Genomic DNA, 144,179 nt, shown 5'->3' with positions numbered 1-144,179 from the left:
TACATTGGTGTAGTGGTTTCTGAGTTCCTCCTGGTGCACGACAATGTCTGGTCTCATCTGGCAGGATTATGTAGACTGAGGACAAAGGAAGTGATATCACTCACTGGCCCTTCTGGTTGCCTGATCTAAACCCAATCTGACACCACGAGGTTGCACCTCAGGTTGTCCAGAAGGTCAGGGATGTCCTAGTCGAGACCTAGGAGGAGATCCCCCAGTCTGCCATCTGTCATCTCATTAGGAGCACGCCCCAGTGTTGTCAGGGGCGTACAAGCACATGCACGTATCACCAACCATTCCCATTTTATTACCCTGTACTTTATTAATCCCTGAGGAAATTATGTGACCACAGCTGCTCCATGACAGTGAGAACAGTAACTACATTACAGGATTTACGGATTGGAGATGGTTTCACTAACGTGGTTAGTTCGATGCTCAGGTGAAGCCCCAGCATAGGTAGTACCCGACTGACGAGACCCATCGGAGGACTAGAGAACTATGACATGATCCTCATGTTTTGATTGCTTTACTGATCATTTGTCTTTTACCATTGACAAAAAGCTACCATGTAACTGTTCCTTTCTTTGTAAGTGGTTAAAATCATAAATTCACCACAGTGAACAAATGTCACCTAATGACCCTCTGTGTAATGAGGTAAAGCTCAGCTACAGTTCAGTTAAAACCGAACAACAGAATGGAGCCCTCTATACTGCTACAAGATAAAGAGAGAGTATTTTAGCTAAGTGTACTAAAAAATACCACTAACGTCAAATTAATCAAAGACCGTGTCATCATTTATTTGTATGTGTGTGTCAGAAACTAAGATATCTCAAATACGTGTCGTCACAGTGCTGCTGTGTGATAGGCAGGGAATGGACCAATGCAGGACTCCAAAGGCTAAATATAAACTTAAAGGGCAGGTCTGTTGCTAATACTCAAAAACTCAAAAATACAAAATACAGAGGACTAAAATACACACCAGGGAACACAGGTGAACTAAATCTGACTAGCGAGACAGAAGAACCAAACCTGAACACAATGCACAGGAAACATAACACTGAGACAAAGATCCAGACATACAAAGTGGACACAGGGAAAAGTTAAACAAAGGCAGACACATGACTAAGTGGGGCAAACAAGACTTTGCTCCTGGTTTCAGTTTGTTCATGTTCTCTGTTTATTTTCCAAATGTTCACGTTTCCAGTTTTATTGTGTTAGTCATCTGTCACCGTGCATAATGTATCGTCCTACTTCCTGTGTGTTATTAGTCAGATTCAGTTCAGCTGTGTACTCACCTTATGTCCTCAGTTTCCCTCAATTCCTTGTCTTGTCAATGCCCCCCCAGTTCAGTACAGCCTGCTTTCATAATAAGTCCTCTGCAGTCCTGTATTTGGGTCCCTGTTCTTCACATCCACACACCCAAATCGTGACAGACTAACTTGACACAACATAGAGACAGAGCACGGGGAGTGTAAATATTTATTATTGTAAATAAGTCACTCTTTTTGTTACCTTTTTTGCAAATTTACTGACACAAACAATGAAGACACAAAAATCCAAGGGGAAAGTCCACTATTGGCTTTTCACTGTCTGACAGCTAGTTTTACTGTGTGATGAAGCGTTTCTTAGCCATTTTGTGATCGTCCACTGTGTGATTGCCTGCAGTTGTCTTTCCAGGTGGTGTTAGAGTGTGAATTATCTACCTGGACTCTTCTATTACTAGTTCAACTTGCTGCTTTAAACATAGTTATCAGCCCGAAACACTAGACTACAGGTCTACAGTAATAAATAGACAGTAAATGTGACGCAGTATAAAACAACATTGTGAGAGGTGGTCATTTGGAGACCTCAGCATGGCCTCAACATTCTCTTACACTCTTTTTTGCTTCCTCTTTATTCCTTCCATCTTCTGCCTTATCCCTGATATTTGTTTTCTCTCTTTCATCCCTACTGCACAAGTTTCCAACTAAATTACTGCAGGTACTGCAGCAGAATCTGAGCTACACCTACAAGCTTGACTGGAAAGGTCAACAAGCTGCTTAAAATGAAGAATAGCACCAGAGAGAGTGGAATAATTTACTCTTTTCATCTTCTCTTTCTTACCTCTCCTTCTCAGTTGCATTTTTTAATCCTCCTTCAGTTTTTGTGGTGTGGTCAGCTGATTTTGGTTTTGTTTTCACAGTCCTCATACTGCTGTATGTGATTTCTTCTTCATCAGTCTGTTTCTTGCAAGTTTATTAAAAATATAACATGTACATAAGAAATTGATGTTTTTGAAGCATCTTTTTGAGTATGATGCTACAAGCTTGGCACACATGTTTATGGGCAGATTGTCGGATTCTTCTTTGCAGAACCTCTCAGGCTCCATCAGGTTGGATATGGACCATCTGTGCACAATCATTTTCAGATCTCTCCAGAGATATATACACTGAACCAAAATATAAACGCAACACTTTTGTTTTTGCTCCCATTTTTCATGAGCTGAACTTAAAGACCTGAAACATTTTCTACTTACACAAAGGACCCATGACTGTCAAATATTGTTCTCAAATCTGTCTAAATCTGTGTTAGTGAGAACTTCTCCTTTGCCGAGATAATCCATCCCACTTCACAGGTGTGGCATATCAAGGTGCTGAGTAGACAGCATGAATATTGCACAGGTGTGCCTTAGACTGCCCACAATAAAAGGCCACTCTGAAATATGCAGTTTGATCACACAGACAATTATTACTTACTGAGGCTCTAATTGCATTTCAAATGTCTTGTATTGGTGTTCAGTTATGAAAGGTGCATTGCTATTCATGTCTACAGCTACATATACCTGGAAATGAACTTGATCCAACTGAAAAGAGATGATTTTGATTTCTCAAAGAGGGAGCCAGTTCTGATTCTTCTGGAAACTTTCCTGTGACTCTTTTGCAGCACCTGAGAACATACCAATACATTGCCATTTTTGACAGTAGTTAAATGTTATTTCAAGCACTGATTGTAATTTTGGTCCAAGTGTAATAAATGGTGACGTTATACATTTAAGTCTCACTTTTGCCATTTATTAATATTTATTAGTCATTAATAAATGGTGTTATGCTTTACACTTTACAACAAAGCTCCGACTGATAGTTGTGCATACTTATAATGCATTTATGAAGTACAATATTATATGCTAAAAAATATGTTTACAAATGCTTATTGTGCTTACAAGATAGTAACTTAGTCTGAAATGTTTAATATAGCAACTCTAGATGAAATATATAGTTGAACACATTTGGCTCACTATTTGGCAAGAAACTGGTCAGGTTTTTTTCTTTCTCACCCTTAACTAATCAGGGTTCGTACGCTTTTTTCAGGGTCAAATTCAAGCACTTTTTAAGCACTTTCAATGTCCCTTTTTAAGCTTTTCCAGCACACAGTTGCAGCAACTGTGACGTTCACTAGTAGAACTGACACACAAAACAAAACGACTACACTACACACTAACTACACAAGACAACACACTAACTTGAGACTCCAAACATGATAAACATCACAAATCTCTCACGTATCAAAACTCTCTCTCTCCTTTTCGCTCACTCGCTCTCTCTCTTCCCTCTCTTCCCAACAACCAAATACCACATGTTGCCGTATCATTTTTGATTGGTCGACATGGTACATTTTTCCACCAATAGGGAAGGAGTGTTTTTTCTTTTTTCACTCACAAGCAAAGTGTGTTTGCTAGCGCTCTCCATAAAAAACGCCGTTTTTACCGTTTCTTCCCGGAGTAAACGCCACTGTTTTATTCAGAACACCCCCCCCAAAAAAAACAAAAAAAACATCGGTTTTACTGACCTATCAACACAATTTAAAAACCGGTATATAGCTTGAAGTCCGCACGTTCGACCCAAGTTGAAATGGAGACTCTGGGTCCGTCGACCCCAGCGGGTTAGTCAGAAAGCCTTAAGTTAGCTAGTTATGTATCGGCTAATGTTTAAAGCTTTCACTTGAGTAAATTAACTCATATTACTGCTAAGTAATGTTAGCTAAGTTCACAGCATATTCCGTAATAGCGCTGCCATACTGCATCACACTCAGTGCATTTCAATCATTTCTCCAGCGAGTTTGATAGCTAGCAAAATAATAACCGTACTGGAAAATTATTTACTAGGACTCACCTATCATGTGACTGGAGAACGCAAACTCCGCCATTGTTGTTTTCCATCAAACACTCATTAAAACAGCAACCTACAGGTATGTTAGTGCACTCATCCCCGACTGTCCGAGGGAGGGGCGGGGTCACATATTGAAACAGACGCAAGGCAGCCCAGGCGGGGAAATTTTGCTTTTGCGTCTCATTTTATTTCTCTATCTGATAAGAAAACAATTCAACCAGATAGCTATTTATTGTGAATGAAATACAGTTACATTTTCAAGCACTTTTAAGCACCACATCTGAAATTCAAGCACTTTTCAAACCTTGAAAAGACGACATTAGAATTCAAGCATTTTCAAGGATTTCAAGCACCCGTACGAACCCTGACTAATGCATAATAAACCATTAATAATGGTTTATAAAGCATTCACAGATTAATTAATAACATAGCTATAAACTATTTATTAGCCATCTATAAGGGGAGTCTTATTGTAAAGTGGTACCTTTAATTCTTTATTTTCTAACAAATTTACAAGAATTTTAAGCAAACGTTTTTCATATTATTGTGTTTTGAATTTTAAAGAGAAAAATGAATTTAATCCATTTTGAAATAAAGCTATAACAGGGCAAAATATGGAACAAGTGAAGAACTGTGAATACCTTCTGAATGCACTGTATGTGCCATTTTTCCTCCACTGAGATCTGATGTCAATTCAATTTTATTTATATAACAGCAAATCACAACAACAGATGCCTTGAGGCACTTTGTGGTTATTATTTTATACACACAGTATGTGTTAGCCAAATCCAATATCATGGCCATTCATTTGTCTGCACAGCAGTTGTTGTTTTTACTGTTTCTGCTTGTACACGGTGGCAGGGTGTGGTTTGTGGATCAGATGCAGGGGAGGGGTGGTGCAGTGGGTTCCGAGGCAGTGCCAGGGGAGGTTGGGTGACACAGCTGCTAATAACTGTTTAATCTTGCTACTCCTATTTAGTAACAGGACCTGCTGACAGGAGAGCTGAGCTGCAGTTGGAAGACAAAGGCTGCCAGGCGCAAACAAGACTGCTGTAGCCTGAACTAAATAAAACGACTTCAATAGTGAAACTTCATTTCAAAAGTGAAATGTACGCTCACCCACATCCTGTGTGTTTAAGTGTCGTGCTGAATACCCTCAGTTGCTGGCTGTCGGTGTAGGCACAGACAACAGCAGTGAACCTGCCACCAGCATCATGGAGCCTTTTTTGTGGACCTCTACAGGGCAACTTTGGACTTGCTGGTCCTCTGCCTGGAGGTCCGCCTATGTTAGTTCTAGTGAGGATGGATGAAGCAGAAGGATCTGACAAACGAAGGAGCTGCAGCCCAGCTCAAGACAGGGGGAACCACGACTTAGTCGTTCTGGAGTAGTTTGTGGAAGAGCTCCCTGCAGAGGGTCCACTGCCACTGGACAGCAAACCTAGACACAGCAGTTATGCTGGCTGAAGATCCACCAGGTTGCCCTCCGCTAACGGTGGGGAGCCGGTCAGTTCTGGCCCCTCGACAGGAAAAATGGTGATGCGAGGTCGTCCAAAATTGTCTCTAGAATGGTAAATGGACTGATTCTTATATAGTGCTTTTCTACTCTCCCAGAGGACTCAAAGCGCTTTAACCACTGCTCCAGTAATTAACTCCACAGAAGATTTTCCACTGGAGCAATCTAAAGACGACTCTCTACAAGCTACCTTTGACTAAGTGATATAAATTGATGGTTAAAATGGTGCACCATTACGTAGTGCTAACATCTGTGCATTTTGTAATGAGTCATGACATTCACATCAGGAGGAACACACCGTCGTTAATGTCAAAAAGTCACCAGGAAGTGATTTTCCAGGTACCTCATTAAAATTCCACAGGGGCACATATGACAAATGACAAAACTCTGGAGCATGGACTTATTCTATCGGCTGCACTAGCCAGCATTTCCAAAACCACCTTTACACCGATTACCTTTCTAGGAGGTCCCATTTGAGTGCATCGGCATAGACCTCATTGAACCATTTATGGGATTGTGGGTTTTTGTTTGTTTGTTTGTTTGTTTTCGTTCTAGTGGACTATGCAACATGATTTCCTGAAGCAGTGCTGCTGCGCAGCATCTGGGTTAAAAGCGTCCTGCAGGTGCTGTGTCAGCTCATCTTCCAAGTGAAGATCCTAAAGACATACTGACTGAGCAGACACGTCGTTCATGTCTCGCACATTAAAACAACTGTATAAATTATTGAGCATTAAGTCAATTTATACTACGTTTACCACGTTCATTTTCCTTTGTTTTGGTTCGGGTCGCTGCTCGTGCGGTTGACCGGCCAGTGCTACCTAGCCTAGCGTGACCTGTCTCCCCAATGTGATGTTTGTGTATTGTATGCACGGTTGGCAAGGTATCTATCTTAATTGCCCCTTGCGGATAAATAAAGCGAGTAAAACTACACACTTTAAGGAGGTTGCCATGGGAAAACACCCCAATGGATGCAGATGAAACATGAACATAAACAAAGGTTGGTGCACGAACTGTGTGGTGATAAACAGCCACTGTTCCGAGGATGTGGAACTTATGACTGTGAAATGTCGCCCATTCTATTCACCTCGTCATTTTTCGGTGATGTTTGTCATAGCAGCTTACATAGCACCACATGCTAATGCTAACAACGCACTGAAGGAGCTACACAACAACATCAGCTCGCTTCAGAATAAGCACCCAGAAGCTTTTTATGTAGTGGCTGGGGATTTTAACCATGTAAACACGACAGACGTCTTTAACTCTTCCCTCACCCAGGCAGCTGTCCCCACCTGTATGAAGACTGCCACCATCATCCCAGTCCCCAAGAATTCTGCTGTGACAGGTCTAAATGACTATCGGCTAGTAGCCCTCACGCCGATCGTCACAAAATGCCTTGAGAGGCTGATTATGGCCCACATCAAAGCCACCATCAGTGTCAGCAGAAGAATTGCTACGTCCGTTTGCTCTTCGTGGACTTCTCATCTGCATTCAATACAATGATCCCGCAGACACTTGTTGACAAATTACTGACCCTGGGACTGAGCTCCTCTCTTTGTAACTGGGTTCTGGACTTCCTGACCAACAGATCGCAGTCTGTGAGGATCCACAATGTCTCCTCATCTTCCAGAGTCCTCAGCACTGGCTCCCCTCAGGGCTGCGTGCTAAGTCCCCTCCTGTTCACGCTGCTTACATATGACTGCTCACCCATCCATCCAGGCTGTCATATTGTAAAGTTTGCGGACGACACAGCTGTGGTTGGTTGCATCACAAACAATGATGAGACCGGCTACAGGAAGGAGGTGGAACACTTGGAGGACTGGTGCAGGCAAAACAATCTCTGCTAAAATGAGAAGAAGATGAAGGAGATGATTGTGGACTTCAGGAGGGGAAGACACACACACACACACACACCCCTGCGCTAGGGGTGGGTTTTTATAATCGATTTATCGATTAAAATCGATTCTGGCTTGGATAACGTGAAATCGATTCATTAAAATCCTGAATCGATTTTTTAATATAAATTTATTTTGCCCGAAACGCCAGAATCTCAGGTGAAACCTCACAAAATTTCAACAACCACCAAACAGCTAAAACAGTAAATGAGAGCAGGAACACGGATTCTGCACAAAGACGTAAACACACAGCGCGGACCCGCCGACGCATCAGAATCAGTGAGATGTCGCCTTTCTCACCTGACGGCATGGACACGGTCGGGGCTGAAAGCCGACAGCTCGCTGATTCTGATCTGTCGGCGGTCCGCGCTTTGTGTTCACGCCCTTTTTGCGCTGATTCTAAAGCTGTTAGTTTTATCTCTCTCCAAACAATATTGACCGAACCAGCAGCAAAAGAAGATCCAAACTACGATTCACATAAACATCATCATGAATTCACTCTGACTTTTGCTGTTTTGCTTCCACCACGATAAAATCACACTTCATGCACAGCTCTCTCTCTCTCTCTCTCTCTCTCTCTGTACTTCAAGAACAGTTTCCCGTCTAAAAATCTGTTTTCTGCATTATTTGCTTGCTTGTTACGCACAAGTCTACCGTTGTTTACAGCGCTGTCGGACGCTGTTTTATTTTTCGTTTTACATACTTCCGAAAAGAAAACCTCATTTCTGCCGTTCAATACTGAACAAATTTAAACTTTTTAAAATTATGCAAAATGCAAAATGCTTAGCCGTGTCTCTAATAAAACTGCTGTAACATCAGAGGTAACGTTCATATGTTGATTAATGGTTTTCTTTCGTTTTTGATGTACTGCAGAATATTTTTATAAAATCCCAGGCCAGAAAAACCACCTTCATGTTTTTCTGTTTTATCTTCAGCTACTTTGACACAAAGGCATCTGCTGTGACGCTCACACCTTTGATAAAGTCTTGCGTGTGTCAGCTTCCTTTATATAGATACAAAAATATGTAAATGTACTGATCTGAATTAAAATATTTCTGACTGTCAAAATTTCCCAGATTCAAATCGAATCGAATCGAATTGAATCGATTCGGGACCTTGTGAATCGGAAACGAATCGATTCTAGAAATCAGTGACGATACCCAGCCCTACCCTGCACGTTGGAGGATCTGCAGTCGAAGTAGTACCCAGCTACAATTACCTGGGTATGTACCTACATAGCAAACTCACATGGAGAAACAACACTTCCAGCCTGATCAGGAAGGCTCACCAGAGCCTCTACTTCCTGAGGAGGTTGAAGCGTGCGGGAATGGAGAGCTCAGTCCTCATCTCCTTCTACAGATGTGCGGTGGAGAGTGTTCTGTGCTCTGGCATCAACATGTGGCACAGAAACTGCCCGGTGGCAGAGAGGACAGCTCTACAGAGGGTGGTGAAGGCTGCACAGAGAGTGGTCAGAGGCAGCCTCCCAACCGTCACAGACATATACACCTCCAGATGCAGGAAGAGGGCCACCTGTATCATGAAGGACCCCACTCACCCAGCACACACACTCTTTGTCCCGCTCCCCTCAAGCAGGAGGCTGAGGAGCATTAAATGCAAAACCAGCAGACTGAGAAACAGCTTCACTCCAGAAGCTGTGAGACTTCTCAGTGCATAAATGGACAAGAACTGTTATTGTAGCACCTTAATCACTACTGACACTTACTGACACTTACTGACACCGTCACTTTATCAATGCACTCACAATCACACTCTATATCCATACTCCATACTGGTACTCAGGTTGTTGCACTCTACTTATTATTTATTGTATTGTTTTATTACTTGTCATTTCTGTTTGTTTAAAAAAAAATACTTAATTATTTATTTATAACTTAAAAAAAACAATTCTGTTTCTTCATAATTTTTGTTTCTTCTCACTCCGGACCGTGTGTACATAATTTCGTTACACCTCATGTTAACATGTGATGTGTATGACAAATAAACCCTATTGCTCACACCCTATTGCTTCCGGCAAGATACTAACCTCAAATTGCTCTCCAATGCATCCATCAGAGTATGAATGTGTGTGAATGGTAGATAGAAAAGCATAGCAAAAGGTGCTTGTGTGAATGAGTGAATGAGGCAAGTTGTGTAAAGCGCTTTGAGTGTTCAAATAGAGTAGAAAAGCACTATATAAGAACCAGTCCATTTACCATTTACCAAAACTTGCTCCAAGCCCAGGAACATCAGCAGCGCCTGTAAAACAAAGAGACTAGAAACCGTTTCTCTGGTGAGTACGGTAAAGGATGGAGTGGTTACGTTTGGCACCTCGGGCCCTAACTCATCTCTATCCTGAATCAATTTTGCTCATGTGTAATAAGTGGCTTTATTTTATGATTTGAAGAGAAAACTATAATGAAAATCTTGATAGCATTGATATATAGCTAAAAGTAATGTCTGATGTAATTTTAAATTATCAACCACGATCATACCTGATACGTCTGTTATTGGAGAAACAAAACAAGGTTTAAGGTGTGAACACAAGTGTATAATTTAGTAGATAAAGTCAGATTTACTTCACAGTTGTACAAATGTACAAATAAACTGAATACAGAAAAAACAACAACAGAAATAACAAACCAACAAATAACCCAAAGCAAACCAGAATAAAAATGATAATGAGCCTGAAGACCCATGCGGATTACTGAACTATTTCTCTTACACAATGGTAATCTAAAAACTGATAACCTCCTTAAAATGTTTTAGTTTGGTGAAAGATTAATAAATTATTGCAGCCCCTGGAATAAATAAATAATAAATCATAGAACTTCCTGTTTTACCTGGCTGTCTTTTCACAAACTTGGGACTTGTTTTTATTTTTTTAAATTAAAGCTTCATTGCCCCTTCCTCCTATACTGTATAAATAAGCTAAAGACGTTTAATATTATTTAATAATAAATAACTGGCTACTGATTGCCAATTTTTGAAATAAATCACTGGCAATAAATATGGAAAGAAAGAGATTTATCATTTTTCATACTTAAATTTTTTTTTTTAAAGGTCATTGGTGCAGGAAGTAAGTATTCACCACTGTGTAATAGACATACCTGAGTGTTGTTGAGAATACATATGCAATTCTTATTTGATTTGATTGGGTTTGTTTGTTTGTTTGTTTGTTTGTTTGTTTTACAGATTTCAATTTTGTCCACTCTAATCTCTTTCTTGAAAACCAAATGAAAGCACATTGTCACAATAAGATATGCTTTGATGAGAAAATAAATTGGATTACATGGCTGTTTGTCCACATACATTCTCCAGTCACATTGCAGAGATGTGACACTTCAAAATGTGTAAATACCAAGTCAGTCAAGAGAACTCTTAAAGCTCTTTTAATTGGTTCTTAAGGCCCCTTTTGGTGACTTGCAGAGGATGTGAGCAGATTTCTGTTGCCCCCTAGTGTTTTTAAAGTGCACTGCAGTGCTCATGAAAACAGCCTGTGTGTATTTTAGTGGTTAGAGTGTGAGAGATGAAACAGAGGAGTGGTAAATTGACTGTCACTTTCCAGGTGTAACAGAGCTGGGCTGTGAGAATAGGGAGTCATATGAAATAACGTGTTTCACAAAAGGCCTTGAAAACACACACACACACACACACACACCAAGCCCGTTCAGCTATCTTAGTGAGGACCTTCATTCACATAATGTTTTCCCTAGTCCCTAAACCCGACCCTAAACATAACCTAATTGTAACCCTGACACTAAAACCACATTTTGAGCCTCAAAAAGGCTTCAAACTTGTGAGGACCGGTGAGTGTGTCCTCACAAGTGACTGTTGGTTCGAACAAGTATAGTAGAATGCAGATTTCAGTCCTCACAAAGATAGCTAGACAGGAACACACACACACACACTTCTCAGTACCCTTTCATAGACTTTATGAAACAATTTCTGAGCATATTGTGATTTTAATGTGTGCAGCAGCAGACAGGTGAAACTATTTTGTTTGTTTTTGAACTGATTCTGTCTGATAGAGTAACAATAAAAATAAATAATAAAATAAAAACATCTGTGCTATGTGCCCAAGTAGTCAAATAAAAGTTGCCGGTACAGCAGCATTTGGGCAAGTCATTCAGCTGCACATGCTCAGTTCCAGTGTGTGTGTGTGTGTGTGTGTGTGTGTGTGTGTGTGTGTGTGTGTGTGTGTGTGTGTGTGTTAACCCCCTCAGTGAGATCATTGACGAGTCTGGCTATGGATACCAAAAACAGAATGGACCAATCATCAGTCACCTCCTCTGCATGGATGACATCAGGCTGTTTGTCATCCAACCACCAAATACCTGCAGACACCAAGGCAAGTCCTGAGGAGCTAAGATAAATATAAAGATGGAGATCTGGGCAATTAACACCTGGGCAGTGATCAGCCCTGCTGTGATAATCAGCCGACCAAGGAAGAAGCCACTGACGTCAAGACAGAAAAAGCTCCTCACCATGCATGAAGGGTTTCATCCAAATTGTAGCACCCTGAGGCTGCACACTAAGCAGAAGGAAGGTGGCTTATTATAGCTGGTGCTGCTTTTTAATCACATTGGATCTGGTTGTGTCGCTCAAAGATGGTGAAAATGTGAATGTTATGGCTGTGGACTATTTGAGATTTACAGTACAGTAGTTATAAAGATGTAAGAGGTATAACTGAAAGCAATAAATATTATTTGTTAATGTGCAGAGTTTGATTAGTAAAGTATTCGGCTACTGGATTCTGATGAAACAAGAAATCGTGAAGATGTGGAAAATGGACTGGTACTGGACAAGTTCAATCTTTTCTACTGAATTTCAACATTCACAGTGCTTTGTGAATAAAGTGGGTTTGTGACTGCATCAGTCACAGGAGGTTTGGCAGCAGCATCTACCACACATCTACTATCTTCTCATTATTGCTGTGGATTTAAGGACTAGCTCTTAGCTCTATTCACTACCAGATTGCTTTTACTCCCATATTTGTAATCAGGCTCAAGTCAACTCTGTTTTTTTACTTACAAGCTGTTCATGCTCCTGACTCTAGTTTCTCATGTCTGTTTCCAGTTCCTCCAAGTGCGAATGATTGCTGGACTCAGGGCTGGACTGGGACAAAAAATCGGCCCGGGCATTTTGACTGGAGACCGGCCCACCAGGATAGAGATTGAAAATGTGACGTCATTCAGGGGTAAAACCGCAAAGGATTCTGGGAACTTGAGGCAAGAGGTACTAGCGCACGCAGGCTTTCAATTGAACTCAGTTACACAGCGATAAAAAGAAACACAAAAAATGGCAAGAAGCTGTTGTATTATTAACTGCAATAGCCGGTCGTATGACAGCCACGGGAAGCAGACGGGTAAAGAGATCGTTTTTTTTTTATCGGATTACATCATTGAAGAGAAAATTTTTTAAGCCATGTTTCCGAAGTAAGAGCCGATGGATAGTCTGGATATACCAAATATAATGTCTCAGAACACTCCAGCTCACATGTTAGTCTGCTCCAAGCATTCCCACAAAGGTCAGTGTTTTGTAGTAGTTAATATGTAATTTTTCTTAACATAATTGGTGATATAGGTTACAAGCAAGTCTGGCGCTGAACAGAAATTGTCGCGCTATGCTCCTTTATTTATTGTGCATAAATTGAATTTCACGAGTGAATTGTCCTGACAGAATACTGCGTTTCGCTTCTGTTATTACCACGGTACATTGACAAAACATATACTTTTATTCACAGGATAAAACAGTTTTTTGTATCACTAATTGTCCAGTGCGATTACAACATACAATATTATTGTCACTGCTACATTTCTGTAATGGTACCAGAAATTATTTCCACTACTAGTTAATTACCGTTGAGCTCAAAGGTTATATTAATAAACGGTTAACGAATGTGTATTTATGAGGACGATTTGTGAGGTAAACTTACCTTTGTTTGTACGACAGTCTTTCGTTCTACACGGTGCATTTCAAGGTCCTGTACCCATCCATCGGTAAACTGTACCTGGGCTTGTTGCAGTGACCTGAAGTTACTAAAACCTTCATGAGTGTATGCACTCACTCCAAGAACCGTATAATTATAAATCTGAGCGTGGTGAAAGTTGGGCAGCACGCTAACGTCTTTTGTCCACTCTGTGTGCTCGTAAGGGTCTAACCCTTTCACTCCTTTGATTTTTTCCTCGTACCTTTTCTTTGCCTTTTCGTCTAGTCTGTCTTTGTATGGACCGGCATTGTTCTCCTTAGTTTTGTACATTCCTTTTTTGTGCGGCAAAGAAAAACCAAGAAGGTATTGGAACCGGAGAATGAACGTTTTGCGGTGCTGCAAATGGTTGCATTTGATGTGGTACTTGGATTGTTTTGCCTCGAGTTCCCAGCATGCAATGCGCGAAAGTCACGTGATCTGTCAATCGCTATAGGAAAAACCTTAAATTAAGACCAAGAACACTAGAGGTGAGACATGATCATTAATTAATATTAAAATTAATAAATGACAGATTTAGTGATATTTTCATAAACACCTCCTTTCCTTTTTTGTTCTCCATTTTCTTTAGTTCATCTATAAGATTGCTAAACAAGGGGGAGGGTGCATCCGGCCTCCTCGGCTGTAATTGGTCCAGCCCAGAGTCGATCATGATCAATTGGCCAATCCAACACCTTTCCTTATATATACCCTTCCTAAAAAAAAAAATTAAAAAAAATAAATAAATCCATCGGCCCATAAAAACAAAAAATTGCCAGCGGCCCACCGGGCAAATGCCCGGTATGCCCGATGGCCAGTCCAGCTATGGCTGGACTCATCATCTACCACCTGTGGAAAAGCAAAGTGACTTATCATGGATTTGTTCTTAGTGAGATGTTCCTTCACCAAGAAGAGGCCCTGGGGCAGACTAGGGTAAGATGAGATAAGGTCTTTGGGTTGGCTTGGGTATGCCTTGGGTCTGCTTAGACTATAGATGGATGGATGGTCCCCCACTTTAAAAGACTGAAAACATTGTTAGATGAAGATCATTTTAAAATTACAGTAAGGAGATCTGAGGCTGCTTAATAGGGAAAAAAAAAGAATGTTGTACTTAAAAACATTAGTGTGTAATTAAATGTTCAACCAAATGTATGCATGGATATTTTCATCATGTCTTTCTCCTCCTTTATTTCCACCTCATGCCTCATCTCCTCATCTAACATCAGGGCTCTAACACACACAGATGTGCATAAACATGCTTATTTATTTCTGATGTTGTCAGCAATTATGCATGTGTCCTCCTGTCTCCAGACATGTGACAATGAGGTAACTAAACAACTGTTGCGGTTTAGCCTGCTCACATTATGCTAGCTAGGCTTCAGTTACTTAAAAATCACAGTTACCCTCTGATAAATACTGCTTTCTCACACCGTGTGAGTGTATCTGCTATGAGTCCGAGTCCAACAATGTTCAAAGAAAGCATCACTAACCCGACTTAACAACTACAGAAACAGCAGCGCTTACAAACAGAAAGGTTCAGGATATTCTCAATATCAGTCATTGGACTTTATTTATAGTCACTGGGAAAAATTGAGCTTCCATGACTCATCAACTCATATCAGGTTCACTCCAGAGTAAACAGACATAAACCCTATCTGAGATGAACAACAGGCAGCCCACGCTCACAACAGATGAATGGCAGTAAGAGATGTTTGTCTTACAGAGGCCAAAATAGCTTGCAGTATGCATTTGCATTGGGAATGGCATAAAAACTGAATTTATCTCCAGTGCAGCAATGATATTTTACATACTGTACCTTTTAAATACTAGGACTGTTTTTAATACTTGGAAACTTCAGAGGTGATTTCAGATCATAGGCTGTACATGACAGATGGATGCAGCCAACCCGATTTCACATTGGCTTCTCAAATCCACTTTTAAGGCTCAGCATTAGTTTTTTTAGCTTTGGGGGTTTTCTTAAGCTTTGGCACATAGCTTCAGGGTGTGTAACAATATCCAACTTGAATTTTATGCAAGAGGCATCTGGTCGACAGCCATGGTAGTGACCACACCGCTTCAACGGTGCACTGAAACAGCACAGAGACCTTAGAGAAGCAACAATGGGTGAAGATGGTGTTATATCTTATCTGCATGTATCTGCTGTCGATGTCAGAATAAACAGAATGACATAAAGACTGATTAACTCTCAACATGAGATCTTTTTCCAGTGTAGCTGACAGACAAGCTGTCATAGCGCTCATAGCTGGAGCTCCAGCCTCAGGGTCCCCTCTTCCCTGTCAAGATTCAAAAATGTAATTACTTCACACCAATCTCGCTCTGTTCTTCCCACTTCCCCTCAAAACACGGGAGAGAGATGAAGGAGGGGGGGGGACACCTCTGAGGAGGGATGCAATCTTCCCCAATCAGATACGCAATCAGATGCCTGCTCATATCCTGATAGTGACAAATATGGCGTTTGATGTCCTGCTGCTCCATGTTAATTGCATTTATCTGCAATTTAGAAGAGTATCACGCAGAGCGATTGTTGGTTTAACAATTAACATGAAATCATCTGTAGTTTTTCAGTGCAGCTAATGTTGTTCAGTTCACTGTTCTGGAAGTGTATAGAAACTCACTGAGGACAAGAGGAAGCAACAACTGATCTGTCACTTGGCAACAGTTGTCTGAGTGAGGGTCAAGGTCCTGCAGACATTTGAGTGTCAGCACCGACTGATATAACTGTGACAATAACTTTAATTTCAAAACTAGTATCCTTTGGTCTCCTGAAGTCTTTCTTGCTCAGCACATATTTCAACATTGGAACGATGAAGGAGAACAGTAATGGCTGGATCTTGCTTTTTTTTTTCTCCTCCTTTGGTCAGCTTCCCAGCAGGGTACCGGATCACGGGCGGGGCGTAGGTGTTGATATCCTGGAGCGGATATGCTCCTCTTTGTCTTTGTTTCCTTGCATCAATTATTTTTTTGTGTTCTCCGGAATATAACCGATTCTTCCCAATTACAATTACTATCCCCAATAACTATCACTGAGCAACAACAGCTGTTACATGAAAAACACAGCAAAGATGAGAAAAAAGAAAGGAAGCATCACACTATCTCGTGATTCAGTAAAAGGACTCGATGTTACAGTCCCTGATAATCCATTGCTTTAAATGGAGAGACTCTTGAGAGATGCCTGTTATGAGGACAGGCAGCCCAGAAACGTTACCAGTGCCACACATCGTTATGCCTCAACTTTGGGTCTTTTACCCAGGCTAATCTGCCATTTTTTTCCTTGGTTAGGTTTAGAGATTAGAGATCTGATCTAAATGATCATATTAAAATTTGGGAAACATCGTCAGTAGTCAGTGATGGGTAGTAATGGAATACATGTACCGCCGTTACGTAAAATACAAAATATGAGTAACTGTATTCCGATACCGTTTAAAAAGGTGGTATTTAGAATACAGTTACTTTGTTGAAATACATGGATTACACGGCGGTACTTTCCTGTTTCATATTGTGGCGGGTCAGGACTGTTTGGGTTTTGTTTGACAGCTGTTCTGTTGTTCCAGGAGGCAGCGTTATGGTTGCCATGGTTACAGGGTGACGCTCGCTCTGCGACTGTAGCTGTGTCCAAATTCATGGGCTGCATCTGAGGACCCGGCCTTTGTGGGCCGGGTCCTCAGAAGGTCGGGTAGGCCGGAAGTAAACGGCTGGGGAAATTGGACGGTCTAGCCTTCTGATTAGCGTCACCGCTGTCTCGGTGGAGTTTAATAAACTCGGCCGTCTGCTCCTCGCTATCTAAATTATAACAGGACACTGGAGTAAATTCTCGACCGTCTCACACTTCTTTTTAATCAGTTTTCTGTTTGACGTTTAGTCAGCTGTGTGTAAACCAAGGAGGAACCCACCCAGGGGATTAATAAAGTTTTATTTTATCTAATCTAATCTAATAACTCTAATCTCAGCCAAACCGATTTACTCACGAACAAACGAAACACTGAAAAAAGCCCAACAATAACATTTTAGGTTGTCTAAGTGACTTATATATTATGTTTAACCAGAGTAGCGAAAGTCCGCGGTGTGACGTAATCGGTCTACAAATGCGGACCCAGGAGGATGCAGCCCAGTCTGCAGGGTTCGTACGCTTTTTTCAGGGTCAAATTCAAGCACTTTTTAAGCACTTTCAAGGTCCCTTTTTAAGCTTTTCCAGCACACAGTTGCAGCAACTGTGACGTTCACTAGTAGAACTGACACACAAAACAAAACGACTACACTACACACTAACTACACAAGACAACACACTAACTTGAGACTCCAAACATGATAAACATCACAAATCTCTCACGTATCAAAACTCTCTCTCTCCTTTTCGCTCACTCGCTCTCTCTCTTCCCTCTCTTCCCAACAACCAAATACCACATGTTGCCGTATCATTTTTGATTGGTCGACATGGTACATTTTTCCACCAATAGGGAAGGAGTGTTTTTTCTTTTTTCACTCACAAGCAAAGTGTGTTTGCTAGCGCTCTCCATAAAAAACGCCGTTTTTACCGTTTCTTCCCGGAGTAAACGCCACTGTTTTATTCAGAACACCCCCCAAAAAAAACAAAAAAAACATCGGTTTTACTGACCTATCAACACAATTTAAAAACCGGTATATAGCTTGAAGTCCGCACGTTCGACCCAAGTTGAAATGGAGACTCTGGGTCCGTCGACCCCAGCGGGTTAGTCAGAAAGCCTTAAGTTACCTAGTTATGTATCGGCTAATGTTTAAAGCTTTCACTTGAGTAAATTAACTCATATTACTGCTAAGTAATGTTAGCTAAGTTCACAGCATATTCCGTAATAGCGCTGCCATACTGCATCACACTCAGTGCATTTCAATCATTTCTCCAGCGAGTTTGATAGCTAGCAAAATAATAACCGTACTGGAAAATTATTTACTAGGACTCACCTATCATGTGACTGGAGAACGCAAACTCCGCCATTGTTGTTTTCCATCAAACACTCATTAATACAGCAACCTACAGGTATGTTAGTGCACTCATCCCCGACTGTCCGAGGGAGGGGCGGGGTCACATATTGAAACAGACGCAAGGCAGCCCAGGCGGGGAAATTTTGCTTTTGCGTCTCATTTTATTTCTCTATCTGATAAGAAAACAATTCAATCAGATAGCTATTTATTGTGAAAGAAATACAGTTACATTTTCAAGCACTTTTAAGCACCACATCTGAAATTCAAGCACTTTTCAAACCTTGAAAAGACGACATTAGAATTCAAGCATTTTCAAGGATTTCAAGCACCCGTACGACCCCTGAGTCTGTGACATGTTGTGACACTGAGCTGAGTGTGTGTCAATAAATCAGCGGATAATTTTACACACAGTACTGTGCAAAAGTCTTGAACCAAACATTGAAGGGTTTCTTTGGACATTATCTGTTTTGTTTTTGTTTTTTTTAACCTGGAAACTACACATGACACACACACATCAACGAAAACTAAACACGGGTTTATGTGGCTTAGGATGACGTCACTGGCGCTCATTTATTTTGAAAAACAAACCAAAAATACCTAGGGGCGTGTTTATAGAAGATAAATATACCAAATATGTCCACATTCTTCTGGCCTGGGCAGGTGGTGCAGACGTAAACTTCCCAGGCTACTAGCGGGTGTGTGACACGCTGCGGTCGCTGGTTCGAAACCACTATGTCCCAGCTAGCAGCTAGTGGGGTTCTGGGCTGCGCTTAAAGAACCAGCGCCCCGACTTTTTTGCCCTTTTCTTTGCCGTGGGCTGGCCGCCATGTTTCTCTCGTTAACCCTTTAAAGCCGGTCTGAGCGACATGCTCCATTTTGCCTAACTATTTTTAAATCCCGGTAGCACTGCAACCACGTAAGCTAGTGCAATAATTTCTTTTGCATATGAAACCGGAGGAGTTGTACTTACATCTTATGCCATCAGCTTGTCCTAGGTCACAGTGTCCTTCCACATATAGCTTTGCAAAAACTGCATAAAAAACGCTTGCAGCAACAAAAACATAATATTCCAGAAACAGGCTTTGCCGATCTGATCAGCTGTTTGTAACACTTCCTACGTCCATCAGCGTGAACTATCACATGTCCGCCATGACCTGCCCGAAACCGGAAGTGACGTCATTTTGCGGAAATGTAGTTTTTTGCCATCCCGCCCTTATGAGCCTATACTTGTGTTTTTAAATGTTATGTTTGACTTTATGACTTTCTGTGTCGTTTCTGGGATCCTTAGGACTCATATTGCGCCGCTGGAAATAGGTTTTTTTTATGCATATGCTGTTATTTTGCACATTTGCATTATAATATTTATTTTCGTTTTTCCTGCAGTATATGAAAATTGGTGTATTTAAAAAATAAAACTAAGAAGACACTTAAAATAAACTTCCTGTGGTGAGAAACTAGTTTGTGCAACTTTTTTGTATTTACAGTTTTGAGGGATAAGCCTCTTAAATTTCTCTAACTAGAAATATATGTTAAAAAAACAAAAACGATTTTCATTTTTTTGTAATTTATTGCACTTTTTTGCAATTTATGTACTTACTATGCACTTAATGCATACATGTTATTAGAATTTGGGCTATAATGGTTGTATTGATGTATATCAACTTGAAATGCTCCCAAAAATGGCACTACAACATGTAAAAATATAATATAAGCTCTGGCGGACTTGGTTCTATTTCTTTCCTCTTCTCTCTTCTCATCAAAACGCTGCCAGAATCAGCTCAGTCGTGCTCTAACACTCGCTCACTCTCATTCGTACTCTAACACACACTCAGCTCAGTGTCACAACATATCACAGACTAGGGTTGTGTCCAAATTCATGGGCCGCATCCTCAGAAGGTCGGGTAGGCCGGAAGTAAACGGCTGAGGAAATTGGACGGTCTAGCCTTCTGATTTGCGTCACCGCTGTCTCGGTGGAGTTTAATAAACTCGGCCGTCTGCTCCTTGCTATCTAAATTATAACAGGACACTGGCGTAAATTCTCGACCGTCTCACACTTCTTTTTAATCAGTTTTCTGTTTGACGTTTAGTCAGCTGTGTGTAAACCAAGGAGGAACCCACCCAGGGGATTAATAAAGTTTTATTTTATCTAATCTAATCTAATAACTCTAATCTCAGCCAAACCGATTTACTCACGAACAAACGAAACACTGAAAAAAGCCCAACAATAACATTTTAGGTTGTCTAAGTGACTTATATATTACGTTTAACCAGAGTAGCGAAAGTCCGCGGTGTGACGTAATCGGTCTACAAATGCGGCCCCAGGAGGATGCAGCCCAGTCTGTGACATGTTGTGACACTTTGTTTTTTTTAACCTGGAAACTACACATGACACACACACATCAACGAAAACTAAACACGGGTTTATGTGGCTTAGGATGACGTCACTGGCGCTCATTTATTTTGAAAAACAAACCAAAAATACCTAGGGGCGTGTTTATAGAAGATAAATATACCAAATATGTCCATGTTTCTCTAGGCAACCTTGCCTTTGATTCAAAGCAATGGCGATGAGCAAGCTAGTACACAGCTAAGGAGCACAGATAACATGACCAAGAAAGTAGACTCTGTGCATTATTATAAATCCTCAAGCGATAATCCCCCCTTGGACTGTCTTGGTGCAAAACCGCATGTATTGAGTGCTTCCTTTAGCACATGCGGTTATCCTAACTGGGCGTTCATAAAGTCAGCAAAGAGGCACAGAAAAGAAGATCAGACACCAGCGAGGGAGGATAAGAAAGACAGACGCAACAACGTTGTCATCCCCTATGTAGCCGGTGTATCAGAGAAACTCAGGAGAGTTTTCTCCAAGCACGACATCCCAGTGTACTTCAGACCCAGCAACACACTCAGACACAAACTGGTTCACCCCAAAGACAAAACTCCAAAACACAGACTTAACAACGTGGTGTATGCTGTACAGTGCAGCGAGGAATGCCCAGACCTCTACATTGGAGAGACCAAACAGCCACTTCACAAGCGCATGGCACAACATAGAAGAGCCACCTCCACAGTACAAGACTCAGCAGTCCATCTGCATCTTAAGGATAAAGGTCACTCTTTCAAGGATGCCAATGTTCACATTTTGGACAGAGAGGACAGATGGTTTGAAAGAGGAGTGAAAGAAGCCATCTATGTCCACTGTGAGCGACCATCTTTGAACAGAGGCGGTGGTTTACGACACCAACTGTCTGCCATCTATAGGCCTTTGGAGCATGATGTCACGGGGGTGGGCGTGGAAAGGATTTTGGCCCGATCCGCCATTTTGGGGGTCTAGTGCAAGTGAAAAGGGAGCAAAGGCACACACAACAGCCATGGTTCGTATTTGCTGTGTGGTCGGCTGCAATGTTCAATCACACGACCGGTAAGAGAATAAGCTTGAAAATGGTTTATCTTTTCATTCTTTCCCAACCTGGAAGCAACATGAGGCAGCTCGTGTATCGATGTTACCAAACGAAGGCGTCTAGCCTGGATAGCAGCTGTGAGACGAGCTGATATCCAGTTCTCTTCCATCTCCAGATATCTGTTGGTGCTCCAGACATTTTCATTCTAGTAAGTTCTAAATATGTTCATATCACTCTTTATAGCCTATTAGTTTTATTTTCGATGCGCTCTGAGGTCATAGCAAATTAGAACAAACATCCTACTGAGTGATTTTGCAGAACTACCTTCTATTTCTAGAGCTGCTAATTATTTGGTATTATTGCAGCAAACCAGCCTGTGAAATGGATGAAACACATCGTGACTGGGTTCCAGCGCTACACAAGGGACCTGCTTCAAACATACCAGCATGCCAATCAGATTACATCTTCCATGTGAGGGTGAAGAGGTGACCCTTCAGGATAAGATGGTGAAGGTTTGCTGCGTTTGGTGAACAGTGTGGTGGTAAAACCAGGGAACAATGAAACTTGCTCCTGTTAAATATTCTTAAGTCTTTTGCTGTATAAATAGTGGGGGTTTTTTTCAAAAGATACAGTAAATAAAGTAGTGGGTGATATCATGTAAACACTGTCGTGATTTTGTGTAAACATTTTGTCATTTGTAAACTATAAATGACATGGACTCTACACTGTAACTGATGTGATGTTCTATAAAGTGGTTTTAATTTAAAAAAAAAAAAAAGAGGCAAAAATTAGTTTGTTTCTTTATTCAACTTTTGAACAGTGGTACTCAGTCAGTACATATTCAGTAAATGCAAATTATTTACATGGATGTGTAATACAGGCATAAATCTAGACCCCTAGATAAAACATTTTGGCATTATAGCAGTGACGACTCCTCCACAGTAGCAGGTGGGATTTTTCTTTTTTGAGAACGGCTCCTTTTCCCTGTCACTACAGATGGTCTGTTTATGTTTTGATCAAGAGCCTTTTTTTGGGCAGCTGAGGAGAAGAAGTCTATCTTATGGCCAACCTCTGGCTGTATCTTGGTCGTATTACCCAGCAAAACCCAGTATGCAGGTTCATCTGTAACAGTCCTTGTGCCACGGATCAACATTGTTGCTTCTACTTTAAACAGAAGAGCAGCGACATGGCTGCAGGTCTCTGCGACTCCAGCCATACAGGTGCAGTGGGCGGCTTCAACCTTCCCTGTGGTGCTCACAGTGACCCATGGCTGCAATGCTGGTTCATTCAGTCTGTGAGAGTGCAGTACCTGAAACATACACAGACAAAGTTAATTTAAAGACAATAACTAATGAGCCAAGGCCGACATAAATGTGTTTTATCTACTTTATCATTAATGTAACAAAGTGTTTAGAAAGTTAGCACATACATGTGATTTTTCATGTTTTTATGCAGAATGCTGCATGTTATATTCTAAATCTGCCTGTTCTCTGTCAGAAACCTGCCTGCAGAAAATGAACCTAAAGTATGTAATGCAAGGATGTAATCACTTTAGAGATGGAGAAAGCATAAAGTGACAATTATGAATCACTTAATATGATAAGGAGATTCTGCAGGTCATTAATCAATGTATAAAACTAAAATAAAATGTATTTTTAGTGACACAGGATACAAACATGGAAGCAAGATGTATAATTAGAATTATTTATAATAAATATGAATAAATTATTGCAATTTCTTTAACCATAAAGAATAACTAAATCCTTCAGGACAATGTCACATCATGAACTCACTATGTTATCCCTCTAACAGCCTCCACATGTTCTCACTGTAATTTCCCCTCATGAATGAATTTATGCTGCACTAATCTGAATGTTTGCAGGGAAATCAAACGCATTTCACTCGCAGTACTCAAGCTGACTTACCTTTGTTTGAATGACGACTTGTACGCGCTGACTCCACAGATAAGGTACGAAAATATGTCAGGCTACGTCAATAGCGGTAGGTCTTCAGGGTTTCTACTCCACGGCCATATTTCATACGGGTCCACAGTTCCAATGCACGCTATTTTCTGTAAGTACTGCCGCTTCGCCTCTGGACGCAATCGGTCTCTATACAGTCCATTCTGTTTTGAGCTGCTTTTAAGCATCTTTCTTGTAGTCGTTGTTCCAACACAGTGTGTTTGTTTTGATTCGTAGACCCCCAAAATGGCGCTGCGCTCCCACAATGCATTGCGGCGTGACGTCAACTCCAAAGCCCTATAATCCAGTTTTGAGTTCCCTCCCCAGACGCCTTAACGCCCACTCACATCCTGGGCCATCTGACCTCAGGAATTCACAAGGTGGGGCCAGGTTTCACAATGAGCTCACCCGAAACCCTGGCTGATTAGGTCCCACACCCGCTTTCACACCTTGGCTCATGTGATTAGAGGATCACCAGGGGGTCCTTTGTCCCTCTTTGGGGGGGGAAACTCCCACTGGGTTTAAATCTGGGACTCTCGGCCATTTGACCTTAGAACTGAAGAAGCTTCTCGGATGAGAGGTGAAACGTCTTCAAGCAACTTAAAGAAGTCCAGACGCTTTTCTTTGCAAACTCCTTTGATGACTGGCCTTCACTTCCTACGAGACAGAGAAGCTCTTCTACCCCTGTATACGGGAGGAAACAGGACTGGACAACCGTGAATAGGAAGGTTAACAACAAACCTCCAAAACAACTGAATGTGAAACTGCAGAACAGATTTGCTCCACTATCAAAGGATCCTGGATCTAGATCGGACAACCATCCATCTAAAAGTAGCGAAGTAAGGTCTGAAAATCTGTTGAAAAGTAAAAGGCCACAGGGAAAGCTACAGGCTAGGCCTGAAACTCTGATTGTGGGTGACTCTGCCGTAAAGGATGTACAAAGGATGTGCGGTAAGAACACTAAAGTCCTCTGCTTTCCTAAGGATATGGTCAACAACCTGAAGGAGAGAATTCTTCAGATTGCAGATGAATATCCAACTGTGACAAATATTGTTCTGCATACAGGGTCAAACGATGTGTCCAAACAACAATCGGAGGTTCTGAAACGGGACTTTACTGGATTATTAAATACTGTAAACTCTCTGAATGCAGCTGTATTCATCAGTGGGCCTGTACCGCCCGTCAGAGGAGGAGACGAGAGATTCAGCAGGTTGCTTGCACTGAATAAATGGCTTATATCAACATGTACTGACCACTCAGTGCATTTTATCAACAACTTTAATATTTTTTGGGAACGCAGGCATCTGTTTAAAGCAAATGGATTTAATTTTAACAAGTCAGGGGTGAAACTGTTCACCTCCAACCTGTTTTATTCCATACGTCATCCATCTGTACTTGGTGCCAAGGCTGAGATAAACGAGGAGTTATCTCATATAGAGGAACAAACTACTCCAAGAACAGACAAAGCCCAGCAGAAACCTTGAGGAGGAGCTCCATCTGCCCCCACCCGGGAAGAGCTTCAGAAAGGAGAGACATCAGAGGCAAGAAGAGGGGTCCCTATTTGCCTCCAACTCTCAACAACACCAACGACCAGGACCAGGGACCACGACCTTCCCCAGTCCCCCAAACCCCTGACAGGCCATCACCCCACTCCCCCTCCCTTTCTCCCTCCTCCCCACACCTGAAATTCACTGAGGAGATGATGGAGCGGGTCAATGCTGGGCTCAGATCTACCCCCCGGCCCAATCCCTTTTTGTCCCCCATAAACCCCCCACCAGAGCAGCCAAAGGTTCGCCATCGAGCCCCGCCCTCAACAGAGCAATTGAAGTCACATTGCCCAGCCTCGCCCCCCTTAGTTCCTCCTTACCACCTTCATGCTCTGTCTCCGCAGTCTGATGTGTGATGTGTGGAGGGTCCGGGCTGTGAGGATTATGGCAGTGGTGACTTTTCCCAGGAGAAGCTGGGACCCTGTTTACTAGAAGGTTTTAAAATTTCTGTACTTTTAGGTGACAGAAGGAGACGTGTGGCCTGGTCAAAACACAAAGAGCTGCACTCTAAAAGATCTTTAAATGTAGTAAACATACCTTGTGTGCCACAGACTGCTCCCAAACACGAGGGGGCAAATAATAACTCGAAAACACTTAAGTTGGCTTTATTAAACGTTAGATCTTTAGCTGGGAAAACATTTTTAATTAATGATTTAATCACTGAGCACAGCCTTGATTTTATGTTTTTAACTGAAACTTGGTTGGACCAAAGTAACAGTGGAGCTGTTCTCATCGAGACGACCCCTCCTAACTACAGTTTTATCAGTGAGGCCAGGGTGAGCAGGAGAGGAGGAGGGGTTGCTGTCTTATTTAATGAATCATCTCAATGTAAGCAGCTATCTCCTGGAAGTTTTCAGTCTTTTGAATATGTGGCTTTACAGCTGAAGGCCCCATCCAAAGTTGTTTCTTAATGTTTACAGGCCTCCCAAATACTGCACAGACTTTTTTAATGACCTCAGTGAACTGCTGTCTGTGATCTGTGTTGATTTCGACTGTGTAATTATTGTTGGGGATTTTAACATCCATGTGGACAACCCTCAGGACAAAGGGACTAAAGACCTGAGTAACACTCTGGGCAACTTTGGGCTGACTCAGCATGTAACAGAGGCCACACATAATAGAGGACACACTCTTGACCTGCTGATCTCCAAGGGCCTGAGCATTTCAAAGGTTATTGTGTCTGATGTGGGCCTGTCTGATCATTACTATGTTTTCTTTGAAAGTAAAATCTCAGCCCACACAAATATATCAACAGCAGTGATCACAAAACGGTGTATAACTGAACACAGTAGTGAGATCTTTAACCAGGTCTTCCCATTAACACCTGACCTGTCCAGAGGTTCAGTCAATGAGCTCGTCACTAGCTTCAATGCTAAAATGTTAAATGTAATGGACACTATTGCTCCCATTAAGGTGAAGGTTATCTCTGGAAGGAAAAAGTCTCCATGGAGAAACTCCACACTGGTGAAAAATGAAAAAAGAGAGTGTAGGAAAGCTGAGCGCAGATGGAGAAAAACAAACCTCCAGGTTCATTATGACATCTATAAAGAGAAACTTCACAATTATAATTTACAACTGAGGAGTGCAAGGAGGTCCTACTTCTCTGACATCATCACCAAAAACAGTCATAACGCTCGGGTCCTATTTTCTACAGTTGACAGGCTAACAAACCCTCCTGTGTCAGTGGCAGCTGAACTTCATTCGACCATGGCCTGCAACGACTTTGCCAAATTCTTCACAGAAAAAATCCAAAAGATTAGACAAGCAATTCGTACATCAACAGCAGATCCAGGACATGTACTGTGTCCACCAAAAAACTGTTTAAACACCATCAAACAGTTTCACCCTATAAACAGTAAAGACCTGGAGGACATCTTAGGCCAACTGAACTCCTCCTCTTGCTGTTTAGATGTCCTGCCAACAAGTTTTTTCAAAAAGGTCTCAAAGACTTTGGAGTCAGACCTGTTACAGATCGTCAACTTTTCTTTAATGTCAGGTGTGTTTCCAGAATCACTAAAAACTGCTGTAATAAAACCTATACTGAAAAAGGACAATCTTGACAAGACACAAATGAATAACTACAGGCCGATCTCAAACCTCCCATTTTTAAGTAAGATCATTGAAAAAGCAGTTTCTCAACAGCTCAATTACTTCTTAACACAGAATAACTGCTATGATGCCTTCCAGTCAGGTTTTAGACAGAACCACAGCACTGAAACCGCTCTGACCAAAGTGTTTAATGACATATGTCTGAATACAGACAGTGGAAAAATGTCAGTCTTAGTTTTACTGGATCTCAGTGCAGCATTTGATACAGTTGACCACAACATATTACTCAAACGACTGGAGAACTGGGCAGGTCTTTCAGGAACTGTACTAAACTGGTTCAAAACATACTTAGAAAACAGGAAATACTTTGTATCAATAGGTAACTTCACATCTGAGCAGACAAGTATCACATGTGGAGTTCCCCAAGGTTCCATCTTGGGACCCCTTCTGTCTAACATCTACATGCTCCCACTGGCACAGATTATAAAGAACAACAAAATAAACTATCACAGCTATGCAGATGACACACAAATATATATCACAATGTCACCAGGAGACCGAGGCCCTGTACAGGCTCTTGGTAAATGCATTGAGGAAATTAATGACTGGTTGTGCCACAATTTTCTCCAGCTAAACAAAAACAAAACTGAAGTAATAGTCTTTGGAGCCAAAGAAAAACGATTACAGGTCACCAGAGAACTTCAATCTATACACCTAAAAACCACAAACCAGGCGAGAAATTTGGGTGTAGTGATGGATGCAGACCTAAACTTAGAAAAACACATTAAGACAATAACAAAATCAGCTTACTATCACCTCAAGAATATTTCAAGGATAAAAGATCTGATGTCTCAACAGGACCTGGAAAAACTAGTCCATGCATTCATCTTTAGCAGGCTTGATTACTGTAACAGCATCTTTACAGGTCTACCTAAAAAAATCAGTCAGACAACTACAGCTCATTCAGAACTCTGCTGCTCGAGTCCTCACTAAGACCAAAAAAGTGGACCACATCAGTCCAGCTCCGAGGTCTTTACACTGGCTGCCTGTCCGTCAGAGGATAGACTTTAAAGTTCTGATGCTGGTCTATAAAGCTCTGAATGGTTTAGGACCAAAATACATCAGTGACCTCCTGCCCCAGTATGAACCTTCCAGATCCCTCAGGTCATCTGGATCCGGTTTTTTATCAGTTCCCAGAGTCAGAACCAGACACGGAGAAGCTGCATTCAGCTTTTATGCTCCATATATCTGGAACAAACTCCCAGAAAGCCTCAGATCAGCTGAAACACTCAGTTTATTTAAATCCAGGTTGAAGACTCACCTGTTCTCAGCTGCTTTTGAATAAAGCACCAAATCCACACTTTTAAGCTTAAATTTCAAAACTTACATTTTAACTACTGATTTTATCTACTGTTCCTTTTTTTTTTTTTCATTTTAAATCATGCTTTTTATTTGTTTTTGTTTTTTAATGTCTCTGTAAAGCACTTTGAATCACCTTGCTGTTGAATTGTGCTATATAAATAAACTTGCCTTGCCTAAATTACTAACAAAGAGCAAAAAATAAGGAGATGGTGTTTAAGTTTTTAATGAACTTGGTTTCGTGCAACATTCAGCACCAAGGTAAGTCAAACAATGAGCACAGGCAAACTGAAACAATTAGCAGACTAATTTAGGCATCTTTCTCGTCAGCATCTCATTCATACTATCTTTACCATATTTTGGCTCTTATAGTTTGCATTTTACAAATGCTTCCTATTTTCACACCAAAAAAAATAAATAAATGGTGGTACATGTTGGGTTCATTTTTGAACCCATTTTTGGGAGAGAAAACAAAGACGGTAGTTGCGACTGTAGTTTCTCTTTTGTGTAGAAATTGGTAGTATTAGCGAATTCAAGTTTGGAAGTTCACCTGCAATATCACTGTGTGTGAACTGACTTGAAAAGACTGTCTGAGTTTGAGATTTGGCACACATGGAGCTAAAATGGCAATGGAAGAGACAGAAAAATAAGACAAAGCTGAAGAAAAACCTGCTGATAATGCACACATCACAACCATGACCTGCTGCAGGACGTGGGAGAGGCAGGCAGCAGCAAAGAAAAGGAGGGAGAAGAGAACATGGAGGAACAATGAAAGCTGTTAGTGTGGAGACACATCAACATTGAGTTAACCATTGTCCTGAAAACCCGGAAACTTCAGCCAGCTGAAGGTGGAGGTTGACAAAGAGAAGGGTCGCAACAAAAAGGTCATAGATGAATATAAAGACACACTCACACACAATGCTGAGTTCATCCACTGCTGACGGAGACCTGCCACAGTAACTGGTTGCAGGACAACAGGTTAACTTTACAGTAGACTATGTGCTACCAGCCAGTGATAAGTCAATAAACTCAGCGGTTAATAGATTTAAATTGTAAGATGTTTTACAATGAAGGCAATGATCTTTTATAACATGCATTTCTGTTGTCATAATGTTGTCCTGTCAACCTGTTGGGTTAAGAATGGACATGTGAACTAATTGATTGCCATTATGTCAGGGAGAGATGACTTGATTAACACAAGTGAACAGGATGTTGTGGATAGTTAAATAAGTGGAGACTCCAACAGACGGCTGAGTTTCCTGTTTCTGAAGAACTGCAGGTGGAACCATGCTAGTTGACTCCAGACACTTCAGTCTGATTTCATCCATGTAAGCATCAGTAACCCATTATAGCAGAAGTGAATGCAGCAATGCATGCCATAGCATCTGAAGTTCCCAGCCACCAGGAAGCAAATACTTTGCTGTGTTTGATCTGGCTACTGTATTTTTCAGTCCCAGCTTGATCCTGCCAGTTAGTTTTGGTTTGCTTCCTATTTCCAAAGGAAAGATTATACTTGGCCATCGTCTAAACCAGCCCCAAACATTTTTAACAGTGCACTATTAAAAAACCTATCAGGTTTCATTAGTACGGAGGGGTCAAGATTTATTTATTTTTTTGATAAATCGATGATTTTTCTGTTCTCCTTCTAAGCAGGCCTGCAAGATTGAAATTAAAACGCTTTAAAATACCTTTCTGTGAGCAATATGAGCCTCTCCAAATTATACAGGCTTCATAGAAAATCACCTATTTGGGACACATTATGGTAAGTCCCTGTCTCCAAAAAAGATTGCAGTGATCCAATCTAATCCAAAACAACAAAGATTTTTTTTATTTTATTTTTTTTACATGACGTCATATTGCCACTGGCTCTATTTTTGGTAATTCCACGGCGGTGTAAACCCAAACAAAGCATGCATTAGGAGGCTCTAGTGTCTGTGTCTCAATCTCGCGGCTCATGTCACCTCTACTTGCGGCCCGCATATGAAGGCAATAGGCAGAATGCTACAGGCATCGCCCTAAAGCATGTAGCCTGATGGGCAGTGTAGTCCGTGCTGCAGGGAGAATGGACTGCCATACCCGTTATGTGTGTGAGCGAGGGAGGGAGAAAAAGTAAAGGTACGAGCTGTCACCAAGCAGAAACGGGAGCTGGAAGCATGTAAATATAATAATAACCACTGCAGCCAAGAAGAGTGCCTGACGAGCCCAGTTGTAAGTAAGCTATTAAGACTCGACTGTACGCTGTGTTCGTGTTTTCCTCTGAAACAAGAAGTTCCGTTGGAGAAGCCTTTCAACGCCTCTCTCTGTCTCTCGCTAGCAAAGTTGACCCAGACAACAAAGTAAAGCTAGTTTTCAGCTACGAGCCCGACACGAACCCGACGTATTAGCCAGAGGTCCCTTTACTACGGTTCGGAGCCGCGGACCTGTTTTATATACGCGCCGAATAGTTTTCTATATGAGATCGCTGCAAAAAGTGCAGCCTTACCTAATGTCCACCTACTGTTACTCATTTATATTAAGATTTAAACATCTAGTTGGTATTGGTATGGTGAGTAACCATACCAACAATACAATATTATTATTATTCATGTAGTTGTAAAAAGCTTAATAATATATTAAGTAAAATGGTAAGTGGCCTGTATTTGTATAGCGCTTTACTAGTTCCTAAGGACCCCAAAGCGCTTTACACATTCAGTCATCCACCCATTCACACACAGGTGATGGCAAGCTACATTGTAGCCACAGCCACCCTGGGGCGCACTGGCAGAGGCGAGGCTGCCGGACACTGGCGTCACCGGGCCCTCTGACCACCACCAGTAGGCAACGGGTGAAGTGTCTTGCCCAAGGACACAACGACCGAGACTGTCCAAGCCGGGGCTCAAACCAGCAACCTTCTGATTACAAGGCGAACTCCCAACTCTTGAGCCACGATCGAGAATCCAAAGAATTCAGAATACGTTACTCTCATTGAGTAACGTAACGGAATACGTTACAAAATACATTTTGGGGCATGTAATCTGTAATCTGTAGTGGAATACATTTTAAAGTAACCGTCCCAACACTGACCGTGTGGTACGCTGGAGCCACCATCAGGGACAAACAAACTGCAGCGTGTTGTGCGCTCTGCTGAGAAGGTGATTGGCTGCAGACTCCCATCTCTGCAGGACCTGTACACCTCCATCACACTGGGGCGTGCAGCTCGGATAACAGCTGACCCTTCTCACCCTGGAGACAGTCTGCTTAACCTGCTCCCCTCAGGCAGGAGGTCCCGGTCCATTCGGACCAAAACCTCTCACCATAAGAACTGTTTCTTCCCCTCTGCTGTTGGACTCCTTAACAATAACCATAAGACTGTTCCCACCACTTGCTCTGATTCAAACACATGACCCTGTATTGTGTTCTCTGCACCTGTTCCATTTTTGCAATGACCATCACCTGCATTCATGTATATATCTATCTGCTTAGCACTTCTTATTTTTATTTGAGTGTTTGTCTTATCATATGTCTCGTATAAAGTACCGCAGCAATTTCCTAATGTGGTGTCGCGAAAATGAGATAACCGGGGACGGTTACTAAAGTAGTGACAACGCCACCTGGGGGAGAGCGCCCCAACCCCAGGAAAGATTTCTCTAGCCAATGAGAAGATTGCACTGGCTACCAAAGCCCACAGACTCGTTATTTAAAGGCAGAGGTGAGACAAAGGAAGTTTATAATTCAAAAGTTTAAGAGGAACTACTAAAACATATAACTATAAGATCAAAAAGCGCCTAGGGTAGCAGGGGTGAGAGGGTAAAATAATTAATTAAAACACTTTATTACCAAACGATGATTAAAACGACATACTCCCTACCACAATGCTACCCTAAAACAAGCACAATATGTTAAAAGAAGCAACTAGACAAAATGGTGGAGACCGGCCACTTGAGGAGGCAACCTACAGGGAGGAGTGCCCAAGGGTGCCACCAATTACTCACCCGTGTGATTTCACAGCAAACCTCACTCACACTAAACTCTAAAGGGTGCAATCTGCCTATGCCCGGTGTGTACACTCGCATGCATCGGGGAGGGGATTCCACCTCATGTGCCTAGCCTCTGAACAAGCGGCCGCACCTCCACTAAAACAATAAAAGAAAAGATAAAACGTTAAACAATCAATAAAAGAACATAAAACCAACACATCCCAAATCACTATATATTATAAAAGTAGTGCATAACAAACAAAACGGCATCTGGCAAGACAGCAGCAGTATAATATACACCTGCAACAAAAGAGGAAAACAGTAGTCAAAAGTCCACCCTACTATGCCACAGTATGATAAACAAAGGCCGCACTTACCACTCTCTAAGGGCAACTGAGTAGCTTTCCTTAAGAGATATGTGGCGCTCAACTGCCTAGTGCTCGCAGCCACCTTAGATTGCCAAGACTGCCAAATGCCTTCTCTCAGTAGTGAAGCGCAGCTGTTTCTTATAGCCAGGTAATTGTCGGCTGAAAGGTGTGGATGTCAGTGGTGCGTTTAGGGACATCATGTAACATCCTAACCCCAGAATCTACTTCACTACACTAATGTTGTAAATCTGCTCAACATTAAGCAATAAAGCCCTTTCTGATTCTGATTCTGCAATAGAGTGAAAGGGTTTATTGTTTTGACAAATGTGTGCAGTTAAATTATTATGCATATTTATTTTTGCTCATTAAAAAGACAAAATTATCGATAGAATACTCGAGTATTCCAGCGATTAATCGAGTTTCAGTTTGGTCTATCGTCAGCAAGCTCTCCCAGTACATGTTCTCGTGTTCCTTTTTCCTGATGTGGTTTTTACTTGGCATAGCAATCCCAAGTGATATCCCATTTTGACCTTGGAACTTCCAGGCAATACTCCTCACAGATGTTCTTGTATACTGTGCAAGCTACTTGGTTATGGTGTTTCATGTATGCCCTGCCTGCTAGCATCTGGAATCCTCCTGTTATGTGCTGAATTGGCTCTGGGGCATCTTTGGACAGTGTGGCCTGGTGTTGTGCCTGGTGTGATAGACCCCAGCCCTCTATCAATCTTGTGCTTAGAGCTTGTTCCTGTGCTGCCATGATTAGTGCCTCTGTGCTGTCTTTCAGTCTAGCTTCATCCAGCCAATGTTAGGATTTCTCAATATCAGCCACTTCTTCTATCTGCCAGTGGTATATGTCATACAGGAGCCTGTCCTTCCATGGTGGTCCTTGTTCTTGCTCCGCTTCTTTCTCAAATTTTATGCTACCCCAGGTATTCACCAAACACGTGATCAGTTGAGACCATATTCCTGATGTACTCATGTTGTCTCATCCTGGATCGTGGTTCTGACACTCACTAATACCCAGCCACCTTCCTTCCACTTACCGTACAGTCTCAGGTCACCAGCAGGGTGTAGGTATTGCTTGCCCAAATCTTGTTCTTACCATTCGGCTGACTCCTCAGGACTTTGCTTACTCTCTGCAGGTATTTGGAGGTTTCCCAGCAGCCTCTTTGTGGTTCCCATTTGCCTGTGGGATTCCCAGGTACTTTCCCTCTCTTTGTTGCCATCCAATCCGAATCACATTCCAATGTAGTACAGACGGATGTCATCCATGTAGAGGAGGTGGCTGACAATTGCTCTATTCCTTAGTCTGTTTCTGTAGCCAGTCTTGTCAGTGATCTCACTGAGGGGATTCAGGCCCATGCAGAATACCTGTGGGGACAGATCACACACTTGATGGTAGCTTGAATTTTTTGAGTGTTGTTTGCTTCATCCCAATTGAATTCCTGCTTAAAGCTTTTAGGGTCCTGTTGATCTTATACAATTTTAGTCATTCCCGGACCCAGGAGTGATAGACTTTCTTGTAGTCAATCCAGGCGGTGCATAGGTTGGTCAGTCCGGTCTTGGAGTCTATGATGCCTAACTGCAGCTTCCACGTGGTACTGAGGCATGTTATTGGCCGGTAGTTTGATGGGACTGGTCCCCTATGGTGATCCTTGGAGATCAGGACTTTCCACCTTAGGTCAGCCATTCTGGGTGTCTCTCATCCATTAGCAGCTGGTTCATTTGTGCTGCCAGACGCTCATGGAGTGCAGTTAGCTTCTTTAGCAGTAAGGGCGTGAATCATGTCAGGGCCTGGTGCTGTCCAACCCTTCATACTGGAGACCCTTGGGGAACCTTGGCTACAAGATGGAGCAGAAGCAACCTCCCTGAACAGGATCCAGTCATCATCACAGTGGCAGACATCTAACAAAGAGTCTCCAAAAAAAAGTTGGACAGCACCAGGCCCATATGATTCATTGCTACTGGCTAAAGAAGCTGACTGCACTACATTAGTGCCTGGCAGCACAAATGATGTGCAAATGTATGAGAGACACCTGGAATGGCTAACTGAATGCCGGACAGTCCTGATCTCCAAGGATCACCATAAGGGACTGGTCCCATCCAACTACTGGCCAATAACCTACCTTGGTGCCACATGAAAGCTCCTGTCAAGCATCATAGTGGCTAAGATGAACAGGCACATGCCTCATACATGAATCCTGGAATGCCTATGTAGTAGATTGAAAAATGCTACATGTTTAGTTTTGTAAAAAAAGACAAACACCCCCCTATTTTTTGTTTATTTTTGGGACCTATTCTAACACTGTTATATGTTTACATACCAAGGTTATACCTCATTATGTCAGTAGATGGTGCTCTTGTACTGCTGTGGAACTACCGGAGATACTATAGCTACACGCTCCGTGCATGCGCAGCTCAGAAATGAATATTAATCCACAGGTACTGATGAAAAAGCTTTTATGTTACTGAACTGGTTCTAAAAGTAACATAAGTTGAGTAACAACTGTTCAGCCGTGTTTTGAAATTACTGTAACAATATCAGAATCAAATACATAACTTTATTTTTGTTTATGAACAAAATAACACTATTTATATTTATTTTTACTGAGTTTATTTCAAATATTCACTTTTAAAAACATCAGAATTATTCTTAATGAAGTTGCAGTACTCTGCACAGCTTAAATCCCTGGACAGAAATAATATGAAGCATTAATAAATACATGTAGTTCAGTGTCTATCTCCCTGTGTTTGTCTCTGTTTACCTGCAGGTAAAAATTTTAAAAGCAAAAATAACTCAAAGATAAATTTTACACTGGATAATCTGTTAGTATATAAGGCTTTGTGTCTTTTAACATTCCAAGTGTCAGCAGAACTGTAGACTGAAAAAAACACAACAACACGTCAGAACCTGAAGTCTGTGAGGACAGGGAAGGATCAGCTGTGTTAATGAGTAAATTTGATAGTTAGTGATGATTCTTTCTCTGAGCTGCCCTCAGATTCTGACCTCAGCACCACCACTGACAGACAAATGAGCCTACAGATTTGCTCTTTATGCTGAACAAAGTTTCTTGGCATTGGTGTAAATTTGTAGCAATTCCAAAACAAACTAATAAAAGAACTACCAAGGCTAATATAATGTATTTTCAGTGATAACTGCAGCTGTTCTACTGAGAAAGTTAAAGAAAAAAGTCAAAGGGATTAAACATTCATGTGACTGGTGTCACGATCTGCCACTCCAGATCGTGTGGAACAGAAAGTAAGGACCCAAAACCAGACACTTGAGGAAAAACTGAGCCGTTTATTAGTGCTCAACAAGGAAATAAGAGGAAGTGACACTATATATACACAGCAGGATGATCAGGGAAGTGGACGCAGCTGTGGAACACAGGAGGAACAAATCAGACATAACGAGACAGGAAGCAAAACTGAACACAATGCACATGAGACAATGATTATCAAAATAAAACAGGAAATAGCACAAACACAAACCCAGACAGGAACACACAAGCTTGATACTAAGACGGGGATAAACAAACATGGAAGCGCATGACAGAGTGAGGAGACAAAGGATGAAACACAAGCAGAGAAACAGGAGGTTTCAGGTAAGGCAGACACGAGTAAAACACAGAGGGCGAGGGAGCAAGACAGAGTGAGACAGAGAGAGAGAGAGAGAGAGACAGATAGGAAAACAGATGTAAGACAGAGAGGGAATAAAAAAAGACATGACTGGAGAAACATACAGAGGACACGACAGACTCACAGGAGATACAGGGATGAGACACAAAACGAACCTAACAGACAAGAAAATATGAACCAGAAATACAAATGAACTCAGACACATTAAAAGAACTAAACTCAGGAGTACCCGACTTGATTTGAACTTAAACCATCATCATAATGCAACAAAAATCATGAATCTAAAAACAAACTCCAAACATCATGACAATGGGAGCATAAACACTGAATACAGCCAGCTGCATGAAGAGGACATGGTTGTCATGGTCCTGGGTCTCTAACCCAGGTTTTTGAGTTTGAGTCTTTTGTTCATTTCTTGCAGGTTAATAAGATGCTAATGTGGAGTTTTGAAGCGTCTGAGCTTTGTTATGTTTCTAGTTCTTGTTTATTGTTCCCTTTCATGTTCAGTCTGTCCCTCGCTCTCACTTTGTCTTTCTTTCTGTTTAGTCAGTCTCATGTCAGTGTTTGTTCCCGTGTCTCGTTAGTTAGATTTAGTGATAGTGTGATGAAGCCCCGTAAATGTGTCGAATCTTTTCAGCCTATTGTTTCGCCAAAAGGCAGATCGACAAATCCCTGTTTAACAGCTGACATCCGCTGGCCATTCGATGTTCAGCAGCCCTGCTGTGATAATACATCCCATACCCATATGGGGTCCTGTATACTATAAATATATACATAAACACATCCACACCCCTAACTTAACCGTCCTAGATTGATTTAAAACTTTTGTTGTTACTGGGAGATTGCATATCACAGTGCTCCGTAACTGCTGATAATGTGTTTACAATCTCCTAACAAGCTGGTGATGAGTCTAATCCTGTTTGTTCAGAGCCTCCAGTGGTTGTTTCCATGTGTACCTGCCAGTTAAGCTCGTTAGGTTTAGTTATTTGTATTTTCCAGACATAAAGCCAAGTTCAGTCTAAGCTGGGAGTCTCACATTTGGGTCCTATCCTGCCTGCCACACACAGCATTATGTAGCAGTCCAGAGCCTCTGTGCTTTATTGCTTTATATTGGAGTACTTCTGATGCTACACAAAGCAGCACGGTGGCACGGTGGTTAGCACTGTTGCCGCACAGCAAGAAGGTCCTGAGTTCAATTCCACCATCAGGCCGGGGTCCTTCTGTGTGGAGTTTGCATGTTCTCCCCGTGTTTGCATGGGTTCCCTCCGGGTATTCCGGCTTCCTCCCACCGTCCAAAGACATGCAGCTTGTGGGGAGAGGTTAATTGGAAAATCCAAATTGCCACTAGGTGTGAATGTGAGTGTGAATGGTTGTCTGTCCCTGTGTGTTAGCCCTGCGACAGACTGGCGACCTGTCCAGGGTGTACCCCACCTCTCGCTCTATGACAGCTGGGATAGGCTCCAGCGCCCCCCGCGACCCTGAAAAGGACAAGCGGCAGTGAATGGATGGATGGATACTTCTGATGTTACACAAAGCATATAGAGTGCTGAGTTTGTCCACTGCAAGCCTACAGTGGAGAAGAAGATTTCCCTCTGAGGGAGCTGTTGGGGAAGAATACGAGTCCTGCTTGATCGTTGCTCATTTCCATCATATACACTTTCCAGCTGCTCTCAGAAAAATTATGGTTCTTATATGGTTCTTCAGATGTCTTTATGGTTCTTTAAAGAACCGTTGCTTGAAAGGTTCTTTGTGGCATCAGTCTAAAGAACCGCTTTTGGTTCCAGTTGGCACCTTTATTTTTCTGAGTTTAGGGAAAATAACACATTGGAAATCGCTTATTTAGCCATTATTAAGGCATTTAAAATATTTCCCAAAACCTTGCCTCCTCCAACCGTCTCTCTGTTATGCTGATTTGCCCTTACTGGAAAAGCCCACTGTGAAGCAAGTAAGGGTCTGGCCAGCAGGAGCCATGGAAGTATGACCAGACTGTTTCGCCTGCACTGACTGGGATGTGTTCAAGCCAGTTGCAACTGACAGTCAGCTTACAAGTGTGGGCGAGTATGCTGAGTCAGTGTCTGCATACATCAACACCAAACTGCACATGACCAAAAAGATTCATGGTGCAATGATGAAAGCATGAAATTACGCTTTTAGGTCTAGTGACATCGGCAAGAACCAACCTGACCTGTTCTATAAGAGACCACGGTGAGAGAATACAAAACTTTTTCCATGAACCCCACAGACACCAGATTGAATGGGGGTGGATATTCAAGCCATGACAGACTACAAAACTCTTTCCTCCCCCTCACCTGTGAGAACAACACAAACTTTCTGAATAAGCTCAGCACACACTTTGGAAGGCTTGAAGCATACAATCAAACACCTGCAAGGAACCACATCTTAATGAGCAGACACTCAATGCTGAAACACACACAAGACCTTGGGGAGAGTGAAAATATCATCCTGCTTTAAGACTGCCGTCATCATTCCAGTAAACCCACAGTTATTGATCTCAATGACCACACCGTAGCTCTAACTTACATTAGGATGAAGTGTTTTGAGAGACTGGTAAAGGATGACGTTCTTTCCTCCCTCCTGCATTTCACCTACTACAGTTTGCATGCAGGCCAAACAGAAGACGCCTCTCCTCTGTACTACATCATGGCACATCTGAAGGAGAAGGAAACACACGTACGGATGGTGTTTGTGAATTTCAGTTCCTTAAGTACCATTGTACCACAGAATTTGATAAGCAAACTGGTTTCCCTGGGTATTGGGACCCCTATGTGTAACTGGCTGCTAGACTTCCTCACTGACAGACCCCAGTTTGTTTTGCTGGGTATAAAGTCTCTCCAACATCATCTCCCTGAACACTGAGAGTCACTCTAAAGACCCGTGTCTGCTGTGCCAGGTCTACTACTAATCATAATTTTGACACAACAGTCGTGGGCCTCATCCAAGACGACAATGAGTGTGCCTAAAGAGAAGAGGTGAACCAGCTGGTGGACTGGTGCATAGATAACAACTGAATGCTGAAAAACCAAAGACCTCACCGTTGACTTAAGGCGATAGCTGCATTTAAATATCCAGTCTGCATGCCCGATATCCATGAGCAAAATGCTAACCACAAGTGGCACTCCAATGCATCCACTGTAGTATGAATGTGTGAATGTTAGATGGAGAGCACTTGAGCATAGAAAAAGTGCTTTTATGAATAGGTGTGAAAGGGTGAATGAGGCAAGTTGTATAAAGCGCTCTGAGTGCTCAGGTAATAATAATAATAATAATAATAACTTTATTTATAAAGCACCTTCAAGCAAAGTGCTGTACAACTGTTTGAAATTAAAAGGGTTTAAAAGTAATACATAGCAATACAGATAGGAGACACAGTACAAGTTAAGAACAGAAATAAAAAAGAGAAATTAAGAACAAAATAAAAAGAAGAAAACATTTAAAACCTAAAAGCCATAGAGTTAAGACATGTAGGATAAGGTAAACAAGTGTGTCTTCAGCTTAGCTTTAAAAACCTCAACAGAGCATGCCTGCCTAATATCTTGAGGGAGGTTATTCCACAAAAACGGGGCACGAAAAGAAAAAGCACGCTCTCCAATTTTCTTTTTTCTGGCTTTAGGAACTTTTAAAAGACCAGAGTCCTGAGATCGGAGAGCACGGGATGGAATATACCGGTGTAAAAGGTCAGAGAGATACGAAGGTGCTAATCCATTTAAAGCCTTGTAAGTGAGCAACAGGACTTTAAAATCAGCTCGAACCGGACAAGGTAGCCAATGAAGAGAGTATAAAACAGGGCTAATATGTTCGAATTTTCCAGTTCTTGTTAAAATACGAGCAGCTGCGTTTTGCACCATCTGTAGACCTTTAAAACTTTTCTTTGGTAGCCCTGAGAAAAGAGCATTACAGTAATCAATGCGTGAGGACACAAATGCATGAACAAGAATCTCTGCAGTATCGTTTGACAAAACTTGTCTAATTCTAGCTATGTTCCTCAAGTGATAAAAGGCGGTTTTTGTTATTTCTTTTATATGAGACTCAAAAGAGAGCACCGTGTCAAACCACACGCCCAAATTTTTTACTTTGTCTCTACAAGTTATGACCCTATCATCAATTCTCAGGGTAAAATTTTGGGACGAGTGCTGAAATTTAGGCGGTCCAATGACCATCAACTCTGTTTTATCAGTATTTAAGCACAGGAAATTATCCGATAACCAGCCCTTAATTGCTGATAGACAAGATTCCAAATTAGAGATTTCAGCACAATTTCCAATTTTTAGAGGAACATAGAGCTGGAGGTCGTCAGCATAACAATGAAAGGTTACTTTAAAAGAACGTAAAAGAGCACCAAGAGGCGACAGATACATAGAGAACAGCAGTGGTCCAAGCACAGAGCCCTGAGGGACCCCATGCCTCACCACACAGGTCTCAGAAAGAACATTATTAAAATTAACAGTCTGAGACCTCCCTGACAGGTAAGATCTCAGCCATGATAAAACATTCCCTGTAATTCCAATAAAATGTTTGAGCCTATCCAATAAAATGCCATGATCAACAGTGTCAAATGCGGCACTTAGGTCCAGCAGTAATAAAACTGAAGTGCGATCATTGTCTGCATGTACCAGCAGGTCATTCACCACTTTTAGTAAAGCTGTTTCTGTGGAGTGATTTGGTCTAAAAGCAGACTGAAATGGTTCAAACAAATTGTTTGTTGACAAATGCTCAGTGAGCTGCTTAAAAACCACTTTTTCAAAGACTTTAGACAAGAAAGACAGATGTGAGATGGGTCTATAGTTTGCAACCATGTCAACATCTAGTCCAGGCTTTTTCAAGATTGGCACTACCACAGCTGATTTATAACATTCAGGGAAGACTCCGGTCATCAATGAAATATTTAGAAGAAACAGAATGTAGGGTCCTAATGCTGACCACAGTTCTTTTATAGCCCAGGCTGGTAAAGGATCCAATGAACAGGTTGTACTACGAGCTGCTTTTACAACCTTGGTTAATTCAGACAGAGAAATGACCTAAAAATCAGAGAACAGTTTATCAGCAGCAACAGGCAAGACATCTGAGTAGTCTGACAAACTACCTGAGGAAGGAGTAATCTGATTCCTAAGTGTGTCCGCCCTATCACTGAAAAACACAAGAAAATCATGAGCTATCAAGTTAGAACAGCAGAGAGTTGACTTGCTCTCTGTAAGTTGCGATACTGTGTTAAATAATAGTTTTGAATTATGTTTATGACTCATGATAAGATTTGAGAAGTAATTTGCTTTCGCTGTTGACATCGCTGATTGGAAAGAAGTCAGGGAGTCCTTCCAAGCCCGGAGAAATACTTCTAATCTGGAAGATCTCCAGTGACGCTCTGCCTTTCTACAGTTTCTCCTTAGATTCAAGAGTTCCTCGTTTAGCCAAGGCATAGGGTTCTTTTTTTGACATTTTAGCTTCTTCACGGGAGCAACAGAGTCCAGTAGCTCAAGAAGTGTATTATTTAAGTTCACAGTCAAAGAGTCCACACATAACCCCTGGGTAAAAATGGGGTCCAACACATCAGGTAGATGTAGTTTAACTCCAAGCAGTGCCTCAGGGCTAATAAAACGAGATGATCTGAGGGGCAATTTTCCCCTCTCAAAAGCTGGAGATTTAGGGATTAGAATATCAAATAAAATTGCTGAGTGATCTAAAATAGGTAAAACACAGTTTTCAGTCATCGATATATTCAGTCCATAACCTAAGACAAGGTCTAGGGTGTGGCCCATACGTGTTGGCCCAGACATCAGTTGTGTAAAATTCAAGGAGTCAATTATATTTAAGAAATCTTTGACCAGGGGTTTATCCTCACAGCACAAATGGATATTAAAGTCCCCCACTATAAGAATCCTTTCATAGTGAACAACAAAACATGTCAAGAAGTCTGAGAATTCCGAGATAAACAAGTCATTATATTTAGGTGGACGATAGATGACTATAATTAGAACCACAGGACAGTTTAAGATCAGGAGTTGGGACTCAAATGAGGTAAAAACACCAGGACTTTGTATCTGTTTGCATTTAAAACAGCTTTTGATGATAGAGGCTACCCCGCCTCCCCTCCCAGACAACCTGGGTTGAGCTGAAAAAGCTGGCATCAGTGGGGCACAGATCCAACAAGGGTGCCACTTCCCCAACGCGCAGCCATGTCTCAGTTAGGAGCATGATGTCCAATTTATACGTATCGAAAAAGTCTCGAAGAACATGAGTTTTATTTGATACCGATCTTGTGTTTAAGAGAGCTAAATTAACTCTCTGTCCATCTGTGGTGGCAGGCAGCAGTTGTAGATTATTTATATTCACTCCACCTTCCCTCGCATCCCGTCGGCGTAGCGGCCAATAAAGCAGCGTCCGGTGAGCATGCTCCGATGACGTTGGGTAAACAGGAAGAAGGCAACGCTGTTTGAGGCCAGTGTAAGGTCCTAAACAGCCAGGGTCGCCGATGGTGAAAGCCCACCGCATGCGAGCTCTAACCCGAACACGCTTCCCAGAGCGCGTTCCACGCCTACGTCCATTTCTCCAGCGCTTTCGCTTCGAAGGAGTCCAAGGGGGATCGCAGCGGTGCGAGGTAGAGAAGTTACACACCAGCAGTACCAGTTACACCCCACTCCTCATCAATAACACAGCAGTGGAGATGGTCAGGAGTTCCTGGGAGTACAGGTCACAGATGCTCTGTCCCAGTCACTGCATATTATTTATCCTTTAAGCATCTTGTACCTTTGCTGCACTATTCTGAATCTGTCTAAATACTGAACATTTTTATGTCCGTTCATTTAAAACAATCTATGTGTGCTACTTGGTTTAGATCTGGTGACTGTGATGGCCATAGTAAAATATATAGTAGTATGATTCATGTTAAATTCATCGTCCTCAAACTGTTCAATAATCCCAAATATCCTCTGATGTTATTAATGAGAAATCTAATTCTGTAAGCTCTGTCAGCACTGACCCTGTGAGTTATGCATAAGCCCTTTAGAAAGTTTGGGGCTATAAAAAAAAGAGCAACATCAGATGTCTGGCTACCTTCCTCCTCTCCTCTTCTTCATCATTCCTTTTTTTCACCATAGTGGTTAAAGCTTAAGGGCTGTCAATAAATGACCTTGTAGAGCAATTAAACTGAATAGCTTAACCTTTTATTTCAGCTTGCTAAAGAAATCACTGACTTTATAACTGGATCATCAATAAAGACTCAGTGCATGAGCTATTTCAGAAAGGTTAATAAGCATAACCCTCTCTCCCTGACTCTCCCCAGCTTGAAATTATGAGTCCTTCTGATCCCTGTCCTGTGCTTCAGTGAGCACCTTCATCCATCTATATCTGTTTGTATTTTCATTCAATATTGTACAGGCCTGCTGTTAATCATATTAATCAGTCTCAACACTAAAACCAATGTACGACTGAATTAAATACAGTTGTTTAAAGGGGCCTGACAGGCCTCAGTGATGCCCTTCTTCTCCTGTGCTCTCAGAGGAAACTGTGGACCTTTTTTCAGCTGCGTAATGTAATGTGGCACAAGTCAGCACCATTTTTTATCCACAGGACCAAGATTTAGTACTATTGTGGGATACGCTATGTAAGGGGAAGAAAAGCTATACTGGTTGTGATGGGTGGAACAAATTAATACCCAACATAGCAGCTAACTGGCTGAACTTGGATCTCTAACAAAATATGGACTCCATTTATCAACTAACTGGTCGATGTTGCTCACTGTTGGTGGGTGAAGAAGAAATGAACTGAAGTAAGGCAGTTGGGAAATGAGCAAAAAAGCAGAAACTACAACTGGAAGTCACTCCACATGCAGTTAGAGGCAATTGAAAGTTGGGAAAAATCTCATTTTTGAAGTTCTATTGCAATCTGTACAGGCATGGTCAGGGAAAAAGCATTTAATACATTTAATAATGGTGCACATTTAAAAATGTTATTGCTTTATCAATAAAATAAAGAAAAAAAACATAAAAGTTCAATAAATTGAGAATTAAAAAAACGAAAATTAAAAGAAACTAGCAACGAAGTTTAACCTTAGAACATAAAAAATGAAGGTGGCCATAAACCAACGGTTTGCTGTCTAAAATCATGCTTCATTGAAACTGTGTTGAACCAAAAATTACACAAATCATCTATTTTTACGCAGGGCTTCATATCATACTGATTTAAATAAGTTTGAATGGAGTGTTTATTAAACCTAAAAAAAATTAAATAATAATAATAATTTATATATTTTCTTTTGTATCATATTTGCTCCATCAAGCATATTTTTGAAACGTATTCTTTAAAATGTATTGCACAGTTTACTTTGGTCATTTTGGGTCATTTGTAGCCTGCAGTCAACAAATGGTAAAAAGGTAAGTGACCTTTATTTATCATTTTTCTCCCTCGAAGACTCATCCCAACATGTGCTGCTTCATTTTGCTGAACTTTCAACTTCAGTAGAGGCTAGTGAAACAGTGTGTGTGTGTGTGTGTGTGTGTGTGTGTGTGTGTGTGTGTGTGTGTGTGTGTGTGTGTACGGGTTCGTACTATCCTGGTGGGGACCAAAATCTGACTTTTACTATCCTGGTGGGGACTTTCTGCACCGTGGGGACCAAAATCCAGGTCCCCTCGGGGTTGAAAGCAATTTTCACACTCAAAATGCGGTTTTACTGTCAGGGTTACAATTAGGTTATGGTTAGGTTTAGGGTAAGGGTTAGGGTTAGGCATTCATTTTTAATGGTTAGGGTTAGGGTAAGGGGCTAGGGAAAGCATTATGTCAATGGGATGTCCCCACGAGGATAGCAAACCAGACATGTGTGTGTGTGTGTGTGTGTGTGTGTGTTGTTTTGTTTTTTAAATTCAATGACAAGAAACAATTTTCAACCCCACTGCCCAAATGCTGCAGGGTCAAGGAGACAGATGGCGAGGCAGGATGGGTGTGTGGGGGATTCGATTGGAGGGAGAGCTAAGTGATGGTGCTAGGTTGTGGATGGCAGTCCTCCATCACTCTCTATGCACCATCTGATTAGGAAAAACACCAAAGAACAGTACAGAACAAACCTTATAGTTACTTAAGGTTTGGATCAAATTTGATTTAATTCATTAACATTTGAAGTTCAATTCAATTCAACTTTATTTATTCAGCCCCAAATCACAGCAACAGTTGCCTCAAGGCGCTTAATATTGTAAGGTAGACCCTACAATAGATAGATACAGAGAAAAACCAACAATCATATGACCCTGATCATGTGTAGAAATGTAGTTACAAATGCATTTTTCTTACAAATGTGGCAAACAAAAGAAACCATTCGTGACATACAAACAAGAAGTATGTGAGACAGCTTGATTTTCTCAGGAATCCCGGAAAGTCCATCAGATAACCCCAAGATGCTGATTAGAAACTTCATGCAGTCTGCTCTAATGACCTGAACTGTCACAGCGTCTCTGAACCCGCTCTGGAACCTGACCACGCTCCATCAATGCTAAATTCAAACATTTCCAGCAGAAACTTGTAAAAAGGGCATGAATTAAGAGGAAGATCGTTTGGTATGAACAACCAGTTTCCTAGTGAAATAAACAACAGATGTAAAGTATTATATCCTATTCTAAAACAACAAAGACATGGATAAGCTTTACATGGACGGACAGCTGTTCCGGGATCCCACCACCACTCCACGGCTCTTCTGAATGGATAAGTAGACAAAAATGATCAGACACACAGAATCATGTCTCTCTCTTTCCCTCATTCTCCATCTCTTATCTCTTTTTCACACTCACTGATATGCACACATCACTTGCTCTCACACACACAGACACTCTCTGTAACATCTGCCCTGTCTGTTCATTTCTCTGTGATAAGATTTGGGGGTTTGTTGCACTTATGCCTCATTAGCACCCCCATATTTACAACCCAACTTCTCACAGCCCAGTCCCATGACGCGAGCAACACTTTCATATGTGTTCAGAAACCTCATGCTACACAGACACACACCCAGATCAGACGCTGTATAAACATACACGTCAAAATTCACTTTCTTGGGACATTCAATTCAATCCAATTCAATTTTATTTATATAGCGCCAAATCACAACAAAAGTCACCTCAAGGCGCTTTATATTGTACAGTAGATAGCACAATATTAAATACAGAGAAAAACCCAACAATCATATCATATGACCCCCTATGAGCAAGCACTTTGGCGACAGTGGGAAGGAAAAACTCCCTTTTAACAGGAAGAAACCTCCGGCAGAACCAGGTTCAGGGAGGGGCGGCCATCTGCTACGACCGGTTGGGGTGAGAGAAGGAAAACAGGATAAAGACATGCTGTGGAAGAGAGACAGAGATTAATAACAGATATGATTCAATGCAGAGAGGTCTATTAACACATAGTGAGTGAGAAAGGTGACTGGAAAGGAAAAACTAGATGCATCATGGGAATCCCCGGCAGCCTACGTCTATTGCAGCATAACTAAGGGAGGATTCAGGGTCACCTGCTCCAGCCCTAACTATATGCTTTAGCAAAAAGGAAAGTTTGAAGCCTAATCTTGAAAGTAGAGATAGTGTCTGTCTCCTGAATCCAAACTGGAAGCTGGTTCCACAGAAGAGGGGCCTGAAAACTGAAGGCTCTGCCTCCCATTCTACTTTTAAATACCCTAGGGACAACAAGTAGGCCTGCAGAGCGAGAGCGAAGTGCTCTAATAGGGTGATATGGTACTACAAGGTCATTAAGATAAGATGGGGCCTGATTATTTAAGACCTTGTAAGTGAGGAGCAGGATTTTGAATTCAATTCTGGATTTAACAGGAAGCCAATGAAGGGAAGCCAAAACAGGAGAAATATGCTCTCTCTTTCTAGTCCCTGTCAGTACTCTTGCTGCAGCATTTTGGATTAACTGAAGACTTTTCAGCGAGTTTTTAGGACTTCCTGATAATAAAGAATTACAGTAGTCCAGCCTGGAAGTAATGAAGGCATGAACTAGTTTTTCAGCATCACTCTGAGACAGGATATTTCTAATTTTAGAGATGTTGCGCAAATGGAAGAAAGCAGTCTTACATATTTGTTTAATATGTGCCTTGAAGGACATGTCCTGGTCAAAAATGACTCTAAGGTTCCTCACAGCATTACTGGAGGCCAAGGTAATGCCATCCAGAGTAAGAATCTGGTTAGATACCATATTTCTAAGATTTTCAGGGCCGAGTACAATAACCTCAGTTTGATCTGAATTAAGAAGCAGAAAGTTAGCGGTCATCCAGGTCTTTATGTCTTTAAGACATTCCTGCAGTTTAACTCATTGGTGTGTGTTACCTGGCTTCATGGATAGATAGAGCTGCGTATCATCTGCATAGCAGTGAAAATTTATGCTATGTCTTCTAATGATGCTGCCTAAGGGAAGCATGTATAATGTAAACAGAATTGGTCCTAGCACTGAACCCTGAGGAACACCATAATTAACCTCAGTGTGTGAAGATGACTCTTCATTTACTTGAACAAATTGGAGTCTATTAGATAGATATGATACAAACCACTGCAGCGCAGTACCTGTAATACCTACAGCGTGCTCTAATCGCTCTAATAGGATATTATGATCAACAGTATCGAACGCTGCACTGAGGTCTAGCAGGACAAGCACAGAGATGAGTCCACTGTCAGAGGCCATAAGAAGATCATTTGTAACCTTCACTAAAGCTGTTTCTGTGCTGTGATGAGCTCTGAAACCTGACTGAAACTCTTCAAATAAGCCATTCCTCTGCAGATGATCTGTTAGCTGTTTGACAACTACTCTTTCAAGGATTTTTGATATGAAAGGAAGGTTGGAGATTGGCCTATAATTAGCTAAGACTGCTGGGTCTAGAGATTGCTTTTTAAGTAAGGGTTTAACTACAGCCAGCTTGAAGGCCTGTGGTACATAGCCAATTATTAGAGATAGGTTGATCATATTTAAGATTGAAGAATTAATTAATGGCAGGACTTCTTTGAGCAGTTTTGTAGGAATGGGGTCTAAAAGACACGTTGATGGTTTGGAGGAATTAATTATTGAAGTTAACTCAGAAAGATCGATTGGAGAAAAAGAGTCTAACTTAACATCAATGGTACTAAAAGTAGCTGTAGATAATATTACATCTGTGGGATGATTATTGGTAATTTTTTCTCTAATGATTAAAATGTTATTTGTGAAGAAGTTCATGAAGTCATTACTAGTTAACGTTAAAGGGATGGTTGGCTCAGTAGAGCTCTGACTTTTTGTCAGCCTGGCTACAGTGCTGAAGAGAAACCTGGGGTTGTTCTTATTTTCTTCAATCAGTGACGAATAGTAAGATGTTCTGGCTTTGCGGAGGGCTTTCTTACAAAGCAGCAAACTATTTCTCCAGGCTAAATGATGATCCTCTAAATTTGTGACACGCCATTTCCTCTCCAGCTTACGAGTTATCTGCTTTAGGCTACGTGTTTGAGAATTATACCACGGAGTCAGGTACTTCTGATTTGAGGCCTTAGTTTTCACTGGAGCTACAGTATCCAGAGTCGTACGTAGTGAGGAGGTAAAATTATTAACAAGATAATCGACCTCTGTTGGAGTAGCGTTCAGATAGCTGCCCTGCTCTATGTTGGTACAGGGCATTGAAGATGATAACAGTGGGTGGATTATATTCTTAAACTTAGTTACAGCACTTTCAGAAAGACCTCTACTGTGATAAAGTCTACTCTCCACTGCTGTGTAATCAATCATTGTAAATGTAAATGTTATCAGGAAATGATCAGACAGCAGAGGGTTTTCAGGAAACACTGTTAAATATTCAGTTTCTGTGCCATATGTTAAAACAAGATCTAGAGTGTGATTAAAGTGGTGGGTGGGTTCTTTTACATTTTGAGAGAAACCAATTGAGTCTAATAACAGATTAAATGCCATGTTGAGGCTGTCATTTTTAGCACCTACATGGATGTTAAAATCACCCACAATAATTATTTTATCTGAGCTGAGCACTAAATCAGATAAAAAGTCTGAGAAATCAGACAGAAACTCTGTGTAAGGCCCAGGTGGACGATAGATGATAACAAGTAAGACTGGTTTCTGAGTTTTACAGCTGGGTTGGACAAGGCTAAGCATCAGGCTTTCAAATGAATTAAAAGTCTGTCTTGGTCTTTCGTTAATTAATAGGCTGGTGTGAAAGATTGCTGCCACACCGCCCCCTCGGCCTGTGCTTCGAGGTTTCTGGTAGTTAGAATGACTCGGGGGTGTTGATTCATTTAAACTAACATAATCATCCTGCTGCAACCAGGTTTCTGTAAGGCAGAGTAAATCGATTTGTTGATCAGTTATTAAGTCATGTACTAACAGAGGCTTGGAGGAGAGAGACCTAATATTTAATAATCCACATTTCACTGTTTTACTCTTTGGTTCAGATGTGGATTCTGTATTGTTCTTTCTTTTTGATTTTTTATGTTTAAGTTTTTTATTGCTGGTTTTTGGTTTGTTTTTTGTCTTTTTGGGAGCTGACACAGTCTCAATGGAGATGGGTTTTTTGGGGGGTAGCAGGAGGAGAGAAGCTGCAGAGAGGCGTGTAAGACTGCAACTCTGCTTCCTGGTCCCAACTCTGGATAGTCATATTTTGGGGGGTTTAATAAATTGGTCCATATTTCTAGAAATGAGAGCTGCTCCATCCAAAGTGGGATGGATGCCGTCTCTCCTAACAAGACCAGGTTTCCTCCAGAAGGTTTGCCAATTATCTATGAAGCCCACATCGTTTCTGGGACACCACTCAGACAGCCAGCAATTTAAGGAGAACATGCGGCTAAACATGTCACTCCTGGTCTGATTGGGGAGGGGACCAGAGAAAACTACAGAGTCCGACATTGTTTTGGCAAAGTTACACACCGATTCAATATTGATTTTAGTGACCTCCGATTGGCGTAACCGGGTGTCATTACTGCCGACGTGAATTATGATCTTACTGTATTTACGTTTACCCTTAGCCAGCAGTTTTAAATTTCCTTCAATGTCGCCTGCTCTGGCCCCTGGAAGACAATTGACTATGGTTGCCAGTGTCTCTAGCTTCACATGTCTGAGAACAGAATCACCAATTACCAGAGTTTGACCCCCGGCGGGTGTGTCGCCGAGTGGGGAAAAACGGTTAGAAACATGAACAGGTTGGTGGTGTACCTGGGGCTTCTGTTTAAGACTATGCTTCCTCCTCACCGTCACCCAACCGCCCTCTTTCCCCAGCTGCTTGGGGTCTGCCGGGGGAGAGCTAGCGGGGCCTACGCTATCGTCGGCTGCACCAGCTACAGGGGCCTGGCTAGCTACGGGTGAATGAAGGGTGCGAAGCCGAGTCTCCAATTCAGTAATCCTGGCCTCCAGAGCTGCAAATATGCTACATTTGTTACAGGTATCATTACTGCTAAAGGAGGCCGAGGAGTAGCTAAACATCTGACACAATGAACAGGAAAGTGCAACAGGGACAGGTGAAGTAGCCATGGTGCTAACGAGTCGGCTACGAGCTAAGCTAAGCTAGCGAAACAGTAAAGAGACAGTGAGTGAATACTTTGGCTATAAATTAGGTAGTGAGCACACAGAAAGGGTGATTCAGATGAAGCACGTTAAGATTATACTATGAAAAAGGGATGTATCAAAAGATTTCAATTAAATTGCTAAGCAGAAAAGCTACTCAGAAACACCACTGTGTTTGAGCAGGAACAGGAAGTGATACTCTACCACAAAGCGAGCGAAACACCAAGTGACAGCGCCACTGTCACTTGGTGTTTCGCTTAGAGGCGCTGCTCTGAACACTACCATAATAGACCCAGAAGGTTGATATATTAGAATTCAGGTAACTATTTTAAACAATACTTTTACAACTGTCACTTTGTATACACCTAATAATGATGATCCAGATTTTATTCATACAATCTTTTCTCATATATCTGATCTTAATGCAAACTGCCAAAATAATAAAAGGAATATATGGAAGATTTTGGTCTTGGCGATGTCTGGAAACTCAAAAATGAAATAAACAGGAATTATACTTTTTTCTCTCCTCTACATTTTCACTGTGCACTTCAGCACTGTGCACTGGCTCTCTGCTCCAGCATCTCCCCCCTCCTCTCCGGCCCGGCCCCTACTGAAATAGGGAAGGTATGATTAGATGATGCTTGACGGCCGCGAATACCAGCCTTCCCTGAACCTGTTGCTCCGCTTCTCCCCTGCAGCCGAGCCACCAACCACACCCCGCCACAGAGGGCTTCCCTGTTGTAGCTCAACACCTCTGTCCAGGTGCAGGAATAATGTGCAGCACTGGCCAAAAGGGCAGACAACACTAAGCTGTGTTTTTTGTGATCAATAATCACAAACTGGACATTTGGGCAGCGATTCAGAGATGTAGGGGGATTTTATACTGCAAAATGGTCAAGGATGAATGAGTGCTACAGGGTGGCTTATTGATTAGTTTTAGGGAAAGGCTGGAGCTCTAGAAAGAAAAAGGAAAATGATATAATTTACGGGGCGACCATGGTTCAAGGGGTTGCCGGTTCAATCCCCCAGCTCTCTCTGTCCTGGTCGTTGTGTCCTTGGGCAAGACACTTTACCCTACCGCCTACTGGTGATGGTCAGAGGGGCCGATGGCGCGATATGGCAGCATCGCTTCTGTCAGTCTGCCCCAGGGCAGCTGTGGCTACAACTGTGGTTTGCCTGCATCAGTGTGAGTGAATGAATAGTGGAATTGTAAAGCGCCCTGGGTGCCCAAAAAAGTGCTATATAAATGCAATCCATTATTATTATTATTTAACTTTTACATCACAAATACTCACAAATCCCAAATATAACAGTAAAAAAATTTATACCCTCTTGTCCTGTTATGTTCTTGCTGAATCCTGTGTGTGTGTGTGTGTGTGTGTGTGTGTGTGTGTGTGTGTGCGTGCGTGCGTGTGTGTGTGCGTGCGTGCGTGTGTGTGTGTGTGTGTTTTCCAAAGTGCAATCAACAAAGCTTAAATAAAAAATGAAAATAAAAAAGCAACTGCAGACTCTCCCTGTGTGTCATGTCATTATTCCAGACACAGGACAGGAAGCACCCTAATCAGAACACAGACTCCCTGCCTCAATCATCCCTGTCAGGGGCAATAGTCACTCAATTATAATCTTAATTAAAAGTTGGCCGAGTAATTGTGAGTCACTGTTTACCTTGCAGGAGTAACATTGATATGCATGTCATCACTTACTGCTCCTCATTTCACTGACCTCTCTCTGCTTCAGGCTACCAGCCTGTCCTTCTCTTTTATTTATACTCTTTTCCTGTTAAACAGTCACTGTGGGCTTCAGGGGAATCTCCAGAGACACCCAATTATCTTAAGTTTGCTGACTGTCCTAGAATGGACCGTGAAAGGATACTTTCATGTGGGAACGCCTTCACAGGAGGTGAGAGACTGACAACAGAATACAGAGCGAGACAACAAGAATCTGAGATGGTGAGAGAGAGGTGGTGTGAAGAGACATGCAATATGTTGTAAGGTGGATGAATGTCATCATCTTCTCTGATGAGAGAGAGAGAGGTTAGAGCAGAGGACCTGTTGACAGAAACTTTCAATTCATTTTTATTTATATACAGTTGTCCCTCACTATAACGCGGTTCACTTTTCGCGGTCTCACTGTTTCGCAGATTTTTTTTTTTTTTTTACAGCGCATTGTGTTTTGCATCCTGATTGGCTGTGGACCATTGTCAATCAATCTCGTGTCTCCTGTACAGCACAGAGTGTGTTCAGCTTGTCAAATTTACATAAATCTTCGATCCTAGCAGTGTGACTCTGAAGTGCTGTACTGTGTGTTTGTAAGTTTTCTCCCCAACAAACACAACAATGAAACGTTTTGCACCGTCAGAGGCTCCTGCAGTAGCACCCAAAGGCAGAGGAAGATACTAACCATCGCACAAAAAGTTGGACTTCTGGACATGCTAAAGGAAGGTAGAAGTTACCGTATTTTTCGGACCATAAGGCACACCGCATTGTAAGGCGCATTAAGTGAAACAAAACAGTCAGATAAGTCAAACTTTGCTCAACTCATTCTTCTTGCTTCCTCTACTTCCATACCATTGATTCATTAATGTTGACTCCTCTGGCAGCTGATCTATTCCCATGTTCTGGACCTGAAAACAGGGTTTGGTCTTTGGTTTCATTCTATACTACTGGACTTATTTTTCTACAAAGGTTTGAACTTTGAGAGTTTAAACAAGAGAGAAAAGTGTGAAAATGTTCATGCCTGCCTGAGAAAAGTGTAGAAAGTGTTTAGTGAGGGCTTTTACAGCCTTAAAACATTTATAATCATTGTAAAAAATAAAGTTGGCTACTTCGCGGATTTCACCTATCGTGTGCTATTTTTAGAACGTCACTCCCACAATAAACGAGGGACCGCTGTAGTGCCAAATCACAACAACAGCTGCCTCAAGGTGTTTTATTTTGTAAGGTAAAGACCCTACAGTAATACAAAGAAACCAATACCATCACTTTATTAACTCTTGAACAAAACACTGAATCTGTCCATAGTTTGTGTCAGTAAAACAACATACACATAACTTAAACTGTTAACAATCTACCCATAAAACTTTAAAATTAGTGAAATTGAGAAAACTGTTGTGTATTATTGGCCCTGTTGCTCTCCTACTGGTGTCTCTCTCTAGAGAATGACAGCATCACCAACAAACACACCAAATGTCACTTGGTGTGTGTTTGCTGGCTGGTGGTGGTGGTGGAGTGGGGGCGTATGCGTGTATGTTTGATTTGTAAATATGTAAAACTAATGGCTGAAGAGTCTTAACGTTTTGCTAGAGGCACTGAAATACAGACAAGCTTTCGCTCAGCTTTGGGATCGTCACATTCAGGACAAAAACTGGACCCAAATGCAGGACTTTCCAAAAACAGACAGTGAGTTTATTTACAGTGCAAAAATAGTGATCAACAAAGTGATCTACGCACTGTGGCTTTCGTGGTGGTCCTCCTAAATCCCACACAGCGCTCGTATCTGTGGTGTGAATCGTGAAAACTCCAACATACAATCTGTACGGCTGCTCCTGTGACACACTTCTTTCCCAGATCCCCACAAGGTAAGACGGAGCGATTAGTCCTCACGTTAGAGCCGTAGCTGTACTAACCAGCCAACTCAGCAATCCAGCGTGGACTGAAGCTCAGCCACACAGTTAAGTAAGGTGCCACCAGTGTTGGGACTAATGCGTTATTAAGTAACGCATTACAGTAACTACGTTATTATTGTGGTAACGAGCACGGTAACTAGTTATTATGCCAAAATCAGGAACGCGTTAGTCGTTACTGGGATTTAGATAGGGTCGTTACTAGGGATGGGTATCGTTTAGGTTTTATCCGATACCGGTGCCAAACCGGTACTTTTGAAACGGTGCCGGTGCTTAAACGGTGCTCAAACCGGTGCTTAAAGAATGGAGAACACAAAATTGGTCCAAAAACCTCTCATGTTCAGCTGGGTTTTTTGTTTTTTTTTTGTAAAAAGATAACAATGTTAGCCTTTTCTGCAGCTATAGGGCATATATGGTATCACTCTTGGTTGGAAGCCGTGCTTAATCAATGGAAAAAACACAAACTTTGTCCAAAAACCTCTCATCAAACACGGCGCATTTCTCGGCTTTAAAAAAAAACCGCTATGCGTCGCCAGGTGTTTCATCAGATTTGAGGTGTTACCTCCTTTGACAGTATCACAGTACCAGCTTAAAGCACTTGTTGCAGGCAGCTGAGTTTGCATCTTTTGCTGCGAAGTACAGCCAGACTTTTGACCGCTTCGCCTTGGGCATTTTTAATCTGTAGCTCTGCTCTAAAAGAACGTACGTACCTGGACCCGCCTACTATCCTCGGAAACGTAAAATGATTGGCTAGAATTGGCTCAGGAAAAAAAAGCACCGAAATAAAGCACCGAAATGTGCGCTGCTTTTCGGTCTGGTTACTACCATTTATGTCAGAACCGGTGCCATGATGGCACCGGACACCGGTACCCATCCCTAGTCGTTACTCGTTACTTCGTGTGGTGGCTATGGCGGAGCTTCCACAGATGCAGTAACATTAGCAAGTGGTGGAGGCCAGCAGGTGGATGAGGGAAAGGGGAGGCAGGAGGAGGAGAGACCCAAGGCGGCCGCCGGTCCGAGTTTGAACTGAACTTCAGGTAAGAAGTTATGACCTGCAGTCTATCTGGGTCAGATATAAACCAAGTTTAGGTGGAGTTTATTTTGGTTATTCTGACTTTTTCCGTACTGCGTACTAGCTAGCATGACAGAGTTTCTATACAGCTGGGTGGGTGCTATGATGTTAATGATGTTGAACTTTATTTTGTTCATAAGGTTAGTTAGTAGAGTTGCCAACCGTCCCGTAAAAAACAGAATCGTCCCGCATTCAGAGAAAATATTTCGCGTTTCGTATTGAGGTGAAAAGGAACACAGTTTGTCCCGGACTTCAGCTAGAATGGAAAAAGACACAAAGCTGGATTTATTCTGTGTCTTTGCTGCACAGCTGCCTCTTCTCCTCTCATTCTCTCCCCTCCCTCTCCTGTTGCTATTCAATCATGAAACTGATCAATGATCAGCTGATCGTCTCTCTTGTTTGTTTATCGCCCACTTTGCGCCAGAAAGAGGAAACCAGCGGATGTCGCGCTAAACAACAGCAGCACGTTTAAGCTTGATCAGCTGTTGTTAGAATTTATTTAATATTACTTTCTAGTATCAGCTGATGTTTGCTGGAGCCACAGCTGTAAAGCTGCTGGTCATGATGTCGGTTTGGATATGTGGTGAGAGGGAAACATGAAGATGAAACCAGGAGATGTCCTTACTGAATCATCAGAGCTGAACAGCTGATGGAGAAACAGGTTTACCTTTTAGGTGACATGAATGAGTTGAAGGGAAGTTATGAACTGTTTCTGAGAGACAAATAACACCAGGATCCTTTTCTAAGTAGCTGACAGCTGGTAACTGTGCAGGGGCGGGTCTAGCAAAGCTTTGCCAGGGGGCCAGGTAGGGCATTAACAGGGAGAGGGGGGCACAAAGAAATACTTTATTATTCTCATTTAAAATTTCTAAATTTTAAAAAACAATTATCTGAATCTTACAACAAACGATTGATAGATTGATACAACAAAACAGTGTACATCACTGTCACAACAGCGTTTGTTTTCATTCAAAGGCTTTATGATTTTTCCTATAATGGCGGGCCGGTCTGTAGTCAAAATGCCCGGGACGATTTTTTGTCCCAAACCAGCCCTGTATGCAGCTCATCTGCAGTCTGGTGTTACCTACATCTTCCTATTTGGAAGGCAGAATTTCTGAGCTCTGAGTACAATCGAAAGCACCACGACTGCAGTTTTTGTGTTGGATGTAAAAAGTGCACATGACGCTGTGACGTAGGCTAGAATCATGGCAGCGGTCAACGACGGTCCAGGCGTGGGATTTCTCTCGTGGAAATATGCACATTATTTTTTTTTTCTATTGGTAGGTGGCACAGTGCACTTGTGGCAAGTAAGCAAGCTAGAAGACTGGCAAAGTTATGGAAGCAACACATTAACAAGAGAATTCTGAGTAAAAGCAAAGTTACTTTCCCTAGTAACTAGTTACTTTGAAAGTAATGAGTAACTTGAAGTAACTGAGTTACTTTTGATAAAAGTAACTAGTAATGTAACTAAGTTACTAATTTAAAGTAACTTACCCAACACTGGGTGCCACTAACGATGATGATCAGTGGCTGCAGGTGTGGCTGGCTTCAGCGTGGCAAATCTTCCCGGCCTGATGACGCTTGTAAACACATATACTCATAAAGAAGGAAACAGGGGCGAGGAGTCAAGACAATACACGTGACAGCAAAACATGACAGACACACGGGCTGGTCGACCGCGAGGACTGCCAGACCCTGACAGGCATGATTATAAGATACCATCGCTAGGAAAATGCCTTACTAATGTAATTAGTTAATAATGAGTACATTTTTAAACCTCGCTGATAACCCTGGCAGATTAAAAGGTTTTTTTTTGTGTGATTAATAATTTATTGTACACTACACTACAGTCCACTGTAGACACAGATTACATCACATAAAAAAGCATCAGCAGAACAGCAGAACAGTAGAGAATACAAAACCAAAATGAGGGGGGACAAACAAAACAAGAGATAAACAAAAAAAAAAAGCAAAAAACAAAAAACACAGCCAGCCTTTGACTACGTGGGTCTTGCTGCATGCCACACTCTGTCATCCCTGAGAGTGCTTCATCAGAATCCCAATGTCTGTCCCACTATAAGTTCTAGTCTGATCCTTTTATTCTGGACAGATATGGATCCCACTTCAGGTGGAAGCTCTCCACTTTATTCAGAAGTCTGTATGAGAGTTGTTCTAGTGCAGCGAGTCTCCCTAGTTGAACATGCCATACAAAGACAGGTGGGATGGAAGGGGCCTTCCACTATGAGTTTACGCCCCAGCATCAATGCAGTCTGTACCCACTCAGCAGCCTTAGGCGGAGCATGTTTAAGGAGTGATGGGTCCCCCAAAACGAATAGTCTTGGTGAAAAAGGAATATCTCATCGTGTAGTTGATTTGATAAAATCATGTATCTCAGTCCAAAAGATTTGGGTTTTAGGACAGCTCCAAGTCATATGGGTCAATGTGCCCATCCCAGTCTGACATCTCCAGCATTCAGGGGACTGTATGAGGTTCGCCCTATACAGTCTGTGTGGTTACCAGTAAATTCAGTGTAGTAATTTGAATTGGATTAGTCTCGTTCCAAGTTTCTTGGACAGCTTTTTACTATACTGCAAAATCGTTACTTTTAAAATGGATTCCACTACAGATTACAGATTACATGCCCCAAAATGTATTTTGTAATGTATTCCGTTACATTACTCAATGAGAGTAACGTATTCTGAATACTTTGGATTACTTAATATATTATCATGCTGTTTACAACTACATGAATGTACTATTGCGGTGTGATTTATTACTATTACTGAAGGCTACTCACCATACCAATACCAACTAGATGTTTAAATCTTAATATAAATGAGTAACAGTAGGTGGACATTAGGTAAGGCTGCACTTTTTGCAGCGATCTCGTATAGAAAACTATTCGGCGCGTATATAAAACAGGTCCGCGGCTCCGAACCGTAGTAAAGGGACCTCTGGCTAATACGTCGGGTTCGTGTCGGGCTCGTAGGTGAAAACTAGCTTTACTTTGTTGTCTGGGTCAACTTTGCTAGCGAGAGACAGAGAGAGGCGTTGAAAGGCTGCTCCAACGGAGCTTATTGTTTCAGAGGAAAACACAAACACAGTGTACAGTCGAGTCTTAATAGCTTACTTACAACTGGGCTCGTCAGGCACTCTTCTTGGCTGCAGTGGTTATTATTATATTTACATGCTTCCAGCTCCCGCTTCTGCTCGGTGACAGCTCGTACTTTTCCTTTTTCTCCCTCCCTCATGCTCACAGACACATAACGGGTATGGCAGTCCATTCTCCCTGCAGCACGGACTACACTGCCCATCAGGCTACATTCTTTAGGGCTGTAACACTCTGCCTATTGCATCATATTAAATCGGTTTTTGAATAATGTTTTTTAAATATTTCTTCACGTCATTATGCGGGCTGCATGTAGGGGTGACATGGGCCGCGAGATTGAGACACAGGCATTAGAGCCTCTTAATGCGTGTTTTGTTTGGGTTTCCACCGGCGTGGAATCACCAAAAATAGAGAGGACATAGTTTAACATATGAAACAGGAAAATACCGCCGTGTAATCCATTTATTTCAACAAAGTAATTGTATCCTGAATACAACCTTTTTAAAAGGTAACTGTAACGGAATACAGTTACTCATATATTGTATTTTAAATACATAACACTGGTACATGTATTCCATTACTCCCCAACACAGCTCGTGACCATGAGGGTAGGGACGTAGATCGAGCGGTAAATTAAGAGCTTTTACACTCAGCTCTGTCTTCACCATGACGCACAGCACCAGCACCAATCCGTCTGTCGATCTCCCGCTCTGATGGTTTCTCTAGCACAGATTAACTGTTTTTAAAATCTGATGCAGAATTACAAATGCCAATTTCTAGATTGGTCACCATGGAAACACTTGATGCAAGTTTCATGTTCTTGAGTTAAAAGAAAACACTTTATGCATTTTGCACAACATTATGCTAATCCTTTTTATCATGTAAGCAAGTAAAATGTACACTGTTAAAAAAAAATCTTAAAAAAACGGTAATATTCTGGCAGCTGGGGCGCCAAAATACTACCGTAAAATAACAGAAAATAACTTCCTCATAAAAATACGGTTATTTCCAGTAATGACAATACAGTTTGTTGCGCTAATTTTACATGGGATCTTGCCTTTTCAAGTGATTTTAAACATTAAATCAGGAACATGTTAATGTGATTAAACAATGAAATTATCTATAAATAGGAAAAATAAATAAATCCTAAAAAAACAGTAATATTCCGGCAGCTGGGGCGCCAAAATACTACCGTAAAATAACAGAAAATAACTTTCTCATAAAAATACAGTTATTTTCAGTAATGAAAATAGAGTTTGTTGCCCTAATTTTACATGGGATTCTGCCTTTTCCAAGTGCTTTTAGACATTAAATTAGGAACATTTTAATGTGATCAAACAATGAAATTACCTATAAACAAGGTCAATGAATGTGGCAATATGAATCATAGTACATAAATGTACAGAAATATACAGTTAACAGTTGGTTTAAATAATAATGGATTACATGCCCTGGGACAGAGGCGAGGCTGCCATATCGCACCATCAGCCCCTCTGGCCATCGCCAGTAGGTGAAGTGTCTTGACCACAGACACAACGACCGAGCGTGTCCGAGCCAGGGCTCGAACCGGCAACCTTCTGATCATAAGGCGAACTGCCAACTCTTGAGCCACGATCGCCCTAACTAGCAATGATAATAATACTTATGTGATGTAACACAAGCTTATAGGAATCATGTTATATACTTTTCCATAGCATTACATTTGAATTCAACAGTTCAATCTTTCAAATAACGGACAGATATTTGTGGAATCATGATACATTTGTGAATGTATTTTAACAATCGAAATATGCATATGTACAGACAGATACATTTAATAATCATGAAAATTATGTTTTATTACATTACAGTGATTTAACATTAATTGACATTTGAAATGTGAAGTCAAAGTCTATTTACGGAACTTTAATGATATTCTAGAAGAACAGAACAAAACTGTAAAATGCACAGTAAAATACTTTTTCCTACAGTGCAGCCATACCCGCGACCTTGTGGTTGTTAGTTCACATTCATTGGCCGATGCTTAGCGTCATGTTATTATGTGTCCCAACATCCAATGGCATGTCACATTGTTTTCATGGCCACACCCTCACCCCAGGTGCAGAGGCCTATTTCTGTTCAGGAATGTTGTGAATACTTTGATATTCATATTAATTACAATTCCTACCTCTACATTTATTTTTTAAAATATATAATTAGCACAGCGTGGCCGTGCATGTTTTATATGGGGTTTTTTTGTTTTTATTCCTATTAATTATATTTTCACTTGTTACCTCTGAATTATTGAATCAGACCTAGATGACATGAAATTTTCAGCAAAATTATAATTCAAATACTCCTTTAATTATTGATTATTCTCATTAATTTTCGATCATTTTATATATTTTTCCATAGTATTACATTTGAATTTAACAGATCATTCTCTCACATAACAGACAAATATTTGTGAAATTATGATACATTTCTGAATGTATTTTTACAATCTAAATATGCATATGTACAAAAAATATATATTTAAAAAACAAGTAAATTGTGTTTTACTATATTTACAGTGATGTTATGTTATTTTACCTTTGACATGTAAAATCACAGTCTACTTATGTAAATTTAATGATATTCTAGAAGGACAGCACAAAACTGTAAAATATACAGTAAGATACTTTGACATTACTATTTTTTGGAACAGTGTAGGCTACAGCCGTGCTTGGCTCACTCCTGTGAAAAGATGCATACAAACTGGTCAAAGAAAGAAAGCCAACCTGCAGCATCACGTCCTTTCATATTATTTACCTGCTTATCTCCATTTTCTTATTGCGGATGTGAAATTAAACAGTAAAACAAAGGTTTACAAAACACTTGGCTGTGGAGGGGACTAATGCATAAAATTGGACCCTGACAGCATCTGGTATATATGCAGCTTTGGTCATTTGGATAAACGGGAACTTTAAACAGTCCAGAGGGAGAGACCTCTGTGTCCTCTGTAGAGTTTAAAGCCCTGCACAGCAATAACAATATTACTCCAAATAATTAAGTCATTAATTACTAGGATACCTCCTGACAAGTGTGGTTCCTGTGAACTACACTCGTTATGGTTCACAGCAGTTCAGGAGTGAGCAAAGTGATGCTACATCAGTCTGGTTGTTTGCTGCTCTTTGAGTTCAGCAGGAGGAGGTGAACCCACAGCTGGGAGCGGGTCTCTGGTGGGGAGGATCATACTTCAGGTTCAATATTATAGTTACGTTCTTCCTGGTCTGAACCTCAGACAAGAAGTGGTCAGAAGAATTGAGTCAGCTTTTTCATTTCTGCGACAGAAAAAGAACAAACCTGTATCTGCCAACACATCATTAATGATCTCAGTGTTTCTATAATATTTTCAGCTGCTAAATACAACTCAAAGCAGAAAATTAAGTTTTTAAAATTCAGCACTAAAATCCCACCTTATGAAGTGACCCCAAACAGTGTACAAAGATATTTTTTTTCTGTCTACCAAAGTAAATATGATTCAAGTGAATTTTGTAACTTAACTTGTCAAACAAGCAGCTACACTGTAACACTGTAATTACTGTACTTCTGAGGCTTTAAAGTGTATTTGAGCTATTTGACTAGAGAAAATAACCCCCCTCTTAATTCATCCTGACCAAACTGGTTTCATAAAAGGTAGGCACTCATCAACAAATACACGTAGATTACTTAATTTGATAGACTACTCATACAGTAAAAACATTGAAACTACAATATTTTCTTTAGATGCAGAAAAAGCGTTTGACAGAGTTAACTGGAAATTTCTGTTTGCAACTTTACACAAATTTGGTTTTGGAAACTCTTTCATTAACTGGTTAAAATTATACAATTCCCCAACAGCTTGTGTCAGAACAAATGAGCAAACATCCTCCAGCTTCTGTCTCCTGAGGGGCACCAGGCAGGGATGCCCACTCTCCCCTTCACTGTTTGCAATCTTTATTGAACCACTGGCAGCAGCAATTAGACAGAATTCAGTAATTAAGGGCATAAAATGCAAGAACGTGGAACATAAAATCAGCCTTTATGCGGATGATGTGTTACTCTTTCTCCAAAACTCACAAACCAATATCTCTGGGGTGATTGCATTGATAAACTCTTTTGCAAGAGTCTCAGATTATTCAATTAACTGGTCAAAATCTACAGTCCTTCCGATTAATTGCTCCTTCCATAATTCCTCTTCTACACCACTGCAATCGGGAAATATAAAATATTTAGGTATTAATGTTTCTCCCAAGCTTGCAGATCTAACTAAATTAAACCATATCCCACTTTTTGGTTTTGGAAACTCTTTCATTAACTGGTTAAAATTATACAATTCCCCAAAGAATTCCCCAAAGAAAGTAGAAGGCGAGATGGAAATGTCTACCCATATCACTCATGGGAAGGGTTGCCGCTATAAAAATGATTGTCTTACCAAAAATAAATTATTTATTCTCAATGATCCCAACTAAACCGCCACAAGATTGGTTCAGATCTCTAGATTCATATATGTCCAAATTCCTTTGGAAAAATAAGCCCCCACGTATAAGCTTAAAAACACTACAAAAGACCAAGGATAAAGGAGGATTAGAACTACCTAATTTTCAACAATACTTCTTAGCCAACAGGCTTCAGTTCATCTCAGGATGGTTAAAACATACCTTCTTAGATGAACCTTGGCTAGATGTAGAACAAGCACTTTGCAATAAACTAGAGATTTCAGATCTACCATTTATCAGCTCAAACATCCAACGACATGAATGCTTCAAAAGCGTCAACATCAGCTCTTCTCTGACAGCATGGTGGGAGTTTCTGAAGTTGACAGAGTCTTCATTAATCCCATGCAAACGTACACCTATCTGGAACAACCCTGACATATTACAAAACAATAATATGATAAACTTTTCAGATTGGAGTGGTAAAGGAATCAAATATTTAGAACATATACTAGAAGGAACAGAATTTATTTCATTTGACAGACTAGTTACACAATATGGGATCAACAAGAAAATATTTTTAGAATATCAACAAATTAAATCCATAGTAAAAAAGAGATTTAAACCGGGTCAAGTTGAACTACAAACACCACCAAGTGTGGTTCAATTTCTTACTCTTAAAACCCCCAAATTACTATCCAAAATATACAGAATGCTTTCTAAAACAGATGAATCAATATCACTTCCTATTGCAAAATGGGAAGCGGATTTATCAGTTAACTTAGACCAAAACTTCTGGTCTCAGATTTGCTTAAAAACCTTTCATCTAATTAGAAATCCCAGTCTTCAATTAATTCAATACAAAATACTACATAGAGTGCACCATACAGGTCATCGGATGTTCAAGATGGGCTTTACATCTAACAGCAACTGTTCACACTGCCAAACCAATTCACCGGACAGTTATATCCACGCTCTTTGGTTCTGTCCACCAGTTCAGAAGTTTTGGCGCGAGATATGTGAAGACTTATCGAAGTGTCTGAAATGTAACATTCCAACTTCTCCTTTAGTGTGTTTGTTGGGCAGCTTAGATAATGTCACTTCAGAAAAGAATATAGCCCATATGGTTTTCACTGCCCTATGCATAGCCAAGAAAACAGTCCTCATGAACTGGAAAAATAAAAATAATCTTAATTCTAACCAGTATAGAAATTATCTATTAGATTACATTAGTCTTGATACAGCCTCTGCCACCACATCAGATCAATTGCTCTGGGCTCCTTTGATCAGCTCCATCACCTAGTGGGGGTGGGGGGCCATAGTTTGGTCCCACCTTCACTGTTGTGATTGGTGTGGGGGTAGGGACAGGCTTAGGGCGTCGGGGGGTTCCCCAGGAGCATCTTCCTTGGGGGGCTCAACCTGGGGTAGCGGTCATGGCCTATTAAGGGCTCTGTTGGCTCTTAGGTGACGGTTTCCTCGTGGCTGCGTGCAGGGGGGCTAGGGGAGGGTCTGTGCTGACGGACGTGGGTTACTGACCTGGTAGCCTGGCTGCCCCTGGGTGGGTCCGGGACGGGCATGAGGTTCTGGGGGCGCTCCGTCTCTGGGCTGGGGCCCTGGCCGGGCCTGGGGGGCTCGGGTCCTGGTTGGTGTGTTGCCGGGGTTGCGGGCGGGTGGGTGTATGGGGGCCCAGCCCTGGCGCAGGGTGCCGCCAGTGCATCGAGCCACCTGGGGGACTCTTCAACTGGTGGGGGAGGCTGTTACATCTTGCAGGAGTTCTCCTCTCTTCAGGAATTCACTCTGCAGGAGGGGGAGATACAGGAGAGGTGGAGGAAGATCTCAGCCTGGGCGTCTATTGTCTTGTGTAGTCTGGAAGATGAGTGGATGACGGGGTGGGTGCAGTTTTCTCTGTAGTGGGGTCGGGTGGGCTGTCCCGGGCTCTGTGGGGCCGGGCGGCGCTGCTGCACTGGGCCCCGGTCCGGATGGGCCTGGGCCCCCTGTCCCTGGCGGGTTGCAGAGTATGGGGGTGCCTACTGGGGTCAGCGGGGGAGCTGGCCCCAGGGAGGGGTCACTTGCCCCTCCCTTCCTTCCCTCCCCATTTCCAGCTGCCTCCCTCTTCCCGCTCCACCACAATCACCCACACATCCAGGGCCTTGGGGTAGGGGTGTGTCACCAGGGTGCAGAGGAGGCATCCCCCCCCCCCTCTGTCCCCTTCTGGCTGCCTGTGCCTCAATTTTATCTCACAACTTAGACATTCACATTACTCACACTCTCATAACACATACATATAGGATCTTGGGGGTGGGCAGGCTACACAGAATCCAAATTACCATCAGGGTGTACAACCTCACCCCTGGCGTCGTTGCCCACCTCTCAATTTTAAATACACGTAGACATTGAGGGCTATCAGGAGGGGCTATGCGCTTACCTGCTGCTCTGGCAGGTAGCTCCATGCCCTCCTGGGTTTTAAATGCACCTTAGAACACATATGCATCAACACTACATATGAGCAGGTGGAGGGAGGTTTGGAGTCTTCTCACACCCCCGGTCTCTGCGGCCTGCTGGAGCGGGGGGGCTAGGAGGAGGAGTTGGCCGTCCGATTGGGGTCTGGAATGTGGGGCCTCCCTGCTGCTGCGGAGTCGGGGCGGTCTGCTTCTCCCCACCGCAGGGAAAAGGGTAACACTACCTAGGTTTGGGTGCAGTTTCCCCCTCCAGGGGCAAAGGTACCTAGACCCGGTTCTTAGAGTACGCTTGGGGAGTGTGATTGTGTGTACAGTGTCTCTCTATGTCTGTCTCCACGTTGGGTGAGTGTGGAGTAATTGCATATGAGAGCATGAGGGTGGGAATGGATGTTTGTATCTGTGTGTGCCTGTATGTCTGTGTCTATATGTCAGGTTGGGTATCAGACGCCACCTCTCTGGGGACATCTCAGGTCCTCCAAGGTTTGGAGGCCTATCTCACCCCACCACTCCCCCTGCCAGTGGCAGACGCCCTCAGACACTGGTGCATTGGTGGTTCTTTGTGTCCGGGGGTGGGCGTCCAGGTACACACCGGCTCACTCCTTGGCAGCTGCTTATCGGGGCCTGGAGCCTGGGGCTCGCTCGGGCCACTTCGGGGGTGGGGTGCCCTCGGCCTCTTAGCCTGGGGCTCGGTCACTCAGGCACAGCTGGCTGCGGGCGGAGCTCACGGGCACGTCACTGCAACCCCCCCCCCCCCCCCCCCCCCCCCGGCTTCTGCTCCGCGGCTGCTGAGTGACCCCTCATCTGGGACTCTCCTCAGCTCTTTCTGGGATAGTGGCACGGCTGCCCCTCTGTTGGTCTTCCTTGGTCTCTTGTGTTCTGGGGGCCTCTGGATGTCTGGAGTTTTGATCTCCTCCACACCTGCTTCATGCCCTGGAGGACGGGGCAGTGGCCCCCCCACACCCTCTAGCAGATCATTACATGAAGGAACCTTTTAAAAAAATCAAGCGCGTTCATGCTCACAGGTGTACACACGGGTGCTCACACACACAAACTACACCCTTTTTGGCTCCTACCTCAAAGCACACTGTGCGCTGTCGATCTCACGTGCTGCACAATAATGTTTAATATTTAGTATTTACTGTTATATTCCCATATATCATTGTGATGTTGTTTATTATGTTGCTCTCGTTTTCTTCTGCTTGTTTTCTTTTTTCTTTCTCAACAGGTGATCCAGGTGATTGATATATGTATTTTTTGTCTACTTATTCTGTTGGTTTTTGTTTTTTGCCCTTTATCCCCGTCCCTCTTCTCAGCTGTTTTTCTTTCCCTCTTTCTTTCTCCCCTTTAAAATCAATAAAATAAACAATAAAAGGTGAATCAAATAGACCATTACGGCAAGGCTGGGATGGTCCATTTGGTAAAGTAAATCCGTTGGGCATCTTTCTTCGCCTTTAGACAATAATTCTGATGGCAAAAGAGCCAAACGGGACAGGCACAAAAAAAATAAATAAATAAAAAAATAAAGTGCATTTGAGCAATTTGGACACTAAAACCATTAACTGAAGTATAAAAGTATGCAAGTATGTAAGGTTCCCTTCAGGGTCCATGGGGTCAGGCGTAAATTAGCTTTAGTCACTGTCTGTGGCAAATAAATTCAACTTATCATCAGAACCAATGAATATTTCCATAATTAAAACAGCAGCAAGACGTCTGCAGGGATGCTTCATGTGCTCACTGCAGTTAAAGTAGTGTTACTAGATAAATGTCTTTAAGTAAAGACAGAAATGGCAGTAACACACACTGTGTTAGGTACACTTGCTCAACTGCTCATTAACACAAATATCTAATCAGCCAGTCACACGGCTGGAAATCAATGCATTTAGGCAAGATGACCCACAAAAGTTCAAATTCAGTATCAGAACAGAGGAAAGAAAAGGTGATTTAAGTGACTTTGAACGTGGCATGGCTGCGGGCGATCTGAGTATTTCAGAAACTGCTGATCTACTGGGATTTTCCCACAGAAACCATTGCTGGAGGTGAACGACAATAGAAGTAGCAAGCCTGAAAAAAGCATCTATAGCAGAGGAAAAGATCAGCCCATCATGATTGCAGAAAAAGAAAATACAGATCTTCAGCCTGGTTACCTACCTTTGATTTTAAAGTTCAGTTTCTTCCTTTCTGTACCAGCTTCTTGTGGTGAGATGTAAATCATGTAACTGCTTTGCTGTCTCACTTGTCAGTTTCTGCCTTTAGGTGGCACTAAATGCCTGTAAGAAAGCAACATTCAAGTATTTGTAATTTTCAGTAATCTCTGTTTCATTATCAGTCTGCAAAGGCACTATATTTTTCTACAGTTATAAATTTACACCTGTACTCTTCATACTGCAACAGAGCGCTTATGTGTTTGCTGTTTCAGATCTGCTGTGTTTAGAGTGCAATATATGTTTTTCCATTTATATTATGTTCCATACTTAACCTTTTATGTTGTTAGGCAGGATCATTGCATCACATTGAATTTTAGATGTGTTAAAATACACAGTGGCTGATTTTCATGTAAACAAATAAATAAACATTTTGATGGGGAGCCATGAAGTTTTTGGAGTAACTCTCAGTAATTATTTGGACATGAAATATTTAGTCGACATGTCATTAACCTTATAAGAAATCCTTTCGTTTTATTCAGGTACAGAACACCAGTGCTCCCAGTACCAGGGGCGAAGGGGGGCAGATTGTATTTCATGGGCTGTAACACGAGCTCAGTTATGTAAGTATCAGCATGGGATTGTTTCCACAGAGTTGTAATTGCAGAGAAATACTCAGAACCTCAGAAAGATCTTTGGGGCTCCAGAGGTTAAGTGCTTCCAAGCTAACATTCACACACACTTACACTCCAATGGATCTGAGAGCAACTTGGACTTAGTGTTTAGCCCAAGGATGTTTGGCATGCAGACTGGACCAAGCCAACAACCTTCTGATTAGCAGATGACCTGTTGTACCTCCTGAGCTACATCCACCCCCTTAACTTCATCAACCTTATACAAAAATCTGATTTAAAAGAATGAGCACATTACATGTAAGCTTTAACTTTCCAGTTTATCAAATGCCCCTCAGCACTCCTTACCTTTAAATATAACCTCTTCTTTCTCTCTATCCTGTCTGTCTTATATTTTTCTCCATCTCTGAGTGAAATCTCCTCACACCCTTTTCATTCGGTGTGAAATACAGCCGCTGTATATTTGTGCTTTTGCCAAACTGCTGTTGAGCTGATCCAAACATTACATTTTAAATTACTTGCCTTATTCCCTTAATGTTCACTTCTTAGCGCTTGTAGTGCTAGCTTGTTGCTGAAGCTCCATCCATCCCTTTTCTGCTGCTTATCTGGGTTTGGATTGCAGTCTGAACAGAGAAGCACAGGCTTACCTAACCCCAGCCAACACCTCCAGCTCATCCAGGGGGACACGAAGATGTTCTCCTCCCAGTAGAACATTCCTGGAATACCTCACCAGGGACACGTCCAGGAGGCGTCCTTGTCAGATGCCTGAACAATTTTAACTGGGTCCTTTCAGTGTGGAGCAGCAGCAGCTCTACTCCAAGTCTGCTTACAGGCTTAAGCACAGCCATGTCATACTAATGATCATATAAAAAACTTCTATCTTTGGGCAGTTTGCAGGGTCAACATCTCGTTCTGTGTTCTGTAAGTCAGAAGGCTTCCAGCGAAAAGGCTCTCTTAGAGATAAACATATGTGGTATCAGATGTACAGAACAACAGCAGGTATAAATGTGAATGTAGACAGGCTGTGTCTTTTGTCTTACTCTGTATGATGGGAGAGATGAGACGCGAGTGTAAATAAATATTTCAGGCCACTTGGAACTTTCTTTTTTATTGTCTCCTTCTTTAACTCAACCACCATCATTACAGTAATGTTCTAAACATCTTAAGCAGGCAGCGGTGCATCACGATCATCCAGTGGCTACAGGATCAGGCCAAGCATCAGACAAGTGTTGGAGGACCTGGTCACTTGGTCTGCCTTTCTCCTGGCACCGCCGCTGCGCCCTCGAGGTTGATGCTCCACCAGGTGGGGGAGGGAGATGACCCCAGGCATTCCTGGAGGTTTCTTCCGGTCCATGGGGGAGGTGTGCCAGTGGCCTGAAGAAGATTCGACGCTGCAGCTACTGCTTCTACTGTCGAGGAACCCCAGGCAGCAGCCCTGAGCCTGCCAGTGGTGATGAGGGGCCATTTTGAGGATCTCCACAAGGCAATTATGGACCACCTAGTTGTCGTGCCTGAGGAGCACTGCAACACTTCCAGGAGGGCTGAATGGGGCTGGAGGATCGGCCCTTCACCTATGTCAGGCATCTGAACAACGTGGCAGCCATGTGGCTACAGGGGGGCACAAACAAGGGGAGGCTCAGCTGGTGCATCTGATCATTCTCAGGTGGTTTCTGGAGAGACTCCAGGCAGGAAAGGCAGAGTGGGTCCACTGCACCAGCCAGTGGACCGGATGTTGCTGCAGTCCAACAGCAGTTTGCAGATGTGTACTCCCGACTTCTTGGCTGTACAAACTCACCATTTTGAATCACGCCCTGGCATGACAGTGCATTCTCTGTCCTATCGGTTACCTGAACATAAAAGACTAAATATTCTAACAAAACCGGCTGAGATGCTGAAAATAGGAGTAATAGAGGCGCACAGCGCGTGGTGTTCTTATGCTAAAGAAAGATGGGTCCATACTGTTCTGTGTTGATTACTGCAAGGTGAATGAAGTGTCACAGTTTGATGCCTATACCATGCCCCAGCTTGATGGGGTCCTGGACACGTTAGGCACTGCTTGCTTGGGCACTGGATTGAACCCAGAGCAGATTCCCTGTCTGCAGAGTCCAAGGAATCGACAGCGTTCTCAACTCCGTACAGTGTGCTGAATGGAAGTGTGACAAATTGGTCAAAGTCCAGCCACTTTGCAGAGCCTTATGGACTCTGTGCAACATATGCTGCTGCCTACCTGGATGACATCATCATCCATAGTGACACCTGGGCAGAACGTGCCCGCGGTGGCCACGGTCCTGGAGTCCCCGAGGCATGTGTGGCTCGCAGCTAACTCCAAGAGGTTTGCAGTTGGACTGAGGGAGATACAGTATCTGGGTACCACTTGGGAGGCGGGCAGGTGCAGTCGGGACACAGGCGGGATGTGATGGCTGTTGTTTTCTCCAAGAACAAAAGAGGTGAGACGGTTCTTGGGGTTCACTGGTTATTGACTAGGTTCGTGCTGAACTTTGCAGAACTGACCAGCACTTTGACAGATCTCACCTGAAAGAGGGCCCCACATCTAGTCCAGTGGACCGAGCAGTGCCAAGGAGCATGAAGAAGGCTCTCTGTGGGGTCTCCACTCCACACCCCTGATTTTTTACTCCTTTTATTCTGCAGACAGATGCCTCAAGCAGAGGGCTTGGGGTCATTTTGTCCCAGCAGGTAAGAGGGGGTCAACCTCTCGTTGTTTACCTCATCCTTACAAACCATCACTGATTTAAGTGATCGAGGCTGCTATTTCAGTTCTCAGCTGGGACCGGAGGGGAAGTCTGCACCAGGATCAAAAGCTGCACAGAGTGATCTTGAAAAGTTGCAGATCATTAATTCAATTCAATTCAATTTTATTTATATAGCGCCAAATCACAACAAAAGTCGCCTCAAGGCGCTTTATATTGTACAGTAGATAGCACAATATTAAATACAGAGAAAAACCCAACAATCATATCATATGACCCCCTATGAGCAAGCACTTTGGTGACAGTGGGAAGGAAAAACTCCCTTTTAACAGGAAGAAACCTCCGGCAGAACCAGGCTCAGGGAGGGGCGGGGCCATCTGCTGCGACCGGTTGGGGTGAAAGAAGGAAAACAGGATAAAGACATGCTGTGGAAGAGAGACAGAGATTAATAACAGATATGATTCGATGCAGAGAGGTCTATTAACACATAGTGAGTGAGAAGGTGACTGGAAAGGAAAAACTCGATGCATCATGGGAATCCCCGGCAGCCTACGTCTATTGCAGCATAACTAAGGGAGGATTCAGGGTCACCTGGTCCAGCCCTAACTATATGCTTTAGCAAAAAGGAAAGTTTGAAGCCTAATCTTGAAAGTAGAGATAGTGTCTGTCTCCTGAATCCAAACTGGAAGCTGGTTCCACAGAAGAGGGGCCTGAAAACTGAAGCTCTGCCTCCCATTCTACTTTTAAATACTCTAGGGACAACAAGTAGGCCTGCAGAGCGAGAGCGAAGTGCTCTAATAGGGTGATATGGTACTACAAGGTCATTAAGATAAGATGGGGTCTGATTATTTAAGACCTTGTAAGTGAAGAGCAGGATTTTGAATTCAATTCTGGATTTAACAGGAAGCCAATGAAGGGAAGCCAAAACAGGAGAAATATGCTCTCTCTTCCTAGTCCCTGTCAGGACTCTTGCTGCAGCATTTTGGATTAGCTGAAGACTTTTCAGGGAGTTTTTAGGACATCCTGATAATAAAGAATTACAGTAGTCCAGCCTGGAAGTAATGAAGGCATGAACTAGTTTTTCAGCATCACTCTGAGACAGGATATTTCTAATTTTAGAGATGTTGCGCAAATGGAAGAAAGCAGTCTTACATATTTGTTTAATATGTGCCTTGAAGGACATGTCCTGGTCAAAAATGACTCCAAGGTTCCTCACAGCATTACTGGAGGCCAAGGTAATGCCATCCAGAGTAAGAATCTGGTTAGATACCATATTTCTAAGATTTTCAGGGCCGAGTACAATAACCTCAGTTTGATCTGAATTAAGAAGCAGAAAGTTAGCGGCCATCCAGGTCTTTATGTCTTTAAGACATTCCTGCAGTTTAACTCATTGGTGTGTGTTATCTGGCTTCATGGATAGATAGAGCTGCGTATCATCTGCATAGCAGTGAAAATTTATGCTATGTCTTCTAATGATGCTGCCTAAGGGAAGCATGTATAATGTAAATAGAATTGGTCCTAGCACTGAACCCTGAGGAACACCATAATAGACCTTAGTGTGTGAAGATGACTCTTCATTTACTTGAACAAATTGGAGTCTATTAGATAGATATGATACAAACCACTGCAGCACAGTACCTGTAATACCTACAGCGTGTTCTAATCGCTCTAATAGGATATTATGGTCGACAGTATGGAACGCTGCACTGAGGTCTAGCAGGACAAGCACAGAGATGAGTCCACTGTCAGAGGCCATAAGAAGATCATTTGTAACCTTCACTAAAGCTGTTTCTGTGCTGTGATGAGCTCTGAAACCTGACTGAAACTCTTCAAATAAGCCATTCCTCTGCAGATGATCTGTTAGCTGTTTGACAACTACTCTTTCAAGGATGTTTGATATGAAAGGAAGGTTGGAGATTGGCCTATAATTAGCTAAGACAGCTGGGTCTAGAGATTGCTTTTTAAGTAAGGGTTTAACTACAGCCACCTTGAAGGCCTGTGGTACATAGCCAATTATTAGAGATAGGTTGATTATATTTAAGATTGAAGAATTAATTAATGGCAGGACTTCTTTGAGCAGTTTTGTAGGAATGGGGTCTAAAAGACACGTTGATGGTTTGGAGGAATTAATTATTGAAGTTAACTCAGAAAGATCGATTGGAGAAAAAGAGTCTAACTTAACATCAATGGTACTAAGAGTAGCTGTAGATAATATTACATCTGTGGGATGATTCTCTAATGATAAAAATGTTATTTGTGAAGAAGTTCATGAAGTCATTACTAGTTAACGTTAAAGGGATGGTTGGCTCAGTAGAGCTCTGACTGTTTGTCAGCCTGGCTACAGAGCTGAAGAGAAACCTGGGGTTGTTCTTATTTTCTTCAATCAGTGAGGAATAGTAAGATGTTCTGGCTTTGCGGAGGGCTTTCTTATAAAGCAGCAAACTATTTCTCCAGGCTAAATGATGATCCTCTAAATTTGTGACACGCCATTTCCTCTCCAGCTTACGAGTTATCTGCTTTAGGCTACGTGTTTGAGAATTATACCACGGAGTCAGGGACTTCTGATTTGAGGCCTTAGTTTTCACTGGAGCTACAGTATACATTAGTATTTACTGTTATATTCCCATAGATCATCGTGATGATGTTGTTTATTACTCTCGTTTTCTTCTGCTTGCTTTCTTTTTTCTTTCTCAACAGGTGATCCAGGTGATTGATATATGTATTTTTTGTCTGCTTATTCTGTTGGTTTTTGTTTTTTGCCCTTTTTCCCCGTCCCTCTTCTCAGTTTGTTTTCTTTCCCTCTTTCTTTCTCCCCTTTCTTTCCACCAGTCAAGTCTGTCCCGTATTCAGCAAGTGAAAATAAAATAAACAATAAAAGGTGAATCAAATAGACCATTACGGCAAGGCTGGGATGGTCCATTTGGTAAAGTAAATCCGTTGGGCATCTTTCTTCACCTTTAGACAATAATTCTGATGGCAAAAGAGCCAAACGGGACAGGCAAAAAAAAAAAGAAAAAGAAAAAAAACAATAAAAATGACATTTTAAGACACAGAGGCACTTTGTCAGGATAATTCTGACTATAAAATCGTTGTATAGAACTGCTGACAACAGCTGAAAACATGACCACATCTCACAGCTGTGTGGTCTTATAGCCTTCAGCTAATCCAAAATGCTGCAGCAAGAGTCCTGACAGGGACTAGAAAGAGAGAGCAGATTTCTCCTGTATTGGCTTCCCTTCATTGGCTTCCTGTTAAATCCAGAATTCAAAATCCTGCTCCTCACATACAAGGTCTTAAATAATCAGACCCCATCTTATCTTAATGACCTTGTAGTACCATATCACCCTATTAGAGCACTTCGCTCTCACACTGCAGGCTTACTTGTTGTTCCTAGAGTATTTAAAAGTAGAATGGGAGGCAGAGCCTTCAGTTTTCAGGCCCCTCTTCTGTGGAACCAGCTTCCAGTTTGGATTCAGGAGACAGACACTATCTCTACTTTTAAGGTTAGGCTTCAAACTTTCCTTTTTACTAAAGCATATAGTTAGGGCTGGACCAGGTGACCCTGAATCCTCCCTTAGTTATGCTGCAATAGACGTAGGCTGCCGGGGGATTCCCATGATGCATCGAGTTTTTCCTTTCCAGTCACCTTTCTCACTCACTATGTGTTATTAGACCTCTCTGCATTGAATCATACTTGTTATTAATCTCTGTCTCTCTTCCACAGCATGTCTTTATCCTGTCTTCCTTCTCTCACCCCAACCGGTCCCAGCAGATGGCCCCGCCCCTCCCTGAGCCTGGTTCTTTCTTCCTGTTAAAAGGGAGTTTTTCCTTCCCACTGTCACAAAAATAAATAAACTAAATAAAATTGAATGTAATATTATATTAAAACATCTACAACAAATTCATAGAGAAAGAGAACCCAAAGGCAGCGCACACACAGACTGGTTAAAATCAAAACTCCAACTGTTTACTCAAAAATATGCAATGCTTGGGGAAGGCTGTAGCTCAGGAGGTAGAGCAGATCTAATAATCAGAAGGCTGGTAGTTTGATTCCCCAGCTGCTCCTGTCTGCAGGGCAACATATTAAGCCAAAGTTTGCTCCGATGCATCTATCAGCGTGTGAATAGAAAGGACTAAAGGATAAAACAGCACTTGGGAAAATGAGGCAGAGAATGTGCTTTGAGCGCACAGAGTAGAAAAGCACTGGTCTGTTTACAGCTACTACTTCTACAGAAAGGCTAGCAGTCAGTAAAATAGCACACAAGGCTCATACATGTAGAGTAAATGGACGGGTCTTATTTCGCACTTTTCTTCGCTGAGCACTCGAAACACTTTATACAACTTGTGTATACACTCATTCATACACGTACTTTTTCCTTTATTTTGCTACGTTCTCTGATGTGATTCTTGCAGCATCGATTATGGCTCACCTGGGAGTAGGCACTTGTTTTAATTACCTAGTGAATTTGATTTAATCTCCTCATTCCTTTCTTGGTAGACGCTGCAGACTTAATGGAAAGATTTTGCTCTCTCTTCCACGTTCATGTCCTTCATTCTACCTCCCGTGCTTGAAGAACAGAAGCATATATTGCGCAAATAGACCCCAACCTCATCTCCGAATAACAGATAAGTGTTTGAGCACTGGAGACTTTCCAAGCCGTCAACTGAGACCAAAAAAAATCCCAGCCGTCTGAAAGCTCAGCTAAGTGGTAACTGATTTCAGAAAGTCCTGTGCAGTGTAGGATGAAGACCTTCAAGGGTTGCTCTGAGTGGTTTTAAGAGCATCTGCTGGCCATGGCTCAGTCTGTCACTGAGAACAATGGTCAGCTCACAGTGGTACAAACTTAACCGCTTCTTGTATGAAGCAAGCCATTTATTTATATAGAGCAACGCCCAGCTGAACACAGAGTGCTGAACACTTGACATGCTAAACGTGATACAATGAATAAGTTAAAAAATAAAGATAAAAATAAAAAATAAGATGATAATTAAAATGACATTTAAAATAATAAAATTAGCACAAATACCAAAAAATAAAATAGTGTGGTGGTATTTAAAAACGACAGGGGAGGTCTCAGTGTCTCACTCCAACTTTATTACTGAGCCAGCAGAACTTCACATACAGAAAAGCGCCAAAATCTCCACCCCAGCACTTCCCTTCCACTTGGGTGTGAGTGGAGCCACCTGGTGGTCCGCCACAATAGTATAAAATGATCATTAGAATTAAATTTAAAACAATAAAATCAAGGTCATACTGTGTCACATGCCAAGGAGTAAAAATGGGTTTTAAGACGTGTTTTAAAAGTGGACAGTGAAGGGGCCTGTCTAATGTGCTGGGGCAGATTTTTCCACAGATTAGGAGCAGCAATAGAGAAGGCCCCGCCCCCTCTGAGTACCTCCAGGAGCAGCTGGTCAGCTGACCTGAGAGACCTGGGGTCTGAGTAAGGATGCAGAAGCTCAGAGAGGTAAGGTGGGGCAAAAACAAACATTAGAGTTTTAAAATGAACTCTAAGATGAACAGGCAAGGATGGGAGTTATGTGCTCTCTTTTACGAGTTCTGGTTAAACGTCGTGCAGCAGCATTTTGGAGCAGCTGCAGACGAGAGAGAAGACACCAACTAACTCCAAAATACAGCACATTACAGTAATCCAAACGAGATAAAATAAAAGCATGGATTACTGTTTCAAAATGCGGCCTGGATAAAATAGTCTTACCTTTGCCAAACGCCTTAAATGATAAAAAACTGGACTTGACGGTACCCCTAATTTGAGTGTCCATCTTAAAATCACTGTCCATCTTAAAACCCAGGTTAGTAACAACAGGTTTAAAATACTCTGCCAGGGGTCCCAAGTCAATAGCAGAGCGTTACAAGGTCTGCTAGGACCAAGCACAATCACCTCGGACAAGAAGACAACCTCAGACCATCTCCAGTCACAAATGCCACTTACGCGCTAGAGTAATGTTACCTGGCTTATAAACAAATGCATACAGACCAGTGACAACGTTTGGTCCAATGTTACCGTTTTTGTAGGACCACTACAACTATAATAATAAAGAACATCAAACTTACTTTTGATTCAGGGAATGTCAGAATCCATATTTAAGAGCCGAGAGTAGAGCAATGCCATTCAGTGTATCAGCTCAAGGTGAGAAACATCCAGATCCTCAAGCATGTGTGGGAAACACCAAGATATTAAAGTGTAGGAGACCACATCAAGTCAGTATTGTAGTCATTTAAATTGAGTTGTTTAGCTAAAATAATATTTGAATAAGTTTAAAAGAATAATTTCAACTAGTATTTTGTTTTCTTTACTTTTTTTTTTTTTTGCTTCATTTGATCCACATATCACAGCAGCACAAGGGACAGCAAGAAACAGTGAAGCCGAAATAAAATAGAAAAAAGTAAGAGAATAGTGTAAAAAATGCTACATACAGTTTACAGTCAAATATACCAAGATTTCTTTTCTGTATACATGAGGTGCAGTTGGAGTGACAACATGTATTTGACACAGTATTTATCCTGTGGGCACTGTGCAGTCTGACTGCTGCTGGGATGAAAGACCTGTGGTAGCCGTCCTCCATGGCTGTTACAGTCTCACCCAGTTCCTCTATGGAGTCTGGGAACTGGCCAGGACCCAGTTGGTCCTTTTTACCAGTCTATAATCCAGTTCCTTCACCACCTGCTTTTAAGTCACTCCTGAAACCCACCTCTTTACCCTGACCTTTGACACCACGTGAGATGTTGGTTTTTATTGTTTAGTCTTATTTTAGTTGTTTTTAGTTGATTCTATGCTCTTTTATCTTGTTTTCTTTTTTAATATAGGGCTGTTTTAATTTTGATGTTTTATTTAGTTATTTTTGCTGTTTTCTGTTATTTTTAACTTATTTTCTGTACAGCACTTTGGCCCTGTGCTGGGTATTTTAAAGTGCTTTATAAATAAAATTAGATTGGAGTTCCTGTCCCTCCCCATGCTGCCACCTCCCCAGCAGACAACAAGATGGTCCACCACACCCCAAAGACCACCTCAGACTAGATGCATGTAGGAGTGGCATAAAGTGGAGGGGAGTGGTCAGGGAGGGTGGCGGGAATTGTGATAGCGGAGGAGTACGGAGCAGCCTCGGGTGGAAAGACGGAGAGTGGGAGAGCGTCATTATCAGTCCAGCACGTGCTCCCAGCGCAGGGGAAACTATTCTAGGGGGGAGACCTACCTGGGCACCAGCGTTGTGCAGCGTTTGTGTGGGAGCCCCGTCAAAAACCTGTCCATTATGCTAGCAGTGTCCTAGCTTGTCCGTGTCCCCCCCCACACACACACAAACACACACACACACACTTTGGGAACCACTGCATTAGCCCAGTCTGTACTGCTTTGCTCACGGCACTCCCTCCCATCCTTTCCACATCCTCAGATTCTCCAGCTGCTGCTCCATTTTTCTTCTGTATTGGCCCTTGCCCTGCCTTAGTTTCCATATTTGTTTCTTTTATAATTCATTAAATTGAATTTTAAAAAATGTTTTATTTTATTCTCCCTTGGGGAGGGGGGGTCGGTGTGAAGTAGACTGCTTCTAATAATTATGTCCCTTGGGGGACCTTCACTGCCTGAGGACAAAGCTGACCTTGGAAACAAATTTCAAGACACCACACTGACTAATATATCATATTATCTTATCATATTAGTCGTAATATATTCTTGGCAAGGTCGTGATGATCCTCAGAATCACCTCAGATCTATGGCGTTATTTTAGTGCCTCTATTCTGAGCGCACGTAAAAATAAATAAATAAATTTGCAAGCGCAAATGTTGCGTGTTGAGGAGAAAATTATTTTGAGCGAACAAAATTCATTGCTGCGTGCAATAAATGTGTTTCAGTGTTTGCGATTATCCACATACACGCAGAATAACAGCCCCTCTCACTCAGATCTCTGCTCTGTGCTCACATGCAGACCTGCTCTCTGTGTGTCGCTCCCACTAACAACATCTCTGCTCCCTGCACGCTCAACTCTCTGTACACCGTTATAAATGTGCCACAAAACCAACCAATCACAGACTTGGATGCAAACATTCTGATTGGCTGTTATTGTCTCCAATCAGCTCCCTAGCTACTGCAATCCAGAAACACGCTCCAGAATGTAGCTAAACCCATTTTAGGTTTGTATGTTTAATTATTTTATTTTAAAATATATAATTTTTTAGACCATTGTTGGTAGCTGCTCTGCTCTGTGTTGGTACAGGGCATTGAAGATGATAACAGTGGGTGGATTATATTCTTAAACTTAGTTACAGCGCTTTCAGAAAGACATCTACTGTGATAAAGTCTACTCTCCACTGCTGTGTAATCAATTATTGTAAATGTAAATGTTATCAGGAAATGATCAGACAGCAGAGGGTTTTCAGGAAACACTGTTAAATGTTCAGTTTCTATGCCATATGTTAAAACAAGATCTAGAGTGTGATTAAAGTGGTGGGTGGGTTCTTTTACAGTTTGAGAGAAGCCAATTGAGTCTAATAACAGATTAAATGCAATGTTGAGGCTGTCATTTTTAGCATCTACATGGATGTTAAAATCACCCACAATAATTATTTTATCTGAGCTGAGCACTAAATCAGATAAAAAGTCTGAGAAATCAGAGAGAAACTCTGTGTAAGGCCCAGGTGGACGATAGATGATAACAAGTAAGACTGGTTTCTGAGTTTTGCGGTTGCCACACCCCCTGCTTGGCCTGTGGAAACTCATGATTACCAATGTAGCCACACTGAGATGCCACTGCTCGACTCGTGTACTAAAATCAGTCTGAAAGCAGCTGATGTAGCTGCCATGGCTGTTCCACCTGTGAGCGTGTAGCATACACCAGCATGCACACATTTATTGTTGAATAGAAAACTGTTAACATGAAGGATCCATTTCTCCAGTGTCAACAAAAAAACTGAAACAGTTTTGCATTTGAATGAATCTGTGAAGAAATGTGTAGTTTAACATGTTCTCTGCTACAGTCCACGTTCAGTATGTTTCACAGTCACCTGTCAAAATATATTCAGCAACAAATATAAAACTGTATATCTCCAACGCAGCGGTGCACGTGTGCGTGCACGGGCATGTGCTGACGCTAAAGCTCGTCTTTTCAGTTCAGGGTCTCCTGTTTGTTTTTCCCAGACAGTCTTTGAGCTCAGCCTTTCAGTGTGCACGGCTGATGTCAGATCTGAATCGCCGCCTCACTGTTTCCCTCCTGTGGCTCGTCCTGGTCACTGCTTTTGTCCCAGTCTTTCATTGTGGCTCCCATCATGAAGTCATCTCTGAGAACAGTCCAGGCAGGCTTCTCCACGGCAACGACCTTTGCACGAGCACACACACACAGAGAAACATCAGGATAAACACACTGACAGCAGAGGTACAGGACGAAACAAACATCTGTGAACTCACAGCATCCTTTTCGGTCTTGCCCGTTGCTCGGACACCTCCGTCTTCCCTCCTCAGCACATCGATGAAGTCTTTCTTTGAGACAGAACAAAGGATCTTTGCCTTCTTCCTGTCTGATCCACCAGCATCCTTCACCTTTTCCTGCACAGTTTTCTGGTGTTTCCTCACAGCGTTGAACAGCTGCACCACCCCTCTGAGTGAAGGAGGACTACATTAGAACAGATGCTTGGTTACATATACGTCAAACAAAGACACAAAGGAAACAGAGTGGTCACCTTGTAGCAATTCTCTGTAATGCTTTCTCAGTCTCGCGGTCCTTCACTATGTCAGGTTTCTCCCTGCACATCTGCTCCCACGCTTTCTTCTCGTCAGCCTGTTAGGGACACAATCTTTGGGTTTTCAAGGCTTAGAAATAAAAATGTTGCTTTTTTGAAAGTGTTCAACAATAAGGAGGAAATGAATAAATGAATGAATTAATATTTTCAAACACAGCTGGTCACAGTGCAGTTTTGATTTTACATTATGTGGATAAATATTGTGAGCAGAGCACAGTGTCTAAGGTCTGCCTGCTTTCCTGATTGGTTCCTGTGTTCAATCACTAGTTTATACTTCGTCGTCTTTAGAGCCAAAACATGAAAATAAACTTGTATACTTATAACTTGTTATTATAAGTCGAACGTTGTCATTTCATGTCGACAGTGATAAACAAATGTGGAAACTGTGCTCGGTGAGTGAAGAGTGATGAACATCTGCTCGGACGCTCGCACATCATCCTGAGCCTGGAACACGGAGCTCACCTGTTTCTTTCTCTCCAGCTGCTCCTGTCTCTCTGATGCCTTCATCTTTTCCAGCTCCTTGTTCTTCTCCAGGATGCCGCTCGTGGTTTTCTTCCCGAGGATCTTTGCCATGGCTTCAGCCCATCCAGTGCTGACATCTTCATTATGTTCATTTTCATCCTCTTCTTTCTCTTCATCATTCACTCTTTCACCTTCAGAATCACTCTGGTCAACCTTGCCTTCAGACCAAAGAGCCATGCTGTCACCTGATTCACACAAAGAAATGATGCAGTGAACTACAAACTCTCGCTGACACATTAGAAGCATTTTGAGTCATGCTAAAATATCCCGACAATCCCAGAAAGTTGATCCTGTCCTGATGAACCGGCTCGAGTGTCTGATTTCATTCAAAGGTTACAGACGTGTTTATTCCACCACAGGGACAAGAAGACCTTAACCACTGGCAGAAACACAGAAACACACTGTGTTTATGTGTTTGATGTGTGGACATTAGTTCTACCACATGCAGACAGTTGATGATGGGAGTAAAGATGGTGGAGAAAAGTTGATTTATTTGACTTTTTGGGATGCAAACATTTAAAATCACATTTAAATGTTGATTGTACACAAGAAGATTTTCAATAAAGTTTATTGAGATTCGGATGCTTAGGGATAAAAACTGTACTAACAAATGTGTGAATGGATGAATGAGGGAAGTTTTGATAGTGTAGAGAAACGCTATCTAAGAACCATTTACCATAACAGCTGCAGTGGTGATGACACTGTGTCTACATAAAGATACCATGAAGTGCAGAGAAGCGAAGTGAAGCAAAACATCCAGAAACGGCGGCGCTCGTTACCGTGATCGATATTTAAACCTTTACTGGAAACAGCCGGTGGGAGTCGGCTGATGGATAAACTCACAGTGAAGAAAAGCTACGTTTGTAACAGCTGCCATCCACTGTGTTTGTCTTACACAGCAGAAATCTACAGTAAGGTTCGCTTACATGTAAAATATGTAACTGATGCAGTGTTTAAATCAGGCAGCTGTTTCACAGTGATGCCTGGAACAACAGGAGTGAGTCTAACAGGGGCTGAACTACATCTTTATTTCAGCGCCTCTGTCACATTATATGTTTTCACTTTAAATTTGCAAAATAAATGAGATTAATATTTAAATATATAACAATAAAAGCTCTTTACCCCCAGACCAATAGAAATGCACCAGTACAGCTGTGAGCTACTGACTGTTTCATGAAAGTTGATGAATGATTATCCTCTACACCAGGGGTGTCGAACTCCAGGCCTCGAGGGCCGGTGTCCTGCAGGTTTTAGATCTCACCCTGGGTCAACACAACTGAATCACATGATTAGTTCATTACCAGGCCTCTGGAGAACTTCCAGACATGTTGAGGAGGTCATTTAGACATTTAAATCAGCTGTGTTGGATCAAGGACACATCTAAAACCTGCAGGACACCGGCCCTCGAGGCCTGGAGTTCGACGCCTGTGCTCTACACCATCACAGCTGTAGGGCAGACTTCAGGATGCTGATGTGTTTGTTTTCACCATATACGCCTTTAAAGGCTCACAGACACAAACTCATTCATTCACTTGCACATGAAAACGCATCCTCCTGTTCAGTTACGTCCTCTGTAACAGACGTCTGATTTGTGGTCTGTATCTTTTGCCTCATTTGAGCGATCCTAACAAGTCCTGATGGACAACATCGAGGACATCCTGGACTTTGATCTCTCTTTATTTTTCCTCAGTTCTCAGAAGGATACACTTTATTTTATTTAACATTACTGTATTTGAGATTATTTTATTTTTGCATTTAATGAATATTTTCTTTAAATAATGTCATTATATCATGGCAGGCTCAGGGTTTGGGGTTTGAACTGAAAAATGAACCCTTGACTTGAGTTTATTTGGTGTAATTTCTCTGTTTATTCATGCACATGTTTGACTCCTGTGCTCTTCACAAATACGCACGTTTGTGCCATAACACAGCACAGTGACCTCTATGGTCTTTTTATGTTCCATGTTTACCGAGGATTAAAGAAAGCTATTGGACATTTGAAGATACTTCACAGAAAAGCTTGAAATAAAAAAAATGAAATCCTGCAAAATGAAGAAGAAAACATAAAATAACAAAAGAGGAAGTGATGTGACTGAAGACAGACGTCACTGTGTGGAAACTGAGTTCTACCTCTGCAGCTGAATTAAATGTTGGCCTATAGCTCACATTCACTACTGACTTTGTTTGCTGTTTAGCTCTTGTGTCTTGGCAGAGTGCATGAGTAATTTTGCTTTTCTGCAGTCTGATATTTGAGGTTGAGTCGGTGTGTATAAAATAAGTTGATGCCTTAATAATCACATCAAACTAGATGATGGTGGCGTTTGATCGGCACATACTGACTGCATTCTTTTTATAACCAGGTCAGGAAAGAGAACAGGAGCAAGCAAAGGAGAACAGATGCAAAATGATGGGACACCACAACAGCAGGAAAGACGAAGAAGAGGTGAGCATCAGAAAGAGGGCACACAGTTCAAACGCAGCAATCATGGTGCAATAAAAGCTCTGAGGCTGGTAAAAACTCTGTACTGTCAAACAAAACTGTAACAAACAAGAAGAACTCAAATTAATGTTCTTCTCAAGCAGAAACCCAAAAGATTTCAGGGCTGGGCCAAGTCCTCAGTGATGCTAGCGACGCCCCTGTTACAGATGATCGTTGTTGTCTGAATACCGATGCAAATGTGCTGTTCGTGTGTGATTCACGCGTGATTTGTTACACTATTTACACTTAGTACGATACTTGGGTACGATGTAAACGCTCGCATTCAAAGAGCAGGTTACAGAAGTTTCGCTCATTTTCTACCAAGTGAACAGACGTACTTTAAATCCATCCTGTAACCAGAGCAGATCATTCATATCCGCCATATTAACAATAACAGCAGAGACCGAGTTTCGTGCTGTTGATCGCGCTGTGTAAGTGTCTATCGAAGCCGTGCGGCTACAATTAGCACCAATAATAAAAACGTGTATTACAAAACTCACCGGAGTCCCACGCGTGTGCTTCCACCAGAGACATTGTGTGTTACACTACGTTGTTTCCGTAAAGTACAACTAACCACCCGTCAAAGGTTCCGTCCAGGAATTCTTCTTCTTCTTTCTTACATTTGTATTGGCGGTTGGCAAACAACTGAAAGGTGCATTACCGCCACCAACTGGCATCCGTCCAGGAATTCCGATTTGTTCTACACATGAGGAAAAAAGCTTCTTCGTGTACTCGCCAATAAAACCCAGAAAAATAAACACTTTGTTCTGTCTGCAATAGTAATGAAACGGCTTATTCGGGCCATTAGAGGTTAAAGCGGGCCAGAACGATCTGGAACAGGGTTCCGTGCTGTGCCAAAGTTAACCCGGTAGAAAGTGTAGCTCGGGCTGTGTCCCAGTTCATATTTTTTTTCTCTCCATCTTTATTTCAAGAGGAACAGTAACAACAAATATAATACACGGAGGAGACAATGTACTGCAAAATTATAATACAACGGAAGAGTGTGCCAAATTTAGCCATTCTTATATTTTGCTTGTTTTACGTTATTGTATTTTTGCACAACTCTGTTGCTTGTGAAGCTCGCACACAAGAATTTCACTCGCATGTACTGTACCAGTGTACCTGCACATGTGACGTGACAATAAAAGTGATTTGATTTGAATAAAACAGGTAAGATACATATCAAAATTAAAGGGGGAAAATAAGAAAAAGGAATAAAAAATAAATAAAAGAAAAAAAGCGAGAAATACAGTGACATTGAATAATTAAACGAGGACATTAAACATACAATTATTACATTACAAATATTTACGGTTTTAAAAGCTTTTTTGTTGTGGGAGGAGCAAATGGTATTCACATAGAGATCAATTTCTTTCCTAAAAGTGAGAAAGTGAGGTTTCTTGCTTGAGAACTTACATTTTTGGATGTGGTATTTGGCGAGGAGTAAAATCAGATTAATAAGGTAAAAAGCATTCGAGTCTTTCCTACTAAAGTCAGTGTAACCAAATAACACATTTTGGTAAAAAAGCACAAAATTTGATAAGATGTTCTTAGAGATGAAATTAGCGATATCTTTCCACAAAATCTGCGTAGAGGTACAAGACCAGAATAGATGTGAGCAGGTCTCTGGGGCGATCTTACAGACGGAGCAAAGAGTGTCTATATCCCTCTTATATTTTTGAGGGAAGCATTTAACAGGGTAGAATCTATGAATTAGCTTAAATGAAATTTCCTTCACTTTGTTAGTAAGGAGGAATTTTTGTGGCAAACACTTTCTTCCAGTCAATGTCCTAAAAAAATAGACCAGAAAGAAATGGAAGGAGGAATGGAGACAAGTGACTCTTGAAAAAGAGACCTAATCTTGTCATTCACACGTTTACAAGAGGAGAAACTAAATAAATAAATACCAACAAAAGTGCGAAATAAGATTTGGTAATTTGACTGGTTCTTATATAGCTTATATAGGTTCTTATATCTCAAAGTCCTTTGTACAACTTGACTCATTCCCCCACTCAGACAAACACTTTCGATACGCCCCCTGTTAGTAAAACGGTTCCTTTCCCTTATCTATTTATTTATTGTTTATTTGTTTTCCTCTAAATGATAATTGGTAAACGACCATTTCCCGATTTTTTTTCTCTCATTCATAAAGAAAAATCACACGGACGCAAGTTTTTCTCTTTTTCTTGTGTCGAGCGTGTGATCTACACATGTCCAGGAGGTGGCGGTAATGTACGTTCAAAGCTGGTTTGCTAACCCCGCTAAACCCGAAAAGAAGAAGAAGAAGAGGCGGATCGTCGAGATGATCGATCGACTGTTTCAGCTGAGTACGCAGCACACAGCGAACGCATTGGTGATGATTTTACGAACTTCCAGATAACCTGTAGCTACACAAACATGACAGACTACGCCGAAGAGCAGCGGAATGAACTCGAAGCCATAGAGTCCATCTACCCAGACTCCTTTACAGGTCTGAATGGCGCGTAACGTTAAGTAGGATTGTAGCACCAAAGTAGTAGCTAGCTCGTAGCTAGCAAGTACACGTTACTTAGCTTGCTGGTCTTGATGCATGCTCAATGATCCAGGTAAGGAAATCCCAGAAGGTTGATTCTGTTCATCTGGACGTTTTCGGTGGGAGAAACGTTTCATCCAGGTGACTTCTTCAGTCTCAGCTGACGGCAGGTTTCCAACCTTATAAACAGGACATTTGTACAGTGACTGAAACCTTTCACGTGAAAAGGGAAAGACCATCTCTGAATCAAGGAGGGGACCTAAGGGTACACCTGTGTCCATCTTACAATGCTGTGATTGCAGCCATCCCCCAACTCTCTGTGAATGGTACTCACCAATGGTTGTTGATTAATGCTCATGAGAATTTGCAGAACTGACCTCCCAGCCCATTGTTAATCAGCTGTGTTGGTTTCAGTCATTGTACAAATGTTCTGTTTATAAGGTTGGAAACCTGCAGTCAGCTGAGACTGAAGAAGTCACCTGGATGAAACGTTTCTCCTGCTGGACACGTCCAGATGAGGAGCATCAACTTTTTGGGATTAGCTTGCTGGTGTTCTTGTATTTGTGAAAGGATACTCATATTAATGTCAAATGTTAAAATACTAATACTATTTCTATTAGCACTCGGTAGCTGTTGGAAAAGCAATGCAAACATTGTTATGCTTGCCTGAAGTCTTTATTGTTATTGGTATCCAAATCTTTATTATTTCTAAATGTGAATATTGATAAAGAGAACAGGTTGGTAAAATCGTGAAATATACCTTAGTTACCCAGCCAGTTATGAAATCATAGTAATAGTGATGTTACTAATGAATGTGTACTTGCAGTGCTCTCAGAAGATCCAACCAGCTTCACCATCACGGTCACGTCCGATGCCGGGGAGAACGGGGAAAGTAAGTAAACTGATGAATGTGGTTGGGAAACAGTGTTTTGGTAATAGCTAGCACTGCAGCTGTTATTATGTCAGGTGTTTTAAACTGAACTGCTCATTGCTTTCCATTGTGTGTGTATATATGCATGTGTACATTTATAGCATATTTAAAAGCAACTTAACATTTGAAGTGGATCACGATAATAGGACAGTATTGTAAAACCTCTGGTGTGAAATCCATGACCGTTGACTACCCTCTCACAGCGGTTGAAAGAACCTGGTCAGAAGGAACACTGGTCCCAGTGATACTGCTTTGCTTCTAAGGATGTTCCCCTGCATGGTCGCAGGATCAGTTATGTTATCAGAACTGTTATTGTAGGGTCTTAGTAACACAGCAAAGGCCACTTTAATGCACCCCACTCAGGGCCTCCAGGAAGGCTGGGTAGGCTGCATGGTTGATTGATAAGCACGAATAACAAGACCCTTGACTTGACCAGAATGAAAGCAATCCTCTTGTCCACTAGTGAAAACCCCACTATGCAGGCACTAAGCTGGGGGGATACACGTATATCCCCCCTGTTTGACTTTACATGTAGTGAATAAAGAATAAATGAAAGTTTTATCTTTAGTTAAGTAATAAAAAGAACTTTTTCATTTTGCACTTGTAAAGTTGTGGAACATGAACTGTCTGTTGTCTTTTTGCAGCTGTGGAAACAACTTTAAAGTTTACGTATGTAGACAAGTACCCAGACGAGCCCCCGCTGTGGGAAATCTATTCCCAGGAGAACTTGGAGGAGAGTGACACAGAAGATATCCTCACACTATTACAACAGCAGGTCTGTCATTGGATTTATGTGGGCAGTCGTGGGTCTGGTGCTGGTTGAGGGCAAATTAGTGGCTTCTAGATCTTTCCAGATGCTTAGATGGAAGCCCAGTGCCTTGGATGACAGCTTCACTGTTGTGTGTCTACATTTGTGATGTAGGTGAAGCTCAAACCTCATTAAGAGGAATCTGTGAAGAAATATAAGAAATCCTGCTGAATCTTAAAGCTTCAGACTTTCAGAAACAACATTTGTACAGCTGCTCCACGGGCACGACTAAAGGAACATTTGAATGAAATATGAGTCAGTCTGCTTTGGGTGCATATTAATAACACAATAACAGTGTGTGTTCATTGAACTGTGCAGTGATGCATGTCAGACATGTAGCGAGATGGAGACAACTTTAAAAGTTTACAAAGTGTTTAAAAGGATTGATATATGTATTATTTTTATCAGTGTAATTCAGAGTATCAGATTGATGTAAGCTTTATACTGGCCATACACGAGCAGTCAGAAGTTTGGACACACCTTCTCATGTAATGGTTTTTCTTTATTTTTATGACTCTTTACATTGTAGATTCACACTGAAGGCATCAAAACTATGATTGAACACATGTGGAATTATGTAGTAAACAAAAAGTGTGAAATACCATAATACTGTTTTCCAATAGTCTTGAAGGAGTTCCCACAGATGCTGAGCACTCGTTGGCCCTTTGCCTTCACTCTGCGCTCCATCTCATCCCAAACCATCTCCACTGGGTTTAGGTCAGGTGACTGTGGAGGCCAGGCCACGGTGCAGCACTCCATCACCATGTGATGTCTTCATGTTGTATCTACAATGTCCAAAGTACTAAAAATAAAGAAAAACCATTGAATGAGAAGCTGTGTCCAAACTTTTCATCGATTTGCCTGTGACAGTCAAATAAGAACGCAGCAGCGGGAGGATACACTTAATGAGAACATTTACTTTACTTTCAATTTTGTATTTTTTATGTGAACTGAAGAAGCTTCACAGGTGAGAGGTGAAACATCTCCAAGAACCTTACAGAAGCTTGCTTTCCAAGCTCCTTAAACTACACAGCAATAATTATAATCAAAATGTAGGTGACATCAGACATCTCTCCATCTCCTTATTGCAAAAAAAAAAAAAAGAATTGAACCAAAAGTGTTGAACTGTTCTTGGACAGTTGGTGAAATGTGGCTCTATCAATGCAGTGTGCTTTGTATGTTTGTGTTCACTGTACAGGCAGAAGAAAACTTGGGCATGGTGATGATCTTCACCCTGGTTACAGCTGTTCAAGAGAAACTTAATACAATTGTTGATGTGATGAAAAATAGGCAAGAAGAGGAAAAGCGGAGGAAAGAGAAAGAGGCCCAGGAAGCAGAGAAGGTAGAATCCAGACGGGATTTATGACCATTCACTCTCTGCTCGAGTGCACGTAATCAACCAAGGCTTTATTTTATTATATAACAGTAGTTGCTTTCAACAGGTGGCTTTCCAGGGAACAGTGGTAACCATTGAAAACTTCCTGGCATGGAAAGCCAAGTTTGAGCTGGAAATGGCTGAACTGAGGAGAAAAAAACAGAAAGAGGAGGAGCAGGCAGGAAAACCCAAACTGACAGGTACACGGTGTTACTCAAAGACACCAAAAACTGTAAAGATGATGACATACGTGTCCAGACTGAAGACTGTGCATCTGTCACCAGGTAAACAGCTGTTTGAGAGAGACCACAACCTGGACACATCTGACATTCAGTTCCTTGAAGATGGTAAGGACTGTTTCTGAGTGTTGTGCTTCTTTTTGTTATAAGGACTAAACTGAGTCATTTATAGGACAGTGGAATCTAAACAAACACGTCTGTGTTTGCAGGTATTCAGTAGGCACATGATCAGTCATGGCCATCTTTGTGATGGATCCTTGTTGTTTCATTCGGGATGGTGGTTTCGACACTCAGTAGTCCCTGACCTCCTTCCTTCCTCTTAGTGTACAGTCTCAGTGTGCCGTGTCTGGCGTGAAACCCTCACTTTCTTGCCTCGGTCTCAGTGGCTTCCACCTTTTCCTTTGGCCATCCTATTATCCCAGCAGTGTTGATTGCTCGGATCTCGTTCTTCCCGTTCAGCCGATCCTCGGGGCTCGCCTTATTCTCTGCAGGTATTTGGTGGTTGCAGTTTTCCGAGGTTCCTCTTTACGGTTTCCATTTTCTCGTGGGATTAAAAGATACTTATAGCTGTACTCAGTATCTGCAATGTTGCCTTCGAGTAGTGCAATTCCCGACCAACATTTCTTTGTTACTATCCGACTACATTTCTCCAGTCCAAATGACATTCTGATGTCATTGCTGTAGATCCCAGTGGTGTCAGTTGACAGGTTTATCCTTCAGAAGTATGAGGTGTCTTGTCTGTCGTTACAGGGCGTTAGGTGCATGTAGTGACGGCCATATTGTCGGCAGGAAGTCGGACTAGTTTCTGGTGAATGCTGCCCTTTGTCACAGATTCTGTTATGGACGGTATCTAGGTGTAGCAGGTAGTGGAGGGTCTCTGTTTTGCTGTCATCAGGGTTTCAGCTTTGCTTTTTGCAAATGTTGTGGTTCTGTTGGCTTCATCAGGTGGTGACCTCCAGCTTTCCCTGGAGCGGTTTGCTGCCGAGTGTGAAGCAGCTGGATTCAAAATCGGCACCTCCGTTTCCAAGACCTTCTCAGCTTGAAAGGGTGGAGTCAAACTCTGTGTCAGGGACGAGTTACTACCCCGGGTGGAGGAGTTTAAGTATGTCGGGGTGTCGTTCACAAGTGAGGGGAGAGTGGAATGTGAGATTGTCAGAAGGATTGAGCCACGGACTTCGTATCATCTTGTTTTGGTGAAGAGAGCTTAAAAGCAAAGTTGTTGATTTACTGCCATCTGCCTTCCTACCCTCACCTGTGCTCATGAGCTCAGCCTCGTGACCAAAACAACAAATTTGCAGATACAAGTGGCAGAAGTAAGCTTCCTTTGAAGGCTCTCCCTTAGTTATAGGCTGAGGAGCTCAGCTGTTTGAGAGTAGAGCCGCTGCTCCTCCACAGTGAAAGGAGTCAGTTTACGTGGTTCAGGCATCTGACGAGGAGGCCCCCCCTAACCTCCTGGGTGAAGTATTCTGGGCGTGTCCTACTTGGTGGGTGCACTCATACAGACCCAGGACTTGCTGGACAGATTATATGTCTTGGTTGGCTTGAGAACAACTCATTGTCTGCTCAGATGAGCTGGAAGAGGTAGCCAGGGTGATGGAAGTCTGGGCTTCAGACCCCGGTGACCGAACCTGGATAAGTGGCAGAAAATGGATGGATGGAATTGTCTTTGTGTTTGTGTGGCTAGGGAGAAACGGGATTGGTTGTGCATGGATATGGATTGGCAGCAGGCAGACACAAGTGAAAGGGAGAATAAATGTGACTTTCTAAGTGATATATCCCGATTAGCTGGGAGAAGATCTGATTCGGCGTGTAAGAGTCACAGATCATCTGGGTCTGTTGGCTCAGTCAACAACTCCCAGTCGGAGAACAGCTGTGTGTGGATTTAGTAGGAATAATCTTTTTCCTCTGAAGTTTCTTCTAACCCCGTGGCTTTCTTCTTATGCAGCTGGAAACAACGTTGAAGTGGATGAGTCACTATTCCAGGACATTGAGGACTTGGATTTGGATGAAGATGACCCAGATTTTGACCCTATAGAGATGGGTAGTGATGAAGACTAAAGGCAGAGCAGGACGGTGGAATCAAAGGCTTCAAGCATGATCGTAGGAACATGCTGCTCTTGTCCTGGACGCCGTCTTCTGGCCATTAAGGACATGTCTGCTTTTTTTTATTTTACAAAGCTCAGAATGAAAGGAGAGGAAATTGTTTAAAAACACTCAACAGTTGGTGTTTATTTCAACTGCCTCGACTATTAAGTCTGATAAAAATGTGTGTTCCCTCTGGGGGTTTGTCTTTAAGCTCATCCCAGTATCAGCAATTTTCTGTCCAGTTGAAGGCACTAAACTGTCAGGTATGGCCAGAGAATAAAAGTCTTGCTTTGCTGAGGTTGGAGTAACTATACTCTATTACATGTGACCGCATTTCCAGAAAAACTGGAATATTTTCCAATGTGCAGTAAAAACATTCTGTGACAATAAATCAGGTGAGCAGTTATTTACGTGACCAAAGTAAGATTTTAGTAGTTGGACTGACTAACTCCAAATTTGATTTTGATGGCTGTAACACTGTGGAAAAGTTGGGCATATTTAGCAGTTTGTTACATCAGTTTTCCTTCAAATAATTTAATTTAGAAGTGAGTCTAAGATGTGTAGCAGTGGTTAGCATTGTTGCTTCAATGGAGAAGGTCCTGGGCCGGAGCCTTTCTGCGTATACATATATACAGTGGCTTGCAAAAGTATTCGGCCCCCTTGAACTTTTCCACATTTTGTCACATTACAGCGACAAACATGAATCAATTTTATTGGAATTCCACGTGAAAGACCAATACAAAGTGGTGTACACATGAGAAGTGGAACGAAAATCATACATGATTCTAAACATTTTTTACAAATAAATAACTGCAAAGTGGGATGTGCGTAATTATTCAGCCCCCTGAGTCAATACTTTGTAGAACCACCGTTTGCTGCAATTACAGCTGCCAGTCTTTCAGGGTATGTCTCTACCAGCTTTGCACATCTACAGACTGAAATCCTTGCCCATTCTTCTTTGCAAAACAGCTCCAGCTCAGTCAGATTAGATGGACAGCGTTTGTGAACAGCAGTTTTCAGATCTTGCCACAGATTCTCGATTGGATTTAGATCTGGACTTTGACTGAGCCATTCTAACACATGGATATGTTTTGTGTTAAACCATTCCATTGTTGCCCTGGCTTTATGTTTAGGGTCGTTGTCCTGCTGGAAGGTGAACCTCCGCCCCAGTCTCAAGTCTTTTGCAGACTCCAAGAGGTTTTCTTCCAAGATTGCCCTGTATTTGGCTCCATCCATCTTCCCATCAACTCTGACCAGCTTCCCTGTCCCTGCTGAAGAGAAGCACCCGCAGAGCATGATGCTGCCACCACCATATTTGACAGTGAGGATGGTGTGTTCAGAGTGATGTGCAGTGTTAGTTTTCCGCCACACATAGCGTTTTGCATTTTGGCCAAAAAGTTCCATTTTGGTCTCATCTGACCAGAGCACCTTCTTCCACATGTTTGCTGTGTCCCCCACATGGCTTGTGGCAAACTGCAAACGGGACTTCTTATGGTTTTCTGTTAACAATGGCTTTCTTCTTGCCACTCTTCCATAAAGGCCAACTTTGTGCAGTGCACGACTAATAGTTGTCCTATGGACAGATTCCCCCACCTGAGCTGTAGATCTCTGCAGCTCGTCCAGAGTCACCATGGGCCTCTTGGCTGCATTTCTGATCAGCCCTCGACTTGTTCGGCCTGTGAGTTTAGGTCAATGGCCTTGTCTTGGTAGGTTTACAGTTGCGCCATACTCCTTCCATTTCTGAATGATCGCTTGAACAGTGCTCCGTGGGATGTTCAAGGCTTGGGAAATCTTTTTGTAGCCTAAGCCTACTTTAAATTTCTCAATAACTTTATCCCTGGCCTGTCTGGTGTGTTTTTTGGACTTCATGGTGTTGTTGCCCCCAATATTCTCTTAGACAACCTCTGAGGCCGTCACAGGACAGTTGTGAAGCTGTTTCGCAAAGAAGAATGGGCAAGAATTTCAGTCTCTGGTAGAGACATACCCTAAAAGACTGGCAGCTGTAATTGCAGCAAAAGGTGGTTCTACAAAGTATTGACTCAGGGGGCTGAATAATTACGCACACCCCACTTTTCAGTTATTTATTTGTAAAAAATGTTTGGAATCATGTATGATTTTCTTTCCACTTCTCACGTGTACACCACTTTGTATTGGTCTTTCACGTGGAATTCCAATAACATTGATTCATGTTTGTGGCTGTAATATGACAAAATGTGGAAAAGTTCAAGGGGGCCGGATACTTTTGCAAGCCACTGTATAAGATTAAATCACAAGCATATGTGAGCAGGTAGAGCATATATGTGTGTGTGTGTGTGTATATGCCTTTGTATTTCTATATATACACACTACCGATGAAAAGGTTTGGAACAGCCCAATTTTTTCAGTTATTTATTGCAATTCAAGTTTAAGTCCAATGAATATCTTGAAATAGAACAAACACGTGTTGAACTGCCAGGTTAAAATAAAAGATATGTTTACCCGAAAGTGAAAAATAATGTACATTTCAGAATTATACAAAAAGGTATTTTTCAGGGAACACAACATGGGTTAACAATTTAAAGCTGCTCTGCAGCAATAGAGACTCAAGACTTGAAAGTTGGTGCTACTAATTCCTGCAGGTCCAACCTCCTCTGTCTGCATAAAAGCAGTGCTGGAACACACTGTGGTACCAGACCCTCGTGAGCATCAGTTGAACAGCACTGTACTGCAGAAAGTAGTGTGTTGGTACAGAAATGGTGACAACAAGGCGATTAACAATGGAAGAGAGACAGACCATCATAACACTTATAAATGTTGGTCTGTCCTACAGAGAAACTGCAAAGAAAGTCAAAGTGTCAGTGAGTACAGTTTCCTTCAGCATCCAAAGGCTCAGAAACAAACTGTGACAGGAAGAGGTCTGCAGACCCAAAGACACAACTGAATCAGTTACAGTGTGATCGGCGGCTCACAGGACAACAGCTACAAGCAGCTTAATAGTGGTCGTAGTAAGAAGTCTCAGTTTCATCTGTGAAGAGAAAACTTCCTGCTGCAGGTTTGACAAGACGAGCTGCAGCAAGAAAGCCAGACGTCAGAATAAGACATAATAAGCCATGAAACACCACCACTGGACTGCAGACTGGAAGAAGGTCAGTCTCTTGCCCAAGGATACTTTGGCATACAGATTGGATGGAGATGAGTGTTATGGGTGATTGGTGACAGAAGGATAGCAACAGGAGTGAAAGGGAAGGGCCACAAGGAAAGTCTACAAGTGGACATATTACACAAAGGATGTTGAAGATGCCACTACCAGGCGGAAGGAAAAGAGGAAGACCTCAGAAGAGTTTTGTGAATGTAATGAAGGGGGGACATACAAAGGGCATGTGTGATGGAAGATGATGCTAATGATGGAGTTAGATGGAGGCAGGTGATCCAATATGGCAACCCCTTAAAGGAGCAGCTGAAAGATGAAGACTGCTGTTCTCAGTAACCAATTTCTCAGTTTTTCTCATTGCTTCTCTCAGTACATATTCAAAATGTTTACCATTTGATTTAGCTGTCCCTCTCAGTTCAGGCAGATGGGTGTCTGTAGTGCTTTTCCCAGCTCTTTGGGTTTGGACATCTATTAGAGACTGTACAGAGAAAACCATGTTGGGATCATCAGCTGACTGATGGTGACGAGGTGAGGTGATAGTCCTGGTTATACTAAAGTTAAAGACAAAAAGTCAAAATGATTAATCATCCATGCTGTCACATAGACAGTAACTCAGATCTGCACAGCTTCTGTTTTAATAATAATAATAATGGATTGCATTTATATATCGCTTTTCGAAGCCCTCAAAGCGCTTTTACAATTCCACTATTCATTCACTCTCACATTCACACACTGGTGGAGGCAAACTACAGTTTTAAACAGAAAGAGGACATGAGATTTTCTCTGACAGCATTCAATACAGTCTGATGTAAGGTCAAAGGTCGTCACTTGATGATGAAATAAAAACTTTAACAAGGAATTCTTTCACACTGGGTCTTGCCAATAGTGTGTTATTTACCATAAAGTAATTCAGAGTCAGTCATATCTGAGTAATGACAATGTAATGTATATACATTTTTACTGTATAGCTTTCTACGGACTGAAGGAGGTGCTGGTAAAGACTACAAGTTCTGCTTGAGACCTGGTACAGGACAGCTGTGATGAAAGACCTGTGCACCCAGGAGGCGCAGCTTGGTCCTGATGGTCTCCTCATTAGTGCTTTTCCAGGGTGAATGTTGATGATAATAATATCATCATATATATTTAATCTCGGTAATATTCTGGGTATTTATATTTGAGCTATTTCTTCTATTTTGTAACTTTGTTACATAATGTATTATTTGATTTAGTTCAGTCTGTTGCTGTTCTTATTGTCTTGGCGCAGCTGTAACCACATCATTTCCTTAGGGATTAATAAAGTATAACGATTCTAATGTGAAATTTGGATCCTGTTATCAAATGAAAAGAACAAATTACACTTGTATGAAACCTGCTGCTGCTGTTTTTTTAAATCTAACGAGCTGTAGAGTGCTCATGGATCTAAAATTGTTTAAATCTTCAGTTTTATATCGTCCTCAGTCTTGTCTCAAGGACAACATTTAATTTCCAGGTAATTCTTTAACAGTACTCTGTGGAGTGTGCAGCTGATGTCATCTCTGTCTAAGGGAGAGTGCTGAAGCATTCAAACATAGATACTATTAGAGTAGCACAGGTGTGTAGCATTGCTATCTAATTAACAACAGGGCCACTGAATGATTCTTATAGTATCAAGTTAAAAATCAGAAAGAAGACCCCCTGAACACAAATCAGGGTGATGAGAATGACTAATAATGGCAGAAAAGCATATTTGGGAAAAATGAGAAGAACTTTCTTGTCCCATCGGCTGATCTATGACCTGTACCGCATCAGACACTAGGGGGCGAAAGAGACGTTTTGGCTTCATGTTTGTGGAGCTCTAGATCGTCCATGGGGAAAAGGGGGCGGATTTGGCTCTTTCGGCTTTCCGTACTATACCGGTGGACGGAAACGGAGGTGTTGTTGACGCGCGGGGTTTGCTGGGAAAGTTTTAGTTTGACGCCATTTTGGATTAAGAAACAGAGGGAGTAGTCGAAGTTGCAGGTATTTCACAGCCGTACGTGTTTTCAGCTACATTAGATCTTCACTGGGTAAGAATCGGGGAAGGTTATGTAATAAGGGTAAAGTTAGTAAAACCGCTGCATTGAATTTACAGCAGAGATGTTGACCACAAATTAGCCTTAGCTATCGAGTTATCCGGGAAGCTAATTTAGTGTCTAACCAGGAATAACTTGGCCAAAATCCGTTGTGTTCTGTTTCACGGAGTGAGGTTAGTTCCTGCAAGCCAGTAAAACGACGTGTTACGAAATCGGATAACGTGGGTATTCACTGTTCATGTTTTCTGTTAAATGTGTGCCTATACTCTCAGGAGTGGAGGGATTTAAGCAGTTAGGCATGACCTCCTTCCTGACCGGTAAAGCGGGTCGTGTCCACTTCCTTGATAAAGAAATATCCTAGTTTAGGAGCGGCTATCGCTGTCATTATTTACAACCATAAGAACGCTTCAGTTTAGAAGAAAGTCAACGTTATCGCTCATCATCTGTGGAGGTCCTCTTAAGATCTTGGGTAGGAGAACTCACTTGGAGGTGGAGATTGCTGTGACCTTAAATACTCTACAGTTTTCCAGGTTGTGCTGCATGTCTTCTCCGACTTGCTGAACATTCCCGAAACGATTCAAACTTGGTGTAGATTTAGATGGAAACGAGGTCCCGAAGGTGAAGCCATTGTTCTAAAAAGCGCTTTACTTTGGAGGTGTGGTTCGTTGTGTTGCAGTGATGGACCGTTTCTAGCACATTCTGTGGGAGACTTGGACTATTGTTCTTTAATTGCTGTTGAATTACTTCTATTGTGCTATTTTCTGTGGCTACAATAAAAAAAAAAATTAGTGCACTCTAATTTTGCAATTAAGTTAAATAATAAAGGGTTGAAAGTAGGACTGCAACGATTCACCGAGTAATGCGAATAATTTGATTATAAAATTTCCTCGACACAAATGCTTCGTTTAATGCATGGCTCTGAATTATGCAGATGAAATGTTAACTTGGTCTGAGACCATGTTTAAGTTATACAGCTCGGATGGAAGCGATACCTGCAGCAAACAGGGGTTTGAGTCTAAAGGGCGGCATTCATTTCAAGGCTTTCGTAACATTTTTCAGGTTGAAAGTGGCATTGGGTTAATATTTAAACATATTAAAATAAAAGCTTGTTTTCGGACAGTTGGTGTCGTAAGCCCCGCCCTCTGTTCAAAGATGGCCGTTCACAGTAAACACAGATGCTTCTTTCACTCCTCTTTCCAATCATCTGTGTTCTCTGTCCAAAATGTGAACATTGGCATCCTTGAAAGAGTGACCTTTGACCTTTAGATGCAGATGTCCAGCCCACAGAAACAAACAAAAGTCTAGATAGTGACTATAAAAGCCACCGACCGAGAGCAGTCACAGGTATCACAGCTGGTGTATTTAACGTGTTCTTTGGTGTGTGGGGAGCTTACCACAGTCTTCATTTTGACTCTTGAGCTGGTGGAATAAATTTGTGGCACTGCTACCTTTTGTGGCATAGTTTTATAGCATGTTTTGAAAAATACTGCATTTTGTTCGACATCCAAACGACAGCGAGTCTCATTCCTTCGCTCATCTGAGACTTCTGCTGTCGCCATAATTTTCCCTGTCTGGTAGTATATAAACACGCATGCTCGGCGCATTCCAGCCGGTAGAAATGTTTCCAGTTGGCAGGTGTGAATAAATGATGCATTTGCAGCCTGTGGTAGGAAAACAACCTCACAGTGAATTACATGCAGGCAGCTTTTACGATGCAACCATTTTAACCGATGTACATGGAGAAACTCAGGATACATCGAGTATATTCGATATATCGCCCACCCCTACCCGAGGGTTGTTAGGTTGGACGCTGAATTATTGATATTATTATTATTAATAATAATTACCATCTACACCATTATGTCTTGTTTTCAGCAGCACAAAAGTGTTGCATCAAAGCACAGGGCAAACTTGAGAATGCTAATATGTTTGCTTTCCTTCACTGCAGACACAGCTTAGTCTTTTAAAGGTTTACAGACACAAACTCACTCGTTCACTTGTCCCATCAATCGTCCCTTCAAGGCGGTGAATCGCCCGTTTAACTAACTAGTGAAACGGCCCCAAAGCAGTGCCATCAACTCCTACTGTGCTTTACCAATCATTGACTCTGTATATAGAAATAATAATCATAGCATTACTATAAGGACTCACAAATGTCAGCAGATTTGTGGGGGCCGATTGCTGAAATGATCGACTGGACATAAGAGAATGTAGTGCACTGGGAAAGTATTCCAGGTGTGTTGCTAGCAGCCTGGACAACCACAGAGTGGTCCCAAAGCCACTCTGTGTGCTTAGGTGGTGCCTGGTTTGACACTTGGCATTCAAGTTCGGTCTTTGTTTGATCAGACCAGAGAATTTGGTTTCTCAAGTCCTTCAGGTGCTTTTTTGGCAAACTCCAGGTGAGCTGTCTTTCACCTCTTACAGAGTCACTTCTGTCTGGTGGCTTTACCATACAGGCCTAATTCTTGTAGTGCTGCAGAAATGGTTGTCCTTTGCAAGGTTCTGCTGGAGCTCTGTCAGCGTGACCATCAGGTCTCGGGGACTGAGACCCTAAGGCCCTTGTACCGTGATTGCTCAGATTGGCAGGGCGGCCACCTCTAGGAAGAGTCCAGGTGGTTCCAAACTTCTTCCATGGAGGCCAGTGTGCTAACTGGGAGCTTCAAGCTGCAAAAAGTTTTTTTATGTACCGTTCCCCATTCTGTTTCTCCCACATACACTCTGCTTGTTGATGTCATTTCATATGTTGTAAACTAAAATGTACCGAGGCTTCAGCATTTGATGATGACTGCATCAATCTGCTTAAATCCTCAGACACAATGGCGAGTCCAGGGAAAGACAACTACAGGATGAAGAGCTATAAGAACAAAGCGCTGAATCCTCAGGAAATGCGTCGAAGGAGAGAAGAGGAAGGAATTCAGCTACGCAAACAAAAAAGAGAGGAACAGGTGATCTTTACTAACGTTTAGTGTATAAAATGGAATTAAGCTTAACCGAGTTCAACACGTGTGTGGGACTGTTATGGTCCTGTTAGGACCTGCTGTGTTTTTCCTATCAGGGTGTGAGTTCTGCTCTCCTCTGCCTTTGCTACCAGCTAACTGCACTCAGCAACTGGGGCCCAAGTTCCCATTAAAGAGTTGTGTCCATGTGGCTTCTTACTCACTCGTCTGGTTTGGTTAACATTGATTTTGCTGAGCTTTTGTTTTTTGACAGTGACTGGTTTGTGTTTCTCTCTTTACTTTGGTCCTGATTCTTCTCCGTCTCCATTTTCAGTCTGGACTTCTTTACAATATTCAGGCTGCATCTCTGCTCTGATCACTACTGTCACCTGCAGCCTTTCATTTGTACGTCTGTGCATTTTTTTGAATGTGTCGTTTGACTTTGTCTGTATGACTGCAGCTGTTCAAGAGAAGAAATGTCTGCATACCTTCAGCTGATGACTCCATGCAGGAATGTCCAATCCAAGATCCAGACATCAGCTCCACAGTACCCATCACAGGTGTAAGTGTAAACTCCCTCTCTCCCTGTAAGTTTGCTTTGCTGTCGTCTGAACTAAACATGAACTCTGTCTGACGCGTTTGTGCAGGATGGAGTCATAACAGCAGATATGATTCAGATGATCTTTTCTGAAGACCCCGACCATCAACTAATTGCTACACAGAAATTCAGAAAATTGCTTTCCAAAGGTGTGTCTCTGTGACGTTTAATGGAAGATTGATGTTTTTGTAGTCTGTTTACCAAAAGAGAAATAACTGTTTGGACCAAAGTTGAACAGAGCAGCTGCAAAGTTATTTTATTCTGCTTTCACCTGGCTGTCAACAACAGGCTCTGCTCTGTGTGCAGCTTCTGTAACGCCTCGTTTCTACAGTGCAGTGCTGCCTCAGTATCAAAATACTAAAGTAATCGTTTCCCACAACTTTGTCAATGTTGCACCACACCTGTACTGGCTTACACAATAGAGATTAAACCAAGAGAAACACACAAAATGACCTGAAAAAGAAATCTTGCTCTTTGAGGTATTTTTCTGCAGAACACAAATTGAATTGGTTTTCTGAAACAGCCTGTTGTTCCGTCTGTGAAATGCCTTTAACCCTTTAGCAGGTTTGTGCTCAAAGTGTTCACTTGTTTCTTTTGCACAGAACCCAGCCCACCCATAGATGAAGTGATTTCCACTCCTGGTGTTGTGACTCGGTTTGTGGATTTTCTGAAGCGGAGTGAAAACTGCACACTACAGGTCAGAGAATCCAACACTGTACACATCAATCTGGGAGGACATTTGAATGTCTGAATAGTTTCACTATCAGATAACAGATGTGTTCCTGTATCATGTGTTCACCATATGACGTCTCCAAAACTCATCAGACTTCTACAGTCAGATTATTGCTTGTATTTCATTTATTGTTTAACTTTGTCCTTTGATTAATTTGTTATTAATCTCAAAGTGAGTGGGTGACATGGTGTTTCACAGGGCAGCAATTTACATGTTGCTTTATTATTAATCATATTTATATGTATTTAATAATAATAATACCTAGAATGTTGAAATGATTGGTAGGAGTTACACAGCTATTGTGAGCATTGAATTACGAAGCTTTGTGACCCTGTAAACTTGCAGTTATATCGGGTAAAAGTGGGCGGTTGTTGTCATATTGTTTTAACCGTTGTACACGGTGTGTGCTCGTAACAGTTCGAAGCAGCCTGGGCACTGACCAACATCGCCTCTGGGACCTTCTTGCACACCAAGGTTGTGATTGAAACAGGAGCTGTTCCCATTTTCATTGAACTGCTGAACTCAGAGTACGAGGATGTGCAGGAACAGGTGAGAGTCACACGGTAATACCTGCTTAGTTACAGGTAATCTGCTGTGATTCACACACACACTGATCTATACGTTTCCAAAACTAGCCTGAAATAGAAAAGCATCCATCTGTATTGTGGATGTTCAGTTTTTGTAACAGTTTCAGGACTTTTGAGAGGCACAAACCTGAATGTGTGTAAACTGCTGTCATAGTGTTTGACAGGACGAGTTTTAGTGTCAAAGGCGGTCTGTTGGACTGTGACGTATTTGAAGCATGTTGGCTGTTTTTCAGGCAGTGTGGGCACTGGGGAACATAGCGGGCGATAATGCTGAGTGCAGAGACTACGTACTCAACTGTGGCATCCTCCCATCTTTACAGCAGTAAGTGTTTGTCGTCTGTCTGCGTTTGTCTGACTCTGTCAGAGCTGTACTAACAGCTGGCTCTGCTCTGCTCTGTGCAGGCTGCTCGCTAAATCCAACCGTCTCACAACAACCCGAAATGCAGTGTGGGCCCTGTCCAACCTGTGCAGAGGGAAAAACCCACCGCCAGATTTTGCAAAGGTCATCCCAGTCATAGTTATAGAGTCACTGAATACTGGAGCTCATTTGCCTTCCTCCTTCTTAAAGTCATATTTCCTGTACTGATCATCCAGTTCCAATATTAAATTGTCCCCTTGTCTGTGTTATTTTGTCAGGTGTCTCCTTGTCTCAACGTTTTGTCCAGGCTTCTGTTCAGCAGCGATCCAGATGTGCTGGCCGATGCGTGTTGGGCGCTCTCCTACCTGTCTGACGGCCCCAATGAAAAGATCCAGACGGTCATCGACTCCGGGGTCTGCCGCAGGCTCGTTGAGCTGCTCATGTACGACACTGACATACTCTTTGGTTGTTGTTGTTTTTTGCACATTTGTTGAACTTAAATGAAAAAGTCATTGCTCCCTAAATGTAAGAGCTGATTGTGCTGTGACTAGAGCTGGGCGATAGAACGATAACGATATGTATTGCGAAATAACTTTTTCTCGATAGAAAAATTAAACTATTGCGATAGGCCTCATCTCTCTTGTCCTCTTAAAAAAAAAAAAAGAACAGCCAATCCAAATTAAGTAGCGCAGAGCCGAACCAATCACAGCCGCAGCGTCACGTCACGTGACTTGTTACGTACAGCACAAGTGCCAAGGCGCACATGTGTATTTGTTTTTGCAGCCGGGCTGCCCAGGTAATGGAGGAAATGAGTTTGCCGACTAGAGAAAAATCAACCGAGAGCGTGAGCGAAGGTTACCGAAGAAAAAACCGATGATTGTTCCAGTTCCGGAGAGATTGTCGAACGGAAGGGCCATAGAAGTTCCGTAGTGTGAAGGTATTTCAGCTATTTCGAGTCTGACAAAAAACAGAGTAGCGCGCACTGTAAATTGTGCCGAAAGCAAGTCTGGAAATACAATAAACCGGTGCATGCTCAATCTCTGACTGAAAGCGCTAATTCGTCATTCGGCTTTTGTCAGACTAAAGTCACTGTTAAAACTGTTTGAAAAGCTAAGCTATACAACAAGGAGAGGTTGAGAATTTCCTTTTAGTTCTCAGTTTATTTGATATTGACAAAAGTTAGTCAATTTTGTCTGTTCTTCTGTAAAACAAACTAAGATTTATTTTTAGAATTAATATTTTGTTTCTAAGTGGAATTGACAATTTAGTCTGTTTTGTTTGTTCTATTTTGAAACTTAAACGCTTTAGCGGCTGCCTTTTGTGTAGTTTGCAATATTTGCCTTTATTTATCTGAAACTGAAGTCTCATGTTCCTTAAGTACATCTACCCTGTTGAACTTATTATGGGAAATAAATATTTAAATCAAAACAAGCTGCTGATTATTTCACATTTTACTCGTGAGCAACGGCACATTTAAATCTTACAAATATAGTTATTTGGCTTATATCATGATATATATCGTTATCGCCTGAAATGAAAAAAACATATCGTGATATGAAAAAATCTTATATCGCCCAGCTCTAGCTGTGACCAGGCTTTGAGTGTTCCACACAGCTGTGAAGCAATTTCAGCCCACTGTTCTTTGCAGAATTGAAGGGCTGTTGAGCCAAAACATACCTTTGGATTGGATTTAAATTTCATGAGTGTAGCTGAGTTTCAGCGTACGAACTGTCTGGGAGACAGCTGAAATAATTCTTCCATCAGTCATGGAGAATACTGGCCATTTGCCCAGTGGGCCGATGGGTTAATTGAAGGGACGCTCCACACCAGCCCTATAAGTGCTTACTCGAGCCCATTGTTCATTTACATTACACTGTATTTCCCAATCAACACACTTAAGTGCCGCAAGTAAATAAACGGCAGACGAAAATGACGCAGATTGAATCATCTTACGTTTGACGCATGTGCAGCACGCAAGCATAAGTGTTTTCAGTGTGGATGAAAACCTTTGAAAACAATAGTGTGGACGTGGAGCGTTTTTAGACGAAAACGTTGTTTTCAAATTTATCCGGATTAGTGTAGCCTGACAGGAATATTCCTTTATATAGTAAAGGGGGCATGTTGAATGCTAGGTATTGGCTTAGACTGAGATCAAGTCAGATCGGGGGGTGGTGACACTTAAAGCAGCCAAAAGAAGAAAACTGAAACGCTCATTAATAAACGAAGTACTATGGTGAATAAAAACTGATGTTAGGTGGTGGTGGATTTAAAAAAGAAGGGATCAGCATGTGAGGCTTTCAGGGTTGAACAGAAATGTTGGATTAACAGTCGACGGTATTAGTTTCCCTTGCAATGAGCCTATTCATGCACAGTATATAAGCTCCAGCTTTCTGTCCTTTGAGTTTCTTGTTGGTGGTATGAAGCTTCCAGAATCATAGATTCTTTTTTGATATTTTGTTTTCTGAGAGCGTCTGTTCTGTTCATCTGTGTTTTCTTTGGGAGACGCAGCGTCCAGCAGAACACAATCAGCTTTCTCTGATTTCGTTCCCTGGACGATTTGAAGCGTCAAACTTTGTTTTATTTTCATGGCGTAACATTGTTGCACAAAGAATCTGTCGTTTCTGATCCCGTCCATGCTTTGCACGTCTCACTCTGTGCCTCCTGCTTCTAGGCACAGTGACTACAAGGTTGTTTCTCCTGCCTTGCGTGCAGTGGGAAACATCGTAACAGGAGATGACATCCAGACTCAGGTACAGCCTCTGTTTCTTTCATTGATGCTGATTGGCCTTTTCTCATTGACAGCATTAAGATCTTTGGCTTCTCTACTTTCGTCTCAGGTAATCTTGAACTGTTCAGCACTGCCATGTTTGCTCCACCTTCTCAGCAGCCCTAAGGAGTCCATCAAGAAGGAAGCATGCTGGACTGTGTCCAACATCACAGCAGGAAACCGAGCTCAGATTCAGGTATTCTGCTGCGTCGTCTCCGTTTGTCGTGGCGAGATGAAAAGCTGCTGTTCTTTGCTGCTGACCACATTTTTCTGTTTTTGTCAGAACGTTATTGACGCCAACATCTTTCCAGTACTGATCGAGATCCTGCAGAAGGCCGAGTTCCGCACAAGAAAGGAGGCTGCGTGGGCAATTACAAACGCCACCTCTGGGGGCACTCCTTCACAGATAAAGTGTGTTTACCAGGCGTACCCGCCCTCGTCTTAAAAACACTCGAGTCAGGAGATGTGAAGATTCCTCCTTACGTAGTTCTGGTGCCGTGTTTCCCACAAATACAAAGCTTGAGTCACAGTTCAATGCGAGTAGTTGATTAGTGGCTGCAGGTCGATTTAGTTACAGCCTGTGATGAGTCATTAAAATCCACCAATGTTAGCTGAACACTGCTGCAGATGGTGCACCACACTCTGAGCTTTCCTACAAACACCACATGGATGTTAATGTGATTGATTCAAACTGTTAAATCAACAGCGCTGATCTGAAATATTTCATTTTACATGTTCATATATTTGGTTTATGTCAGATTTCACTGTGCTGGGAATTCTCTACACATTTGCACACCAGGAATTGGTGGAAATCCAAAAATCAATCGTACTTTATAAACAAAGTGAAATACTCCTGTGGACCAACGTTTGTGCTTTATGTGACAGGTATCTGGTGTCCCTGAATGCCATCAAACCTATGTGCGATCTGCTGACGGTGATGGACTCTAAGATTGTTCAGGTGTCACTGAACGGTTTAGAGAACATCCTCAGACTGGGAGAACAGGAAGCCAAACAGAATGGAACTGGCATCAATCCGTACTGCGCTCTGATCGAGGAAGCTTACGGTAATGCTCGGAAACCACCAACAGAAAATTCACGAGCTTTCATTCACTCTCAGAAAAGTGGATATGTTCTTTTGTCTCACGTTTGGTTCCACACCCACCGTGTGTTCACTGCACCTCAGTGGGGTTGGGTTTGTTTCCATTTTGTCCTTTTTGGCACCTCTTTGTAACCGAGCGTGCACGTCAAAAATCGTGTTTCCAAGAACGTCTAAGTTAAAAAAAAAAGTGTCAAATAAAAGTGAAAGCTTTGTTTAGGAAGTATGTATGTGAGGGGAGAAGGCAAAGTTTGGACATTTTAAGAATTACAAGGTTTTTTAGCATGTTGGTATTTTTTGTCTCACACTCACTCCCTTCCTCACACGCACACACAGCCTCCATCTTCACTGACTGTAGTCTCAGGTGTATCATTTTTAACATCAAAGGTTGGAGGTTAGACCCTCTGTCCCGCCTCTGTCGACATCTTTGGAGTTAAATCATTTCTGATCACTTACAAGAAATTTAAATGAGCAGGATTTCTGCATCGATGATTAAAATGAATGAAGAAGATAAACGGACTGGTTCTTGTGTAGCGTGTTTCTAATCTGCTCGCGGACTCCGAAGGTTTTTTACTACACGCCCCATCCCCACACACACACGCACGCACGCGATTAGAAATGCCTGCTGTAACAAACACTATATTCCCAGAAGCTTTCTGTCACTCAGTGTTGAAACTTCTGTCGTGTGAAGATTGTCAGAAATCTGAGATTTGTGCGTTTGCTTCCATTCTTTCAGGATTGGACAAGATTGAGTTTTTACAGAGCCACGAGAACCAGGAGATCTACCAGAAGGCCTTTGACCTGATTGAACACTACTTCGGTGTGGAGGAAGAGGATGCCAGCCTGGCTCCACAGGTGGATCAGAATCAAGGCCAGTTTGTCTTCCAGCAACAGGAAGGACCCATGGAGGGTTTCCAGCTTTAATCCCACTGCACTTCCTTAGTTCAGTCTTGTCTGACTTGGAACGTCTCTGCGGCAGACCCATCTCTTCTCTGCTGTGCCAGATCTTCACGTGTACTATGCCTGAGATTTGTGAAAATAGAGATCAAAAGTTTGGCTCCTCTGGAGTCCTAAATAGAGAGCTGAGCTTTACCTGTTTCCGTACCGTTGATAAAATGTCTCTGCCATCGAAAGCCGACTCAAGTTAAAAGGTTTTGAAACCTTGTTTTCAAATTTAGTGCTAAATCACAACGTTAAGCTTTCAGTGGTGTTTCTTTAATCATTCTAAATGATGTTAATATTTATGTCTCCAAGCCATCATCCATATCCCTTTGTGAATGTGAAACTACCTCTTCAGTCTCCAGAAAGAAGAGTGAAAAGGGAGAGAAAAGAACACAGAGCATTGCTTCATTTTTCCATTGATGTGGAAATCTGAAATGAAATCCGGATCCGAAATGTTCAGATTGAGGGTCACCTGTAGAACAACACTACTGTATGTCCCAGCGCTGCCGTCTGGAGCAGCGGCACATCCACCTTTGCTTTTATTTCTAAAGGACTTGAAGAACGGAGGGCTGTTGTCTGCTGAGCATGTTAGCGAAAGAAGAGTCGGAGCTCCTTTTTTTCCTTCACCTCTCACTGAAAGCAGCTGCTTCCTGGATCGAGTAGGCAGCCGGCCTGAGTTAGAGTCTATGACAGTGTTAGCTTTTCATTGCTGCTAATTTCAAATGTTCTTTCAGTTGATCCGCAAGTTATCAGGATGTGGCAGGTAATGTCTGTGACACGATGCTGTGTGCAAAACTCTTTCTGGTGAGATTGTTCAGTTTTCCGGTTTGCCAGTTAGTTATCTGTCTTAAATTATTTCTGCCTGGTGTGATGGGATTACCTGAGCGACCTGGAGGGTTTTGTATATTATATATACATGTAAGAAAGTGCAAAGACGATATTTAAGTGGCTGTGGGAATAGGTTATATGCAATATTTTTTCTGCTTGATATGCAGTTTTGACAGTTTCATTTTGAACTTTGAATATTTCCACTTTATTTTTTCATGTTTTGTTGCGGTCGAGGTCTTTAGAAGGAAGCGGAGGCTTCTTTCCTTCTTCGAGCTCTGCCCCCGAACACTTTTGATACGTGTCGATTTGAGTACAGTGACATCAACTGGACGCAAAATCAGTCTATATTTATGTGAAGTAAAACTATTTGTAATGCAGAATTTACATCGAGCACATTCAATCATATAGTTTTCTAATATTTCTGGTTTCTCTGTTTTTCATTTTTTGTAGTTTTTGGGTTTTTTTTCCTGTTTGGAAGTTAATTTGCTGTGTTCTCGTCGCTCGTGGATTCATGTCTTTAATTGTCAACAGCCGATGTACAACAGTGTGATTCTATAATATGCAGCCTGTGTGGTTCCTGACACACACACACACACACACACCTGACGGTGGAGGCTGTTTTAGTCACTGATCATGTGTGAGGATGCAGCTATATGATGTAAAAAAAAAAAAAAAAAAATTTAAATAAATGTATCCATTGGATAAAAACTATGTGAGCTGTGAGTTTTCTGGAGGAAAGTTCTCGTCCTGTTTGACTTTGGTGTTTAAAGTCTGTGAGGAGGACAAACAGCAGGTGTCCCTGTGGAGATGGAGTCAGGTTGTTTCAAAGCCTCGCTGTGACCTGTTACTGCTGACGGCCCGTTTGAAGCTGAAGCTCCGGCACATTTGTCAAAAAGAGTCGCACAGCTTCAGAAACACTGGGCCGAGGCTGAACAGAGTCACGTGATCAATGACGTCCGAAGCTTCGTCGCTGCTTCAGCACCTGATTCAGTGTTTTATAAGGAACTGAATCACTGGCAGGATGTGTGCTGTGTTTGGGTGATTTAGTGCGAGAGGTTGTCTGCGACATAATTAGAGACATGAAGCCAAGAAGAGGGGACGCTCTGCCTGTTCCTAAATAAAAACCAGTTCAATTTTATTTAGCAACAGTCAGTCGTGTTATAGTGTAAGGTAGACCCTACAATAATAACTGCTGATAATAAATCATCAGCAATTCTGCTCCTAGCTCTAAAATGTACATAAGACAAACACTGTAATTATAGAAGTTATAGTATATATAAAAGCATCTGTCCCCTGGTAAATTACATAATCACGTGGAGGCAGGGACCTCACTTCACCTACCTACTGCAGAGGTTCCCAAAGTGTGGGGCCGGGGGGGTATGAAAAGCTAGCATCATGGTTTTTGACGAGGCTCCCACACAAACGCAAAGCAGGAGATGAAGCATCGCCAAATATGTTTCCAAACCAACTTCCTTCTAAGCCAAAGACTAGAAAATATGATGAAGCATATCTTCCCTTTGGCTTCACCTGCACAAGTGCTGAGGTAGGTCTCCCCTGCAGAATTGGTTTTGGGAGCACGTGCTGGGCTCTTCAAATCACGGACAAACAGTATCCTACAGCTGTTTATGTTTTTGAACCCATTTTGCACAGAGAGACATTTTTTGAAAAATGATAGCAATGTTGAATATTATTACACAGGAAAAAAACAACTACACGTAAAATAATCACACCGTGACGCCTCTGCCTTTCTAAATGGAGGGACAGTAACTGTGTGTGTAAATGTTAGCGTGTAAAACCTGCAGATAGTCAGATTAACAGTATTTTCTCTCTATCTGCCATTCTGCAATTCATCTCATGTAAACAATAACGTGCGCACAGCGTGACGTGAAAAAAGGCACATACCTTTGACGTTGCGTGACGAACTCTGTATTCCTCGTCCACACGTAAACGCAAAAAAGGAGGTTTAAAAAATCTCAGTTTTTGGTGATTCGAAACGCCGTTTACGTGTGGACGAAAGGTCCAAACGCATAGAAACAGCTGCGGTTTCACAAATACCCGTGTAGGTGCGGACGTAGCATAAAAGAGTTAGTAGTTTATTTTATTACTGCCTGTAATTTATTGCAGTTTACTTGTATAGGTTTGTAGTCAAGGTTTCTTTCTAATGTTATTGAGAATAGCTCCAATAATCCTCGGGTTCTTTTTTCAATTATTGACTCTGCCCTGAATATTTCCCCAGCTTCTTGTATTAATAGTTCCTCAGACACCTGTGAAAGGTTCCTGCAGTTTTTTATCAATAAGATAAAACAGCTTCGATCTATGATCGCCCTGCCTTCACATGACCTTTCTAAAATATTCACCTGCTCTGCTGTTTTTGATCAGTTTGAGCCTGTGTCTTGATCAGGTGGAGGAAGTATGTAATGACACAAAGACATCATCTTGTCCAAATGACATTATTCCAACACATCTTTTAAAAAAGATCTTTAAGGTTGTCAGCTCTGACATCTTAGCTATTTTTAATAGCAGCCTTAGTTCAGGTGTTGTGCAGCCTGTTTTAAACATGCTGTTGTACAGCCTGTACTTAAAAAACCTAATATTGACTCCTCCGTCCTCACTAACTTCAGGCCTATTTCAAAGCTCCCCTTCCTGTCGAAAATTTTGGAAAAGATTGTGTTTGTTCAGCTGCAATCTTTTGTAAATGGACACAATGTTCTTGAGAGGTTTCAGTCTGGTTTTAAAACTCTTCATAGCACAGAAACTGCACTTTTAAAAGTTCTTAATGATCTTTTATTAGCCACTGACTCAGGTGACTCAGCTGTGCTTCTGCTTTTAGATCTGACCGCTGCCTTCGATACTGTTGACCACAGCATCTTAATCTCACGGTTGGAGCATTGTGGCATAAAGGCCACCCCATTAGAGTGGTTCAGGTCATACCTGTCTGACAGGACTTTCTCTGTGAGCTTTGGAGATTTTATCTCTTCCTCAGCTCCCCTTACTTGTGGTGTTCCCCAGGGATCTATACTGGGGCCAATTTTATTCTCCATTTATATGCTGCCTCTAGGTCTAATTTTTAGAAAATATAACATTTGTTTTCATTCATATGCCGATGATACTCAGATCTATCTTCAACTGAAGGGAAACAGTCCTGCCTCACTAGAACCCTTACTTCAGTGTCTCGGTGAAGTTAAATCTTGGATGGCCTCTAACTTCCTTAACTTCTATGAGAACAAAACCGAAGTGATAATTTTTGGACCAAGCAGCAATCCCAGCAACTCTAATATTAACCTGCACAATCTTGAGCCTTTTGTCAAATCGCATGCCAAAAATTTGGGGGTTATATTTGACAGCAATTTCACCTTTGAAAAACAAATTAGCTCAGTCGTACAGCGGTCTTTCTTCAAACTGAGGCTTTTATCTAAGGTGAGATCATTTTTATCTTTTAAAAACTTTGAACGGGTGATTCACGCTTTTATTACATCCCAGCTGGACTACTGTAACTCCTTATATGCTGGAGTTAGCCAGACCTGCCTGGCAAGGCTGCAGTTGGTCCAGAATGCTGCAGCTCGTCTTCTGACATGTACTAAAAGATGTGAACACATTTCCCCGGTGCTTGCCTCCCTTCATTGGCTCCCTGTCCACTTCAGAGTTAATTTTAAAATTTTATTGTTGACTTACAAAGCCCTGAATGGACAGGCTCCCGGGTATTTGTCTGACCTCTTGCAGACTTATACCCCCCTTAGATCTCTTAGATCAAGTGATCTTTTGCTTTTAGCCGTACCAAGGTCGAGGCTGGTTCATAGAGGCGATCGAGCATTTGCGGTCGTAGCGCCTACGCTGTGGAATAATTTACCCCTACACATCAGACAGGCTCCTACTGTCAATCTTTTCAAATCTAATCTTAAGACACATTTTTATTTACTGGCTTTTAATACAGCATGAGAGTTATTTGTTAATTCATACTTGGTGTTTTGTTATCTCAATACTCTAAGTTATTTTATTAGGTATGTTGTATTCTTGTACAGTTATTTTATTAGGTATGTTGTATTTTTGTACAGCACTTTGGTCAACGCTCCTGTTGTAATTAAATGTGCTATATAAATAAATAAACTATAACTATAACTATTTGCTTAATTGTTTACTAAATGTTTGAGGTGTGAAATAAATGTGTTTAAACAAGGAAGGTTTATTAATCAAAAATGATTTATTATTAAAATAGACATATCATAATTTTTCACTCAAAGAAACACATGTTGAAAGCCTCAGGTGTCCTCAGGGTCGGTGTATCTCTGTTGTTGTTCATTGTGGTAGGTGATGGATGCAATTTTCATGGACTTTATAGTCATAGAGAGGACAAGAATCAAATTCTGCAGTCTCAAGATCTCAGCTCTTCTTTTTTTAGATGATGCAGTTGATGCATTTGGCTTCATTCAGCTTCACTGAGCTCATGCAAAGGAGGTTTACGACCAAATATTGTGGCTGCAGTTTTTCCTTTTTCCACTGAAGTTCATTACAAACTCCCTTTGGATTAGGCTAAAAGAAAATTCCCTCTTGCTTCTGCCTCCAGGCTTTAGCATTCTCTCATTCCCCCTGCAGCCCTGTCCATTTCCCCATAACCAACAGCACGCCGAGCATCTGTTCTGCTGAAGCAGCCTTATAATATTTTTGCTATTTGATGTTTACTGTCTCTTGTTACCACAGAGCCAGCCAGGAGTGCCTAAAAGTTCATTTTTTTGGTTTTTATGTTATGTTACGTCGTTATTTTAAGTCAGTCTTGACAGAAAAAAACCCCACTGTTACAGTTTGTCTGGATCCATGGTTGTCTTGAGTCAACCATGTCCACTCCAGTCCGCTAGGTGGCAGCGCTGCATTAACACTGTCACAACTCCGGGCAGCACAAACGAGTCAACTGTCCGGAAATAAAAACTGTACTTGCGGAAAAGGGAACATGGAAGCGGCAGTGTTCATTTTGTCTCTTGTGGATTGTTGTGCGCTGATTTTCCTCTCCGTTTACTTTGTATCCTTTTCGATTCAGTGAGTCGGACGATGGTAATCGTCTGCGTCAAAGCGGTTTTCTGGCCGAGAGCTTTGCTGAAGTCTTCTCTGTATAAAAAAACAAATTTAATAGCAACCAGCTAGCTTGTTAGCCGCCTTGTTATGAGCGTTATAGTCGGGCTAGAAGTGTATGAAAGTTTGTAGAGTGTTTTGAGTTAGGAGACACGAAGAGCGGCTATCTGCAAAGATCTCTGTACTGGCCTTTATATTTCAGTCCCACGCAGCGCTGCGTGGGTCCAGCGCTGGGTGACCCACGTCCAGCGCTGGGTGACCCACGCAGCGCTGGGTGACCCACGTCCAGCGCTGGGTGACCCACGTCCAGCGCTGGGTGACCCACGCAGCGCTGGGTGACCCACGCAGCGCTGGGTGACATGCTTCACGAACTGGTTTGACTACATGTCGATCTGTGAGGACACATCTGCTGAAACACATGAGAAATACGAACTCACTAGTTTTAGTACGTTTGTACGGGGCTGCTGGGCAGTTTGTTTAAGAGCTCCACGTTAATGCGGAGTTTAATGTGTGGCGCTTAGTGTGAGCAGCTAATCGACTATTGTATCGATGAATCCACCGGTGTTTACTGTGTTGGTCGACTAAATGAGAAACAAAAATGACAATAACTGACTAGTCCAAACTAAGAAATACTACTAAGTTAAATTTGAGAACTGTTTAATAGAAAATGTTGGAAACTAATAAAGACATCTTAAGCGATAAAGACAATAAATTGTACGGCCGTTTTCTTCCGCTTATCTGAAGTCCGGTCGCAGGAGCAGCAGCAGCTAAGCCCAGACCTCCCTCTCGCCACATCCACCAGTTTATCCGGGGAAACATTAGGCCGTTCCCAGCCAGCTGATAGATGTACCATCTCCAACATGTCCCAGGTCTACACCGGGGCCTCCTCTGGGTAGGACATGCCTGGTCGGAACACCTTACCCAGGAGATGGCAGCCTGTCGTATAGCCGGTGTTCTGGGAATCTATCCTACCTCACAAACCAATCCTACCCGTTGTTTCTGCGCATGCGCGTAACGCAACCCCCTAATTTACATCTTTTTTTTTCACCCATTGTGAATATTTCTTATGGTTAGGGGTTGGATTAGTCAGAAGTCACCGTCAAATTATAATACGGGTAGGACGATTTGCCAAAGTAGGACGGTTTCTCAGAACACCGGCTCCTCTCGATGTGGAGCGACTCCACTCTGAACCCTTCCAGAATGACTGAACTCCTCAGCCTATGCTGAGGGAGAGCCCCTTTTTGGAGAAAGCTAAATTCTGCTTCTTGTATCGGCGATCTTATTCTAACATTGTTAACAAAAGATGAGTTCCAGATTTATGGTGCGTCTCACCAACGATGCGCCATGTGGTGGCAGATGGCTGCATAACGTTTAGGACACAATAGTTTACTGACAGTAAGTATCAACTAAAGTTTTTACATTTGGATTATAGGACTTCTAAGTGTGGTACCGTCTGTTGCTGGACCGATCGGGGACGAAAAATTAGGCCAGTCAACTAGTCCAGCACATCCTTAATATGTATGTATATATGTGTGTGTGTGTGTGTGTATATATATATATATATATATATATATATATGTGTGTGTGTGTGTGTGTGTGTGTGTGTGTATATATTTTAAAGGATAATCGAAGGAGCCACAGTCGAGGTCCTGAATGCAACATCCTTTTCACAGCACATCGTACCTTAACTTGAAATATAGATTATAACCTTGTCTGATCTAGAATGTGACTACATCAATGCTAGAGCCTGCTGTTCCAAGCTAAACAAAGTAAGTCTCCTTTGTCTTATTGATTTCATAGATATGGTTGATGATGCAGTTTATGTTTTACCCTCCATCGTTTATGAAATAATCATCGCTTCTTTTCTTTTTGTAACTGACTGTAAAGAGATCATTTTCACACTCAGATTTCTAATCTGTAATTCAAATGTTTGATGGATGTTTGTTTGATATTTAGTGGGTAATTCCAGAGATGGTTGCCCAGTGTCTTTCCACCATGCTCATGCTGGTCTCGATGCACTGGTTCATCCTCCTCCTCAACCTCCCTGTAGCAGCCTGGAACATTTACAGGTATGCCCATCCAGTCTCAGCATCAGTTAGGTCCAGCACGGCTACACGTGCATGTCGGCGATCCTTTCTCTTTCGTAGTTGTTCCTTTTATGTCACGTGGTTGGAAAAATAATTAAAGCAGCAATGATCGGGCCCTCATCCAAGAGGCTTCTTGGGTTCTAAAACCAAAAGGTAAAAATCCCAATATTTAAAGTGGACCTGAAACACTACATGTATACAGACTGATATGAAGCCCCGCTCAGAAACGCACAGAAATGTAACTGTCTGTGTAGCTGGATTTAAGAAATAAGTGCTTTAAAACATGTTTAGTGCCATCTAGTGTCGGTACAGAACATGATGTCACCAGGTTGGTTGGTTGGTGCTAATGCTGCTTACATTAATTTGTTAGCAAACTAGTGACCAAAACAACAGCTGAGTGGAACATAAGGACACCAAAACTAAAAATGAGTCTGTGGGCATCACTGTTGTATTGTCCCTAGGTACAGCAATGTGCACTGAAACAGGAAAACCCCCCTGTTAGCTGTAATGTTCAGTTTTGTAAAGCACTTTATAAATTAGACCTGTGTGGAGGAGAGCCTGTTTGAGTCACCAGACCAACCAGCTGGAGTCTGACACTGGTATGTTCCTCGCCAGGCTGGATGCACCAAGCCGTACGATCAGCAGTCTTAGCTAATTATAGGCCAATCTCCAACCTTCCTTTCATATCAAACATCCTTGAAAGAGTAGTTGTCAAACAGCTAACAGATCATCTGCAGAGGAATGGCTTATTTGAAGAGTTTCAGTCAGGTTTCAGAGCTCATCACAGCACAGAAACAGCTTTAGTGAAGGTTACAAATGATCTTCTTATGGCCTCTGACAGTGGACTCATCTCTGTGCTTGTCCTGCTAGACCTCAGTGCAGCGTTCCATACTGTCGACCATAATATCCTATTAGAGCGATTAGAGCGCGCTGTAGGTATTACAGGTACTGCACTGCAGTATACAATGTGTTGAATCTTATCTTAATGACCATTAGAGCACTTTGCTCTGACTCTCGTGGACTTTCTTTGTACATCTAGAAAGCTGAGGAACGGCAGTTGGTTACCAAAATAAAGGTTTGGATAGGATGTACTGTACCGTTATTCAAACTTTTACACAAAGAGTGACAAATGAATCGTTTCATCCAGCGAGTGGCAGAAGCTCTTCCTTCTCATTTTCTATCAAAGAGCAGGGTTATACTGTGTAGGGACCAGCAGACACCTTAACAGTACTAACCAGCGACTAAACTTTCAGTCACAAACGATCAGCTGGAACAGTCGTACTGGTGCTTAGAGTCTGCTGGGTGTATCATCTTGATCCATTTCACCCTGCAGGTACTTGAAGGTTCCAATGGGAAACATGGGAGTGTTTGACCCGACTGAGATCCACAACCGAGGTCTACTCAAGTCTCACATGAAGGAGGCCATGATTAAACTGGGTTACCACCTGCTCTGCTTCTTCATCTATTTGTACAGGTGACACAAGCACACTTTGCTAACACGTCCAGGGCTGTCTTAGCTGTTTGCACTTACATATCTGACTCTTGTTTTCCAGCATGATCCTGGCTTTGATCAATGACTGAGCCCGGAGCAGGCCATTGACTTCAGCTGCCAAATTCCAGACTGCAGGGTTTGCTGTGTCCCCCTCACATCCTGTGCTCCTGTACTGTATGCATTTAATGTCTCAGAACAACTATTACATTTTTTGTATTGAATTCCAGAGTTTGACTTTGCCACATCGATATGGTTAATATTTAACCTTTCAGAGATACACCTTCATAATCTCCAACAGAAAGCACGTCTGTACTGTGAAAAACAATCACATTTATTTTTGAACCTCTCTGTTTAACACGAAGTCATTACAACCTCAACAGCTGTTAGACATTTGCAGTATGTTTCTTTACCAATAAAGATGAGCCCAATCCCTCCTAGTAATGAACTACTTTCAGCCTCATGATGAGCACTTATTATTATTATTATTATTCTGGTGCTTTACACAAAGTATTGAAGGTTGCTGTAAGGACCTTGGGTCAACAGCTTCTACCAGAGTGGAGGAAAGGTTGGGAGAAGCTGAGTTAAATCAAGCTAACAGCGCAGGCTCTGCAAGGATCCATCTAGCTGTAGCAGCCTTAGGCTACGTCCACACGTACCCGGGTATTTTTGAAAACGCACATTTTTCGATGCGTTTGCACCTTTCGTCCACACGTAAACGGCGTTTTCGGTCACTGAAAACGGAGATTTTTGAAAAACTCCTGCCAGGGTGGATATTTTCGAAAACTCCGTTTTTGCATTTACGTGTGGGCGAGAAAAACGGAGAAAACGCAGCGTCAAAGGTGTGCGCCTTTTTTGACGTCACACTGTGCGCCACGTTATTATTTTGGTGAAATGAATTTCTACAATACTGTTACTGTTAATTGTACTCTCTGCAGTGTTTAAATGCTTACATATACACACACAGTTACTGTCCCTCCACGACTCGGTTCTGCTTCTACGCCCCATCTTTGTTTACTATTTCCTACCGAGGCTTCTAGACTTCTGATTGGCCAACATTTCTACACGGTTAGGAATATATCGCCACCTGTTGCTTTGGCATGTTCCTAGCAGCGTTTTCCTTCATTTCTGCGTTTACGTGTGGACGGGATTATTTTTTGAAACGAAAACGGAAAATCTCCGTTTTCAAAAATACCCGTGTACGTGTGGAAGTTATGGCAGGGATCCTTGCAGTGTGCTCGGGCATTCTGCTCACTTCTTTTCACCTCGCTGGTCGCTCTTTTGCACCAATGTGATGCGACCCATGTAATAACTATAACACTTCAGTTCATACTGTAAATTGTATTGTTTGTGCCACACGTAATGACTTTTTCCCAGCTGGTGATCCAATCAGGTTCACAGTTAATGTGGTCCTTTATGGTGTGTGCATGCTGTGCTTCATGTCAGGGTTTAATGACCTCAAACAACTAATAAGATGTTTCTATGATACTGTTGCTGCAGTCGATCCTCAGCAGCGTCATAAGCGCACTGAATTAAGAGGCAGTCGGCATTCTGATTCTTTGATTGGCAAAGTTTTATTCTCCGGGTAAATGTTTGAAAGTTCTTGTTGTGTCAACATAATCCTATTTTTAAAAGTAAACATTGAACTACTTATGTTCAAATCAATCCAATAAATATCCAAAACTCTCAGTCAGATTCAGAGGTTTGAAACTGGCTCATTAGTCTGTTTTTGTCAGTATTTTGTAACTCAGAGTTTCTCTTATTGTCTACACCAATAGAGATCAATGAAAGTGGCCCACTCCATGTGACTGACATTGTGTATTTTATTGTGTAGTTTGCATATGTGCACTCACCTGCTGGTTGGTTTGTGACCCTGCTGCTCCTTGATTTCGACACTTTCCAACAAACAGATTTACTAACAGTTTTCCAACGTTGACCTCAGGTGTCTGATTGCACTGAGGTGTAGTTGAGGTTGGATAACTAATCCAGTTGTGAGACTTATTCTGCATACAGGACCAACCAGACAACACACACACACACACACTCACACACTCTCTGTTCCTTACAAAGCCAACATGGTCGCCTGTTGCAGTCATGTGCTGCTCCACTCTGAATGACAATCTGTCATCTTCCTCTGTGTCTGCAGTGTTAGTAAGAAACCAAGAACAGGAAACTGAATAAATTTTCATTCCATTACACTTCCTGGCATTCCTGTGATGAATAGGCCTCTGTACATGTAATTGAAAAGAATCATTTTGAGTAAAAAGCTGAAACGTGCAGATTTCTTCTTTTCAGCATCCTCCTCATCACCACAGTGTGAGAGAAACGATCTCCTCACTAAAGCTGATTCTGAGGTGCAGTTTCACTTACTCAGGTGCAGAAACTGGCCGTTTGTCTCTAAACAGCTTCAGTCTGCACATTTCAGCTTTTTTCTCAAAATGATCAATAACATATTTTTTCTTAATACTCTGTTGTACTGTTGTATACCAGCTTTTTAAAAATGTATTTCATCAGGAGATGAAAGGAAGAACTTATTCTGTTTGCACAGAGTTTTTGAAAAAGTATTTTTTATGCCTTCTCTCTCCTTTTGTTCTCCATGGACCGTCCAATCATTATTTGATTATATTTTAAATTTTTATAGTTTTGATTAAAAGTTTAAGATTGTTTACTAGTAAAAGGACTAGTAAACAATCTACTGCCTCTCTCAGATGTAATGAGAGGCAAATGTAATCTCTTTCAGTACGACAACAGCAAGGAAAAACTTGTGCATAAAAATTTGACCAGGGGTGTCGAACTCCAGGCCTCGAGGGCCGGTGTCCTGCAGATTTTAGATCTCACCCTGGGTCAACACACCTGAATCACATGATGAGCTCATTCCCAGGCCTCTGGAGAACTTCAAGACATGTTGAGGAGGTCATTTAGCCATTTAAATCAGCTGTGATGGATCAAGGACACATCTAAAACCTGCAGGACACCGGCCCTCGAGGCCTGGAGTTGGTTACCCCTGAACTAGAGAGTGTTCATCAAGATCTAACAAATAAAAGGATGACTGTATCAAGAACCTCATAAGATTATATGGTTGGGGCTCACCTTCTCAGATTAATCTGTGTAGCCACTTAATTATAATATAAAACTATGAAATCACATATTTTTTGACTGCATTTTTGGTATTTTATTGTTTACTGAAAAAAACACAGCCTGCACAGTTTGGTGTGGAAGAAGTGACGAAAAGCTAAGAGAGAAAAACAAAGTAAAAATTGATATAGCAAAGTGTACCAAATGAACCAGCATGTTAGCTGCTGCTGCTGCCAATAACAGAACAAGCTCACAGCCACAGGAGGCTGCTGTTGGTAGCTGCAGCTGTGGAGAAGTGCAGGCAGAAGGACAGCAGTTGTGGACAAGCAGAAGAAGACAGCTGTAGTGATAGACGTAGCGATACTGAGTGATAGCAACATCATGAAGAACGAGCACGAGAACATGTGGAGGGTGAAGGTAACGGTGGTCCCCGAGGTAATCGGAGCACTCAGAGCAGTATCCCCTAACCTGGGCAAGTGGCTCCAGCAGATCCCGGGAACAACATCGGAGATCTCTGTCCAGAAGAGCGCAGTCCTAGGAACAGCTAAGACACTGCAGGACCCTCAAGCTCCCAGGCCTCTGGTAGAGGACCCGAGCTTGAAGGATATAGACCGGCCACAGGGGTGGATTTTTTTTAATACAATCATGGTGGGCCACCAGTCTAACCTTGCTGAAGAGCATATCTTATTTATGCATATTACTGTGTTGCAAATAAGCCCTATGATATGAGTTACTGTCTCACAAGCATGTAGCATCATTGATCCTCATGCTTGAAGGAATGTCATATGCAATCATTACAAATCACAAGTATGGTAATGTTTCTATTTGGTGTTGCGTCACTCGAAATATACACAAAATGTACACAATTTTTCCAACAGTCAACAACTACATGTAGATTTCTCAGGACTGATTTTCTCCTTAAAGAGTTGTAAATCAGCAGAGTGATTATTTCCTGCACATGAACAGCACTTATTATTATTAGTAGTAGAATGCTGAAACAGTATTCACACTATTGTGTATTTGTGTGTATTAATAAAGGTTTAAATCTTAATTAAGATTTAAACCTTTATTAATACAAATGCTTTACAATCATTCAAATATGATCTAAATCTTTATTATTATTTATATATTATTGCAGCTTGTTCTTCCATGCATTGTTGTGAATACTTCGTGCTTTAAGCTGAAGAAAGCAATGACAGGGTGTCATCAGGCAGAATCTTCATGTTGCTGTGATGTGCATGTTTTTCTTATTGTGGTGCATTTACATGGGTTTGGTTTTATTTGTTTTAGATTTTTAGTTTGTTGTGTAAATGTTTAACTGTTAGCTTTTGTCATGTCAACATTGTTTCCCGAACCTCAGATTGGCTCATTAACACGACTGAGTACCTGACAAGAAGGCTGGAAGAGCCAATCGGCTGCGGGGGGAGAGAGCACAGTGGTTGGGATGGGTAAAGTGCAGAGCTCGAGACAGATGTTAGAGTTGCAGCTGTTCACCACCTCCACTGCAGCCTGCTGGAGAAAGAAGCCTGACATTGACAGTGCGGCTCACTACGAGCCTTACACAGCCCTGTGAGTAATCTGCTCGGGGATTTCTTTGGTGTGATGACTAGTGTCGGGCAGTGGGAATGTGTAAGATAGTGGCTGTACATGGACGGTACTTCAGATTATGTCAGGGTTCATGTTTTCGTCTTTTTGAGATTATGTTTTGAACAATTTTCTAAGGTTTAGTTTATCTCCCTGGTTTTGGTTCCGATGGTCGTGCTCTTGTTTTGTGTAGTATTTGTCGTGGTCCTGGGTCGTCCACCCAGTGTCTGTGTCCTGGTTTTATATCCTTGTGTTTAGTATTGTTCGTGGTTCTGTGCAGTGTCTGCTGTCATCTGTTATGTCTCTCGTGCATGTTAAGTTCTGTCTCCTGCTGTGTTCCTCACTCCCCCTGTTCTCTGTGTTTAGTCAGTTCACGTCTGTGTGTGTCGATTGTTTCCTGTTTTATTTTGTTCAGTATATTTAGTTTTGCTTCCTCCCTGTCTCGTCAGGTCTGATTAGTCCTAGCTGTGTCCCCTTGTTATCATGTATTCAAGTCTTCACTCTCAATACGTTCATTGTCGTTTCCACGTTAGCAGCTGGTTCTTGTCATGTATCCCGAGTTCAAGACCCTTATTTCTAGTTAACCTGCCGTTTCTTTGTTTTAGTATTCATGTACTTTGTTTTTAGTTAATCTTTCACAGCAAATAAAGCTTCTGCTTTGAGTCTCTGAGTCCTGCAGTTGGGTCCTACCCCTGCCTGCCACACAGCTCATGACAGTTTAACTGCTGTCAGTCAAACAGATTCAGGAGCCGCTCCTGACAAACCAGGAAGTGAACGCGGTCATCTTTAAATATGCATTTCTGTGATTGCTGGTAGCACAAACAATATTTTATGGGGTCACTTAAACTTGTCTTACTTTCAGGTATTTCTCAGGAAAGAAGACAAATTGTACTGTAAGTACTTTTAAATACGGCGTAAGTAATTTTGTGCATAATGGATGTTCTACTACTCAACTTTATTTTTATATAAATATCAAATATATATAAAATAAATATAAAAAATAAATATAAAAATGATACAGTAACTTTTCTCCCTTTTTCTTGTTTTTCTTGTAAATTTTTGGTCACTCAGAACGGTTCTTGGAAGGTTGCAGTGCCTTATTCCCCTCGTCACCTTTTACATCATATATATGTGATGTGCATTGATGTATTGATATATATGATGTAAAAGGTGACGACCTTTAGCGAACATTCAGCACTGCACCAGTTAGTTTACACGTGACCACAATGAGGTTTTTCAACATGGGTTGTACGTGGAGATGATTCCAGGTAAATGACTGCTGTTGTCTCACTACAGGAGACTCACATGTCTGAAACATGTGCACACGCCACAGCTCCTTCACACATTCTCAGCCTGTTGCAACTCAAAACAAAGAGGCGTAGCCATTTTAATTAACAGAAAAATAAGTTTCACTGTGACCAACACTGTTACAGACTGAGAATCGCTACATTATGGATCTGTATTTGTGCCAAATGATCTTCACAGGATGCAGAGGGTATCCAGACAGGGCTGTCCACTCACTTTTGTTATTTTTATCAAGCCACCAGCAGCAGTCTGAAAATATAGATATCCAAGGAGTTCAAACTGAAAATACAGACCATAAGATAAGCCCATATGCTGATGATGTATCACTGTTTCTCAGGAACTCACAAACCTCGCTCCTAAAGAGGATCACACTTAAAGATAAGTTTCAAAACCACCACTCCACTACAGTCAGGTGACATCTGTCAGTGCGCCCCAGGGTGGCTGTGGCTACAACGTAGCTTGCCATCACCAGTGTGTGAATGGGTGGATGACTGGATATGTAAAGCGCTTTGGGGTCCTTAGGGACTAGTAAAGCGCTATATAAATACAGGCCATTTACCATTTACCATTAAATATGTAGGTATAAATCTTTGTGCCACGCCCCGATGTGGTAGAGCCACGTTCATTTACTAAACACTGTAGAGGATGAGCTCACACGATGGAGAAAAAGTGTTTGCCCCCTTCCTGATTTCCTATTTTTCTGTATGTTTGTCACACTTAAACATTTCGGATCATCGAACAAATTTAAATATTGGACAAAGATAATAGAAGTAAACGTAAAATGCAGTTTCTGAATTAAGGTGTTTATTATTAATGGGAACAAAAATCCAAGCCTGCATGGCCCTGCAGGAAAATGTGATACCCATCATTAGATAAATTAACTGCAGTTTATCACATCTTTAAAAAGATGAGTTTAACTTCTCTGGCCAGACCCAAGCCTGATGACTGCCACACCTGTCCTCAGTCAAGAATCACTTAAATAGGACCTGCCTGACAAAGAGCAGAGAAAAAGATCCTCAAAAGCCAGACATCATGCTGCAATCCAAGGAAATTCAGGAACAAATGAGAAACAAAGGAAATGAGATCTCTCACTCTAGAAAAGGTTAGGAAGCCATTTCTAAAGCTGTGGGACTCCAGCGAACCACAGCGAGAGCCGTGATCTGTGGCATTCACTGTGGTGAACCAGGGGTGTCCAGCCGGCCGACGACTCATGCAAGAGGTCACAAAAGACCCCAGAACATCATCCAAAGAAGTGCAGGCCTCACTTGCCTCAGATAAGGTCAAAGTTCACGACTCCACCATAAAAAGAGACTGGGCAAAAATGACCTGCATAAGGGAGAGAGCCACTGCTGGGCAAAAGGAACATAAAGACTCGTCTCACATTTGCCAGAAAACATTTGGGAAAACACTGAAAATGATAAGACAAAAGTTGAAGTTTTTGGAGGGTGTGTGTATCATTACATCTGACATAAAACTACCACAGCATTTGTCCACCTCTGAATAGCTTAAAAAATTGAAATGAAGACTTTGGAGTGGCCTGGTCAAAGTCCTGATCCAAAGGTGCTGTGGCATGACCTTCAAAAGGGCGGTTCATGCTTAACCCTTGTGCAGCCCTGGGCCTGGACCAAAAGAAAAAAAAAAGAAAACGCTCGGGGAGCGGGGTCACGCGGACCCCCAGCTCGTGGTGCAGCTGGATCTTGCGCGGAGGCTCGGTGAGGGGGGGTTGAGGGAGAGAGGTGTGTGCGTGTGAGGGGGTCACGCGGACCCCGGTAGCGCGGAACCAGATCTCGTCACGAAACGGAACAAAGGGCTGCGGAGGCAGCTTGGGGTGGGGGAGGTGGGGGTCAGGCGGACCCCCGGTTAAAGCGGGTCCCGTCGCAGCATCAGACAAAGACACCTAAACGGCTGTAACCCTCCATCGATTGCGACGGCGGCCGCGCGGTTGCGGCGGATCGAAAATCCACGCATAGTGTCGGAAGACGTCTCTCGCTGTTTCTGGGGTGGCGTTTGAAGCGCGCCGGGTTTTCTCGACTCTGCAAACGGAACACGCGCACGTCCCGTCGAACGGAGCCACGGCTTGAACCGGTGCGTTTCTTTTGTGTTTGTCCCAGTAGCGACTGGCGGGTGATCCCTGAAGCACACGGGGACGCTCGTTCGGTTTCCGCGACGATCGCTCCTCCCCCGGTTCGCGCTCTCCAATCGGTCCGATTCGGTCCGATTCAGAGACCGGGATCCCCTCGTCGCCGTTCTCGCCGTCGTTGCTGCTGTCACGACCGTACGTGTCCATTCCCAGTGACGTGAGCTTTGGAGAAGGAGCTCGTGAATGTCCCGAGTCGTCGACGCAGACGCGCTCGGCCTACGAGTAGTTGGTGTGTCAATAGGTAGCTTTTCTCGACCATCTTCGGAGGTGGAGAGGGAGAGAGAGAAAGGAAGAGGGGTCAAGCAGACACAGGTGGGCCCCGGCGCTCGTCGTCGTCGGAGGGGTCTCGTCGCGAAACCGGACAGCGGGCCGCGGCGCAGTTGGGGCAGTACGTGAGCGCGCACCTCGAGCACACATGCACGTGGCAGGCGAAGCAAACGATCTTGGTCTTGACGTCCTTGCTCCTGGGACAGACGCGGCACCTCTGCCTCTTGACCGGGGTTTCCCGCGGTTCGTCGCGGCGGGAATCAGGAGTGGAGACGGCTTCTCCTTCTCCTTCTCCTTCTCCTTCTCGCCTTCCTCCTCGCGTTCCTCGTCGTCCCCTGGCCTCGAGCGTCGGGAGAACGAGCGCTTTGCCCAGACGCTCAAGGAACAGCCTTCGTTTGTTGAGTTTGCCCGACATCCAGTCCGGGTGGATCTCCCTCCAGAGGACGAACGCGTTGTAGGCCGCCACGTCCACCATGTTGTGGAAAAGGGCCACGGGCCACCTAGAAGTCTTTCTCCTGCAGCTGTAGGTCCCCACAACCTTGTCTAGGTTGTCGACGCCTCCCTTGGTGCGATTGTAATGCAGCACCATTGAGGGTTTCGCAGAGCCGCCCCCGCCGCCGTCGGGGTTGCTGCTCGGCTCCAGCGGCGACCCGGAGGGCCCGACGTAGCGCGGAGAGGTGGTGAGGAGTAGCACGTTCTTGTTCTTTTTCGCCACATAGGACAGGACGACCGCGTTGGGTGACCAGCCGTCCGGGCCGCCGCGGAGCACCGCGGCCTGGGTGGAGCCGACGGCCCTGCCCTTGACGCAGCGCAGCTCTCTGGGGATCTCAGGCCTGTTGGCTCGGAGGGTGCCCAGCAATGTGTGGCCTCTTTCGCGAAAAAGCCTCGTCGCGAGCTCGCGCGACGTGAAGAAGTTGTCGCAGGTGACGTTGCGTCCAGGCGCCAGTCCCTCGGTGAGGTCCATGACCACTCGGGCGGCCAGGTTCTTTTCGGGAGGACCGAGCTTGTCGGGCTTGCCGGCGTACACCTGCATTTTCCACGCGTAGCTGGACTGGGCGTCGCACGCGACCCATATCTTGATCCCGTACCTGGCCGGTTTGCTGGGCATGTACTGCCTGAACGGACACCTTCCTGTGGGTGATACGACAAGAAACCAAGAGAGAGTTCAGAAGCTGTCCCAGTTTCACAAACACGCAGGCAGAAATCCACACAAAAGTACACAAAAAATATACATTGAGGAATTGAGGAAAGCCTAATATCCGTCCCATACATGCCAATATCATCACAATCACCACAGAGAGACAGTCGGACACACATGCACCAAGCGAGTGAAAGAGTTCAGAACGTATCTCAGTTTCACAAGCACACAGGGAGAAAAACCAAATAAAAGCCCCCCCCCCAAAAAAAATACAAAAAGTACAAAAAAAAATACAGTGAGGAAAACCGACTATCCATCCCATACGTCCCATCATCATCATCATCATCATCATCATCACACAAACCTCTAAACGGCACCAGTCTCTCGTCCACGGTGACCTCGGGTCCCGGTCGGTACATGAGAGGCAAGCGCCCGCACCACTCATCCCACACCGCTCTGACCGGGGCCAGCTTGTCGTATTGACCGCGGTCGTTGCGACGCCTGGCCTCTCTGGTCTCTCGGTCGTCGAACCGCAGGGCGCTCGAGTAAGCCCGGAAGGTCTTGAGCGGCATCGTGGCTCTGAACACAGACCTGCCGCTCTCTGCGTCCCACAGGCTCTCGCAGGCCTCGCCTCGCGACCTGTACACGCCGGCGAGTATCAGCAGCCCCACGTAGGCTCGGAACTCGGCGCGGCCCATGGGCTTCCAACCGTCGATGGCGGTGCGGCGCCTGGACGCTTCCAGGTTGGTCATCGCGACCACGGCGTCCTCTATCTCGGGCGGAAAGTACGCCATGAACGAGGACGCCTCATCTCGGACTGTGGCTAGAGCCTCTTCGGTGGGGCCTCCTCGCTGCTCTAGGTCGCGGGGTTTGGGATAAATCGACTGCGACGATTGCTCGTCCTCTTCTTCTTCTTCTTCTTCTTCTTCTCCATCGTAGTCGTCGGTGTCGTCTTCGTCGCTACCATCTTCGTGATAATCGTCATCGCCGCCACCTTTGTGGCAATCGCCTACAGCTTCGTCGTAATCTACGTCGTCGTCTTCACTGTAATTATCATCGCGACCATCATCACCGCCATCCTCAGTGCCCCCCATAGCATCCTCGTCGCGAAGCTCGGCCTCAGAGTGCTCGTTGTCATCTTGCGACTCTTTTTCCGAGTCATCTTCCGAGTCATCTTCCGAGTCATCTTCCGAGTCGTCACCCTGGTAATGTTGCGATGAGATTTCAAAGCCGGATGCTTGCGCCTCGGCCCAAACAAAGGCAATTTTCTTGTCATGTTCAAACTCGTCAGTTAGATGGACACTGACTTCTTCTAATTCTTCTTCTTCTTCTTCTTCTTCTTCTTCTGTCTTTCTGGAGAAGGTTTCGTGTTCGGACCTGTCTATTATGTGACCACCGCCGACCGTGTTGTCTTCTGCGTCTTTGCTGGCTAGGCCTTGATAATGAAATGTAGCGGGTCGTAATAGAGTAGCAGGAGCAGCAGCAGCAGCAGCAGCAGCAGCAGCAGTGCACGATGTGCCTAAGTTTCTTCCGCTGAAGGAGCCGCGGTTTCCCCAAGAGGTTTGCGACGCTGACGCAGATGTTGATGCCGTTGATGCTGCTACGCCTCGATCCCTCCTCGCCACCCACGGCCTGGTGCGGGACATGTCCTTGTCAGTGGTGTGCACTCTTTCTGTCTTTCTGGCTGGCAATTTGTCCGCAACCCCGACACGCTTAGTAACTCGTATTTCGCTACCTTTACCGATGTTGTGGTGGGGTATTTCGCTACCCCGCGTTGCTCGCAACGGGGTATTTCGTTACCCCTGTCTCATCACCTCGGGGGTATTTGCCGACCCCTTAGTAGCCACAATGGGGGGGGGGGTATTTCGTTACCGCTGTCTCATCACCTCGGGGGTATTTGCCGACCCCTTAGTAGCCACAATGGGGGGTGTTTCGCCACCCCAACGCACATTCGTAAGTTACGATGGCAAACACTGGGGTCTGGAGGGACCCCGAACCGCCGGGGCAAACAACTCTCAACTTCACATCATCGTCATCATCATCATCTTCTTCTCCTTCTCGGTTGTGTTCGCGTAAACCGACCTAAGCGAGGACCTCGGACTCTGCCTGCATCAGCATCCTCCTTTCTCCTTCTCCTCGGTTCTCCTGCGCCTCGCTGTCGGACGCTTAGCTTTGCAGAGGGCAGTATTCGCGTAAACCGGCTTCCATGAGGACCTCGGACTCCCCCTGCATCCTTATCCTCCTACCTCCTGCTGCTCTGTTCTCCTGCTCCTCGAAGGCGAGCTCTTAGCCGGATGGGCCCCGGGTTACACGTTACTCCCTGTCCTCTTTCCTCCTTCTGGTCCGTTGTCTTGCGCCTCGCAGGTGAGCGCTTTGCCGGATGGGCCCCGAGTTACGTGTAAACCGGCCTAAGTGGGGACCTCGGGCGCTCTGTGTTCCGTGGGTACTGTGTGACCCCTTAGTAATCACGATGGGGTATTTCGCAACCCCAATGTACATTCGTAAGTTACGATGGCAAACACTGGGGTCTGGAGGGACCCCGAACCGCCGGAGGAAACAACTCTCAACTTCACATCATCATCATCATCATCATCATCATCATCATCATCGTCATCGTCGTCTCTTTCTTGGCAGTGTTCGCGTAAACGTCCCTAAGTGAGGACCTCGGACTCTCCTTGCCTCCAAGTCCTCCTTCCTCCTTCTGTTCCGTTCTCCTGCTCCTCACAGGGGAGCGTTTAGCCGGATGGGCCTCGGGTTACGCGTAAACCGGCCTTCGAGAGGAGCAGGGATGTTTTCTACTCCACGATTACTATGGGGTCAAAGCGTACCCACGATGGGGTATTTCGCAACCCCAATACACATTCGTGAGTTACGATGGCAAACACTGGGGTCTGGAGAGACCCCGAACCGCCATTCGTAAGTTACGATGGCAAACACTGGGGTCCGGAGGGACCCCGAACCGCCGGAGGAAACAACTCTCAACTTCACATCATCATCATCATCATCATCATCATCATCATGGTCTCCTTCTCAGCAGTGTTCGCGTAAACCGGCCTAAGTGAGGACCTCGGACTCTCTTTGCCTCCTAGTCCTGCGACCTCCTTCTGTTCCGTTCTCCTGCTCCTCACAGGCGAGCGCTTACCGTGATGGGCCTCGGGTTACGCGTAAACCGGCCTTCGAGAGGAGCAGGGATGTTCTCTACTCCACGATTACTATGGGGTCAAAGCGTACCCACGATGGGGTATTTCACAACCCCAATACACATTCGTGAGTTACAATGGCAAACACTGGGGTCTGGAGGGACCCCGAACCACCATTCGTAAGTTACGATGGCAAACACTGGGGTCCGGAGGGACCCCGAACCGCCGGAGGAAACAACTCTCAACTTTAGATCGTCATCATCATCATCATCATCATCATCATCATCATCATCGTCGTCTCCTTCTCGGCAGTGTTCGCGTAAACCGGCCTAAGTGAGGACCTCGGACTCTCTTTGCCTCCTAGTCCTGCGACCTCCTTCTGCTCCATTCTCCTGCTCCTCGCAGGTGAGCGCTTTGCCGGATGGGCCTTGGGTTACGCGTAAATGGGCCTGAGTGAGGACCTCGGGCTCTCCGTTGCTCCTCGTCCTCCTTGCTCCTTCTCCTTCGTTCTCAAGCGCCTCGCTAGTGAAAGAGAAGCTGTTTGGCCTTCCTATTACGCCAACACCGCCCTCCAGTTGGACCTCGGGCTCTCCGTTGCTCCTCGTCCTCCTTGCTCCCTCTACATCGTTCTCAAGCGCCTCGCTAGTGAAAGAGAAGCTGTTTGGCCTTCCTATTACGCGAACACTGCCCTCCAGTTGGACCTCGGGCTCTCCGTTGCTCCTCGTACTCCTTACTCCCTCCACATCTTTCTCAAGCGCCTCGCTAGTGAAAGAACAGCTCTGTGGCCTGCCTACTACGCGAACACCGCCCTCCGTTTGGACTTCAGACACTCCTTGCCTCCTCCTCATCCTTGCTCCCTCTACATCTTTCTCAAGCGCCTCGCTAGTGAAAGAGCAGCTCTGTGGCCTGCCTACTACGCGAACACCGCCCTCCGTTTGGACTTCAGACACTCCTTGCCTCCTCCTCATCCTTGCTCCCTCTACATCGTTCTCAAGTGCCTCGGTAGCGTACGCTTAGGTCTACGGAGGGCGGGTTACGCGAACACAGCCTTCCGTTTGGACCTCGGACCCTCGCTCTCACGGGCCTAGCTGGCGAGCCCTTAGCTTTGGGGAGGGTGGGTTTCGCGAACACCACCGTCTTTGAGGAACCCAGAACCTCCTACACACACACACACACACACACACACACACACACACACACACACACACACACACACACACACACGAGGCAGTGAGGAGGAGAAGGAGGTTGTTGCTACGCCCGCGTCGCGAAACCAGGGCTCATTGTGTGCGCGCCCGGAGCAGCTACGGGGAAACACGTGGGACAACCGACCAGTTTGGGGTCATGGTTTATTCAACGCGTATTTTCAGTGTGGTTTAACTTGGTAATCTGATCTGAAAGACTTTCCCTGAATGTGCCTTAATTTCACCTCTTTTTCCTTTCTCCTTTTCTTAGCTTACTGAAAATGTTGGCGACCAAAGGCCGGATTCAGGGACGTGTGCTGCTTGTGCTACTCGCGTTACGTGGGCAAACTGCTCGCTGTCATCATCGATACAAAGGTAAAGTGCAATCCCAGGGTTGTGTGCTGCTTGTGGTACTCGCTTTATGTAGACAAACTGCTTGCTGTCAACATCGATACAAAGATAACAAAAGAATAGCCTAGTGTAACGTAGTGTTTCATGTTTTGTTTTGTTTTTTTCTAGAATGATTCAAATGTAACCATCGTTTCCCCAACCCCGCAGGCTCTGCGACCCGTGAAGAACTGAGACTCCTTCTGGTCGGTAAAACAGGCTCGAGAAAGAGTGCGTCCGGAAACACCATCCTGGGGGATGCGTACGCTTTCAAAGAGGACGTTTCGCCCGAGTCTGTCACCGACGGCTGTCTCAGAAAAGAGGCAGAGGGCGAAGACATAAGAACAATCGCTGCGATCGACACTCCGGGGCTGTCTTCTGGATGAAATAGATGAAATGATGGTGGATTTCAATGGAGGAAACCACTACACCAACGAGATGTATAAGGCGGCCCAGAAGAAACTCGAAAGAGAAAGGCTGAAGAGGAGAAAGGAGGAAGAGCAAAGAAAAAGGGAAGAAGAGGAGAGGATCGAATTGAAGGAGCGGTGTAAATTCTTCGGCCTCGCTTCCCTGGGATTATTTGGCGCAGGAGCGTACTTTACATCTTATGTTCTCATGGGGCTCAGTGGAGCCCTTGGATATTCTCAGTAAAATTGTACACTGGCAATGTTCGCTTGGCTAAACCCACCCCGTTTCTCCTTGTTACACTACGAAGGCTGAGTTTCATTTCACTTGTTTTCTCGGATTTCTAGTTCTAATGCAGTCTATGTACTTACTTACTTACTTACTTACTTACTTACTTACTTACTCGCTGAATGTTTGCCTATGCTGTAGCTGTTCTATGAAGTGGCTATAAACAACGACAAAAAAATAAGCCCCCCTTTCTAATATTTTCAAAAGAAGGCGATTGTCTCGTTCGTTCGGAAACTTTTTTTTTGTCAAAACCGTCTTCCTCGCTCAATACCGAGGGAGATAAAAAGAAAGAGATGGACTCTGCACCCCTGCGTCGCGACGAGGAGGACCGTTCCTCGGACAGCTCAGCTGACAGTTCCTCGGAAGAGGGGGAGATACTGTCCGACGCGGAGTGTGATGCAGCGGCGGGCGAGCGGCAAGACGCCGAGCTTGACGGTTGGGCGTCTTCTTTACTCGTCGATACCGTGAAAACTGCGGTGTATCACCTACTCGACATAGTGATCAACGAGTACCGCACCGACGCGTGCAACGGGTGCAAGATCAATCACCCCAGCCAGAGACAACACGAGTGTCTGCGAGTCTTGGAGGATGACTTTTACGCCGAACATTATTACAGCATCAGGAAAAGACTCCTCACGCCTCGTTTCATTCCTTCCATTCAACGTCTCCTGATCGCCCGCAACATTGAAGCGGACGACGTCAAGGTCGGCACCGTGGCGGAGACGCTGTTGCATGAGCTGAAATCGGCGAGGAAAATCTTCGACGCCATCACCGAGGCCTACGACAAACTGGTGGGAGAGGATGTGGTGAAAATCGGCCAGCTGCGACTGGTCACAGAGTGTTACAAAGGAGATTACTGAGATTCGTTTGTAACGAAAGGCTGATTCTTTCAATGCACGCATCCTACGGTGATATTTTTATCATGTATTCACAGCCACCGGAGGCGCTGTACAGCACCGAGCGCCTGAAACACGGACAGTTTGTTGATATTGTAATCAAAAATAAAGCCCCGGGGGGGAGGGGGGGGCGTTTTAAAAACGCACCCCCCCCATTGCGCATGTCCCTAAAATGGTATGCCTGGATAGGTCGTCATTTCCCTCTGTGGCTGCCACTCCCATTTCAATTTTTCTCCTAGTTTCGGGCAGGCTCTATGACGTTCGTCCACAGGAGGCGCTGTACAGCACCGAGCGCCTGAAACACGGACAGTTTGTTGATATTTTTTTAATGTAAACCTTCTTTTTTTTTCATGTAAACCTGTTCTTGACATATCTACTGAGATTCGTTTGTCTTGAAAGGCTGATTCAACCCCGTTGTTGACTTTTATTTTGCCTTCCAGATTGCCTCAGTTGTATCGTGAGTGTAATTTCAAATAAAATAAAATAAAACTCAGAAGCGTCTGTGTGTTGTATTCTTCTTCTTCTTCTTCTCATTATTATTATTATTATTATTATTATTATTATTATTATTATTATTATTGTGATTATTATTATTATTTTCATTATTATTATTATTATTATTATTATTATTATTATTATTATTATTGTGATTATGCTTCATTTTCATGTACTGGGGTATCAATGACCCCCATGGTGCCGCAGCATCTTCTGTGCGTGGTCCCCAAGTGCTACGTTTTCTTTCCCGATCCCCTGACGAACCCATTAGAATCGCTCTGGGGCACTCTTCGACCCCAAATGATCGTTCTGTTTTTTTTTTTACATTTTCATACACCGGTCTCTACTGAGGGTGGGGTACTCTGGGACCCCCGGGGTCTGGGGCTGCCCCGAAGGGGAGCACGAGGGTTAACATTTTCATTCACCGGTCTCTACTGAGGGTGGGGTACTCTGGGACCCCCGGGGTCTGGGGCTGCCCCGAAGGGGAGCATGAGGGTTAACAGCGGCCTCCCATGGACGAACGCCATAGAGCCTGCCCGAAACTAGGAGAAAAATTGAAACGGGAGTGGCATCCGGGGAAGGAAACGTGGGTGTACGGGGCGCGGGAGCCAACCCTGATGCGCGGCCTGTGAAATACGACCCAGTGGAGAAGGCGACGTGAGAGGATAGCGCTTGTATTACGCGAAACTCCCTGGCTTGTGGAGGACAGATGTGTGATAAGCATGAACACAGGCTCATGAACACAGGCTCATCAACACAAGCTCATCAACACAGGCGCAGGTCTCATGGAGAGGGTCTGAAATTGAGTCTCATACGCTGAATAAAAAAAAATATAACAAAAACAAATTAAGCAAGGTGAAATTGTATGCAATCTTTATATATGCAGGGTAGTGAAATATCACAAAGTGCAATGCTGACTAGTACAACAAGTAACATTAGGCCGGGAGTGATATTGGGTTGGTTCTTTTTTTTTTTAGGGGGGGGGGGGTTGTGCAAAACACACACGGAACAGAGTGTGGTGGAGGCTGGGACACGGACAGAGCAGAGCTTTCGCGTAGCTTCACCATATTGTCTGTTACCACACGCGGACCCAACCCGATGCGCAGCCTGTGAAAAGCGAAGGGGAAGGGGGGAAGGCGACGTGAGAGGATTTCGCTCGTAAAACAACACAGGCGTACATCTCGTTCGGTCTCAAATTGAGTCGTCTTGCTAAAATTAGATAAAACACATGAGGCAAGTTGAAAGTACACATTCTTTATTCGCTCAGAGCGGTGAAATATCACACAGTGCAACCCTGTTTAGCAGAAAAAGTAACATTAGGCCCAGAATGATTCTGGGGTTTTTTTGCTACACAAGCACATTCACACAGGGGTGAAGGGGACAGTCTGGTGTGGCCTGTGTGAACAAATACCCGGAGGATGGGTATGGGAGAGATGGGAGAGAATACCACTTCTCTTATGTGAGATCCCTGGCTTCTGGAGCTTGTGGAGCACTGACGTGGCATAAGCATGAACACAGGCTCAGAAGCCAGGAAGAGAGCTGGTTCGTTAGCAGGGTCTGAAATTGGGTTTAATTTGCTGAAACTAAGTGAAACACATCTGGCAAAGTGAAAATTGGCACAATCTTTATTCGCTCAGAGAAGTGAAATATCACAGAGTGCAATGCCGAATAGCAGAAACAGTAACGTTAGGCCGAGAGTGATTCTGGTTTTCTCAACACATTCATCTACATTTTACATCTTTTACAATGTTAAAAACGATACACATACAAAAGTTGATCATGATTTCCTACAAATGCCTGTGTGGCGTTCAGGACTCATTTCTGGCTTAGCAATCATCATTGTGTAAGATGACCCACGGCACAACATTTCACATACCCGTGATAAAATGAAACAATGAAAATGACAGCTGGTCTGAAAATACCAGCCTGAGTTTGTGAAACACACTGCCTGTTTGAAAACTTTCGCATTTGGACTCTCGGTTGGGAAAACTTTCTCGGTCGGGACTCTCGGTCGGGAAAACTCTCTCGGTCGGGAAAACTTTCCCGGTCGGGACTCTCGGTCGGGAGAACTCTCTCGGTCGGGACTCTCGGTCGGGAACCTCTCTCGGTCGGGACTCTCGGTCGGGAAAACTCTCTCGGTCGGGAAAACTTTCTCGGTCGGGACTCTCGGTCGGGAAAACTTTCCCGGTCGGGACTCTCGGTCAGGAAAGCTCTCTCGGTCGGGACTCTCGGTCGGGAAAACTTTCTCGGTCGGGACTCTCGGTCGGGAAAACTTTCCCGTTTTGATGGATTCTGTGTAATGTACGTGAAATGGCATGGATTTTGTGTGATGCAAAAGAAATAAATGTCAAGTCAAAGTTATACTTTGGATTTCGTTTTTTTTTATTATTCTCAAAACATTCATCTACATTTTACATCTTTTACAATGTTAAAAACGATACACATACAAAAGTTGACCATGATTTCCTACAAATGCCTGTGTGGCGTTCAGGACTCATATCTGGCTTAGCAATCATCATTGTGTAAAAGGAACCACGGCACAACATTTCACATACCCGTGATAAAATGAAACAATGAAAATGACAGCTGGTCTGAAAATACCAGCCTGAGTTTGTCAAACACACTGCCTGTTTGAAAACTTCCTCATTTGGACTCTCGGTCGGGAAAACTCTCTCGGTCGGGATGATATCACACAGTGCAACCCTGTTTAGCAGAAAAAGTAACATTAGACCCAGAATGATTCTGGGTTTTGGTTTTTTTTGCTACACAAGCACATTCACACAGGGGTGAAGGGAACAGTCTGATGTGGCCTGTGTGAAGAAATACCCGGAGGATGGGTATGGGAGAGATGGGAGAGAATACCGCTTCTCTTATGTGAGATCCCTGTCTTCTGGAGCTTGTGGAGCACTGACGTGTGATAAGCATGAACACAGGCTCAGAAGCCAGGAAGAGAGCTGGTTCGTTACGTCTCACAACTGACCGCAGGGTCTGAAACTGGGTTTAATTTGCTGAAACTAAGTGAAACACATCTGGCAAAGTGAAAATTGGCACAATCTTTATTCGCTCAGAGAAGTGAAATATCACAGAGTGCAATGCCGAATAGCAGAAACAGTAACGTTAGGCCGAGAGTGATTCTGGTTTTCTCAACACATTCATCTACATTTTACATCTTTTACAATGTTAAAAACGATACACATACAAAAGTTGATCATGATTTCCTACAAATGCCTGTGTGGCGTTCAGGACTCATATCTGGCTTAGCAATCATCATTGTGTAAGATGAACCACGGCACAACATTTCACATACCCATGATAAAATGAAACAATGAAAATGACAGCTGGTCTGAAAATACCAGCCTGAGTTTGTGAAACACACTGCCTGTTTGAAAACTTTCGCATTTGGACTCTCGGTCGGGAAAACTTTCTCGGTCGGGACTCTCGGTCGGGAAAACTCTCTCGGTCGGGAAAACTTTCCCGGTCGGGACTCTCGGTCGGGAAAACTCTCTCGGTCGGGACTCTCGGTCGGGACTCTCGGTTGGGAAAACTCTCTCGGTCGGGAAAACTTTCTCGGTCGGGACTCTCGGTCGGAAAAACTCTCCCGGTCGGCAAAACTTTCCCGGTCGGGACTCTCGGTCGGGAAAACTCTCTCAGTCGGGACTCTCGGTCGGGAAAACTTTCCCGGTCGGGACTCTCGGTCAGGAAAACTCTCTCGGTCGGGACTCTCGGTCGGGAAAACTTTCTCGGTCGGGACTCTCGGTCGGGAAAACTTTCCCGTTTTGATGGATTCTGTGTAATGTACGTGAAATGGCATGGATTTTGTGTGATGCAAAAGAAATAAATGTCAAGTCAAAGTTATACTTTGGATTTCGTTTTTTTTATTATTCTCAACACATTCATCTACATTTTACATCTTTTACAATGTTAAAAACGATACACATACAAAAGTTGACCATGATTTCCTACAAATGCCTGTGTGGCGTTCAGGACTCATATCTGGCGTTGCAATCATCATTGTGTAAAAGGAACCACGGCACAACATTTCACATACCCGTGATAAAATGAAACAATGAAAATGACAGCTGGTCTGAAAATACCAGCCTGAGTTTGTCAAACACACTGCCTGTTTGAAAACTTCCTCATTTGGACTCTCGGTCGGGAAAACTCTCTCGGTCGGGATGATATCACAGAGTGCAACCCTGTTTAGCAGAAAAAGTAACATTAGACCCAGAATGATTCTGGGTTTTGGGTTTTTTTTGCTACACAAGCACATTCACACAGGGGTGAAGGGAACAGTCTGATGTGGCCTGTGTGAAGAAATACCCGGAGGATGGGTATGGGAGAGATGGGAGAGAATACTGCTTCTCTTATGTGAGATCCCTGTCTTCTGGAGCTTGTGGAGCACTGACGTGTGATAAGCATGAACACAGGCTCAGAAGCCAGGAAGAGAGCTGGTCTGAAATTGGGTTTAATTTGCTGAAACTAAGTGAAACACATCTGGCAAAGTGAAAATGGGCACAATCTTTATTCGCTCAGAGAAGTGAAATATCATAGAGTGCAATGCCGAATAGCAGAAACAGTAACGTTAGGCCGAGAGTGATTCTGGTTTTGTTTTTAGAAACACACACACACAACAGACCCCATCCGATGCACAGCCTCCTGACCGAGTGTGTATTCTCCCAACCGATGTCTGTTGTCTGCTATATAAAAGCTGTCGTGTGCTACACTGTGCTGTGGTATTTACATCTCACCTCTCAAGATAAACTACACCCGGTGAAATCGACTATGGCTGTGGACTTCTACCTAGGTACATGGAACCTCGATCATCTGTCTGACAGATTCAGCAAGATTTCGTTCAATAGCTTCCTGGCTATACCGTATAAACATGCTAGAGAGCACTACGGAAAAGAATTTGCTGATCACCATCAGAGATTATGTGCTAGACTAAGGAAGGTGTTGTTCACCAAACTCCTTGCAGACAGAAGAGACGCTGTGGACACTGTGAAAACTGTCGCTGATAGTGACCCAGTTACAGAGCTAACATCAAGCATACAGGCTGTGTCTCTGAGAAATGCTCATATCAGCGGTGATCGCCGATCAGACCGCGATGACACGGAACCTGCTGTTTCACCGGTGACACGCTCGGTCATTTCATCCGTGACCCCAGGAGCTCCAGTTAAAAGTCGCCTAGGTGTGAAGAGACACGTGAAGTGGCGTGACAATGACAGCCTCTGCCGTGAATTACGCTGTGAATTTGAGTCGGACGGCGCCTGCTATACGCCTGCGAAGAGGCATGATCTGGTGTCTAGTTGCAATACAAGAAAAACAATATCTAACAATCCTAGAAGCCACGGCGACGGAAACCGTGTTCCTGTTAAAGCTAGGTTGGGGATACCTATGAAGCCTCGCGATCGCAGACTGAACTACAAGGATTCCAAAGGATTCTTCTCCAGACAGAGAGTCAAGTCGAGAAAAAGACTGGAATTTAATCTGCATTCTCAGTAGAAATGCATCACGATTAAGCTTAATCTTTACCAAATCACTAGATGCTCCTCTGTGAAATACACTACGCTGCCTAAAGCTTTCTTCACCAAATGTCTTGACAGTCTGCTTGATTTAATGAACACTGTGTATGCTTTACGACTTTTGGTCTCATTGAAATTAAATAAAGTGATGGCAAACTGCACTCATGGTGCGTTTGGCTTTCTCTAGTGGTATGACATGTCTTCATGGTCTCCTTGATTGAATAGACACTGTGTATGCTTTACATGCAAAGTTGTACTGTTGTCATAATAAACTTATTATATAATAATCTAAACTTATATTAGAGTATATTATTCGCCTTCATCTGCCTGAAAGTTTGGCACGGCTGTGTCACTGCAGAACTGCCGAGCTTAATTCCTGTTTGCCATTCTCTGCTTCTGTGCTTCTGACCCCTCTGTCTCCCCTCTGCTGCTGCTCTCTCTCTCTGTGTGTGTGTGTGTGTGTGTGTGTGTGTGTGTGTGTGTGTGTGTGTGTGTGTGTGTGTGTGTGAGAGAGAGAGAGAGGATTGCAGTCATTGCAGTCGGTGATATCGTAAGGTAAACATTTGGGACTGCATTAAAAGTGGTTGGGATGTGCAAGAAGTGCAGAAACCACAGAGGGTGCTCATTAAGTGAAGAATGTGATACCTTAAGGCACACATTTAAAACTGTGAGAAGTGTAGAAACAACTGAGGCTGTGCATTAAGCGAGGCAGGTGATATTGTAAGGTAAACATTTAGGATTGCACATAGGGCACATTAGCAAACAATGGGGATGTATAAGGAGGACCCATATGGGGGGGGAAATCCTCATCAGGATCCTTATGGACAGCCTACACACATCAATCTCCCTTGTGAACGTTGTAATGGCATTGTGTCAATATAAAATTGTACTTGTATCAATCAATCAACCAATCTTTATTTATAAAGAACTTTTCATACAAAAAATGTAGCACAAAGTGCTTTACATGGTTAAAAGCAGCCCACCCCACCCCACCCTCCCATTCACTCCCCACACTCTCATTAACATAAACGATCATGAATACACACACACACACCCTCCACACACACACACACACACACACACACACACACACACACACACGCACACACACACACACACACACACACACACACACACACACACACACACACACTTAAAGAGTAAAATTGGGCTGGGTACACATTAGCCAAGTGAGGAAACACGGTCACAGGGAGCCGTCTGCACCGGGAGCCGGTCACAAACCACAGCCTCCAGGCTGGGCACACAGCAGGAGGGAGGCAAAGAATGTCTCATCCTAGGAGGTTTGTGTGCATTCAAGAGAGCACTGGCATTCATACCCATATCCTGCACAGCAAATTCAAAAGTGTTAAATGTATTGGTGTTAGTAGTCTTCTTGCAAAAGTCGAGTTAATTTTACTCTTAGTAGAGTCATATTCCTTTAATGTAACTCTGAGTTGTAAAATTATAGTAGTTAAAACCGAGTGTTAGAAATGAGTGATTCTATGTCAAATCTGGAGGTGTTACAACGGAAACATTAACTTTTGACCTCTTTACTCCAAACTGCTAGAGGGGCTATGACACTAATAGAGAAAATTCACAGACTCAGTCCCCAGCACTCCAATCGAAGCTGAAGTGAAGCGCTTCAGAACCTTTTGCTTTACATAATTTAGTCGTTTACACAGCAAATCCAGCATGTCCAAATTAACACTGTCAGATTTGATTTCAACACTATTAAAGTGTCTATATGGGTCCACACCAGAGACTGTTGATTTAACTATTTTTGGAGAATTGGTAAGTTAACTCTGATTTAATGTTAAACACCAAATCTATCTGGAGTTGATAATTTAACACTTACTAATGCTAACTAGGTTTTAAGAGTTTATATATTAACTCTCATAGAGTAATTTAGTTTAACTACATAAGAGTTATCTTCTAATTAATTCTAAAAAGTGGAAATTCTTCTAGAAATTCCTTTAGAAATAAACATTTTTTAAAAAGATGCAATGATTTTTGAAAAACATTTATTCTGAACTGTGCACCACAATTTCAAAACATTTTCTGAAAGATGTAACAATGTACATGTTATCACTTTCATTAGAATTTATTTATTTATTTATTTTATTTTATTTATCAAAAGGTCTGACATAGGTGAGCTGGTAAATGTAAATAAATAACAGCATTCTCATCAATTATTTCTTCAATACAATATGCATGTCCTTCATTCATCACTTTGTGGAACTTCAACACACTTCTGCTCTCCCCCATATTCCACCTTCATATTCACAGCATATTCTGTGTGGAGATTGATTAAAAATCGATTAAAAATTAGTTGACACTAATTAATTGCACAAATAATCCGGTAATCAATTGCAGCGCAGTAAAAAAGAAGGATTCATTTTTGAGCCATTACTTGTGTAAAGTACTTTCCCAAAAGACAAGGACACAGACAACAGGTAATACTGAACTAAATTTAAAACCTCAACCTTTTTCATTTTTACCTAAACAGTGTGCACAAAACTCTGGAGGGATCTAAATGCTAACGTAAAACCCAGTCAGGACATACATAGAAAAAAAACGAGCAAACAGCAGTAATTTGGACATGCTGGATTTGCTGTGTGGGGAAATGGAGAGGTCATACCTTCCTTTCCAATTTTACGGTAGGATAAACGTAGCTATGTCAGTTTTAGTCTAAGTGCCTTTTTTACATTTAGATGGACTGTTGAATTATTCAGACCATCAGGTTAAGGGAAGTCTTCACAAGGTTGTAATTTTAACATCCTAAACATCCACATTCCAATGTAAGGAACAAACACCCACTGATGTATAAATAAAGGCCAGGGCAGTCTCAGAGCTGCGTGTCACAGAGTCCTCACTCTCACTGCGGGTGCTCTGTGTTGCCCTTGTTTACAAGTAAAACTTTATTTCTCCTCTCTGATTCTCAGCTGAAGAAGTGTTTAAGAATACATCTCTTGACACATTGTTTGTCTAGTTACGTAGGTGACCATGAAACATATAAAGGCTGAGGAATTCAGTGGCTGTAGAACATGCTGATCTCCACTGATGCAAATTTGAGTTCAACAGGTCCTGTTTGGTGAGTACCAGATTTGTGTGTGTCTTTCTCTATGCTTCCATCTGTCTAGCACTCAGAGTTAACATACACGCCTCCTATATATGTATTAAATAAGGTATAAAATGCAAAAAAAAAGAAGAAGCTGTGATTCAATTTGTTTCTCATCTCTTGGTTACCTTGTTAGACTTCCTTATTCATGAAAATGTCAGTGTGAATACTTTTGGTTTGGAACTCTGGGCCTCCCCTTGTGAAAAAGAAAAACAGCAACCCCCCCCTCCAAAAAAACACATGCAGGCTTACAATGGAGAATTTTTGATGGCATTGTTGCTGTTAGTTCTTTTGTTTCTGTTATTAACGCTGATGTGGAAGACAAATTACCTTTATGTGAGCAGAGAGAGGCCGCTGTTTAGTTGTTTTTCCTCAATGTGTTTGCAACTCTGGGCCTTTTTTGTCAGTACACTCTTTTAGTTAAAGGGGAAAACAAAGATGACTCCTATTACTCTTAAATATATTTTCTTCATTAAGTGTGCCTATGCAAAGAGGCACACATACTATTATTAGACCTACTATTTATTTATTCTCCTGCATCAGCCTGAAAGCTTGTCACGGCTGTGTCACTGCAGCGTGTGATTCCTGTTTGTTTGTTTATGACCCTGGCTGCTCTCTCTCTCTCTCTCTCTCTCTCTCTCTCTCTCTCTCTCTCTCTCTCTCTCTCTCTCTCTCTCTCTCTCTCTGTGTGTGTGTGTGTGTGTGTGTGTGTGTGTGTGTGTGTGTGTGTGTCTGTGTGTGTGTGCGTGTGCCCTCCCCTCTTGTCAGCCCTGACTGCTCTTAAAAAAACAGTGTGGAGAACAAATTTAAATATTGTCTTTCTCTCTTTCTTTCCTACACAAACCGTTTTCCCTACATCTTGTGGAAGCAGATTTCTTTTCTGTTGCATTAATCGCATATTTCATCATATCACTTTAGAACAGCAAGCGCACTCCTGTCACTTAGTTGTGTGCATGTTCACTGCAGAGGGGTCTTATCCTCTACACACCCAGTAAGGCCACTGAAATGGGAAACAAACATTAAACAGATAGTGAGATTCCTTCTGCTTATCTCCCAACTGCTCCCAACTGCTCCCAAATACTGGCTCAGATTTAACATTTTTAGGATGTCTTTCCACGGTCACTTCTTCAGTATAATACAGTATAATTCAAACACATGCAGACTTGCAATGGAGAATTTTTGATGGCATTGTTGCTGTTAGCTCTTTTGTTTCTGTTATTAACGCTGATGTGGAAGACAAATTACCTTTATGTGAGCAGAGAGAGGCCGCTGTTTCGTTGTTTTTCCTCAATGTGTTTGGAACTCTGGGCCTTTTTTGTCAGTACACTCTTTTAGTTCAAGGGGAAAACAAAGATGACTCCCTATTACTCTTAAATATATTTTTCTTCATTAAGTGTGCCTATGCAAAGAGGCACACATACTATTATTAGACCTACTATTTATTTATTCTCCTGCATCAGCCTGAAAGCTTGTCACGGCTGTGTCACTGCAGCGTGTGATTCCTGTTTGTTTGTTTATGACCCTGGCTGTCTCTCTCTCTCTCTCTCTCTCTCTCTCTCTCTCTCTCTCTCTCTCTCTCTCTCTCTCTCTCTCTCTGTGTGTGTGTGTGTGTGTGTGTGTGTGTGTGTGTGTGTGTGTGTGTGTGCGTGTGTGCGTGCGTGCGTGTGTGCGTGTGTGTGTGTGCCCTCCCCTCTTGTCAGCCCTGACTGCTCTTAAAAAAACATTGTGGAGAACAAATTTAAATATTGTCTTTCTCTCTTTCTTTCCTACACAAACCGTTTTCCCTACATCTTGTGGAAGCAGATTTCTTTTCTGTTGCATTAATCGCATATTTCATCATATCACTTTAGAATAGCAAGAGCACTCCTGTCACTTAGTTGTGTGCATGTTCACTGCAGAGGGGTCTTATCCTCTACACATCCAGTAAGGCCATTGTAATGGGAAACAAACATTAAACAGATAGTGAGATTCCTTCTGCTCTTTCATTGTCTTTGTGCTTCTTAAAACTATCTTCAGTAGATGTGGGGAAAGTTTTACACTGAATGTCTTTATGTATGTTTTAAATTTATTCTTCATAGAAAGAACAAATGCCAGCTGCTTTTTTTTTGGTAAGGACATTGTATATAAGCATATAAGTGCGTATGAGCAGGAAGAGGAAGGTGGGAGAAGGGCTGAATGTTGATGTAGTCCCTGTGTTGGTTAATATGGTGATGGCTAGGCTTTTGCTATAATTTAACTTCTATAAGGCAGCCTCAGACCTACATGCTTTTTCTCAGGTTCTGAAAACTATCTTCAGTAGATGTGGGGAAGGTTTTACACTGAATGTCGTTATGTGTGGTTTTAAATTTACTCTTCATAGGAAGAACAAATGCCACCTGCTTTTTTTGTAAGGACATTGTATATAAGCATAT

General features: G+C 42.8%; 5 protein-coding genes across 8 annotated transcripts; 4 read left to right on the top strand and 1 right to left on the bottom strand.

Annotated features, from left to right (window-relative positions):
• Nucleotides 1–79,643: 79,643 nt before the first annotated feature.
• Nucleotides 79,644–84,818, bottom strand: rrp15 (ribosomal RNA processing 15 homolog). Its single transcript, XM_063487039.1, has 5 exons — nt 84,712–84,818; nt 81,673–81,917; nt 81,151–81,248; nt 80,879–81,068; nt 79,644–80,789 (listed from the first exon to the last, which is right to left on the bottom strand). Exons 1-5 carry the CDS (start codon nt 84,743–84,745, stop codon nt 80,652–80,654), a joined length of 705 nt encoding a protein of 234 aa, XP_063343109.1. The 5' UTR covers nt 84,746–84,818; the 3' UTR covers nt 79,644–80,651.
• Nucleotides 84,819–86,502: 1,684 nt separating this feature from the next.
• Nucleotides 86,503–92,854, top strand: rwdd1 (RWD domain containing 1). Its single transcript, XM_063488548.2, has 7 exons — nt 86,503–86,681; nt 87,550–87,615; nt 88,299–88,429; nt 89,661–89,804; nt 89,905–90,037; nt 90,122–90,184; nt 92,022–92,854. Exons 1-7 carry the CDS (start codon nt 86,609–86,611, stop codon nt 92,132–92,134), a joined length of 723 nt encoding a protein of 240 aa, XP_063344618.1. The 5' UTR covers nt 86,503–86,608; the 3' UTR covers nt 92,135–92,854.
• A 4,333-nt stretch (nt 92,855–97,187) lies between these two features.
• On the top strand, nt 97,188–108,869 carry kpna5 (karyopherin alpha 5 (importin alpha 6)). 3 transcript variants are annotated; one of them, XM_063488546.1, is made up of 14 exons: nt 97,188–97,289; nt 100,154–100,287; nt 100,739–100,840; nt 100,926–101,025; nt 101,479–101,573; nt 102,027–102,158; nt 102,430–102,518; nt 102,599–102,698; nt 102,833–102,996; nt 105,226–105,304; nt 105,392–105,517; nt 105,605–105,732; nt 106,207–106,385; nt 107,154–108,869. In XM_063488546.1, the coding sequence occupies exons 2-14, from the start codon at nt 100,159–100,161 to the stop codon at nt 107,339–107,341; spliced, it is 1,611 nt and encodes a 536-aa protein (XP_063344616.1). In that variant the 5' UTR covers nt 97,188–97,289; nt 100,154–100,158; the 3' UTR covers nt 107,342–108,869. The 3 variants fall into 3 exon arrangements, with proteins under 3 accessions (XP_063344616.1, XP_063344615.1, XP_063344617.1); XM_063488545.1 differs by having other exon boundaries at nt 97,233–97,336; XM_063488547.1 differs by lacking the exon at nt 97,188–97,289 and adding an exon at nt 97,410–97,515.
• Nucleotides 108,870–113,071: 4,202 nt separating this feature from the next.
• Nucleotides 113,072–119,022, top strand: cnih4 (cornichon family member 4). Its single transcript, XM_063487798.1, has 5 exons — nt 113,072–113,198; nt 114,949–115,017; nt 115,205–115,317; nt 116,669–116,809; nt 116,889–119,022. The coding sequence occupies exons 1-5, from the start codon at nt 113,130–113,132 to the stop codon at nt 116,914–116,916; spliced, it is 420 nt and encodes a 139-aa protein (XP_063343868.1). The 5' UTR covers nt 113,072–113,129; the 3' UTR covers nt 116,917–119,022.
• Nucleotides 119,023–121,197: 2,175 nt separating this feature from the next.
• LOC134636816 (GTPase IMAP family member 8-like) lies at nt 121,198–131,867 on the top strand. Of its 2 annotated transcripts, XM_063487030.1 has the most exons (4): nt 121,198–121,468; nt 122,346–122,376; nt 130,929–131,032; nt 131,216–131,239. In XM_063487030.1, exons 1-4 carry the CDS (start codon nt 121,344–121,346, stop codon nt 131,229–131,231), a joined length of 276 nt encoding a protein of 91 aa, XP_063343100.1. In that variant the 5' UTR covers nt 121,198–121,343; the 3' UTR covers nt 131,232–131,239. The 2 variants fall into 2 exon arrangements, with proteins under 2 accessions (XP_063343100.1, XP_063343098.1); XM_063487028.1 differs by lacking the exon at nt 122,346–122,376 and having other exon boundaries at nt 121,215–121,468; nt 131,216–131,867.
• Nucleotides 131,868–144,179: the final 12,312 nt, after the last annotated feature.

The sequence above is a fragment of the Pelmatolapia mariae genome, linkage group LG10_11 (assembly GCF_036321145.2).
Source record: "Pelmatolapia mariae isolate MD_Pm_ZW linkage group LG10_11, Pm_UMD_F_2, whole genome shotgun sequence".
In the NCBI taxonomy this organism is placed as follows: Eukaryota; Metazoa; Chordata; class Actinopteri; order Cichliformes; family Cichlidae; genus Pelmatolapia; species Pelmatolapia mariae.
The sequence above is the reverse complement of the archived record's forward strand: the minus strand, read 5'-3'. Positions and strand labels throughout refer to the sequence as shown.

Coding starts and splice junctions, on each gene's coding strand:
- rrp15 (XM_063487039.1), bottom strand. CDS start 84,745: ATGTCTCTGGTGGAAGCACACGCGTGGGACTCCG. Junction 81,249..81,672: donor AGCTGGAGAGAAAGAAACAG/GTGAGCTCCGTG, acceptor TGTCCCTAACAG/GCTGACGAGAAGAAAGCGTG. Junction 80,790..80,878: donor GCAAGACCGAAAAGGATGCT/GTGAGTTCACAG, acceptor GCTCGTGCAAAG/GTCGTTGCCGTGGAGAAGCC.
- rwdd1 (XM_063488548.2), top strand. CDS start 86,609: ATGACAGACTACGCCGAAGAGCAGCGGAATGAACTCGAAGCCATAGAG. Junction 86,682..87,549: donor CTACCCAGACTCCTTTACAG/GTCTGAATGGCG, acceptor GTGTACTTGCAG/TGCTCTCAGAAGATCCAACC. Junction 87,616..88,298: donor TGCCGGGGAGAACGGGGAAA/GTAAGTAAACTG, acceptor GTCTTTTTGCAG/CTGTGGAAACAACTTTAAAG.
- kpna5 (XM_063488546.1), top strand. CDS start 100,159: ATGGCGAGTCCAGGGAAAGACAACTACAGGATGAAGAGCTATAAGAAC. Junction 105,518..105,604: donor GAAACCGAGCTCAGATTCAG/GTATTCTGCTGC, acceptor TGTTTTTGTCAG/AACGTTATTGACGCCAACAT. Junction 105,733..106,206: donor GGCACTCCTTCACAGATAAA/GTGTGTTTACCA, acceptor TTTATGTGACAG/GTATCTGGTGTCCCTGAATG.
- cnih4 (XM_063487798.1), top strand. CDS start 113,130: ATGGAAGCGGCAGTGTTCATTTTGTCTCTTGTGGATTGTTGTGCGCTG. Junction 113,199..114,948: donor TTTTCCTCTCCGTTTACTTT/GTATCCTTTTCG, acceptor CTTGAAATATAG/ATTATAACCTTGTCTGATCT. Junction 115,318..116,668: donor GCAGCCTGGAACATTTACAG/GTATGCCCATCC, acceptor TTCACCCTGCAG/GTACTTGAAGGTTCCAATGG.
- LOC134636816 (XM_063487028.1), top strand. CDS start 121,344: ATGGGTAAAGTGCAGAGCTCGAGACAGATGTTAGAGTTGCAGCTGTTC. Junction 121,469..130,928: donor TACGAGCCTTACACAGCCCT/GTGAGTAATCTG, acceptor TCCTTTTCTTAG/CTTACTGAAAATGTTGGCGA. Junction 131,033..131,215: donor CTGTCATCATCGATACAAAG/GTAAAGTGCAAT, acceptor CCAACCCCGCAG/GCTCTGCGACCCGTGAAGAA.